This window comes from Gavia stellata, chromosome 2 (assembly GCF_030936135.1).
Source record: "Gavia stellata isolate bGavSte3 chromosome 2, bGavSte3.hap2, whole genome shotgun sequence".
Classification (NCBI taxonomy): domain Eukaryota; kingdom Metazoa; phylum Chordata; class Aves; order Gaviiformes; family Gaviidae; genus Gavia; species Gavia stellata.
The window spans coordinates 56,225,535-56,369,713 of record NC_082595.1 but is presented as its reverse complement, the minus strand read 5'-3'; the positions used below and the strand labels follow the sequence as shown (position 1 = coordinate 56,369,713).

The window sequence follows — 144,179 nt, the reverse complement described above, 5'->3', positions numbered from 1 at the left end:
GCAGCAACAGCTGGATGCCTCACTCTAGTCTGTTAGGACACTTGCTTAAAATATTTTTCATTTACACACATGCTTCCAGGTTAACTCCCACCCCCACCCCACCACCCCCCACCCCCCCCACCCCACCCCCCCCCGCCAATTCTGTGGCTTTTTGATGCAAAAAGTATTGAGGAAATCCTGGAGTTATTCCTCGGGGTATGCCTGTTGGATGGCCCTCACAGATCAGGATGCCAATTTCGGGAATCTCAGATGGCTTAGGTATAGCATGAGGGCTGTTCAGTGCCTTGGCTGAGTGGAGTATATGCAGTATTGAACTTTGGGGTGCATACCACTGAAATTTTTAGACATTTAACTGAGATTCCTAAGTCAAGATCATTAATTGCATCAGGCAACTCCTTTTAAGACTGAAATGACAGGAATCTTGAGAGGGTGGTTTGACCGACATATGATCTGCATTGCTGTCGAGATCCTATCTCTTACTGACATGAAAGAACCTGATCTTCTCATTTGCTTAAATCTCTAACTTCTATGAAATCTCTTTGTGTTACACATTTAACCCTGCATTTGGCTTTCTACATGATGCCCTGACAGAAACCTTGGAGGCATAAATTGTTCAAGCATCAATTTGACACTACTGAAAGAGGAGTTGAGTCTAACCAACTAGAACTAGATTTTCCTAGATTTCAGGTTCTTTGAGAAAAGGGGTCTTTCAGTAGTTATTTGAATGTTACCTAGCAGAAGGTATGACCTTGGCAGGGGTTTCTATATTGTTTATAAGACACCAAATGTTATTAAAACCAGTAAAGACATCATTAAATGTAGATGCATAATTCTATTCTCAGAATCAAAAGTCTGGAAAAGCACTTGTCTGGATTTCACATATTGTGAGTCACTGCTTTTCTATGTTGAATCTTTAATAGCTGACTTCAAAATAAAAGATATGAATTGATGTAAATTGTGAACAGAGTGGAAAAGCTACCTAAAAATGCACAAAAAAAAATCCATAAAAATGCATAATAATTTAAAATAAAATTAAGTATTCAACATGTTTCTGATGGGAAATTATCCCAATTTATCCCAATAAACTTCTGAAATAAATTTTATTTTAAAAATTGTAATGCATGAGGAGGGAGGCTATTCTTGGCATAAGTTCAAGATATTCTGAAAATGCTGTAAGAGAAAAAGTGTCTGCTTTTAATTTGCAGTGACACTTTTCATTTTATGTGAGTCTTTCTTATTGCAATTATAAAATAGTAAATTGTTTCACAGCAAATTCGACTGCAAGTTAAATTTCATAAATTTAATTTTCCATCAAAACAATTCAAAGTATTTTTCAGTTCTAATAATAATCTTGAGCCATGACATTACTACTTCATTCTTTTGTCTAGTGGATGAATAAATTAACTCCATCTAAAACTTTTAAGTTTTGAAATATGTGCAAGAGAATCCCCAGATGACTGAGGTAGGAAGATACTACAATGTAAGGTAAGGTTGTGGAAGACAGGCAATCCAGGAACAGTGGTGTTTGAAATGATCAAACAGAAATTCTATGTCACTGAAGAAAGTTTTTTCTTTGCAGTCCTGGTTACCATGCCTTCAGATAGGAAGACAAGAAGTGACTGTTAATACAGATTTTTATCCTGAGTGTTTGTTCATTTAACATCTGATGTTAACAGGTGTAGGAGAGGAGTTGGTTTAGGATTATTTCTTTTACCTAAAGCAGTGAAAAAAAAGTCTGAACAAAAGTGGAACAGAAGTAAATATGGCATAAAAATGTAAAAATGCAATAACTTACCCAAAATTATTTGCTGGTGAGACTTCCAAATTTTCAGGATGTTTTAGGAGTCTTTTTTTTTCAGGTGTATGAATTCTGAGGATCTCATACTGACCCAGAATTTAGAAGGGAAAATAATTGGTTCCAGAGGTAAGTTCAGTGTCTTCTGTTTGTAAGGACCTCAGGAGCTTCATGTAGTTCATTTATAATGTGAACGTATCTCTATGGACAAAGATTAGCCTGTCCTTCAGTATTCAAAAAATACATACATGTATATTCCCTATGTGTGAAAATACCAAGAAGAATATGAAGAAACTATGTAAAGCAAACAAAAAAAGAGCCTAGCTAGTAGGACTCATATTGGCTACTAGAATTATAAGGTGCAAAGAGAGCCTATCTTATAGTAAAGACATTCTTACTGATGAGTTATTTTGGAGGTATACCACACTTCATTAATCTCAGGTTTATTCTTTCCTTTTAACCCCTTTCACTGTGATTCCAGGTACTGAACTTTACATGTCAAGAGGTGGCTATAAGACATAACTTTGCTGAAAGTGCTCTATGCCGTTCTAAAATGTTACCCAATCAGCATCTGCTTAGCTTACAAAAATGCATAACACCTTGGTGTGGCATGATCTTTTTACCAGCACTCTGGTAACCCTCACTGGACATCTAAATAACTCAGCCTCAAAACCAACTTTGGTATATAATGTGGTTATCTGAAATTCAGGCATATTGACTGCTTGTATACCACAGCAGCATGCATTTTATTTGGGGAAGAACATCTCTTGCATATCAACATAGATGTGTGTGTTGTGTACACATTGTGTATTTCATCTTAACATTGTAGAATCATGCAGCTTCTGATGTTCTTATTTTTAATTTTTTTGTCTTCCTTTCATTCTCATCAGTTTCCTTCTCTGAGACCTATCTCTCAAGATGATACATTTGAGATTCTTTTTTTTTCTCCTTTCTCCTAGGCACCTTGTTCATTTTTCTAGGCAATTTTTCTTCTAAGTCATCATTTTTACTTTTCTCCTTCCTTCACCCCTTCTCTCTCTGCTCCCTTCTTTCTAGTGCACAAGCTTCCATGCCTACTGATTGGTGCCACATCACTTTGCCTCACACTATTTGAATAACATGGAAATCACAGAACTGCTAGTTTGTCCTGCTATTAATTTAATTTAATAAAGCTGACTTTTAGAAGAAAACTTCTTGCAGGGTTCTATAGTCAAGCCCTTAAACATGATAGACAACTTATTCTAATTGTCCCACTGTCACATAAATCAGTGGTCACCAGTAGAATGTAGCATTTACAAAACTGAGCATCATATAGAAATATTACAAAGTTCTGAATCCTATGTAGAAAATTACAGGGGTATTCCTTCCTATTAACTTCTATAGGATGGGGTCTTTCTCTCACATGCACAGCATCCTTGAGTCATGTTTTTTATTAATTATTGAAGATCTTTCTTCAGCATTCGCTGAAGAAAAGCATTTGCTTTTCCTCTTTCATCTTATTGTATGCTGGCTGTCACGCCATTTTCCCATGCTGTACAGTAAGGAAATTGTATTTCCTAGTCTCAAACTGCGAGTTCAAATGTAGTTGTAGGTAAGTGCTAGCCAACAGCTATTTATGTGTCTTTCAAATCACCTGTCTAAGGTCCCATTCAGTAATCATCTCCCTCAAATTATTTTACAGAAGCTATGGACAAGCTACCAGGTACTGAAATCTGGGGTTTGCTGCTTCCTTTGTTTTGACTTCAACTAGTAACCTGAACTCTGTGTACTTGAAAGCACCACATCTGTTCTGTCAGACTATTCAAAAAGTGCTCCAGATGGAGCAAAGAACTCACAGACTTCAGTAATGTAGCTACCCAGTAACCACTGGATGGTGCAAATGCGTATTTGATAATGAACAGAGGTTTGTTTCCTATGTTTTTTCTTTTCAGTGCTTTTGATCTAAATAAAGCCAGTAGGTGATGGCTTTCTAATCAACTTTTGCCATTAATCCCAAGGCAGGAACTTTTACTGAAAGTCAATAAACTGTTCCTGACTACATCTCTAATCTGAGGAGAACAGAATATAAATTCCCCCATGCAAATGGTGAGGGAACCGTCTGACCCACATTATGCTCCCAGTGAGTTGTACAGAGTCTCAGTGTGATGGTGCTCAGACACACAGTTGTGACATTATAGATATATATAGGTTAACATTGCAAGGTCTTTCTTGCACCTGGGTCATGGCAACCCCCAGTATCAATAGAGGCTGGGGAATGAAGGGATTGAGAGCAGCCCTGCAGAGAAGGACTTGGGGGTACTGGTGGATGAGAAGCTGAACATAAGCTGGCAATGTGCACTTGTAGCCCAGAAAGCCAACCGTATCCTGGGCTGCATCAAAAGAAGCATGCATGACCAGCAGGTCGAGGGAGGTGATTCTGCCCCTCTACTCTGCTCTTGTGAGACCCCACCTGGAGTATTGCCTTCAGCTCTGGAGTCCTCAGCACAGGAAAGACACAGACCTGTTGGAGCAGGTCCGGAGGAGGGCCACAAAAATGATCAGAGGGCTGGAACACCTCTCCTATGAGGAAAAGCTGAGAGAGCTGGGGTTGTTCAGCCTGGAGAAGAGAAAGCTCCATTGAGACTTTATTGCGGCCTTTCAATACTTAAAGGGGGCTTATAAGAAAGATGGGGACAAAATTTTTAGCAGGGCCTGTTGCCATAGGACAAGGCGTAACGGTTTTAAACTAAAAGAGGGTAGATTTAGACTAGATATGAGGAAGAAATTTTTTACGATGGGGGTGGTGAGACACTGGAACAGGTTGCCCAGAGAGGTGGTAGATGCCCAATCCCTGGAAACATTCAAGGTCAGGTTGGATGGGGCTCTGAGCAACCTGATCTAGCTGAAGATGTCCCTGCTCATTGCAGAGGTGGTTGGACTAGATGATCTTTAAAGGTCCTTTCCAACCGAAACTATTCCATGATTCTACGATTCTATGATTTTCTAATTTGGCTGTTTCAGTTTTCACATTTAAATTCGGTACAGTCTTATGATTAATGCATGAATATTGATCTTTTGTGATGCTGCTGGATAGGATGGAATCCAAGTTTTGCGGTTCATGGGTAGCTGCTAAAGTTGTAGATACTCCTTATACGCACCCCAAGCCTATTTTCCTCTGGCAGTTGTGGCTCCAGTGGTTTGATGGAACTGTTACATATTCTCTGCCACAAGTGATGGTTTAAATTCTGGCATAGTTGCCAAATAAGAGTAGTTCCACAGAACTCTTCTTCATTATGTTGACTTCAATAGCTTTTTCTCACTTCTGGAAAGAAAGCTACTTACAGTAAGTACTTAAGTATGAATTTAAATTTCTACTTGTAAAGGGACCTAGTTTTGAATCTAAGTGCTTAATTATAGATCTACATATTTGAAAGTATTAAGGATCATTTTCTATATCAAATCTGCTTTCATCTTTGGACCCTCATGTGTTGACCCTACAATTGACAGTCTCCAGGAGACAAGGTGGTTTCTGCACATAGTTTATGCAACATCAGATGCATCAGAGAGCAGAATTGTCTTTCTGATCCTTGCAGGCCTTGCAGCTTCATTATCTTTGTTTTATCTCATATAAGTACAAGCTTGACTAGCTGCAATAGTCAACTTCAACTATAGTTGAATAGTCAAATTCAACTGCAGAGTGCTGCAGGTGGGGATTTGAGGTGCTGACCTCCTCACCATCAAATCTACAGTTTGAGTATCCATTGTGTGGAGAGGTTTTCCCTTGAGAAGTCCTAAAATGACCGCTTTAGGATTGCACCAAATTTTTCCCTTGTTTTATACAACTAGAAAAGGTAGAAAGGGCAAATTGATTGGTCTTAAGTGTACAGATTTTAATTATGAACATCTTAATTGAATCTCCATTAATTTGTCTCAGTCCTCACCATTCTCAGAGTTAGAATCTCCTGGCATATGTAAAATATGCATGGTAAAAAAATTTCTGCACACATTTGCAGATATATCAGGAGGTAACTCTGCCGTAAAGGTTGTATTAAGCTTTTCAATTAAAACAGACATAAATTTCTCTATTTCACACTTTAATGATCAAATGTAATCTTCAAAGTTTCTAATAGCCTTTAAATTTTTCTGGAACATTTATAAGTTAAACAAACCATTCCATTAGTAGCAGAACTAATGAAACTTGCTTTCCTATTGTCATCAGTCCTTGCACACCAGCCCACATTTGTATATTTTGTCATGCAACCACCACAGCAGACAGTGTAATTTGGAGCTGTGCACCTGCTTAATGGATAAAAGATTTTTTCTTCGCCCTGCCCCCTATGTTGGCTGCTGCCTCTTGGAACAGATTTGGACTGAGCTCTTTCTGATTTTCCATTACTAAAGGGATAAATAGCATCTTTCTCTTCTCCCTAGAAGTAAATTTCTACCAGGAAAAAAAAGACTTTAATATCCTTAAAACCTTGTCCACTTTCAAATGTGAATGAAATCAACCTATTGAGGGGACAGTGACAGACAGTATAATCACCTGAGTTTTATTTTTTAGGAAAGCTCACTGAAATCTGATATGCTCTATAAAATAAACGAATCAATAAGGCACCTGGTTTTGAAAGGCAGCTTTAAGGGCATCACTTTACTTCAAATATAGGCTAAGAATTCCTAAGGAAAAATCCTAGCTGTATGGAACTTGGTGTAAGTTCTCTGTTCATTATCAAGTGGAGATAATTGGGTGCTTTAGGAGGAAGTTCAATTCAGCTGGTTTTAACGTTGCTGAACATTTGCTGTGGAATGGAATTAACTCTGACTAGCTCTCTTTTGACTCAAAAGGGGGTCTGTGTTGAATGATTCAGATACTGACATTTAGTCAAACAGATCCATCCACAGCCATCTATCATCTGCTATTTGTTTTTCAAAAAAAAAAAAAAAGAAAAATTCCCACCCAACCTCATCTCTTTAGGCTTGATGCAGAAAGTTTTGTGTAACAAATCTGTTGCAGTTAAGGCCAAAGCTGCCTTCTTGATTTGGGAGATATAGTTGGGGCATTGTTTGAGAATAGATCTGTGAGTGAAGTTTTCCTCCCTATTTTCATAGGGAGGAATTCAGGTGGAATGGGTAGTGCAGCTGTGAGCTCTTTGACTGTGTTAGGGTTGCATGATGCCTGGCAGTCCTTTCTAGTTCAGGCTGGTGGGACAGCTTTGGTGGTTAGTCTGCTTTACTTGTTTTTAGGTAGAAACGTAAAGATTCTTTTACCGCATATGGTATAATCACGCTTCTTCTCTAATTGTCTAATTCACTTTTCTTTCTTGTGCTCTCAAAACACTCTGAAAGGTGAGAAGAAACTTTACATTGTCTGTTGTCCCTTATTTCCTGCTGCTTAGAGAGTCCCCAATGAACTATCAAGGTTAAGGAAATGTGTCACTCTGACATTTCCACAGACTCTTTAGGTCTGTGTTTTTGCAAAAACAAATTATGTGATAGAACCAGTTTTAAAAAAAGATACATAAAATCCCATTTTCTGTGACATTTGAGGCAAACTAGAGATGTCTTTGAATTGAAGGAGTTACTTTTAATTGACAGTTCATTTCTAGCTTCTTGATTTGAAAATGCAGGTTTTTAAATTAAACAGGTTATAAAATTACAGTGGTATTTCAATTTTTATGGGGATAATTATTAATTTGCAGTGATAACATTATTTGCAAATAGAAGAGATGCTAACACTCTGCCTTTCTGCTAATGAGTGTGGTCTCACAGAATAGTAACTTGTGGGCTTCTCTTGGTTTTTTGGTTTGGTCACGTGCCTGTGTCCTGTCCTGTCCTCTGTCGTGTCATGTCCCACCTCCCCGCCCTGGGATTTAATCATAACTGAACAGAAGTTTATCCCAGTTGCTTGTAGAAACCACAGATGAGAGGGGTTGTGGTCTGAACCAAGGGATGGGAGGGCAGTTACCACATCTGGTGCCCAGCAGTACACCCAGCACCAAGCCACAGTGGTGCGGATCCTGTTGCACCTTTGGTTTCCCCAAGAAATGTGTTTCTGGCTGAAGCAGTGACTCTTCTAATTCAGATAACAGTTTGTGCTGCAGTAGCTACTTAAAAGCAACAGTTACTACATGCGAAGTAAACTGATAAGAAAACCAAAGATTCAAAAGCCAGAAAGATGAAAGAATTAGTTTTTCCTGAAGCCTCTACACTGTGAAATATGATTGCTGGAACAAATGTCTCAGGCTTGTTGCAATTAGCTTCCGACAATTTCTAGATGCACAGTGTTATGTAAGCAGTTGCTGTTTTTTCTATGAGTTTTTGCTTCTTGAAACAATACAGCAATTAACATTGGTGTTGCTTGGGGTTTTGTGTTTTTGTTTAACAAAAAAACATCCTCTATTACTTTGACAGGTGTATGAGCCATTTTGTCAAAAAGATTTCTTTGAAAAGGAATCGCTGTGTTCTGTTGCTTTGCAGAAAACAACTATGATTTGAGGATAAAAGCAGTTACAAACAAAAGGCCTTCATTTACATTCAGGCATCATTGCTCGCACGAGTATATGAAAGAAATTCTCTTTGTAATACGTATTTCAAAACTGAGGGAAGAAAAGCAATCCTACCCATGGATCCTACCCATGCTCTTGTTAGTGTTGAAGAAGGCAGTAATTTAAAATGATGATAAAGTTTTAAATTCTCTTAAACCTCATTTGCTGGTGCAATCTCTGATGACAGTCCTCAGATGGGAAGTTGAGATTTTAAAACTGCAAGGTGGCTGGAACATGAAACCTCGTGCTTCTGACAAACTCCTTTCGGTCCCCAGAGATACAACTGAGATTGGAAATTTAGATCTTGCGAGTAATAAAATGCTTGAGCGGAAGAGATTCCAGACTCTGGAAGGAGTTAGAGATAGGAAGCAATTTTGACTTAGATACCACTCTCAGACAAAAATATACAAGGTGAGTTTGAGTTTTAGGACTGTGTGTGGTTAAAGAATAGGAACTGTATTTTTTTTCAGCACTTGCTAGAAGGCAAAGGTTTTGAAGTTAGGCGATGACTGGTTTTTGTTTTGGTGTGGTGACAGTGTTCTGATGTGATAGTGAATTTTAATAGTTTGGTTTTTTCCTTGTCAGAAGGCTTAAGAGGGAGGGAAAGAGCTATGATACAGCTAGTGATTATGATACCGCTCCAGTTGTTGACACACCAATTTCAAGTGTTTATTTTGAAATAAAAGTCTCCTATGCGCATTAATATTCTGCTTGAATGTTTTAAAGAACTTCTTTCAGTGCTAGAAACTAATAGCAATATAATAAAACAAAAAAAAAACCCTGTTGTATTTTAAATGTTCTATCAGTTTAGCTTTGTTGAAATTGATAGCAACATTTGCTTTTTATTAGACTGCCACTTAAGAACTCACTGTGAATTCCTGGGCACAGATTGGAAAAGGTGCTTATTTCCTTTTAATTTCCAGAAGGATCTAAGACCTTAATTTAAAACCTTTCATCTGGTTTTCTGCTGTAGTTGTAGACTTTTAAGACATTGTGGTTTAAATAGTCTTTTCTACACTGCTGTCTTGAAATGGGAGGTTAAAAATACTGCAATGACTGGGAAAATACCACATTCCTATTAAAAGAAACAGAGTTTCAACCCTCTTGATTGTTTCTTAATTCCTGGGTGTTTTGGTTTGAACTAGCTGCTGCCACCTTACGCTTGCCTGTAACTCAAGGATCTTTTTAGTCCTCTTATGTTTCCGTGCATATATCCAATGTTTCAATGATAACTCTAAGCCAAATTGCAAAATGAGTTGTTATTTTTCAGCATTTCCTTGAAGTCAATGTGAATTTTGATATTTAATTTTGAGGTAATTGTTATCAGGTCATGTGTGAGGAAAGCTGTAGTACTATCCAGACTCTTAACAGCCGACTGGATCTTTTTAACTTTTCATTTTACACAAGCCTAATAAATCTAACTTCTGCAGAAAAAACTGTTTATAAAACCAACTTTTTAATCCTCATTTCCTCTTCCTATTTTTGAGGAGTACAAGGTATCTCATAACAAATCTCTGTGACATCTAAAAATTTAGTTAATGCAATGAATTAGTGAAGGTACTGGCTTTAAAATATGTAAACATTGATATTCAGCATCTTTATTAGCATTCCTTTGCAATTCTTAATCCATTTCTGCTGAAGTCATGGAAAAAGACTGTATCTCCCTAGAGGTAATCTAATATCTGTGAATTCCCATAACTATTAAGTGATGAAAAAGTACCCTACTGGCTACTGTAACACTACTGTACGTTTATAAGGTTGTGAGTTCAAATTCTACTTTGCTTGTCTTAATTTCAATTAAGTAAATTATTATTTTGTCACATATTTTGCAACCAGTTTATATGTGTAAAATACTTTTCATGTAAAGGATGTTGACATGTTAAGCATTGCAATAATTTATCATGCTACAGAATCAACTCTCCATATTTTATTTTTGATTGAAAAATTTACTTCTCAGCCACAACAAGTTTAAATAGTGTTTCTCCCTTTGGAAAAGGCAGAATGAGGAATTCTCCAAGGTAGCCTCTTCTTTGGCTAGAACGGATCTGTGCTTTTGAGTTTCTTGGTTCATGGTTCTCTAAGTGGAAGCTGTACTGTTGGCTTGTTAGATGTAAATTAATATTATTTGTCTGCTTTAAAGTCATTTCAAAAGTGCTTGTGCTGTACGTGAATGTGGTACTCTTTATTTGTAGTGTGAAAACAAGACAAATAATCTAAACAATTTTAAACTTCTGCATGTTGTAATTAAGGGAACATATCTCCTTTACTTAATAGCCAAACTTTCTCTTGTGGTATCTATTATACTAGATACAAAGAAATTTCAGTTTTCCATCCAATATTAAAAATAGTTCCATTTTGCAGTTGAAACTTATAATGCCATCTTTCTGTGGGTTTTTTTTCTGTACAAAACTGCAGGGTATCATCTCCAAATATGTAATTCTTTTGAGCCTCTGTATAATAATTCACAAGCCTCTGTATATTCTTGGCCTGGGTTCAAATTGATTAAAAGTTGCATCGTTGAAGAAATGTGATACCTGCAGCCAACTTTTCTCCATTCCAGAAGCTCTTAACAGGATAACAAATATGTATAAAGACTTTATCTCAAAAAATATTAACAGAAGGATTTCAATCTGTGTTTGAAGAATGAACTTTTGAAATTCTCTTCCAGTCTTACTTAGTATGATCTTACAGAAAACATTATAGTTAACTAAAATATTTAATGACTTCTGCCTAATCACTGTATGTAGTTCTACATGGACTCAAGGCAACAGCATAGGACTATGTTGATTGAAAAGCCACTGTAACATATAAGAAAGCTGATCACCAGCATCACTAGAGGCTGGGTTTAAATGATTGAACCAGGCCTAATATATCAAGAGTTCCCATTCAGAAATTGACAATCACAGTTTACACACCCGGCAAGTTCTTATTACCAAGCATGGGGTTTGTTCATGACCTCGCTTCACTGCCACACCTGGAGTTTTGGTTAACTTGCTGCACTACGCTGCAGTATTAACCCCTGCCAAGGATTTCTGAGATGCAACCTAAGCTTTGGTGGAAGAAAAACTCTCCTTGTGGCCTTATCACACTTGCTGTCCTCATAATGTAACATGATGAGGAGTCTCATGCACAGACCAAGAAGAAAGTTAGGAGGTCTGTAATTGTCACTGCACCCACAGTTTGCATTAAGTTCCTCCTCAGCCTTCTGCTGCCTTGGGTCACTGCAGACCAGAAGACAACTGCAAAGGAGCTGAAGCAAGACCAGGAAATGCTGGCCAGGCTTAAACAACCAATATACTGACACCAAGTGTCCGAGTATTCCACTGAGCATGGAATACAGCTATTTTTTGTATGAGTATGGATTGATAAATGCTGTGCTGCATCACAGGTTGATCAATAGATGTAGTTGGTCCTTCGCATGTCAAACCAGTCAAGTTAGATATGACAAGTGGAAACATCTAGAAAATGAAATGAGCATGGGAAGAATGAGCTGTTTCACTGAGTTACCATCCTTACTAAACATAATAAGACAGTTTAATAATTTTTAATTATTTTTGTCCTACTGTAGTTTTTCTTCTTACTGAATTATACACCAATACGTACAATTTGCATATCTTAATATGGTAGCAGTTTTGTTGGAGACTCAGAGTGTCTTGATGATGCTTGAGATTTTTTTTACCTTTGGAAGATTAGGATTTAGTTTTATGTTCTTTCCAATCAACCTACAAAAACCAAGATCAGTTGAATATTTTCATGACTTCTGTAAGAGAAAAGATCCCTCTTATGTGTAAACCTAGTTTAGATGCAATTTCCAAATATGTGCCTAAGTGGTTGGAATCTTTCCTAAATCTATAATTTGTCACTGAGAGAGTCTCTTGAACTTCTCTGACTTTTTGCCCTCATTACATCTGCACTATGCAGAACAGACATCTTCGGTTTAGCATTTATTTAAGGTGCCATCCTGGTAGGAAACAACAAATTTTAGAAATTCTTCTCTTCAGTCAAAGGTAAAAAAAGCAAATGCATTCAAATTACAGAAACAGTCAGAAAAGTTATACAGCAGTACATCCTTTTATGTAAGCATGTAACAGCTAAAATATGTAATTCTGGGTATTTATAGTATTGCAACATTTTTCCAAACATATTTAACTTGTTGACCAGCTCACTGAGTAGCCAAGTAGTAGAAAATGTCAGTTAAATTTAACCATTATTGCATCTTTCATCCATTATCAGTAATCAAGACTCTGCTTTTATACGTCACAAATGAAAAAACCCACTGCTTCTGAGTGCATTTAACAATAAAAAACTGTGTCTGAAGCATACAATAAACTTCCTTGCATGCTGATTCTGTTTGTATTGCATGTTCATTAATCTTACTGCTTTTGCGTTGTCAGTTCTGAGTGCTACTTAAATTAACATTGAGAATGTGAACTCAATAAAATGTATGAGGAAGACAATATGGAAATGTACCTAACAGATAAAACAAATAACACGGTGTATTTGGACATTTATAAAGCAAACATTAGTAAGTATGGCATTTGTATATTATATTTGTTAATATTAAAAATTATTTTTAACATGCTGTAGAAGAGTGCACTTCCAACCTATGAGTAACCTATTTAAGCAGAGTTAGTGTGCTATGAGACTTGTGACTACAGTGCTCTTTTGAGGAACATTTCTGGAACACATATATAGTCTGTCTTTTAAAATAGCCATAACATAGAATGATGAAGTGGACTTGGTACACATGTTCCTTTAGTCGGAGTCTCTACAGAAGAAAAATTTGGCTTCACTAGTGTGTTTAGACAACCAGAAATCATCTCTGTGGAAATACAGCCTATTAGCTAAGCAGGTAAATATTTTCCATAGCTATCTTGATTTTGTTTTTTTCTTATTCAGTTCTCAGTATTGATACACTGTTTTAAGTATCTTGAAGCATATAGCACCCCCGGTTGTTTTTATGAACGTTGCTTGAATGAGTGATCTTTAGACTCCTCTTAGGTAGGATACTTAGTTGCATAAGAGAGACAGCCTTATGTACAACCATATCTCTAAAACGTTGAAGAGACTTTCTTGTCTCAAGAAGAACCAAGTGGCACACCTGATATTACAGGGCAGAGTGTTTCTCTCTCTCCTCTCTCTCTTTTCAGCATGACCCCCAAGAGGATTTGGATAAAGTTGCTGGAATCTTCACTCTTGTTAAATGTTTATCTTAATGTAAACTTAATTTTGTTCAGACTGGAAGCATATGTTTGCTCTTTGAAGATGTGGAAACTAAATCACTTTTGAAAGTTAGTACTACAACTGTAACGTCTGTCAAAGGAGCCATGTTCCATTGTCTGAAAGCTGCTGTCACGTATTCATGAAGGTCAAGAGCTGTATCTCTACCTTCATCAAATATATTGTAATGTTCAACAGGTGCTGAAGTTAAATAAAATTCAGAAGTGTGAGTGACAGGCGCATAGGACAGATGTAAAGCACAGAGGATTTGGAGAACTGCACAGGCAGAAGTAATTTTGCACGACCTTTTGAATCAGTGCATGGAAGCATACAACTTCATTAATAACTAGAGAAGGGCTGTACAGAACAAGACAGTGCTAGTAGGTCTGAGATCAGGTCCTCAGCCAAATCTGAAGCCCTTCAGCAGGTTGGAACATCTATTATTTTGGTTTCCTTTCTTAAGTGTTTTACTAGTCAAGGACTGAACAGCCATATAAAAATAAAAATATTTATGTGCCCTAAGGGACTTTCAGTAGTTTTAATAAACTACCAAATATCTTGTAGAAAACTCTGTGTTGCCATTATGATAGATAAAGCTTTCAGTGAAGCTGAGTCTTTGTAAAATTTATTTTAAGAAATGCCAACTTTTGCCACTTTATCTAAATATTTGGAGTAGATCAAATCAAACAGTGTTTTTAAAATAACTTACCAGGAAATAGTAACATCTATTGATTGTTACAGACTGGTATAATCTGAATCTTAACCACTGAATATTAAAACCTTTACTCTCCAAAGTATAATGTGCTTGAACTTAAGCAAGTACAGCATCTGGTGCAAAACTCTATTGTTCCTAGAAGACTTTCTTACTGGCTTTAACTCTCTGCTTTTTTCTAAACTTCAGTGCTTCACCGTTAACAATAAAAGGTAAGTTGTTAAACTTTCAGAAAGGGTAATTTAATACAGTTGATATTTTTATGTATACAGAAAAACATTCAAACATGGACCCTGAAGGTAAGCCTCAAACCCATTTTTTTAGACAATTAAAGTTAGAACTTCAAACGTAAGTGATAATGAGATTCATGGTGTGCAACATCAAACGATAGGATCCTGTCCATTCATGTATGACAGGGCAGTGACTGACAGAAATTCACTAAGCTCAGTAACCAGTATTTGATAGGCATGTCTGATCAAGAAGGCATAAATTATTGATGTGCAGATGTTAAGAAATCAACATCTACCACTTCTTTCGTTAGCTTGTTTCAAGTACTATCCACCTTCTGATTTAAAATACGCTTACTTTTTAATCGAAATACTTTGGTATGTTCTTCCAGACTATAACAATATTGGATGCTTGGAGCACAAAGGAAGTAAAGGATGATCTTTCTCAAAGTCATCACTAGAAAAGGGAGAGTAGGATATTTGGATGGAGATGGGAAATTTTGAGAACTGGGTCTGCATGGGTGTAGCATATGTTTACATCAGAACAGCGCATCAAAACTTGACACTAAATTCTGCCACTGAAACCACGTGCAAGAACATAATCATGTTGTTTTCTGAACGAGTTTAGAAATGTTCTTATGCAACGTTTGGAAGATGCCATGGTGGAAATACTTTTTCTTTTAATGTAGATACGCCTTTTTTGTGTGGACTAAGAAATATTTTGCCTCTGGTTCTAACAGAATATTGCATGTCCTAATGTTTTAACCAGTGTTAAAAAAGTGGGCCAGATTCTCAGTTAGATCAAAGGCAACCTTACCAAAATCATAGGAACCATGTGACCTCCCAAAGAGCTAACTGTTCTATTTGAAAATCTGACTGAGAGTTTAACCTGGTGGGTTGGTTTTTTCCTTCTTTTGAGACTTCCATTTTTATCAGATTATGGTTTCTATCTATCTTGTCTTCTAACTGATGCAGAACCTCTGAAAAAAAAGCCTCAACACGGTTTATATGAAAATAATTTTTTGTTCAGATTGATTTTCCAGAGTGACTTACTGTCCTTTACTTCTCATGACGGTAACACTCATGTGGGAGAGGGGACAACTGATTTAATTTGGTTGAACATATCTGTATGACATAGTGCTATTTGAAAGGGAGGCACAAGTGCTCAACCAGTAAAAAACCAGAAATGTAGTTAGTGTGTGTTGGAGCCAGGCTTCATTGAAAGTTCTGAGCAGAAAAGGTCTTTTGTTTTTATTGATACTGTGGAAGTTAGACAGGAGAGGACTGAACTGTAACATCAATCAGCAGAGGAAATGAGTTTTACTAGAGCGAATCAATATTTGAAAGTGTGCAACTGGTGTTACCATTTTTTCCAGCATGTACTTAGCATGTGCTCTGCTATTGTCAGAGAATTCTGACTAGTACTTAACATTTTCGAGATTTGACAAATGCTCTATTTGTATTCCATTGGGGATGTGAGATGACACTTCAAAATAAATTTAAAGCCTATTGTTTTAGTTGTTGAAGTCAAATATGAAGTATTACAAGGTGTTTTATTTCTAGAACTAATATTTATACCATATACATACATAATTTTGTTGATACAGGAATTATGATCAAGAAAAACATGCCATTGCTTGTCTTCTATGGTATATACTTCCTCTTGTAGATTTTCTACCTCCTGCATACAAACATGGACATATTTGTATATGCTAAATATATAGACTGGAACAAGTTTCATTTGGGGTTATATATATTGGCACACATTTTTGCTCTGGTGTTGTGTTGGATTTATAAAAAAATTATGTATCACAATTGACAATGAGCTAATACTTCAAAGAAATTTAATTAGATAATTAGTAATGTAACTAGGGAAAAATAAGGAGTTAAAAATTTTGAAATAGTGTTTATTTACAGTAGCACTGGAAAGGTCCCTTGTTATATTGCCTTATTGTTTAAGCTAGCAAAGACTACACTGAAATTCTGTTGTGAAATAACAAGCCAGATGATTAACCCAGAATCAATTCCTCTTAACTAACTATTTTTTTTCTACTAATATGAAGTTGAATATGTGTGCCTCCAGGATATTTTTTGCATGATGCTAAAGGACTTTTTTAATGCAGTGAATCAGGCAACCTTGCAAAAATATCCTACCCCCTTTTTTAAGAGTCTGAGCATGCAGCCATTTTGGAGAAGTATCTGCAAATGGTCTTCATGCAGAGCTGCTCTTTTTTCCTAGAAGACTATGATCCAGAAAAGTTTATGGAAGCTGTATAAGTCATCATTATACCTGATACAAAAAAGAACAAAGTAAAATAAAAGTAAATATAAGTTAAAAAAAAAAAATAGTAAGTAATAATGTTTTGGCCTCTGTTAAAATTGAAACTTTATTATTTGGTATTTATGTTTAGTTATATGTGCCTGTGAATGTGTATATGCATTTGTATATCTCCATTTATTTTACACTCAACATTTGAATCAAGGACTAGTGGGCAGGATTCTTATTGGCCTTGGTCTACTCCCCTATACAGAACCCTAACCTGCCTGTGGCCCACGTACTCAGGACAATGATGATAAATGAAGTCTGCAGTTCTGCTGCTGTTCGTTTTCCAGCTGTACTGTATATCCTGGAAGTCCTTGTGATGCCATACTCCTGTATTCCCACCATGCTACTTAAGATTTTCCAAAGGGACCAGGCAGGCATAGAAAGGTTATTCCATTATGCTAACACTGGTAAGGCATTTACATTTCTGAGGCCAAATTTGAAAAGGAAATGTGCCTCACCAAACTGAAAATCCAGGTGCTTGTTTCCACCAAGATGAGTGGTCTTTGAAACAAGACTGTAGTGAGTCTTGTGATTGTGTGTCCAGACCAATATATAAAGCACGCTGCTATCAAGACTTCCTTTTTCACCAAAAATTAAAAGTGTTGCTAAGCTCTTGTTGGGTAAAAGAGATAGGTCAGCTGTTCTGTAAAGTTGAGCTCACATGTAGTTGTGGTAAAGACCAAGAGCCTATCTCAAAATTTCTGCTTGTGTTTTTAATAGTCCCTCTTAAAAATGAACAACAGATATTTGCCACCTATGATGTGTATGCAAATGAGGGAAGGGATTTACACCTGGACCTCAAAAAGTAAGCTATTCCCTGCTTAACTGCAGTTCCTAGGCTTGGATTATAGACTACAATGTTCTGCAAATAAGCAGCTAAACTCTGACTGCAAGTAAAACCATGTAATTCCTAATGGGTGCAGCTGCAAAGCAAACTAGATATTGAGCTGGGCAGCAGGTATTCCTTAGTAACAGTGCCTCTGCCCACCTCATTTTGTGTGACCTTAGGCTAATCACTTTACTTCTCTGTCACTGCATCCATGCTTAGAATAAGAGTCATATATGATATACTTGCTTTCTTAATATTGTTGCTTGGAGAAATAATTATCCAGAGTGTACACAGAGTTCTGAAAATGTAAAATTCTGTATGAATCCACAGATGGCATTTGATTCCTAATCTAGAGAGACAGCTGTGTTTCTTAGTATGCTACTTCGTTAATTATTATCAACACTTCAACAACACAAGTAATATATTAGAATAACTTTAAGTAATACCAAAGGGTCTATTATAAGGTAAAAGGCAAAAATGATTGCTAGCTCACTAGTTGTGAAGGACTTGATAACTTACTGCAAATAATAGAAAAGGTTACTCTACAAATTACAAAAAATAAGGTACTCACTATTGCTTGGGTGCACTGCATTTTTTAATTTGTCCTAATTTAGTGACAGATTTTTGAGTCTGAGATGTTAGACAACTACATCTCCTGTTTTCATTGTTAAGAAACAGAACATTCTTCTCATGCATTCAAGCTATAAAATTGCCCTTTGTATAGCGTAGGTTAAGCAGTTTCGTGGTTTTGAGTGTTCCATGAATCTTATAAGCCAAGATGCTGGCAAGTTAGTGTCCTTAAACAATTGTTTTAAAGTGACTGCCTATTGCTAGCTGTAGTTCTTCCACTACACTGGGAATTAAAGATTAAGGAAGCTTGTTTAAAGAATGGTTATGGCTGTCTTTTAGCACAGAGAGTACTAATTTGCCATTGTAAAAAGATTAAAACATCCAGTGATTCTTTACCATCTTAGGGTCTGCAGTGAAATTAACTCCTGTGAGAAGAGAAAGGGATTTGGGAACACTGCCTGGAAGAGGTGTAAAAGCATTAAATGGGTCATAAAGCAACTAACAGTGGCAGCTATATATGAGACTTACTGGGTAATGTAAAGGAGGATAAGAATAATCTGTTATTTTTCACATGTAGCATGAGTTATTAATAATGAAATGGTGCATTAACTTTCCAAATATACATCAGCGAAAGAAAATAGCTGGAAAAGAGGCCTGAGACATCTTGCTAGCTGAAGGTCTAAGAGCAATCCTTTTCTAAGGAAATCTGTTTTTTCACAAGCTGAGCAGTTTCAGACAAAGGAGCAATGTGTGCCCTTGTACTAGTTTCCCTGGCCAGCTACAGCTTCTTTGCTGGGAGGTTACAGAGGGGCCCTCATCAGCTTTTTGTCTAGGCTCCTTTCCCCAGCTCTGCTCCCTGCCAGAAGCTTAAACCTGAGAAGGTCTCTATTCTCAAGTTCTGCAGTTCTCATATACTATTTCAGGAAGTAGTTTAATGTTTTATATTACTCTTGCAAATAAGACAAGTTAAAACTTCATCTACACTTGTGATAATTATAGTTTTCAAAGTTTAAATCAAAGGCAGCAAGCAAGATGCCTTTAGAACCATTTTGGAAATCTTAAAAATTTTACTCTTGCATTTCCCATCCTTGAACCGTTACTGACAATGTGATTTGGTCTTTCAACTGCCTTCAGCAAAAAAAGCTAGTCAAGCACACAGGAAGTTGTCATGTTACTTGGAAAACTGATTCCTTAGATCAGGGCAGTTGAACTGCAGGAATTTTTGGCTGTCTTTTTTTTCTGCTGGCATTTTCTGTTTTTCTTCTGGAATAGCTTAGTTTCTATTACATTAAACAGAGCTCTAATGCTCCTTTTTGTCTTTACTTTGTTTCTCTTAATGTTCGTCATCTGTTGATGAAGAACACATTCATCAGTTTCATGAGAAGGTGTTCTAAGAAACTTCTGCTTCTTTTTAAGGTTTCCTGAGCCACTTGCAAATTAGTTAGGCAGTGTAATTTCTCCTTGTGAGGAAGAATAAGAAAAAATCTCCTAATTATTATTTTGACAACTTTTTACAGAACCTAGGTTGTTCTTCAAATACCTTTTAAGAAAAGCATAGAACAATTCTATAGTTAGACATATCAGGACAGGTTTTCTAAAACAGAAGAAATAGGGCTTACGGACATCTTGCCTGTCTTTTTCTCCCAGAAGGCTTTTCTTTTTGATTTAGCCCTAAGATGTGATTTAAGTTCAACAGATGAAATGCTTTAAATCAGCTACCTCATTTAAATGCCATACTCCGGAAATTCTGACAATGTCCAAAAAGCAGAGCCTTTTTGGCCTGAAAGCTAGCGCATAATACTTTATTTGTTGGCCCAGTAAAAGGTATTGCATTATCTACCTTGTCAGTAGATCCTGACATTCATAGTGCTTGGCCCTTACCCTGGGACACATTTTGATAAATTACTTATGAAAAGGCTGGGTAGACAACAGGCATTATCATATCTCTCTTCCCTACCTCATTCGAATAGGAGAGACAGTGTGTTTAGTTTTTGCAGTATGGGATGTTTCAGAATGACTATAGTAATTGTATTTGGTAGTAGACACTTTTGTGGCTTTGCAGAACTACAGCAGTGCTGTAAAATAGCATTCATTGTTTTCTGTCTTTAGTGTCCTGCAATGGCCCCCTCCTCTTCCCACTGAGAAGCATGGCAACTGAGGTAATAGCTTTTATATCTGTTAAGGAGTTAGCCCTTAAAGTGCACATCAGATCAACTTTTTCATGTGCATATTGCCTTCCCACAGAATGTCAAGACAAAGTCAGGGATTCAGCATCGTCCAGACTGTGCTTTTTAAAGCCATTCTTTGACACCTGGAGTTTCAAGATGGAAACCTTGTTGTAAAGGTTGGCTCAAGAGAAACAGGTTTCTTACAGGAGACTAGAGCTTGGCCATGAGGAAGACAGAGCTCACTGGCTGCCAGGCCAATGCAGGGCAGGAACATTTTGAACTGGTCATGAGCAGGGCTTAATGTTCAGCAGCATTCACTAAGGAAAACCCAAATCCAGGCCCTACTAAAATAAAACATCATGCACCCATTCCTCTGGAAAGCGGATGAAAGAGTGGACACTGTTTATGCAGCTGATGGTCTATAAATTCAGGGACTGTGAGAAATGCTTGGATGCTACAGTGAAGTGTATTTCTACAGGTCCATGGAAGAGAAATAGTTTCAGTATAGGCTTAAGATCTATGCAGATTCGAACTGATATATGGAACTACTCCATCTTCATCCCTTAAAATTTACACCTTAACCAGCAAAGTCTGAGGGCATAGAATGATATGAAAGAAAATTCATTAGCTGCTGAGAAATCATGTATTTCAATAGGTTACAGAGAATAGATCTCCTAGGGAAAAAAATCTACCACCTTAAATCTCTCAGGTTTTTAAGTATAGGTATGGATGACAAACTTGCTTTTCAGAAGTCACTAATATTCTAGGTGAAATATTTATGACCTGTTTTGTGTTTTTCTTTCTGAAGAGGTTTTTGTTCATTTTTCCCCCTCTACATATTTTAATTAAACAAGTGAAAATGGCGTAGAACAACTTTAAAACTATTCTTGTGTCCACAGAGATTGGCTGAACAGGAATATTGTGGGCTTTCTTGGGTTGGAAATGCAAAAAAGAAATTATTCTTTTAGTACCCGAATGTTCATGTAAATGACATGATTTAGTCTATAGCATAAGGCAAGAGATGTATAAATGATTCATATGTACTAACGTTCTGGAGTACTGAGTTTTAGGAAGAAGGGATCTTGGGGTTGAAAGAAATGGGAATTAATGAAAAGTGGTACTCAGAAAACATGACAGAGTGAATTCATATAACAATGATGTGAAATAGTCTGATTGGGTCCTACAGAAATCTTGATGACCTTTAAAAGAATCTCTGATGTAATTCAGCTTTGTAGGTTGGAAAGTGATGCTCTTTAAAAGTACTTTTTTTGAGTACAAAAGAAAGGTTGTATTTAGATTGTGACTTTCCTTTTATCTTCTCTTTCTGGTCTTTCAGGCCTTGCCCAATAACTGTGCAAGGACGCAGAATGAATCAGAACACAGTCATTTATATTTCATTTGAATGCAGGCAGTATGTTTTGAGCTAGAGCCTTGGACTTACCTCTTACAGTGGAAGATAACTTTGGGAGTACTGTGCAGAAAGTCAAATCCTGTAATAAATAAAGATTATAAAATACTCTTCTGCTTGCCTCTTATTTCTTCACTCCAACTGCCTGTCTATCTCTTCTCCACCTCTTGCAAACAGAGGGGAGGGTCTCAGCTGATCTCTAAGAGAGAAATAAAATATTAGCTATTCCTCTTTCCTTAGCGCAAGAGATGTTGTAGGGAGAATTCCTATATGTTGTTTAATAGACAAAAGTTAGGGAGGAATGTTTCTTGCAGAAAGTTTTGTCAGAAGAAAAGTCCTTAACTGTACTACATAAAACGCCTCTTTCTGGTAAGCTGCTGGGAAATATTTATTATTTAAAAAAAAAAAAAAAACTGTCATCTGCAATGTCAGATATCAAGAATGGTTCATTTTTTTTTGCTCAAAGCTTTCTAATACCTCTTTTTTTTATGGAAATAATACCTTTGCATTTATCTGAAAGGCCTTTACATTAATTTAGTCTCATAATTCTCTTACAAGACAGAAAAGTATTAGCCTTCTGTCATGGATAGGAGAAGTATGTGTGTACAATGTGGTTTAAGTAACTTCTGTTAGGTCATATATGGAGTCATTGCAGAGTCACCATGATGCAAGATTGCTGAACATATTCTTTTCTCTTCATCTATTGTCCCTATTCTCACATACAGACCATATGGCCCTCCCAGGAGTATGGAGACAGATATATCAGTGGGAAGGTTTGTCTTCTAATAAGTGGCAGATAAAATTTTGAAAGATATGTATTAAATGAGGCAGTTTGCTTCACTGTGAAGGATGAAAGGAGGAAGATGATATTTCTGCCCTTTAAAGCAACTAAACCAAACATTTGGCATAGCACGAATCCTATGACTAATTAAAACCGATGGTCATTCATACCAGACAGTTTTCTTTTCATGAAAGAAAGAAAATAACAAAAGAATGGAAGAACAAAAGAACAAACTTAGGACCGTATTTCTACATTTAGGTTTGTTCAGAGCATTTATGTTGTCCTCTTTGGAATGCTCCTGATTGAGCATTTACATCTTAATTCCCTCAAAATCATCCATCCATCTCATTACCATTTTCAAGGTAGAAGCATATTCTGTGCATCACTAGATGGAGTTGGGATGGATTGGGGATCAAGTTGCATAGCTCTTTGACTATGCAGTAATTTGGCTTTTGGAGCAGAGATGAGGAAAGGCCCCCACAGAGCAGTAAAGAGACAAGTAAATAGTTGCCTGAATGTCCAAAACCAGTGTATTTTTCCTGACCAGATGTTTGCAGTCAGGGTATTTCATGTCACATCTACTACTTTGATCTTGGGTAGCTAGCTGTAAGCAGACCTTTTCTTACTGTGCTTATTAACTTTTGTTGGACAGATGTGAATGTATCATAGTCCAGCTCTTTGCTATCACCATGGAATAGAATGGGAACATTGTGGATAGTGGGACTGTGTAATCACTGTGCAGAGCATATGGACTGACAAGCAATGCTAACACAGGAGCTGTTGTCCTCTTATTCCACATTTTACCCACACAGATACAGATACAGATACATGTCTGTTTGTCAGTGACTAAACAGGACAAGACCATATTCTTTGATTGATGTATTTATTATTCAACTGCAACAATAAAAATGGAGACCAGGTGACTGCAGACAGAAAGTTTTCTGTTGAAGTGGGTTTGTGTCGTACTCAGTATCTAGGGTTTCATCTTAGCAAGGACATTGCCACATTTCTATTTGCAGCCAGTATGTTTCTGTCCATCAATGGAGTCAGTGGGGGCCTGGCAGTTCACAGATTAAATGACAGCTAAAAGACATGGTCTCTATCATCATTTAATTTAGCTCCTGATTGATGAGATTTGGCCAGTTTTCCTTTCATTCCAAGATGAAAATCTTTTAACCGCACTTCAAATAGGAGAAAGCTATTCAGTTTGTTTCTGACAGAAAATCCAGCAGGGAAGAATAATTTGTGAAGTGGTAAGAACAAAACAGTCTGTGCTGTCTTTACTCACCCTAGTAAGATTAATTTCTTGCAGATCTATGCATTGCACATCCAGAGGCTGAGTATCATTTCTGAAAGAAACCAGAAGCAATGAATAAGTGAGCTTCAATTCTTTACAATGCTAGCATTATTTGGGTTTATAGTGCCCTTGTTAGCTAAGTCAGAAATGCCACATAAGTCTAAAGTTATGACATCTCTTCCCCTAAAAACAGGAGGAAATCACTTGCTTTTATAATGAAATATCATTTGCCACAAGGGATGTGCATTCTAGATGTGGCCTGAAACAATTTTCATAGTGGTTAAAATCTCCTGTATTTATTGAGTGTAAGGGAACTAGAGGCCAAATGCACTACGTCTCCTCAGCTGAATTCAATTTGTGATTCTAGAACGGAGACTAGGCTTTTACTAATAAAGCTTGTAGTGAGGCTAAGAACAGAAAAGATAAGCCCTTTGCTCTTTTTGCTATTCATTTCTGGGACTGAAATGTGAAGTCTGAACTTTTGCAAAGGTGCAGAACAGCACTTTAGGATGTCTTGAATAGCCTATTCTTTTTAATGGGCTTTTAAAAATCCTGTTCTGAGTGTTTTTCAAACTGTAGCCTGTTTCATCTTTTATCTAGCACTTCTACCCTTACTCCACACTAACTCTCATTGTGATAGCCAGAGAATGTCTGCATTATATATCTGTGTTTCAGGGGAAGGTAGATGGAATTTTTGTTTTGGTTTGTTTTTTTACCTAAGGCTTCACATCTTTTATTAGAATATCAAGGCATTTACTTGCTTATGTGTGTTCACATGGCTTATTGCTAAAACCAGTGTTCAAGTTTAATCCTCATTACAGCCCTAGGGGCAGAGCCTTGTATGTGTTAATTTTCGTAGTTGCCAGAAATTTTGATGAAACACTGACCACTTTATGTCAACAGAGCATTGTCTCTGCTCAGATTTAATGTTCCATCCATCTTGCTGGGAGTTTTCTCATCTCTTCGTGAAGGAAAAATGGAGTTATAGGAAAGAGACAATATTCTCTGTAACTGTAAATCATTGTATGATTGATTTTGGAGGGAGGAGGAGATGGGGAGACAAACATATAATGGTTTATAAGAATTGAGATATCTGGCCATAATAGGGAGACGAAATAGGAATTTATTGCAGTGCAGTACCACATATTCCTTCTTTCAGGAAAGATCTTTCTCACACAAAGGTGGCATCTCTATGAGTTTGTAATGGGTCCAGCCTGCATATACTGCAGTGGGTGAGGAAACTGTGGGGAGGAATTGCACTTAGACTTACCCACCACCTGTATTCTGCCCACAAATTTGGCCCTGTGAGGACAGTGGGAGCTCAATACAGTAGAAAATGCCAATGAGGTGAATTAAAGTCAGAAAAGGGTGATTGCCTCATCAAAGTGTGCTAGTCTGAACAGAAAGGCATCAGTATTCAGTATGAGCTGATAACAAGTTTAAAAGATGTAATATAACCACCACTGCCAGGAGACAACATAGGCGAATCATTCCTTGTCTGCTGCTGTGGAATAGAAATTATGTTGTCCCAAAAGGCTGTATTGAAATAGAACTTCGTATCTGTGCTTTGTGCTTTATAAAAAGTTGTGATACTTGGAGACTGCTGAACCAAAAGTTTTGCTTCATTTCTTTTGTGGGGTTTTTTTTTTCCATACCTATCTGAAGAAGTGGGAGAAGTTTTAATATAGCGGTATTTGCTAACAGGAGTTGTTGAAGGTTTCAGCATACTGTAATGCCTAGAGCAGGAAGCAACAACTTAAACAGCCTCAGGCAAGGCTTGTAAATGGGATCCAGGATACCAAATAGGCTCTGTTTTGAGGGTTGCTCTTAGTTTTACTGAAGTTAAAGAAAGAAAAGAATGAAAGGAAATATTTTCCCAGCAAAGGTCTGTCTGAGTTGACCTTATAAATGTCTTACTCTCCAGTCTCTCCTGAATGAATAGTGAGAGGATCAACACTGTCAGTTGTGATGCATGCAGCAACAAATTCAAAAAATGTGAAAAAGAAACAATTTTCTGTAGTTTAGTTGAGAATCATGGAAGTTACAGAATTATGTGAGGCATGTAGAAATCTGCACAGTTTCTTGGAATGAGAAGCATAGGCTGGAAACCTGTTTCTTTAGGTCTGTTTTTACCTCTGCCTAGCTTTTAAGAGTACAACAGTCTAGCATTTGAAACCCACAGTCACCTCATAATGCTGTGCTACTGTGGAATATCACTTTTGCATAGGTGATGTAGACTGAGGCGATCATTGCTCACAGGCAAAAGTCAGGAAAGGTCTCAGCTATGAAATTTGGATCCTGAAATGGTGATTCATAAAGTTCTTTAAATGTCTGGCGGTCTTTTTATTTTTTCATGGAATCAGCTCTTATAATGAGATAAACATGGAGCCATAACTTAGCTTCATTGTTATTACAAAAATAAATCAGAACTTACTTAACAATAATAGAAAAAGGCATGATTTCTTATTCTTCCTAAGATGCTAAAAATGTATAGAAATTTCACTTATAACTTCTGCCAGAATTGAGGAGGTGGGGAAATTTTTAAATTTTTGAGACTTTTATCCATGTATTGTACAGGTTTCCACATGCACTGATGATGTTCAGAATCATGACTTTTATTTACAGAAATGTAATCTTTCTATATATTTGGTAAAGACCAGCTTGATTCTGAGTGAGGGTAAGGAGGGTTGATCTGATGAGATTCTGTTTTGTTCACAGCAAATAACAGACAACTTGGAAATGAAAGCTCCCTGGAGAGCGGCATTAGTTCTTACATGGACTGGGAAAGCAATATGAACAGTTCCTTATTTTGCTCATCTGCCTTTTTAGCTGTCTGTGTTAGTTTTGCGGTACCAAATCAATTAATCAGGAGTGACATTCTGTAAGAAGAGTCTCAGTGCCTATCAGTCATGCACTAAAAAACTATTGTTCAAGACCACAGTGTCAGGCAAAATGGACGTATTCTATTTTACTCCTATCTCAAAGGCTGAGCATCTAATGATGACTGTTACTTTCTTAAAAGGGATTATGTTTCAGATATTTCTGAGAGCACAGAGAATCATCCTAAGTACCTCAAAGAGGCTAAGGCACCAAGTCACTCTCTATCAGTTAAAGAATGATCAATTCTTGTAATCAACAGGAACCAAATGTCAATTTTCCCTGACACACTGAACATCCAACGTTGATTTGTTGCTCATGAAGTCCCTCTTCTTTCTCACTGCTGCTATTAGATTACAAGGCATCCTCACAGAAGAGTAGACCATTTTATTCCACATCATGGCGTGTAGTAAACTCTGGTAGGATGAAATTAAAAAGCCTGGGATGAACTAACCAGCTGGGACCTTCAAAAATCCAACCTTTGGCAGAGCTGACCTTGGTCTGGGGGCAGGTATGGCATGCTAATGTCCGATTCAGACCCTAGGACTGAATTAGAGCTAGTCATTGCAGGCAGCATTGCAATGCAGAGAAAACGAACAGCAACATTCAAATAAAGCAAAAGAATTTTGTGCTAAATAAGGAAGAATTGAATGAGTGGCTCTTTTTTTATTATTTTGTAATGAAAAATTTGGTTTTGTTACTAACCTATTGCTAAAGCCAGTAGCATTAAAGTGGAACTGGAATGTTAATAACCTAAGTATTTCCTTCTGATGATTCAGGCTTAATGCACCTTTAATTAAATTTATTGGAACAAGTGCTTTGCTTTTCTTGGAAAAGTGAAAAAATGCTGCTAGTGATCCATTGCTAATTTAGGGATTGCATTTTTGTAACAATCAATGCAATTAGTGAAGGTTGCTTGGATAGTTTGAAGCAAAATGTAATGTTAGAGCTTTGAAATGTTTTCTGTAATCTTTTTACATGTGTAACTCTTAGCAGGCTGCTAAAATAGGATAGTGATAACAGTAAGGTGATTATTCCTTTTTGTTAATTTTCTCAGTGCTTTCCCTACAGCAGGTACTGCTGGTAGTATTTAAAAAAGAAAAAATAGAGTTAACAAAGGGAAACCAAAAGCATCTTTATTCTTTCCACTTTAGTGCTGAGCATGTGAATGATATGCCACTAAAGCTTAACTTTTGCATACAAATAAAGGTGGAAAAACAAAAAGTGAATTATCAATGCTGTTGAAGGTGATGGGAAAACTACCCTGACTTTATCAGAGGCCAGTGTGAACTCAGAATGAACTCTAAATGGCTGAAAGTTCAGTTCTGGCAGGAGATACTGAAAGCACGGCTGGCTGATATACCTCAGCATCTCACTAGTGCCTGTTCACTTGCCTGTAACTTGCAGTCACAGCTTAGATAACAACAGTAGTAGGGTAATGAGCTTGGATAAGATCTGCTCCAGAGGAGGTATATCCCCCTCATTTGATATTTGTGTGGGGACAGTGAGGAAGGGAAAGAAGAAGAAAAAAAGGGGGAATTGAAACGTTCATCTGAATTTTCTTTTTCTAAGGGAGGAAGGTTTATAGTGTGTAACAGGTGATGGTAGACTCCTTATGGGGTCTAACAGAAGAGCCTATCTGTTTCTATTCAATAATATAACTGGGAAGTTTTTCCACTGCTCTGATATCCATAGGAAAAGAGAAAAAATTGCTAGGAATATTGCAAATGGAAAGGAGCTTCTTTTCTCATTAAAGTCCTCCCCGTGCTGGCATATAGCACAATTTGCAGCTACCCAGTGCTGTTTCAGTATCTGACATGATGCATCAAAAGGGAAAGAATACTCCTGAATCGTAGTCATTGGGCTATGGCAACGGATGGTGGTAATGACTCCCCTGGGGCTCTGTTTGTAGGCAGCATTAAGGTCTGCTGTGGTCTACCCAGTATTGCTTTGCTTAAGACAGAAGAGTTTGTACCAGTAAGATAGATGCCTTTAAAACAGAAGAATTGGTATCCAATAAGATACCATTTGTAAGATAATTCCATTTTTTCCAGACCAGATATTAGTGCCAACCAACCTCAGTGACAGGATGCACCCACCTCTGAAATACCTGACTGGTTAAGATTAAACTTTGTTGCTTGCAGGGTGTTTTGTGAAACAGAAATACCAATAGCACATCTTCTTTCCAGGCACTCTTTGGTCAGGGAAATCAAATGTTGCCGAAAGTCATTAACTGCTCACAGGCTCGGAAAGTTTATAGCTTTGGGAATCTACCTTCTTCCATGACAATATAAATGATAATAAATACATGCTTAGTACTGACAGATGTAATAGTGAACTATTAATCTGTTTTAAAAAAATGCATAAAGGAAAGGAACCTCCAGAATGTCTGAAGAAAGCCTGTAAGTTCCTGTTTACAGCCCTGCATGGTGAGAAGTAGAGGGCTTATGCTTGGAGGCAGAAGTACACTTAAGTGTATTCTGCTGATGTAGCAACAAACATTGCTAACCAAAAAGTCCCAAATCTAGTTTTACTTGTCCAAACAGTATTGTATACATGTATGGACATTTCAGGAAAAGAGGAATGTTATAACCTGAAAAGAACCAAATTCAAATGCATACTGATAAAGTCGACATAGATATTTATAATGAGTAGTTGAGGAATTATTATGTATATAGATTCTTTTAATGAATCACTGCTATACAGAATGAATTTTCAGCTGCCCTGTAACAAGCAGGTGTACTAGTCATCAATAAGGTGTGCTGAAGTTGTCAGAAACCACCTCAGAGGAAACATAATTTAGAATCGTTAAGGATGTCAAATGACAATCCTGGGATGATAACAAAAGCCTTGAAAGTATAGGCACAGGACCACAGAGAGGCCCTCAGGCTATAAACACAGATGACTACTTATTGATCAGTCTGGATGCAACCTGGAGAGAAACTGGTTTTAAAGTGTAACAAAAAACATTGTTTGGCTTACCTGTGCTGATTGAAGGCACTAGTGAGGCCGAGGTGTATATCCTGAAGAGTGTTGAAAACAGGAATCTACTGCTAGAAGAAACTGTATATTGTGAAAAATGGTAAGGCAAAACAGTAAGTTTCTGTTAAATCTTTTGCCAAGCACTGTATGCAAGGTTCAGGTAGCTTAATCATTAATAGAATTGTGTATCAGCCTGTGAAAACTGACTATAACTCATTATACAGGTGGAGGTGTCTTTAGATTGCTTTTGCAAGTCTGCAAGACAAATGGCTGGGTTCACTGTTACCACACTTCAGAAAAGAACATGCAGAATTGATCGGTCTGATATCCTCTACTGTACTAATATACATGCAAGTATCATCTTATCATTAAAGAAAATTCTATCTGGGTATTCGGTTAAAGTTTGGTTGATTACATTTTGATCATTTAGTTTGGTTATATGCCTCTGAGGATGGGGTATTAAATCTGAATGCAACAGGACTTTGGGAAGGGCTTCAGGGTTCAAAATTTCAGTCTGTATACACTGTCATAGACTTTTTTTTTCTCTCTAGGTTTGGAAATAATGCCCTCTTAATATAGCCACTGTGCTATATCCTGGCAAATCCTGATAGTTATCTGTTCAGCTGATCACGTATTACAATTTGGTTTATCCTTTCAAGTGGGGTAGAATAAATGAGATTTTCCACAGTTGAATTCTTAAATTGTCGTAAGCTGAACATGGCTATAGTTTGTCCATTGATGATGCCGCAAAAATGGTGAAAGTTGCATCACACCATTCATCAGTATAACAGGAGAGTAACCATCTGAAAGGATGGCCATGAGGTAAATGCTCTCTGTTTTTAAAAAACAGTTACATTATTTACTCCAGTGTTGCAAAAATGGGGAAAATACCAGTACTAGTTGTTCATTTTCCTGGGTGGAAGAAAAGCAAAGAGGCTGTAATAATTAAAGACAAAGTTAGAATTTGATTTCCTTCTAAAGTATGGGGAAAAGGTGATTAGCAATATCAGAAAAAAACACATTGTGGTGGGCTGACCTTGGCCAGCTGCCAAACCCCCACCCAACCACTCTCTCACTGCCCTCCTCAGCAGGACAGGGTGGGAAAATGCAGTGAAAAAGTTCATGGCTGGAGATAAAGGCAGGGAGATCACTCACCAATTACTGTCATGGGCAAAACAGACTCGACTTAGGAAAATTAATTTACTTTATTGTCAGTGAAAAATAGAGTAGGGTGGTGAGAAGCAAAGCCAAAACTAAAACACCTTCCCTCCCCACCCCCCTTCTTCCCTGGCTCAACTTCACTCCTTAGTTCCAACTCCTCTACCTCCTCACACCATGAGTGTGACGGGTTTTCCTTCAGCCCTCGCTCCTGGGCAGTGTTTTGCCCTTCCTTACGCAGCCTTCCGAGGGCTCCGCTGTGCCCTGGGGGGGGTCCGTTGGAGCCGGCTGGAACCGGCTGTGTCTGGTAAGGGGCAGCCCCGGCCTCTCCTCACAGAGGCCGCCCTGCAGCCCCCCGCCAGCGCCTGGGCACCTGCACCCGGCACACACAAGAAAGGGGTGTTGGAAGGAACAAAAAAAATGAAAACAAGAACTTCTAGCACATGCTGTAGAAGAGGGGAGGGAAAAGCAGGCAGAAAGAAACTGTGGTATTCATTTATACGGCTATCTGGAAAGGATAGCCAAAATATTCTCGCTGCTTTCTTCTTGGTGTGATTTCCATGGTGTTACCGAAAATCATAACCAAGAAAACTCTCCAAACCAAACGATAGTTTAGAAAGCCGACATAGGTTTATTGCAGCGCTGGGTGCATGGGGGATTTTTCCTCCTAGCATGCACACCCAGTTGAAATCATGACAAGTATTTAAACAGTTAACAAAGATAGTTACGCCTTCTGGTCATTGGCGATTGGTTAGTATCTTTCTTACTTCATCTTACTTCATCTTAAGGATACAGTTCTCTTTTCATTCACTACGCATGCCCAGAGAGTAGGGGGCTTATTTGGCTTGTGGGCTTTTCTAGCTCAGAGGTGTGGTTTTTAACATTATAGTGAGGTAGGTCAGCCTTAGGGCACCCATTTGGGGCATTTCACTGACTTTGCTGTTTGGTAGGTAAACAATACCAGGTCTCAAGGTTGTATATCAGTCATTACCAGGAGACCCAGAGACTCCTCCAAGGTGCTATATTTCAGTACATTGTTTATCTCAAGGTAAACGACATCAACATAACCCAATACAGCCAGTCACCACAGCCAGCCCTTTTCCAGGAAAACTAACGCATATTTCAGTTTATGTGATGCAGTATCTTCTTAACTTATCTGTACAAAGTTTGCACAAAAGGGTCTGTTCTTTGTATGCTAACTAAATTGTTTAAGTCTTTGGTATCAATCCCCCCTTTGGAAGTAGTTAGATTTTCTTACTACTTCCATATATTTTTCTCAATGGTTCTCTTAGTACAACTTAACGCAGATTCCTATAATAACTACAATTATGACCACATAAATTGTTATCCACGGAGCGACTCCTTCAAGCTTGACAGCTGGTAGGTGGTGAGTAAAATCTGGAAAGGTCCTTTCCACTTCTCCTTCAACAGTTCGTCTGACCACATCCTCAGATACACCCAGTCTCCAGGTTGATATTGATGCACACACGCATCCAGGGATAGCGATGCGCTCACAGTGACGTACCTGTGGAGAGAGGACAGAACCTTTCCTAGAGAGATAACGTATTCTTTCAGGTAATGTTTTCCTACTATTTCAGGATTAACTCCTGTTTCTGTCATCTGATAAGGTTTACCATATATGATTTAAAAGGACTAACCTTTTCTTTAGTTCTAGGCTGGATTCATATTTGTAGCAAAGCTAAAGGTAAAACATCCAGCCACTTTATCTGAGCCTCTTGGCAAATTTTACTTATTTGTCTTTTTAGGCTTTGATTCATTCTTTCTACTTTCCCACTTGATTGAGGTCTCCATGGGGTATGGAGATCCCATTTTACCCCTAATGCTTTAGCTAAACTTTGGACACCTTCTGCTATGAAGTGTGGCCCCCTATCCAAAGATAGTCCTATGGGTACCCCAAATCTCAGTATTATTTCCTTAAATAACATTTTTGCTATTTCTTTTGCCTTGTTGGTGCGACAAGGGAAAGCTTCCGGACAGCCTGAAAAAGTATCTATCATTACTAAAAGATACCAGTATCCATTTTGTCACGGTAATTTGGAAAAGTCTATTTGCCAATATTCTCCTGGAAAATAATTATAGTAAACACGGGAAGAGTGTTATCAGTAGCCTTAGGTTGTGAAAAAACAGGTCCTTAGAGTTTCTTTGGAAATGATTTACATGTAGTGGTAGTAACTGGTATAATTTTTTTTTACTGACCTCTTTTGTGAACAAGCAGGCAGGCTGAGATTACACCCAAGAGTTAGGTATTATATGGTACAGATTTAGGAATTATGGAGGAGCCAGATGTGAATTTTAGAGTTTTAGTAAATCTAAAAGAGTTGGATTCAGTTTGGAGATCTCCCGATCTGAAATTTCAGAGGCTGAAGTGTCTACAGGGTTAGATCAGAGATCAGCAGTGATTTTTACAATATCAAAGGCAGATTAACCAAAAGATTCATAGGTAGTTGGCTCCTAATTCTTTTGATGTTGTGGGAAATGGCTTGTATTATAATATCATCACAATCATAAAGCATAAATACCTTTCTCCTATTGACATTAGACTGAGGTGTGGAACAGAAACTTAAGAGTTGTATCAGAAGAGAATGAGAAAAAAATCACTATCTATCCCCATTTTTATTTATTCTTCATGGTTTGAGGGCTTTTTTGTTTGTTTGTTTTCTTTCATTCCTTCCCTGTCCAATTAACTTTTGGTGTTTACTGGGAAATTTGAGAAACCAAGCTAATGTGTAATTAATTCCTCTGTAATTCCTCTTTTGCAAACATCTCATCTATATCAAGTTCTAAGACTGGTGTTTCACTTTCAGTCTAACATACAGCAACTAAAATGTTGCCTATGAAATTGAGCATGGGCTTAATCCCTACTCTTTTGTGGGTGAAAGGGGTTAATTTTTTTTCCAGTCTGAAATCCTTCTCTTTGATGAATGGCCCATGCTGCTTAAAAGCTTTTGTACCTTTCATCTCTAGACCAGGTGGAGTGCTGCATTGCTGTATTTCAGAACAGATTTTCTCTAACAGTGTTCCCTGTTCACAAAGAAATAAATGGCTCTTGCAGAGTCACAGCAAAGCAGAGTGGGGAGATGACGTTAGTCACAATTTGAAAATAGTCAGAAGGAAAGCAGTCTCCTGAATGAACCCTTTCCTACTGTATATGGCTAATTAAAATCCATTACTGCTTTCTGCTTTGCAAAAAGCAGTTGAGGTAGATTATTGGTAGCTTGTGGATAAAGCCTGAAGAAGGTCATATTGAAAAGCAGTGAACTATTTGCAGCTAGATATTGGACAGTAATGTATCAGTGATGTATATCTGAGACTGAGTGTGAATGGTCAAAATATTTGAAAGAAACTGAGCAAATTCTTAGGACACACCCATAGCTGGCAGTGGAACATCCAAATACAGGTTTTAGAGCCTTAGATCCTTTTAAAGATGTTTCTCACATCTGAGTACCTATGGCAATTTGAATGCCTATGCAAAGAATTGGATGCCAAGTCTTAAGTACTCCGAACTTTGAAACAAGTATGTTTCTTTAAGCTAGTTTCCAGAATTTGTTATCTGTTGTAGTGCTGTTGGAATACCTTTACCTAAACAAATGTGTAGAGCTGGGACTTCCAGCTGATATTTTTTAACTGGTTTTTGATTCAAAAACTTGGAACTATTTAAGAACTTCCATATATTAAGAAGGTGTTTAGAGTTTGCAGTTTCTCAGCAAGATTGGAACTGGGTAGACTGACAGGGAGATATGCAATTATGTGCTAACTCAAAGCTGATCACTCTTGCCTGGAAGTTGTATGGACGTAGCATGGGCACATGTGCATTCACGTCTTTAAAAGGCTTCCCAACCTGGACTGGGCTGCACCTTGTCAGTTTACAGCATGTGCAACTTGTCTGGTGTTACAAGATGATTACTTTCTTGTTCGCTTCTGATGAGGTTGCCAGCACTTCCAGAGCAGCCAGGTTGGGAGGGTGGGAAGAGCTTGATCTCAGGTAAGCTAAGCAGGGTTTTTAAAATACCTGCTGTGGGTTTATGGAAAACTCTTCACTGTAAGGTGTTTCAAAAGAGCTGCCTGAGGCCAATACACTGGCAGTTTTAACAAAATGGTTCTGTCAAGAAATTGTCAGCTGTGTAAACGTAGGACAGTATTGCACAGAAGACACCATTCTACAATAGGGTGAGAGCTCTGTTGATTTCATATACCCCTTGGGGCTGATTTTTGTTGCAAGCAGATGATACTTTCATATCCATTGGAACTGCAATTTTAAATTCAGATGGTCTCCGTTGTGCTCTGATTATTTTATGAAGGGCCTTGCTTTCCAACTCCATGCTGGCATACTAATTTGATAGTTATTTCTTTTCCAATTTCTTAGTCTCAGACCTAATGTTTACACTCCCTTTAATCGTTTTTTATTATTACATTTACTGCTTTAAATTCTGGTTTCTCTCTGTACCTTAAGTAGCTTGCTACCAGTGCAGCATCTTTGCTACACCACTGTGCACATAGTGTTCACTGTCTGCATTTGCATAATGAGCTAATCTTTGTTGGCTGATTACTTTGTGGAAAGAATTGAACATTTAACTGATAATAATTGCAATCTATCAAACTGCACAGTCACCTCACAAATTATCACAGTACGTTTACTAAAACTTCTGCTGAATTTTATGAGCTCTCACTCTCCATGTTGACACCTGACTAGAAACTTTACCTAACATTCAGCTCTATCAGAAGAAAGCCTGGGATCTTATCAGGCCAGTTGCTCTGCACTTAATAAAAGCAAGAGATTTCTCAAAAACCCCCCTGTTCTTTGTTAAAGGTGATGATGTATCTTAATATAGTGTTGGTTTGAGGCCAATAGAGAAAAGTATGTACTTTCCAAGCTACTGTTTTAAATTGACTGCCCTGCCTTGTTGTTCACTGGTCTTAAAATTCTAAGATTTTCTTTGCAAGCAGAACACCTAAAACTTTAATTTCTTCAAATGATAAATAATTCTAAAGTTACATATTAACTTAACCATCACATCTAGCCTAAATTCCTCAACCTGCCTTTTTGCAGAAATTGTTTAGCAAGTCTTAGCATGGCTTTCTCTATTCACAGATTAGACTTTTGAAGCTGAATTTACAAATAGCCTAATCTAATCTCAGTGTAATTATCACTGGGATTAAATAAAACAGAGATATGTTGACACTGGCCTCTAGTACATGGCAGAGTGGCATGTTTTTCTGTAGTGCAGTTAGGTCCCTTGGCCTTTGTGAGCAGCACATTCTTTTCATGGCTTTGACTTTTTCATAAACATCAACCATGAGATTGTTACTGTAATTCAAGGATTTCTCATACCTTCCTGTCCTGTGTCCTGAAATGTTTTGAAATTGCAATAGAAACTGCTAGTACAAATACTAAGGAGTCTTACTCAGTTAGAGACTATATTTAGAGCATTCACTTCGGGATAAGCTTCCAGACAGATTTCTGTTAGGAGCTGAGACAACTTTTAAGCAGTAGCAGGCTGAGCAAAGCCTTGTGCAAGGAGCCTGTGGCTGCAGTCAGAGAAGCTGGAGAAAGCCTAAATTCTGGCTGATACACAACACACATTGTGAGACCCCAAAACCATCATGAGTTGACTGTATTTTCATCAACCTGGAATTTGCAAGTAATGGTTCAAGCGCCCCTTTACAGTTACTGGTTTGAGTGCACCCTTTTGCTTGAAGATCACCCTTTAAAATGAATTCCTGATCTTATCCTATTGCAGTCATTGTATAACTTTGCTATTGGTTTTAAAAAAAGTGCAAGTGGCAGGTGTACAAGGACCTTAGGGATAGACACTGGCAACTATGGTAGATACTGGTGGAAAAGGACAGTTCAATCAGCAAGCTGAAGTAAAAGCTGTGTGCCAAAGAAAATTTACTGTGGGTCTCAGCCAGGATTTTCCCAACGGAAAACATTTGCTGTGTTATAGGTGCCGAGATTGTTTTCTCGGTTAGAATAGGAGAGAACATTTGGCTTTTTCTAGTTTATTGCCCATTCTTATCTCCTGAAAAGCTCATTTGGAAGACCAGGTTCTGACATTTACCTCCTCTGCTCTTACTGAGCTTTGTAAGCTCAAACTCACTGCTTACAGTCCAGACCATGCTATACCATAAAGTATGTTAATATATTTCTTTAAATCTTTCAAACTTCTTCTTCAATGGCTGAAATTTATAGTAGGAACACATTCATGTGGTGGGAAAACAAACTATTCTTACATTGGAGTTCTGACAGTTTCATCTTCTGTAGTGTAACAAATGACAGTTTAACTGTGCATGACACAAGTGGAGGAGAGATTTTTCCATGTGTGCCCTATTGCTAATGTTACAGGTTCAGCTTGCAACTCTGAAGGGGCTCCCACTCCCCGTCCGAGTATCTAGAAAACAAGTCCCACAAGAAAAGAAGATGTTCTTCTGCTGTTTTAATGATATAAACCAGCTAGTGGAAAGATCTGGTAAGAATCAGAGTGGTGCAAGCAGTGGGAGTTGTTAACATAGAAGCAGGGATTATGGAAGGTAGCAGGTTGTTAGGTTGTTTTAGCTGCATGTAAGAGCATGTCCTGGAAGTTCTTTATTACTCTCTTTCTCCAAGGAGTATTATATTTTACATAATTCCTTGTTATTTTGGGGGGCAGTGCTGATGGAGGGGAGGCTATGTTTATGTGAGACATTTAAAAGAGTTTCCCTCTCTGCAAAGAATCACTGTGCTTTTGGAAAATATTTGATGAAATCTGATGTCAAAATTTTGTTGCAGCAAACAATTCCATTATTATTGACAGTAGAGAATGAGCTAGTAGCTTGCAGGTAGAAGATGATACTGTTTTCCTCAGCATAGCATGTTAGTATTGCATGACATTGTCAATAGCTGTTTGAAACTCTAGCCTCACAGATGAAAAGTTGCTGGCACTAAGAATAGCCACAGCGGTAGTCTGCAGCAGCATTACAGAATAAATCCAGAACAGTCGTTGTTAAGTGCTACACTGAGATTCTCCCACTCTTGCAGTTCAGGATGTTTTGGAAGCTTCGAGTCTACTGCATGTTGAAGGTGAAGGCAATTATTCAGGATATAAAATTAATTTCTCTACAGAAGAAAGCTGTTTAGCTCCAAGTGATTTGGCTGAAAATTCATTAAATTTAATTTTCATGGGAGTCTGAAAGGGTTGAGGTATCTAGAGGCCATGGTTTCCTCTCACTTCCAGGATCTGTACAAAATGAATTTCCTACGAGTATCTGAATGACTCCAAAGTGACTTAGACATATGGTCTATCTGGCTTCATGGGTCTATAACATCCCTCAGAAGGAATTCCGTGCCAAAATTGTATTTGTTCCAAACCTGGGTTTCCTATTTTCTAGCAGTATGCCTTTCTTTGTTGATTTAGAGCTGGAGAAAAATAACCTTGTAACTAAACACCATCCTGAATCAAAATGGGGAATAAGCTCCTTTGGACCTGAAAGCTTTACTTAGAAGGTCCATGACACAAACTGTGACAGTGTACGGCATTGTTCACAACAGTGGGTTTTACAAACCGAGAAAAGGTTGATCTGAAAAAAATACTTGTAATTTGCCTTCTAAGTGAAAATTGTGCTGCAGGAGATAGTCTTGATAACTCTAGAAAATGTACCTTATCTAAACCATCAAGATTTTGGAAGAGAGGGAAGTTCAAATAGATAAATGCAAATATGATGAAATGGGCATGGTGATTTTTTTCATCACTTTTACTGCTTTCCTTGAAATTTCATCTTCTACTCTAGAGAACAGCTGACAAATGGATTTTGTTCCTTCCCCTTTCAATTAATGTTCATTTTATCTACATGGTGAGACCCTCAGCCTCCTGTTTACTAGGAACATTGCTTTCTTTCAGCAGGGACCTTACCTGCAGCCACGAGGCAAAGGAATGCTGTAGTGTAAACGGATTGTTGTGTTGGCTTATGAATGTCTGTATTAATTTAAAGCAACATTTTAAAAGTTGAGTCCATTTTAAAAGCAGCTAATTCCCACATCATGGATGAATCTGATACCATGATAGGCTTTGAGCTAGAGCACAGGAAATACCAAGAGAGGATGAAATCTTTTGAGAGAGTAAACATTGATTCTTTCAAATGGTTCATTTCCGTTGGAGTTTTTATTTTTGTTGTGTTTGTTTCTTTAAAAATCTGCCACAAAAAAGCCTGCTTTCCCCATTCATCATTCTAAGCAAATTTCATGTATTCTCCTTGTCTCATTCTATTTCTGAGCAGGAAACTGACCTGATGAAATATTAGTCAAGTGTCAGTTCCCAATTTAACCCCATCTAAAGTAATTTTTCAAACCATGTTGATAGCTCCCTATGCACCACTTCATTTGTATGTTACGCTTTAAGACCATTTTTTTTTGTGATGAAACAGAATCAAACAGCATTATGCTCTGGAGCTGTGGGGCTTTTTTAATTTACTGGTGGTTTGGTATCAGAGGAACAGGGAAGGTGTTTTTTTCCCTGATACTCTGCTGAGAATACAAAACGTTTTGAACTACTTCTTCTTAGGTGTAGTAATAAAACTGGTACCTCATTCATGATCTGAAATTAAAAGATTTGTTCTGCTTTAGCTTAGATCTTGAACTAAAGCAAAATCTGAAAGGACATGGTCTGTGTATCTGGAAATAGCATTTTAAATGATTGGAAACTTGGTTGAATAATCTAGCTTTGAAGTAAGAGTCATACCTCTGTCTACTTATGTGTGATCAGTTAATAAACAAAATGCCAGAAGAGGTGTCATGAATATACTCCACTGATTTGCAGAAACGGTACAAACATTGCAACTCTCCAAATGACTTCCTTACAGGAAATAAATACTAGTTACTTCTTCTGACACAAATATAATGTTACGTTTCAAACAAGTTTTGATTTTCTATCTGCTCAAACTAGTTAAAATTGTATCTTCAGTTCTAGTCCAATGTGGTATATAGGTGTATATTATAATTTGAAAGGGAAAATGTATGCTGTTATTACCATCTATTCTTAAATTCTTTATATAAATTTTTTTCTGTTCTACCTCAGATTTGTCCATCTCTAACTCCTTGTGTTGGTTTTGTTTGGGGTTTTTTTGTTATGATTTGCCTAAAATGCATCCAAGAGAACTGGAAGAGATCACATCCCATTGATACTAACTGAATTTTTTTTAAAATATATTTCAGGGACAGAAAGGTCAGATATCACAGAGTTAACTCACTGTATAACTTGGGCTGTGGAACTTGGAATAAATTATATATTTTAGAAAGGCATGTGTTCTAGAATAGCATGTATCTCAAAAAATCAGATCATGACTAAAAATATTGATCTGACGATTTATTATCTTTAAAGTAACTTTGTTCTACTGGATGGTTATCTTCATTGTAAAAAGACAACCTCTTCCAGTCTGTTTCTATAGCTCCTCATTCGTAGATCTCAGACATTCTTGTTGGCAATGTGCTTTTTTTCAATGTGCTCTTCCAGTCTGTTTCTATAGCTCCTCATTCGTAGATCTCAGACATTCTTGTTGGCAATGTGCTTTTCTTGGGGGGGCGGGGAGACGGGAGACGTTTAGCTAGATTAAAAAGATGTTATCAGAAAGCTCTTCTCCACATAGGCAATCACAGACAGTGAGGAAATCATCTTTTAACAATCTAACCTAACTATCTTCTCTTGAATGGACTATTTAGACTATGCCTCATAGGTCCTTAACTGTATGACAGTTATTTAGCATGATACTTACTGTAGCTCTTTTCGCAGACTTCTAATTTTTACACGTTCTTCCTGAAAGTGTTGGGAATGGAATATGACATTATTTCTTTAATAGTCCCTGATGTCATAAATAGAGTAAAATAGTCTTCTCATTTACAAATTAGGATTTCTTTGTTAGCTACAACTCATAGATTTCTTTATTGAGACAGTATGGGATTCTTTTAGATAGCAAACTTGCTTGTCTTTGTCACTGTCCTTTCATAACAAAAAGTCCTTCATGTTGTAAACATCATGTTTGGCCCCTGTTGAGATGCATGACCTGGCAGTTGGCTGTATTAAAATGCATGCATTCTAATTAGCTTGCTTCATCAGCTGACCCAGATCAGTCTCCATCACTTACTTATCTCAGTCTTTATTTAACTCTCCATCAGTTTTGTGGTCATTTGGAGATCTTCTGAGAGAGGGTGTTATAATTTCTCGCACATCACTGGTTTTGTTGCAGTTTCTGCTGGTGAAATTCCTGTTACATGTCCTTGCCCTGGTGTGTGGATAAGCCTGAAGAACCTGCTGGTTCCTTAGGAAATGCAGCCTAAAGTAATTGCTTTCAGTGGTCAGTTTTCAGTAACGATGGCCAATAATGTTTGTTCTCAATGTTGTCATTTGTTCTCAAATGTTGACAGACTCCCAGTTTCCTTCCCTGGGAAGCTGCTGCTGTAACGCACTAGTGAGTGAGGGACCTGCTGTAATCTGAGCATTGCTCTCAGTAGAGACAGAGAACACAGATATCCTGAAACTTTACTGGTGCTAGCTCCATTCTTCTTGCCAAATTTCTTGTCATCCTTGAAGCATCATCCCTGTATCAAAACTGCAAATGATTGAACCGAGTACGTGTTCAGTACTACTACCTGGACAAGCAATAAAGGATGATTCTCATGCCGGAGGTGATGAAATGCAAAGAGATTGTCAACGAAGCAGTGTGTCACTACAGTGTGTTATATGACACCACAGCTTTGCCTGTAGTCTGGCATCCTAACTTCCTACTGAATATCAACTCAGCAGTGCTTCTTCTTTTATTCGGTATTGTGATGCCTTGTCATTAAGGATGATTGATAACATGTTATACTGAAATTCAGCCTATTTACCAGGATCTTTTAATGTTACTCAAACTTAGCTCCTTTTCAAATCTACGGAATATTGCTATGATTAGCTAGAAGTTACTTTAAGACAACACAAAATGGTTTAGAGAAGCTGAGACTGTTTATCTGTTGACCTAGTGATTGTTTGAGTTGGACATCTTAAAACACTGGAAAACAGTGTTTAGAGTGTAACTATTTAAATTTGATCTATTTTTTTCCCTATCAGATCTAAGGGATTTTTTCTTAATCTTCTAGTTTCTTCCACTACCAGTATTTCTCTTGTTTAATGAACACTGTATATGGTTATGGGGAAACTGTTTCCACCTGCAGAACTATGATTTTTACAAAAGCAAGTAAGCATTACTTGTATATTTTTAGATAGGTACTCAAAGTTTTCAGAAGTAAAATAACTGGCAAAAGGCAACATGGCAGACATGAACAGGTGAAAAATATTTTTTGTAGATTACTGATTTTATCCCAGAAGGCTGAGTCATGCTGCAGAGGCTGCCAAAGGAGGTGGCCTGGAAATGGCATGTCTTTTAGGGATGACACAGATGTTTCTATTCAGCATGGCATCCCACCTGATGGTTAGGGGGATGTGATGGACAGGCAGAGGCAGCAGTGCTTAGCTTCCTCCAGTAGGAGACTGGGTCAGGACTGCTGACAGCTTATTTTGGGGGGTCACGTCTTCCTACAACTGGCTTCTCAATTCTTCCAAGTTGGGGTTTTATTTAGCATTTCAATTTTTTTCCCCATTATGTTCATTTTAAATCACATTTAGTTCCAAATTTTAGATATAATCAAGGAAACACTTTTTATCCTTTAGTGCTTGGACTGTCACTGGGGATTGGGAAGAGCCTGGGAGAGCTCTGGGAGAGGTAAATACAATCAAGATGGAAAGCAGGGAAAAAGAAGCTGGAAGAGGCAACCAGAAAAATACAAACAGATTTAGAGATAGAAAATGTCTAGATCTCCGTAGACTTTAGTTCCCTGAAAGAAAATTGGGAGCTGAGTGAAGGGAGAAATTTATATATAAGCCAGCAAAGCTGGATGAGGGAGTCTTCAAACCAGAGGTAATGCAGCATGTGAGCATGTCTTCAGATCTCTGTTGCTAAAATGGTCATTTGTTTTTAGACTGTCATTGATCCAAAGAAGATGTCATTGGTTTCCCTGACTACCATCACACTTCAAGCTCTGTCTCAGTCTACTTGTAACATGTGTCAATGTCCTGGTTCTGTCACAGGGCACGATGGAATTTTATATTATTATTAGGTATTAAGATTTAGCATTTACATAGAATTTCCATGCACTAAATATTTTACAAATATTCTCTAATTAATCATCTCAGCACCTATATGGACTGTATAAAATCGTAGCTGTTTTGCAGATGGGGAAACTGCAGCTGATTGAATTGCTGCAGGCAATGCAAAAAGTGCTTTTGTCAGTAGCAGCACTTGGTACTCAGGTTGTTTGCTTTATATTTCTATTCAACTCGTCTTCCTGATTATTGTGTACTGTACCTCTTTGCATTGATTTGATACAATATTGATGAAAGTCATTGATATTAAGGGTCAGCTCTGCAGTGCCTCTCTCTTCTTTTTTGGGGGATGAGGAATACAAAGTGGCAGCTATTTAGATGGCAGGAGGCCCTGGGTTACTCAAATGCCTAGCACAAGAGCCAATTTTCCTGACAAATATCTGCTGCTGATAAAGGAACTGATGACTGCATAAGTGGTAGCTTAATAAACCATGGTCTCTTTGAAAATGTACAGAATTTCTAGAAATACATATATATTAGTGTTCTAGTGTTATTCACCATTTGGATGGTTGTCATTTGGTTATTTTGAGATATATGACAAAAAAGTTATTTTAAAAAAGGTAGTGCTATTAAGGTTAAAAGAACAGATTTTATGGGAGTTGTTTTTGACCGTGGTGTCAGGCAAATACTTGATTCCATCAGCTGTTGTCATAATTCTTTCCTCATACTTGCCATCTTCTTTTATTGATGTAGGTGAGCCAACACAGTTCACAAAAGTCCAAAAATATTTAAAACTTTTTTTTTTTCTAGACAGTGAAAAAAGCTAAACCCATGAACTTATGAAATGCAGTCAGGAAAACAGAAATCAGTGGTAAAACCTTTTTTGGTGTTCACTTTTAGGTTGCATATAATTACAGAAATTTCACTGCAGGTTCTAATGTATTTTATAATTTGAATTTGTGTATGTGCTCACACACTCATCTTATCTAGTGAAGTTGTTCTTCAAGAACTTTGCAGTAATGTTTAGTTTGTCTCACAGGAATGTGGCAATGATATTGGACAAGTCTAAATTCAACATCTGTGGTTTCTGTTGGACTTGTAACACATTTGTTATATCACACATTCTAATCAAAATATTTTGAGATTCCAGACATGCTGTAAAGAAAATGTTATTGCAGGTATTGATAAAACATAGTATTTTCCCTACTTCTTTAACCAAATAAAGAACCACTTAATATTTAACTTTCACTATGTAACATCATCTGGCAATGTGGCCTACATAACTAGGATGTGTTTGGGGAATTTATACTGCTTAGTTACTAAACTAGCTACAGCAGGGACTTGACCAATTATGCTGGCTACTTAACACTTCACAGTATAAAGACTATAAGAATACAGATGATAAGTAACATTTTGCTACAGAAGCTGTATTTTGTTTCATTTGATAAAGAAACAATGTCATTGGAAACATCAAGGTACTAAGGGTCTGATATTACAATGTACAGGGCAATTTACCAACTTTCTATGCAAAATAATTACCAAGACCAAAAATCTCTTTAAAGGTAACTGCAGGAACAGGGCATTTCACTCTAAATTGAAGCAGTGCAACTCTTACTTTGCCTGAAACGAAACTGAAATCCTAAGAAAGGATAGATCTAATAAAAAGATGCATTCAGTATTTCCCTTTTAGAAACTCCTGAAGGAGGAAGCACGAATTTCAAGAAACTTCAGAATTATTGATGCAAATTTACTCAGAGAAAAAGAGTATCTCAGGGTGAGAACAGGTTTATTGTCCAAGACTAAGCCAAAAATAATCTTGTTTTCAAAAAGCTGTTTAGGAACTTGATACTGATAACACTAGAGAATCTCTTAAAGTAATAGAAAACAGCAAATACTAGGTTATTATGGAGTAGAACTTTTACTTCATCCAACTGCAAAGCCTATTTAGATGCCATCACTGAACATGCCATTAGTCACACTAGGTTCCAACAAAGGATCTTAAGACCTTAAATGAAAGTTAAGGCAGTTCTGTGGAAAGACTTTGTAAATCAGGTGCTGGATAAGTCTTGATCAAGGCTGGGCTAGATAGGAGTGTGGTTGTGTTAAGTCTGAGTTTTTGAAAGATTTTTTTATTCAAATAACACAGTTTGAAAAAATGCATTAATAAAGGGCATGTGTAGGGGAGAGAAGGGCAGGGAGGGTTTTTAGAGATGAAGCCTTCTAAGCAAAATCCCCACTAAAGCCATTACTTCCTTTCTTCCATCAAGTCAACTTTCACCTAAGATTTGCCTACTGACCGCAATACTTCTGAAAACAGACTGCTTCCCACCTCTAAGACAGGAAGAGAAAATAACAGTCACTGCCTAAGCAGCTGCTAGTGAGCCAACTCACAACACATAAGTAGGATTCCCTGGTGAGTTTCTTCACAGCAGACAAAAGGAGCTATGCACCAGTTTTAGAACCTATCCAGCGGTCTTGTGGGCCTTTTAATGTAAAACTTTATAATGCACCATAAAATTCGTAATAGATAATATAGAAAAAGACAACATCTGTGAAACAGTTACAAAAAGACAAACCCAGCCTTCAGACCAAAGTCAGAGATCATCAGTCAAAACTACCTGTATGGATGAATGAATATTACAAAACATCAGTACTATTACTCTGAGGGGAAGGCTGTAGGCCAGTATGCAACAAATGCCAGTTCTGCACCTAGTTTAGCACAGGAGAAAAAGCAGGCAAGTGTGTCTCACTTCAAGGTCAGATGTTACTGCTCTGAAATGCTCCCAAAAGTTTTGCTCCAAGCCAGTCTCTAAGCCTTGTAGGGTGAGCTAATCCCACTGTCTGAACTCTTTCAACCTTCCCAATACTCAGACAGTGAACTTGGGCAAGTCACGAGACAGAGCTTCAAACCATAAAGTTCTACTGGTGACATAGTATATATGAAACAGGTGAAAGTCCACATCACTATAATGCAGAGAACGAAAAAAATAGGGTAGAATGGAGGTTGTGAGAAATTGGAATTAGTGCATCTACTGAGAGAATACCTTTAAGCACAGACGAAAAGCCCTGAACAGAAGAGGCCAACAAAATACAGAAGTGAGGAAAAACAAATATCTTGCAAAACGAAAAGAACAAGCAATCTACAAATACTATGGAGGGTGCATGAGGGAGACAGGAGAGGAAGCTTGGCTGGTGATGGGTAAGCTGTACCAAACAGATCACACTTTTTCTCCTCTTCCACTTCAAGATATTAGTATAACAAATTTGAGAGTAGATTTTAATGACTGTTCTAATTTTGGATTTTCTTTCCATGTGACTATGAATTTCTGCAGTTAGTAATCTATCATCTTAAATGGCTACTTTTCATCTAACCTCATGTGGGCATTGTAAAGGTTACATTTCTACTTGATATTTTCTTTTTTTGAAATTTTGATGCAGATCTGCTTGACTGTATGGAAAATATTAAATGGCCACAGGATAATACCTTGTCATTTTCCATCTACATTCTTTGATTACTTGCAAATACTGAAGGAAGACCTCCTGCTTGACAATAACTATCATTTTGTTGGCCCTAATTTCAATCAAATACAAAGACATTTAATGAGTTCTTGTCAAGACAACTGTAGTATTCATTTTAGAAATATGTTGTAATCTAATTGATTATTATTTATTGACTCAACATCATGCACAGTGCTTTGAAATTTGGATTCAAAAACAACTATTAATTGGTGCAAAAATATATATGTCTTAATTAATATTTAACAATGATATAATATAATATGGAAAAGAAAGCCGCTAGAATGTTTCCTCAGCTGCACACTGACCTAAAACCTATCCTTACAGCAAATGGGATGCAGTGCTCCTCAAGAAAACCGTCTTTCTTTTGAAATTGGGAATTTCAGTCAACTTCAACAATATTGAAATTTTACCTACACTGCATTGGTGTTAGAAAATATCTAGCAGCCTTAATTCTTGCTTTTCATTGATGATGAAAGGCAAGCACAGATGAAGCTTCTTATTAGTTTTCCTGTCTGACTGAAACCAGAATATTTAAAAATTATCATTTTCCAGAGATGTGAAAAGCAGGCCACTTAAGGACTTCTCATTCACTTATGCAGACAGAGTGTATGTTACAAACAGATGTTTTATGACATAAAATAATTTGTTTTATTTAAAAAACAAAGACAGGAATATCAGTCTTTTTTCATTGCATGTACTTGAACACCCCATTTCCTCAACCTTATCCACACAGTCAAAACAGCTGTGTACAGGGAATTTGTTTTTCATTTGTTGACTTTTCATGCATATGAATACACACTAGCAGCTGTTTCTAAGAAAAATCACTTTGTCAGACCCTAGCAAAATATGAAGGTTTTAGGACAGTGCTACAAGGAGACGACAATAACACAATGAGTTGGGAACAGGTTCAAGGCTTTATAAGGAAGACTTATGTTCTAAGGAAGACACTTCAGCTTCCTACAGGTGGGTTCTGAAGCTGCCTTCTGCTAACTGAAAATGAGGCTGCTTATATAGCCCGTCTGGGAAAATGTGGTATTTTAGGTCAAACTTAGATTAAGTCCTTTTGCAAAAACTATACTCTGAAAATCCTCCTTATCTATTTTTACAGTATGTACATTTACACAGCCGGACTTATTTTAGGTGAGATTGATATATCAATCAATCAGCATCCTTTTAAAGGATGTAACCAAAACTGGACAATATAGTGTTTGTTTGCTTCATCTATGTATTCTGCACTCTTATGTTCCTCATGTCTTTCAGTAGCATAGGTCTGTAGACTGCCTCCAAGCTTTCCATGTATTCTAAATAATCACTCACTCGAAATCCATGGAGTGCTTCTTCCTGCACAAATAGACACAGAAAACATATATTAGCTGGGAAAAAAATGATGCACAACTCAAATTTAATTAATTCCAAGCATCGGAAGATAGCTTATTTTGTTCTGCTTGTCACAGCCTGGGTGTTTAAAATACACACATTTTATTACATTTCATTTAGAAATAAAGAATTGGTAATATCTGCTTCCAGACAGTTCTTTCTAATTACAGTCTTGGTAACAAATAGTTTTTTCAGGTGGACATTTTTCATCTCATTTTTGGAGAACATGCCATATGAAGATTTTTAAGGAAAACAAAGTAAGCTTTAAGGCGGCAAAGCCAGGTACTAAAATATTCTTTTAAAAGATTTCTATACCAGCACATGGCATGTTAAAGTTTGTTAATGTGGCTTTTATATCTAACTAGATTCTCAATAAAACTAGGAGAGTAACAATAGATAGTTATTTTTAAAATCAATGATAAAGAAAGATCTATATGAAGTGCTTAAATAAAAACAGAATAAACACTTCAGCATCACCAAAAACAATTAATTCTTACTAATTCCAAAATACAGAGTAAAAGAAGGTGCCCTCAGGAAAAAGAAATGAACAGGCCATGTTTCTTCTCGTGGCTACTACGTTAGAGGGAGAATGAATCACAGAAAGTAGGATCCTGGAGAACATTCTAGGTAAAATGGGTGAATTTGTTGCTGCTTTGAACTGGAACGACTTGTGTGCCCACCATCTACTGAGCAATATTACCCACTGTTGGCAGTGTATGCTGCAAAAAGCCCTCTGGAGCGAGACAGCCCTTGGGGTCGCATGTTATATCTGCTGGTGTATTGACTATACATCTCTGCTAAGTAGAATTCTGAGAACATCTACTCAGGCTTGGAAGGCTGCACTTTGGCATCTGAACAATTCGAGATAGGCTTTATATTTCTCCTCCCCTGCTCACAAGTGAAAGCAAAGGCATGATTTTACCTTCCAATTTGCTCTTCATGCACTGTGAGAAGGTTGACTACAGTGGAAAACTGACTCCAAAAGAGAACTGCAGTAGGTATTTAAGTCTTTCTTTTCTTTTTTAAGCAGTCAAATCCTATATTGATTAAACATGCACACATATTAAAGCATCGGTCAGCAACTTAGTTGTCAATAACATGGCCCATACTCACAAAAAAATAGAGTGAAGAGTAGCTAAATTACTCCTAGAAGAGACTGACATACTGGCCTACATGTGCTATTACAACAAGTCACAAACCCTATAGCCCCAGTTTCTCTATTTTATCCAAATGAAACCAATGAAACCAAGACAGTCAAGATGGGTTTACTGAGGTGGCAGGTTACAGTATTCTTGGTTCACATGTGGAAATTACAAAGCTATGCGCCTTCATCCTTCCATGAAAGGATTAATAAAAGACCAAGCAATAAATTTAAAATTCAGTTAATGCTGAAACTTCAAGATATCTCGACGGGATCACAACTGTTAGTAACCCATCTCAGCCAACAGAAAGAACCAGAAAAAGGGAAAAAAAGTTCATGGACAATTCATTACTTCCACTTTCCTCTTAGCACAGAGGAAAGCCAAATTATAGAGTAATAGAAGATTATCTCTTTCACAGGTGGTCATCTGTTTTCTATCACTAGAAGGACTCACTGAAAGGGTGAATGTTTTACTTATGTTAAGTGCTAGGCATAATGCCATCTGAATTGACAGCAAAGTTGTCTCCAACTTCTTTCTTGATGTGTAAATGAAAGTATATTTTTATTTTAAGAAGAAAATAATTGTTTTTAATTTTAATAGCTAGCTGGAACTACTTACTAGATAATACCAACAAAGGTGTATTGCTGTCAAATCATCATCTTTTCATTACAGATATAAAGCATGTTAGAAGCTTAAAAACAGAGGAAAACAGGCAGCAAATAACCATTGCTAGTATGAAGTTCAAGATGTGACATTATATTTAAAAAAATATAAAATGAACATTCAAAGGTTGTAGGTGTGTAGTCGTTTTTTTTTTTTTTAACTTGGATTATGTTATCAGAAGAGTTTATACTTCCACTGTTAAGAGAATTGCTCCATTACAGTAATCCAAAATTTGTGAATGTTGTGCTCAGAAATAGACTAAAACTTGAACCTGAATTTAGTTATTTCAATAAAAGGGTAGCTGACTAATGCCTTTGCAAGTATTAAACCCAAGTAACCTCACATGAAGCCCATAATATAGCTGAGATTGAATGACTACAATGACAGAATATTTTTTTTTCTTTAGATGAATTAAGAGCTATCAAAAGCAAGAGTACAGTTTAAGTATGCTATTAACTCCTCTTTTTCTTCAGTAGTCACTCAATGAATTGTAAATACTCCAGCAGTGCATTAATATACAGTATTTCTCCTTAATTTAACAGTACCATGTCAAATCTTTGGCCTGTTTATACTGTAGGTGACAACATACAAATTCTCTCTTCTTATAATTTACATAAACTATCCCCATAATGCCATCAAGATGAAGTAGTTTTTAAGCCACATTGACCAAAACCAGGTCAAACAAAACAATTCACTCAGACTGTGTACCAAACGTTTTCAAGGAAAATGACTGAGCTGACATATTATTCATATTTAAGAATATGTAAGTTGGATGCAAACTAGTCAGAAAGCTATTGTTAGGACAGACTAAGATGTAGGTATACAGCTCTCAAAAGAACTTTGACTTGAGGAAAAAAAAAAGAGATAAAAAGCAAAAATGTCTCTGGGAAGGAGAGTGAAATACTTGTATCTGTTCATGACTGCATCTATAGCTAAGCAGTACCCTGCAAAAAGAATCCAATAACCAAATATAATTTATAATATGGCAAAGAATATGAAATTGTGAGCTTGGTTGTATAGTAATTGGTACCTGTTCAAAATAACAGCTCACTGAGCTTTGTGCCACAACTCTTCAAGCTTCAGTAGGAGACCACTTTGTGTAAACCCACCTTTCTGAAGGACATCTAGTTGAATGAGATTGGGACCACATAGAGAGAACTGTATCAAATGCCCTCATGACTTAATGTGGCTATTTACTTTGCTTACAAAGGGAACTGATCAGGACAAAATGCAGGAAAGCTATTCTCTGGAAAATACCATACCACAATTTCCTGCCAGGAAGTAAATAAAATTAAAGTATTATTTTACTTACTTAAAATCAGTAAAAGCTTCATATTAAGTAACTTACATATTTTCAGTATTGAGAGCTTTGCTTCCCTTCAGCAATTGAAAAATTAAAAAATAATCCCTTACTTTAAGAAAAACCTGGAGATCTTGGGCTTCAGTGTGCTTCAGGATGTCTTGCTGTAGGTGTCTGAACACAGAAATACACATATATATTTGATAATCGGGACCAAGGAAAATACATATAGCGATGTAGTGACAGATCTCACTCCAGTCCATGTAATTCCAGAAACACTGAGTTATCCATTGCAGACAAATCTAGATGAGAATGAAATTATATATAATTAAATTGCTGTAGACATTCAGTCATAATTGAACAGCTTTATCTCTTAACCTTTCTATACTACAGACCCTTTTTCCTATAACATTACCCTACTTATGAAAATAAAAGGGATAAAGTACAAAAGAAGCCAAGAATCACCATTTTTTAAATCACAGCCTCTGAACAGACTTCCAGTAAGTTCTGCTAAACATAACACCCTGCATCCATGCATCTCACTTATCTGAGTATATTCTGGCAACTCCTGAGGTTGAGACATAAAACTCAAAGTCCAATGAAAGTGAAGGTGATTTTTTCAAGATTTTTTTTGAAATGTGGCCTAAAGGGTAATAAGGGTGATGAAGGTGTGTTTAATGTGGATTATCCTTTAAATTAAATTAGTTCTTTGCCTTATAAATGAATGTTAGGCCCTTCCCTAAAACACATTTTCATTTAATGAAGTACGTATGGAACACACTTAGCAACTCCTTTTTCCAGTTCTAAATCACAATGTATTAAGATGTGTACAGCACATTTCATTTAGTTCTAGACCACAAATCTTCTCCTAATCAGTCCTTAAAGTGTTTAAAAATATGCAGCAGCAGAAGCACCAAGATTTTAATTAGATGACAGCAGCCATACTCTGGCATAAAATCTGTTTTCAGGTATTTATTGATGCACACAAGCACTTAAACACATAACAGTTGTTTTCACAGTTCAGGGTTGGTTTGTTTTTAATCCTGCAGTAGAACTGCAAAATCACACAGAAGATACAGCAGCACCCAGTAGTGGCATTTCAGTAACGCGTTAAATAAAAAAATCCCCCCAAATAAAACTTGTCAGCAGTTTAGAACAATAATTAGTCTATTATTAATTGAGTGCAAACAATAAAAAAGCATACAGTATAACTTACACAAGAATAGTTTAGGAAGGAATGACTGTCCCTGTGTGTTTTCCCACCCCAAAACAAGAACCTTATTATAAGTACCTCATTCCTATGCTGAGATAAAGTCTCTCACCTGCCAATCTTCTCTTCTCAAAGACAAAATCCCAAGCTGACTATTTTAAGCAGTATCTGTACCACACTGGCATCTGCCCTCATTAAGAAGTCTCTTAAGCTGCAAATCTTGTGGTAAAAAGGAATTCTAAAGGCATAAGATGAAAAATATTTTTCTTGCCTTGGAACATCAATACGCTTTCTTACTGTGGTGAGATGTCCTTTGCATTGGCAATCTAATTCACTATTGCATGAAGCTGTTTACGCTTCATCATGAATGTAGCCTTTACAAGTAATGCTCCATATATGGCACTCCGTATTACCAAAGAATTGTAGTAAGTAGGTAAAATGAAAGCTAACATGGACAAATATTCCTCTCTAGTAACATATATTTAATATAGAAGAATAGTGTATTACCTGATTGTAATAATTATGGCAGCTTATATAAAATTAATTTTGCTCTAATATCACCTGAACTGCTTCCTATTACACACCTATCCCAAATTACTCATTTCCTTCCTATGGAAAATTTAGAAAATTATACCAGGGAATAGGATATTCTATTTCTTTTTAATGATAAATCTGAGGTTTTAGTATATATTATTTTTATCAAGTTTTCTGCATGAACATGTAATGGAAGGTCATCAGCTGCAGTACACTATTATTATTCTACCAAAGTCAGTTGCTTTCTATTTTCAGACACTCTAAGTCACTATGTATTCAATACTATCTCTTACCCACAGTTTCATAACAACCACACAAGTGCTGTATAGAAAAACCACTGTAGTTCCTGAATGTCCTTGATTTTGTGGATTTAAGTCAAAAAGTTGATACTTTCATCAGTTACCTGGGATGGAGTGAAACCAGACATGTAGAAGGCTGAAAAGACAAGTGGTAACTCAGCTTTCAGCAACATTTCAATGTGGTGAGCACTGCAAAAATAGACTGGATGGATGCCAGATTCCACTGTGGTAATAGGCAGGTGCATCTGATTAACAAACAACATCATCATCAACAACAAAATTGAGGAAAAGGATTACAGACTACAAAAATGTGTTATTTTAAAATACCTTGCTGAGAACAATATATTAAAAAATACACATTTACTTGTAAGATAAGTCATCCCAGTTATTTTAGAGACAGGAAACAGAATAAACAAAAAAGCTGATACTAGCATCAGGAAAAACATGTAATTAAACTAAAGAAAATTAAAAGTTAGAAACTGTTATTAAATATATCCTGAATATTCCTTTGCATTAGCAATCTAGTTCTTTATTGCATGTAAGCTTTAACTGTCAAAGCAGAGCTAGAGAAACCGTTGTTATATTTTAAACAAAAGAACAGAAAGAAAAAAAAAAGACTAATTTCTGTTGGATTATTTTTCCCATTTACTGGCGGATAAAGTAGAACGTCCATGGTGTTTGAAGTTGCCTTCTGTGTGCACGTTTCTTTGCAGTATGCACGGCTGGTATGAGTGAAATTCTATTTTGTGCAGCAAAAGGAACAGAGGTTTTATCAGTATGGAAAGCTCTGGATATCAGTGCCTGGTTTCTAGGTAATGAATCCTTGGCTAGAAGGTCAAGGTACATCCTTTGAATTTTCCTCCTTCCTGAGGTAGGCAGCATCACAATCCAATGGCTGGATAATCCCTCATTCATGTTTTGACGTTTTATTTTAGTTTACATCATGGTAGTTATGCAAATAGGTTAATTATTTAATTTTCCTCTTTGTGTTTTCAAGATATATTATGAAAAAGAAATAATTTAAATATTGAGAATGAACGTTAGCACTGCAGCAACCTGCCTGCAATGCTGGCTAGTTCTTGTACGGAAGATGACACTGAAGTTCTCAGCACTAATGGTGTTCAGCACGATTATATTCACACAATGGAGCAAAATTTCATTGTGCTGGAACAACCTCAGGGATGGACTCAGTGCTGTGCGTGGACCAATACGGTCACTTCTGGTGACAAGACAGACCAATTCATATTAATACAGAAGCTTGCATGCAGAAGTAGTATGGAAACTAATCCGTGATACCCCAGAGCTCTCTAGTAAAGACTACAGTTGTTCTATAGTTTATGTTCAAAAAATTCAAGACAATGTGATAATATACAAAGTCAAACTGGAAGGGTTTTCTTTTAAATAGATGGAGTTGCCCCTAATGAAAAATAGAAATTACGTTTCCTATACTACAAACTTGATCCAAAATACTAACAATTTAAAGTTGTCATGCATTCAGTATTTGGGCTGTATTTACTAAATTTTAAAACTGATAGTTTTACTAAAAAAAAAAAAAATCAAAAGGATGGACCTGCACACTGCAGTAATAAAAAAAAAGGTCATTCAACAGTATCGCAACCTTCACACAGAATTTAGTGCCACTAACAAAGTTTATTTTACTGTCGGCTTTAAAATTCAATAACATTGCCTTTACTATCAGTCCGCCTGTTATTTCACTACTTACTTTTAAAAAACCATTTGAACAAATGTCAAATCTGTATTTTTTTGAGAGAATTCTTCAGGGTCATGTATTCAGTTAGAGGGATTTAATGAAAACTTAATGCATTAAAAAACCCCACCCAAAACTAAGAAAATTGATAAAGTCTCCTTTAGAAACTTTCAAAGTTGCCGTTCAGAAAGAAACAGCTTTTAAATTCTTACAGATATATGCAGTCTTGGTAGCCAGAGAAATGCTGAAACAAGAAGACGTGAAAATCGCTGAAGAAACGTCAGTGTCTTCTCCCCATCCCCTGACATTATGAGGAAGACAGAAGACGCAAACCAGTCGTAGCCAGCATAACACTCCTGCAAGCAGCCTGAGTGAGAAGGTTAAGGAACTCAGGCGGAGATCTCCTCCTCACTGCCCTGCAGGAACTGCAGCCCTCCTTCTCCCCAGGCCTATGCACACAAAGGAAAGAGCTGGTTTGTTAGAGATGGGACAAGGGGAATATTGCTGCACAGAAGGCAGCTTCTTGAGGCATGGCTGCCTCTCAAACTAAGTTAAGAAAAATTATTTAAGCTATTTTCCCTATACACTACTTTTTTTTCCAGTCCATAATTAGTCAAGCCAAATCAACAAAAGTAAACAAATAACAAGTAAATGCAAAAAAACCCAAATGTACCAAAACAAGTGTGATTATAATACAGGAAAGGAGAATGGTGGAGGAGGAAAACAGGAGTTATGAAGATTATGGAAAAAACCCAAAGTAAAAGAAAAGCTTTAAAAAAGACATTAAGCTTACTCTGACTAATATCCTTGAAGTGTATTTTAATAGTGATATGTAAGTCTAATACCTGAATAATATATCAAAGCAACACCATTAACACTGTTGGTATTGTGAGAGTACCACAAATACTCATTAATGCTCAAAGGTGGATTGCTGCAGACTCTTTACCACATAAAGAAAGATGTGATCCTATTCTAAAACAGCTTACGACAAAAATGAATGAGACTTACAATTTTAACAAAGTATGGGAACAAAAGGGTGAAGATTTTCTTGAGTGCATTGGGTGTGCATTTTAACATAACAAAATTTCAAAGAAAAAGTGCTGCCTTTTTTTTTTTTTCTCTCTCAGTACATATTACACATCTACACCTCCATCAAAAGCCCAAACTGAGAGTTCAAATTCCACTGGCATTTTTAGGCAATATAATTTATGTCATCAAGAAAGGATACAAAGTGAGGATACCATAGTTCTTTGCTGTTGTTTCAGAAATTTCTCACAATTCATTAACACGAAGCACAGCCCATTTTCAGCATGTTCTTTTAGCAAGTTTAGATATTTTCCATATCTAGCACAAAAAGTTAAAAACCAAAACTGGTTAAAGGTTAAATATTTTTTTAATTCCTAAAAAAGCAAGAACTCATATTTAATAGGCCTGTGAAAGTTAAGCTGTCATAGCATTGTTCATCACAAACACTATGTTGTAGACATATGCATAAATGGTTTAATAAAACCTATTATGCTTTATCTAGGAAGGATACACACCAAACATCTGCTACTCAGTGGTACAGTCCTTCACCTAAATTCCTTTTAGTTCAGTTTTAGAGACTGTGGTGGGGAGGAGCAAGTACTCTAACACACACGACTCATTTTCTTCACATACATTATTTAGAATTCCATCTATGTATATTGTGTGTGTAATTATTAACATCAAAATTCAAATATTAATGCTAAAGATAACAATCTGTGAAAGTACAGACACATTAGCTTTTCCTTCATCATGGCTCTGCAAATTACCAGCCAAATAAAATGTTTAAATGGCACATAACTAAGCTTAGCTAAACAGAACCATTTAGAGAAGTGATGTGAGAAAAAAAGATGCACAACTCAGGATAATGTAATTTTATGGTAAATCTTACTAACAAGTTACAATTAGCCTTTACAACAATAAAGGATAATAACCTATATAATCTGTAAAGATAATTTAATTATGTACTTATAGCTTTTCCATTTTCAAAGTTAGAACTCATCTTCTTAAAGATGATCTTTAGATTTAAATGGTATAGAATTATGAGTTGATGGATTAAATATCATTAAAGCCATTCCATGAAAATCAAACAAATCCTAGTAACACACTAGGGAAATATTTTAATACCATGTACCTGACCGTCATTTCAACACCAAGCTGCTGCACAGATGAGAGGCTTTCATTCTTTACATCTGCATCCATGGCTAAAACAAAAGAAAAAATATAATAAAGTATTATCATAAATATGATTTTAACTGAATACTAATGTAAAGCTTCTTGTATGTATGACTACCAATTCTGGAGAACTGTTTCTTATTTGGAATTACTTTAGTAGTGTTTGCAAAGGATGCATCAAGAACCTGTGTTCTTCATATAAGGGGTTTTTTTTATTATTAAAATCACCTTCTTTATAAGGAAATCTTCACTGTTCATATGATTATCATTAGCTTTACAGCACGATGTAAACAAACATCTTTTTCAGTCCCATTTCTTAGTAGAGCTTTATCCCTTCTGGCCAAGAAATCAGACAAAGCGGCATTTTCTGATCTACTTTCTTCCATTCCAGTGGCCTTAAAGCTTTAAAACCAACTTTTTAAACAGAAATTCTATTTTGAAAACTTTATAACTGATGGATTTAAAAAATCCTGTATTTCTATGCGTTGTTCTTTCACAGTAATATATATCCCATTCACACAGTAATATATACCCCATTTTCTGCATTCGTTTAAATTTAAAATCCATGTTAGACAAATTAATAAGTTATTAATTAAAGCAACCTCTGTTGTCATGTTTTCTCAAATTTTTAAATTCTAAATGCAATTAAAAATGGTGCGTTGTTTCTCTTGTGTACATATATCATCTAAGATAACTATACCTTGGAAAAAAATTACAGTCCAATGATATTATGAGTTACAAAGCTGAGGGCTTAAACCTTTAATATACTTCTTTCAAAGTGCTACTTAAAAAACAACAACAAATGAAACAAATAAATAAAAATACCCTCTAACAACTGGCATAATTTATTTAAAATGTAAATAACAGATATGGCAGCAGAAGTTAAAAAATATTCATGTAAGTGATAAATGTGAAAATCTGATTAAGCAGATCCCACAGTAACTCGATATGTACTTTTTCTATATCCTTCTCAAACTGATAGAGAAATCAAACTGAGAGATTCCCTGGCTACCCATTCAGGTGAACACTATGTTCCTGATAAGCAAACAGGGACTAAGGTATTAAAGATGAAATATTTACAGGTTAAGGGAGGAAATGCCTCTGGTTAGGAAGAAAAGTCAAAGAAAAAAAATTAAGAAGCACTCTGCTCAGATGACATGAAATAGGTTGAAATTTTCATGAAGAAAATAATACAGCAAAATTACATTGGACAATGAAGCAATAAAATTCAGTAGGGGAAGTATGGTAAGAAAAAACCCCCACTCTGTATTACAACTTTAACAGAGGACAATGATCTAAGTGTTAGGGTCAAGAGAAATTAACGGTGTACTTTTGACAAGTACATTTATACATAAGAAAAATCAACTGGTCTTTGAGTAAAACTAATTTATTCAATAATCCGATGGGATTGAAACAGCAAACCCACATCAGAGATGTTTTTTTTACCCAAAGAACAGAAGTCAAATTTCTTTTGCATAGCATACAAGCAGCACAATATTTGGAAGAATACATATAAAATCACAGGGTATTTCAGTTAAAAACCCACAGAGATGAGTGAAACAGTTCATATCTTTTTACAGCTCCTGTTCCAAGTTACCTGTTTACTCAGGCTGCAATTACCATACTAAGTCAATTAATTTTCAGGTTCCTGTGTGCAACTGTGAAGGCAAGAGGCATACTTATATCCTATGAGTTGGCTATGACTAATGGCTAATTCAGTCCTGACACGACCATATTTAATGGCAGGAGAGTAGCAAGCAGTATAACCACCTCTAAGCCACAAGGAAGCCCTGCCTCCATTTTGAGGTGGATCCTCCTGTGGGTGGCAATGCAGGAGCTGGTATCCCAGTCCAGCAAGGGTGTAATGAGGAACAGCTGTATCGCAACGCATTATCTGACCCCAGTTTCCATTCTGTAACAGTTTACAGCAAGTACTGAATGCTTGTTTCACATTAACGTTAGAAGAACACAACTGATTTCATTTATTCTCATTGCCTTTTCTTCTCTGTTGTAATAATTTCTTAGTTGCTGAAAAGGGTTTTCTCCTTATCAGTTTTCCTTTTGATATTTTCCCCTGTATCGTGAAAGAAGATAAAATTAACACAGGTTTTGGATTGAATAATAATTCTATATTACACAGTACCTCATCAAGGCAAAAACTCTTGCTTTTGGACATCAGTGTATTTGATATAATCATAGTTCTGTACACTAGACAGTCAAGTTGCTGCCAATCCACAAGTCACAATGGGAACACACAAACTGTAGTCCTTTGTCCTGGGTCAAAAGTTTTGATTTTCCATTTTGTTTACCAATTAATAGACTGGGAAGACTAGGCTTTAGAAAACTGTAAAGTCATTTAGAATACACAAAGGACCACTTCCCACTGATTAAAAAGTGGACCTAGAAACCTTGAATGCTCCATTAAGCTTAGAAAATTGTTATTAACAATAAGTGGAATACTGAAATACTACATATTGCAATCCATGGATAAAGAGTTGACTAGTAAGCTTGCAGGAGTATGTTGTGACTGTACTATCATAATGATACTCATACCTCTGATTTAATACACTGAATTTAATTTTCTACAAAACTCATTTGACAGATATTTATCAATACACCTGATAGAACTACCTGTCTTGAAACACAATGGGTTTCATAACAAAAGGCATCGACAGATTAATTTTCTAAATAAAAATGCCATTTATCCTCAAACAAAGGACAGAACACCTCTCTGAACTATGAATTAGATTAACAACATGATACAGCACTGTGGCTATTATTAAATGGAATGAACAGCATGCTTTTATTTATCTAACAAAACAAAATTCTATGTTGAACAGGTATTTAACGCTTCTTTCTTTAAAAATGTAAACCACTGTAAAATAGAAATTAAGCCAAAATTAAACTAGTGACTTGAAGGATATCAGAATTCTCTAGGAGCTGATTTACAATTAAAAAAAAATATTCTAATAGAAAGTTGAATTTATCTCTCACTCTAAAATGCATTAAAAAACCACACAGCAGTAAGTATGAACCATCTTAAAGTGTAAATGATACATTTTTTTTAACCGTTTTTAGTCATGCAACTGCTCTTTATATTAGCAACCTACCATACACACTTCAGATAAGATAACCATAAGAAATACTGGTATGCCTGCTCTCAAATATTTTTTTAAATCCACGGTTTAACACAATCTTTTAATTCAAAAGAGAAAACGCTTCCTTTGAAACAGCACAGTCTGTAAGCTATTAATTGTCAGTGATAACTTTAAAACAAAACAAAAAAAAGAACACTACACATGAAAAATTGTAGAATATTATCTTTTTCTACAATAAGGAAGTATTTCTTTTTATGACTTGGTAATCTTCCTCTTGTTTCCAACCCTTCTACCTCTAAATGAAATTCAGTGTTCCACAGTGAACCAAAAAGAGAGAATTAAGACCTCTGCTGCTTGAGTGGGGGGAGCAGTGAGAGTAGGGAGCAGGGTGAAAAAAAGGCAAAGAGGGTTCATTGAGCAACTTGTCCCACCTGGTTCAGTTAGCCTAAATCTGGGATTGCTGGGTAAAGCATGCTTCACTGCCATTGCCTATCTAGTCTTTGCCTTTAAAGAGAAGCAGTCCTGTGCATCCTGGATAGTTCCAGATGCAAATCACGTGACCCTGGGGAGAGGTGAGGATTAACTTCTGCTTACAAGCCCCTTCCTTCCTTATTTATTTATTTATTTATCGCAGAACAAAACCTAGCGATGGAAAGGAACTTGAAGGTTTTCATTTTCTGTCAATAAGAAAAGATGGGCTGATTGTCTTCTGTGGTATTTATCTTCCAGGTCTTCCTGCAAAACTCTGAGAAATCATAAATGTCAAAAGGGAGCAATTCTTTAAGCAATCTTAGTGTTTCCTTGCTTCAAAGTCATGACTGAACATTCGCACTAACTCTGATCATCCCCATTTCAAACATCTCAATGGGCAGTACTTCTCAAAATGTTTTGTAGCATTCAGGAGCACAAAACCAGACATCCCGTAAGGCATGATTTGCAAAGGCAATTACATATTATTATTAAACTCAATCTATAGCTACAAGCACTTCAGAGTAAGTTAACTGGCACGCACAGTCCGGTAGTATTCTTCCTGATCAGAGTAGACTTCAATGAACTTTACAACTCGTATGAAAGACTGCTTTCTTATTCATTTTCCCTCTTACCATGAAGAAGCTTTTATGTGTTTAACTCAGGAGAAAATGGGCTACATCACGCTTATACTGAAATGACAGAATGCCAAGCTGAAACAGCTTTACGGCATATTTCATACAACTTGTATGATCTTTAGGTAGTAATTAATTTATTTGCCTGTTTAACTGCTGTTACCCCAAAGAAACTGCTGGCTTTCCTTTTGTGTTAAGTGAAGAAAATGACTGAAGCTGTTGCTTACGTTACTGATTTAGCTTTTTCACTTCCTGGTGCCCAGGTCAAATGGTTTTATGGCTTTATAAATAATCTTTGCAAAATGTTAATGTATGTTAAATTTTAACTTCAGTGATGGTAAAAAAGATTAGTATTCTTTGTATGGATGGAAAATACTTTTGATTCAAAGGAACCATGTAAGTAACAATAGTGCAAATAGTTGAAAATCCCATGATGGCCAGAGCCACCTGCGTAATTTCTGCAGATGCTTCAAAAATCTTTAAAGCATGTAATTATGTTCATTATCAGATCTCTAGTCCTTGGCTTTGTCCATATAAACTGAAATTGTGGAACTCAAATTTTAATTTTTTTTTTTTTTTTTTAACAAAAAAGCAGGTTTTTTACTTACTCTTCAACAGGTACCTAAACGTTGACACTGTCAGTGGGCAGGTGCCCAACCAGTCAGTATAGACCTTTATGTTTTGTCAGTACCTATCTTCTCTCCTTCTGATGTCCTTATGAAAGTTTTCTATTTTAAAAATTATTTGGAGTTGGGGCAGAGCAGAAGTCATAAGTTTCTCACTATATTCTCTTCTGCCATTTTGCTACCATTTTTTGATGGTGTCATCTCCTCCACCAGGCTACTCATCTAGAGCACTTCTGACAGTTTGAATCTCATATTCATTGTTAGTATTGTCTATAAAGATCCCATTTCTAAGGAAAGTATTATTATTGTTGGATTTGAACCGTGAATGGAGACAATGTAAACAAGATCCAAGAATAATTGCTGGAGAATGTTGTTGGCTTCTCATCAGGGCCAGGTTCTCATGTGCAATTCCACCTTGACTATTGAAAGTATCTGTTATGACAACCAGTATGCTTGTCATAACAATAAAAGTTCAAAATACTCATATCTAGAACAACTTCTTCATGTATTGGTCATCACAAATACTCAAGCTATTTTTGGCAGCAACATCATTAAGAATGAATCATATCTTCAGTCCAGTTACATATAAACTGGCAAAGGGCAAAATGCTTTTTGCTAACAGCATCTTTAAAGTGGGTACCCATCTTTAAAGAAATGCATTCATCAAATGATGCAGGAAGAAGGGAAGAATGCCCTTCCTTCTCCTTCCCTTTCAGCCCAATTTGGGGCTGTAGTCCTGTATTTATCATTTGCTACTCCTTCTGATCATCTCTATACTGATAACTTCCCATTGGTGTTTTTAAAATTTTTCAGTTCATTACCTGATCCACCTGACCCTTAGAAGATTAAGAGCTCTTTAAATGGTAGAAAGTTCTTATGAGATTTTGTTCAGCTGGAGAACTAAGCCTCATCTCAAGAAGGAACACACCGTGACATGAGTTTTATGGCTAAGACCTGAAATCCCTGAGGTTCTTGTCCCATTGGCAGTACATGGCAGAGCTGTTTCAGAGACGAAGTCTGGTGGAAAGAGAGAACTCAACTGCAAGGTCATCTGCACAACCAGAGCTACCAAAAAAACTCAGTTGATCCTGAAAGGTCGTAGCATTCCCAAGTTTGGGCAGCCTGCAACACATGGCGGAGATCAATTAAGAAGTCCAGACACCAATATATTAGATGACTATGCAAGTGGAATTCTTTGAGAAATGGGTTTGTTAAAACCTTGAGAAAACCAATACATTTCCACAAAGCATTTATGTTGCAATAAACTGGAATTTGCTAACAGGAAGAGCAAGTGGCTATTTTAGGAACTTCATATCCCTAATGCTTAACGCCTATTTTACTGCTACAGCAAATTTCAGTTTCTTGCCATCCTATTGCCTATTACAGCTAGACATCAATGATTTGGTTTTTCATGTTTTGGGTTTTTTAAGAACAAAGAAAAATAAAAGCAAACTAGAAAGTATTAATTCTGGGAAAGGGGATACACAGACTTCATGAACATTTAATGTATATATTGTATGTTATTTTACTCATCTGAATCCACATCACAGCAGTACCATTGCTGCTTGCAGAAAGTAAACTTCAAGTAAGATTTGTGTTACTGTTTATAATTAAACATTGCAACTGCATAGTGGTTTATCAGATATTTTTCCTTCTTTCTTATCTTGAAAATGGTAACAACCCAAACTAATTTGATTTTTCCATAGTTGCAAATTTTATAATAGACTGAAATCCTGAGGGATTGCACAGCAGATGGATGACTGTGTTATTCTAATTATAACTACCTACGGGTTTAGAAAGCTGTCATTTTTTAAGATAATCAATTTCTCATTTCAAGAAACATGATAAACACTGAATATCTATGCATTGTACTGAATCCATTTTCATGAAAATTGTGGCTTCTCTTCATTAAAATTGAACAACTATTAGAAACTTTTCAGTTCCTCAGACCCAAATTTATTCAAAAGAATGGTGGACACACGCAATTGCCAAGTGCATGTTTGGCTTACTTAGATGTGCAGCTAGAAAGATGCATCTGGAATATAGTTTACCTTCTAACAACTCATTAGCTTTACCTAATTCAGAAAAATGTTTCTACTGTAACAGCAGTTTTAGGATTTAGCTTAGATAGTGCTTACATATACGTACATGGAAAAGATACTGTGAAATTACATAGCATTCAATAATTAATTGTTCTTCTTGGAGAAATTCCAACCCTTCATACACATTAGCAGAAAACCCTGGGAAATGTATACAAATCTGATCAATCATTATTCAATCACTAAAGAAACCTAATTTTAAATAAGGTCTGAAAAAGATTTGAGCGTGTTTTGTTTGTCCCTTCTGTACAAACATCAGAAGCATAATACAGACTTGGCTTCTCAAAGCGCATTCCCTATCTTCATAGGAATGCCACGCTGTATGTTTTATGATGTAAAAAAGAACCTGAAATGAGTGTAAATTTAGCTATAGAACTGATTCGTATAAACAAGCCCTTTTACTGTTCCAGAGTGGAGTACATAGATTCAATTTTAGAGCCAGATTTTGTTTCACTTTCATGTCAATTAGCATGAATTTATTGATCAAAATTAGTTTCCCTGGACAACACTCATTACTACACCTGTCTGAAAAAGGTGCTATGAAATTTTAGTAACTATTTTTCTATAAAACTTAAAAGAAACCCTTGATGAAGCATATGCTGTTTGCCTGAGCAACACTCTTTCCTGGACTGGAGAACTCTTCACAAAAAGAGTCTGTGATAACGGTGTTGCTGACAGGGAAAGAAAGCATTAAGACAACATCAGCCCTTTGCCTACATTTCACATCAGTTTTTTACCCCCAGGCTACTGACTATCCTTGAGAAGGCTTCTCACTCTCCCATTTCCAAGCTTGTCTTCATTAAAGCACATGGACTATAAAAAGCATTTGCAAATGAAAATTGTTCATCAGCCAACCCTTTAAATTTTGGAGCTTTTATTTGAGAATTGAACAGGCAAACTTATGCAGAATTAATGTCCAATAGTGCCTGTATAAGACCGAATGAAAAAAATATTCCGAACAGAGGAATGTCATACAGACTGAGTTGGTTTATCATGGAAATAAAATCTGTCAAGCTCAAGAAAAATCAAGAATTGAGGCTTTTACTATGTTATCTTTGTTTTGTTTCTGTACGTATTCTTCAGGATTTTCAGTTCTAAAAAATTAAATTAATGTATGCAATTGTCACAGGATTTTCAAACCGGGTGTTTCTTCAAAGTTGGCATTAAATTTTAGATTAATAATGTTGTTGCCACCTTTACCTAATCAATGGTTCATGGTAAATGAATGAATTAGAACATGCAGGTTCAACCTTCCCGAATGTGCTTTAAATCCCAGCTTTGAACAAAAGGTTGAGAGGAGTGGATTGAGACTAAGTATTTGACATCTAAGTGAACAGAGTATGGACTACTGCTTCCCTTCATCGGAGTTCTTCCACACTGGATGGAAGCATTTAGCTGTTGTGATTAAGAAACAGCAGGATGCTGTCATTGCTGGGCAAGGCATCCACTTGGAGGTTGAACAGTTAGATGTCTGTTCCTCCTCTAGTTAGTTTTTGCCTTATTCAAACCAAGCAGGTTTTCCTGGTTTTCTAACATGAAACACTAAGATAACCTTGAAAAGCTAAGTCTGCAGGCTATACTGTTCTCCAAAGAAATTCGAGATAGGCATTCCCCAAGACAGAAAAGAAAACTACACCTGGGCCTCCCATATCATTGGAGAATGTGTGATACTTTGAACTGCGACCTAAAGAGAGTACAGACAGGAGCAAGAGGGGCATTCTAAGTGTCATATAAATCATTTACGTCATGAAGACGTTATGTGGGTTTTTAAATGAACCATCAAAATCATAATTTAAATTGGGAAGTGTCAGAAATATGTAAATAGCAAGTCTTACAAGTCCATGAAAAGATTTTTATTGTTCATTATGCAACAAAGTTGAAAAGTAAATAGCAAACTAATGCAGGACAACAAAAAACCCTTTAAGGATCTTTTAAGGAAAAATAAAAGAGTGACAGAAAGAACTGTTGCTTCAGCAACTCTCTTCATTAAACAAAGAGAGAGATTCTCAAATAAAATTAAGAGTATTCCATTAGCAAGCTTTCAGAAGGTAACGGCCACTACATAAAAGAAAGAGATCCTTTAAATTACTAAAGGGGTTGTATGCTTTGAAACTTCAAAGGCAAGTCTGAAGTCTCCAAGGACACTATATTTGCATCCTATGGATGTGAGAATAAAATATCAGTATAAATAACAGACTCGCTCCAAAGCAGGCTTGGTTCTCCAGAGGTAGTGGCAGAGTAAGTACTCTAAATGACTGAACTACAACCTAAGAGAAAAGTCCTGGACAGACAGTAAAGAATAAAAGTGCATTTTCCAGCAGGTATTAACAATGCTTCTAAATGTTCTAATTTTGTGAGTGCTTCAAAATACTAAAATGTATTACTTCACACTCAGAATAAATTAACTTTCTCATTCATCCTTTATTCATGGCTGTAAGCATGACATCTGTACAAGACTAACACTCAGATTACTCTGCCAACAATAGCAGTTCTTTAACACATATCCTTTAATGCAATATAAATTGCATACCTTTGGGTTGATTATGTATTATGGGGCTTTTAAAAGGTGAGCCAGATTGCTTATACCATCTTAAATGTTTATGCTGCCAGCTTTGCAAATCATTCCATAATAGGTGTCAACAAACACTTTGAATCATAGCCTCACCTGTTCTGCATCTCCATCTTTCCACTACCCATACAGAAATGTGAAAGCCCATCACTAATAATCATCTGTACTGTTTATTCAAGCACATCATCTTTTGCTCCCAAGTGAGGTATTTCCCACCAGTTAATGAATTTCTGAGCTGTTAAAGAACATTTTAAACAACCCCCAAAATGCTACAGATACATTTAAAAGGAAAGTAATTTAAATATGAAGAGGTTGCATGGCAATAAATTATTAGGAAACTGACCTTTATAGTTTCCCGTGCTGAAATAACAATCCAATCGGCTTTCAGAAAGATGTGACACGAACTTTTCAATTAATTCAGCCAAAACTGCAAAAAGTAAAAACCCATTAAAACATTAGAGGCAATGAACAAAATGTGGAACTACATTACCTAATAAAATCACAATAAGTGAGAAATTAAAGCTATTTGAATTCCTGCATGTTTATTCATGTTTTTATGGGGGAACAATTCAAAGCATGCATTGCTCTTTTGCATTCCTAACACAATTCCTAACTTAAATTAAATTATAATAGCTTTACTGAGAATATATTCAGTGTAAACGGTAGGAAAATCCCATATTATCTTTATATCCTCCCAGACTGCTTCAGAATTTGTTACACTGTTTCAATATGACATGAAAATTAACTATAATTAAACTACAATATCTTACCACATTTGTCTGTGTATATAGACAGGAAAGGAAAAAAAAAACACCACAAACCAAAAAAAACACCCCAAAAACAAAAAACCCCAACAACCCACACACATCAAAAACCCCACAGCACCCCAAAATGATGCTAGCTAACAAAAGCAAATGAAGTTTTAAGGGCTGTTTCCAAAAAAAAACAATAAAAAACACCTATGCCATCACAAGATAAAAATTATTCACTTAAAATTAAGCAATAGGAGCATTTCCTTTGGGAAATTCTGTATTTTATGATGACCATAACGTTCTTAATCAGTTCTTGCCATGGAACTTTGCATCTGCAGGTACTGCATAGGTAAATCAGATGCTGACATCTGGTCACTATGCAGGAAATCGTATCTTCCACCTTAACAGGATGTTAGCCAGGACGTTAACAAGAACTCTCAATGACAAACCATTAGCAAAAACTGTTCCAGATTCATCAGCCTAGTTTGAGGCCACCGCAACTGACCACAATGCCACCTTATAGATTTAAACAAAGGATACAAGGAAGCCTTTACGCATACCGCATGGAGGAAACCCATACTGAGATAAGCCATATTAAGACTTTAAGATAGGAACAATGAACATTTTTTATAAGTAAATGCTATCCTAAACCAGCTACTGTTGTCATGATAAACAGGATTTAAAGAATAGTGATATAACCGTCTTTTCACAATAATGCAAAGCAAGGAAGTGTATTTAGAGGGTAAGAGTGATGCTACCCATGGGATTTCCTGTTTTAAGACTGCATGTTACTATTTCCTTGGCAGCACCTCAATTTAATAGCACTGAAGCTTCAGCCCCTGGTTCCCCATTCCTGCACATAACTCCATGCATCCACAGTTAATTTTGCTGGTTTTAGACCGAATAATTCCACTACACCATTTTAGCGGATAGCTGTATGAACAGCTGTAGCAGCACAAGTAAGGCATAACAATCTGTGGTGGAGGTGGCAATGGAGAAAGCTAGGCAACTCTTGAACTAGCCTTGCTGACAGGAAAACTAACACAGGAGACTGCAGTGCAAGCTCTTTCGTGCAGGAGGAGGAGGAATAGGAAGACAGAACCTCCACTCCCAGTCTGATGCCTGTTATGCCAGAAAAATAATGAAGAAAAAGACATCACAAAGACAAGTATCTCTTCTTCCAACCATTTTAAGCTAACACACTGACATTAAATCATGATTTTTTTTTTTCTTGATTAGTTGTCAAAAACATTTACAGAAATTAATTTACACTGAATGAATCCAGAAAAAGTTTTTAAAAGGTTGAGTTTTGGTAATACTATGTTGATAAGTAGGGCAAAGGGGCAAAAAAGTTTCACTACAACAGCTAAACATGGACTAGCCCACTTCAACAGTAAGAAAATTAATTTTGCATTGCAAAGGACTATTAAAACAAAAAAATTACATGTGTAATTTATGTTCTTACGCATTTTTAGGGAGAGGAGAAACTGCTAATAAAACATAATATAGCTATTTTTAATCATGGTTAATAAACCACATGGGGCTAGCAAAAAGCAATTTATTTTACAGAAGAGTAACCGTTTGTTTATTCTCACAAAACGAATAACCTCACTAATCTTCACTAATATGCTCAGTGGAATTTGGGTCACAAACAATATATCAAAGAGTTGTGCAAAATGAGAAAAGGTATCTATACCTGGAACTGTAGATAGCAAAAAGCAGAAATAAAACTTAGCATTTGTAACTAGCTATATGTTTACTGTATAACTATTAGCATTGTGATTACTGAAATATGCCATCCTATAATAATAAACAGCAACTATGTTAAAAAGACTAAAATACCACACAATTCAGAAACTTTAAAACCAAGTCAGAACATTGTCTATTTCTTCCCTTTTTGCTGGAAGGAAACCACATGCTTGACCTAGCAGTTGAATATTTCAGTTCAGTTCTTGAGTTAATGGGAGAAGTGACAGCTCAACTGCTAAGCAATTTTTTGAAACTCAAGCACTAAATTGATTTCCACCATTTGAAAGTATTTACCTAAGTGCCTATCAGGATCTTTGAGAAGCTTTTGATCAAGCTTGAGAGAGGAAGACACACATAAGAGTTTATCAAAACAAATTTGGTTAATACACAAATAGAGAGTTTTCACAGAACTTTCTCTTCCAAAAGAATGTCCATGTGAAATGACAAGTAGTTATTTTAATTTTTGTCTTTTAATACTAAATCATTTAGCTGCCGTGTGGACACTCCCTGAAAATTTTTATAAAGGTTGAAACTGGCTCAGTGATTTTTCATTTAACTGGAAAAAGTAGACAAAATAAATTTAGGAAAGTTCATTGTATGGTACAGCCCGTATTGTTGTAAAAGCCCACATTCTCATGCAGACGTTATGTTCAGAGATAGAGATTAGTTTCATGGCCTACCAACTCAGTGAAAATGTTGATTTTCTTAAAAATTATGGTAGCTTGGCTATATTGACATCGAAGTTTTTAAGAGACTGGCAATTACCTCATGCAAATTTAACACACACATCCAAAATAAAGAGAATTTTGGTTTAGAAGTGTGTAATAATATACCAAATAAATGAAAGGGTTTTAAAATTCCCTAAACGACTGCAGTATGCTCATAAAACAGCTGAATTCCTGCAGGATGGGGTTTTTTTCCTTGAAGAACTAATGTACAAAAGGAAGGTAATCGAAATGGCTTCTAAACTGCATAAGAACACTGATTAAAAATATTAATGTGATTAAAACTGTTTTAATAGGTAATCACCATGACAGGTTATCTAATTCCTACTCTGAAAGGTTTAGGCCAAAAAGGTCAAAAACTGTGAAAAGCATCAGATTTTTTTAGATCCTCTAAAGTAATTCTATACCAACTCACAGATGCTTCAGAGGCATTTAAAAGAAAAAGAAATTTCTTAAGAGTTAACAGTAGTCCTGCTTGACTTGTGTTAGAGGTTAAAAATTCAAGAGTGAAAACCTTGGACAGCTGACTTCTTAGTAAGAGTAGTGTCAGAAATTTTCAACTCCATCAACCACACTTCAGCTTAATAAATCTATGAAAAACACAGTTGGCAATTCGCTTCTTAATGGCAACAATAAGGAGGACTTCCTTGAATTCCTAAGATAATGGGAGAGACTTTCAATTATTGTATATTGAAATGGCAAAGGAACAACCTGCATCTTCTTTGAGAAGAGGAAAACAAGACAATAAATATTCCGACAGTGCTTCCATTAGAGATGACGGTTGCGTATCTTATACCAATATACAAGTATCTTTATCAATGCCTTTCAACTCCTAATCAAATGTCTTCACACACATGCATGCACATTCTTATGCACTCACACTGCTTACAGGATATTCCCTTGGAAGTTGCTCCAAACTGGTCTGGGGAACAGATGAAAGAAGTTTTGATTTGCAATTGTTCTTCCTGCGTAACATGAAAGACCCACTGTTCCAGTCTAATTCTGAAACAAGCCTCCTTGAAAAATCAAGTAAGGTCATAAAAAGGTAAACATCTTTTTTGTATTATTCTAAAAACCTCTTTTGCGAATGCAGTATTTTTAAATTGGTCATACTAAAAAATGAGAGCAGACCACATGCAGAATCTAGATCTAATTGAGTGATCTTCGAGGCAGAAGATTTGGTCTGTATTTAAAAAGATCTGATTGAGCTTAGAAAAATATCTTCTTGATGAGAAGAATAGGCTCCTCCGAGGACCAATTCAGAATGGAAATATAACGCAGTTACCCTGATTTGTCTTTTTGAAATCACAGCCTAAATAATTCTCTCTCACACACTTAACAAGAGAGCCTATGGAAAACTACTACACAAGACTAAAGTTAGTCAAATCTTTTTTAGCTGGAAGTAATGAAGACTGAAATTTAGATAATCTTCTCCTTAAAAGAAGGAACAACACGCCAGTAATGCCTCTAAAAATGTAGTATGTAATTTTCTTTGAATCCAGAAGATCCTTTTCAACAAAAACTAAAGTTCCTATTATCTTTACTTCTATACACAGGCAGAGTGGTGACAACTGAGATACCCTCCTTGCTGAGATCCCAGTAGCTGTAAAGTATAACTTGATATAAACTACATTTACAATGCCTGATTAGGCTATTCTGATATAACTGCCAAAGTCTGGCATTTTGTTATCCTGAATAAAAAAAAAAATAAAAAAAAAATACAACCACACACAACAGTCATGCCTACTAAAAATATCCATCTTTTTGGTTCTTCATCCCATGTGGAAAGTTCTGCAGTTACTTTCAACTTTTTGCAGCAATTGCTAAAGGCTGTAGCACCCAAACATCACAAACAATGACATTGCCTCAAAGAATCACAGTTTTGACAGAGCTACCTCAGATGATGCAGAGCTCACAAAGCATTAATGGATTGCAGAACAGTGTGTTGATAACCACTCCGCGTTCATCAACCATTCTGCTTGTAAAAAATGAAGAAAAATCCTGTGTTTTCCAGTAAGATCTCATATGAAATTTCACAAGCTGCTATGTTTTTCATATCTTTGAAGTCATCAATGATTGCTGAGACTAAAAGAATAACTGCCTGAAGACAAAAATTACCTTAAAAAAGAAATATGCCTCCCACATGCATTTGTTTGTTTGTTTGAGAACATTTTGGAGGTAAATTAATAGACCCTAAAGAATATTGGTAATCTAAGTCCAGATTCTTGAGGGAGATATACCATGGAAACCCTGAATGACTCCATGAAGCGAGTCACTTTAGCTGAGTTTACTATCCCTATCCATATCCACATATGGATATAAAGCTTGAGGAGAACGATTAGGATTTGGGGACTGATTACTTCTCAGTTATGAAGGGAAGAATGTTAGCATATAATTATATGATCTCTGCAACACCCTCAATTTCTGTCACTTAGAGTTCAAAGTCTCCTAACAGAGGAGAAACTGCCCAGACAGGAAAGAGATCAGCTGCTGACACAACACTAATTAGGAACAGATAAAAAAGGAGTTGCCAGGGCTGAAAACAGCAGAAACGCCTTCTGCAAAACCTGAAGGGTGAGACAACTGAAAAAGGCATGGATAAAACAGTCAAGCCAAGATCACTGGTTCAAAAAAAAATACCTCCCAATCACGCGAATGATTTGAACATGGAATATACTATGCCCAGATTCACAAAGCCCAGTAATTTTCTACATAAATGTAAGCTATTCTCAGAGGAGCTGATTTGCCTGTTCCTCTTCCTGCCAAAGCCTAGATGCCAATACACAGAAAGGTCTTATCTAGATGTACTAAAGATGCTTCAGGGAGGCCACAAGCATTACAAAGAGTAGTCCAAAAGAGGCCAAGACTTAACCTGGCCAAGGGCTCTGTCCACAGTTCTCTCGCTGATCTAAGTGACCCAAAGACACATGCAAAAATGCTCAACAACAAGCAGCTATATCCCTAGCATCCACAATGCTGTAGCACGTTTACAGAAGGAATGACTAGAAGAATGCCTTTGTCTTAGCTTATTGTGCTTAGAACAATAGAATGTAGAAGCTTGTTGTCTACAATATGATTTGCTTTTAGATGACCAAGAAAAATCCCACACTTTCAGTCCTGCCACACTAAAAGACATACAAGCCTAAGGAAGGTTTGTATCTCACGGGACACGTGCAGGATAACCAAGGGATCAGGCCCAGCCAGCACAGGTTCATGAAAGGCAGGTCCTGCTCGACCAACCTGATCTCTTTCTATGACCAGGTGACCCGCCTAGTGGGTGAGGGAAAGGCTGTTGACGTTGTCTACCTGGACTTCAGCAAAGCCTTTGACACTGTTCCCCACAGCATTATCCTGGAGAAGCTGGCGACTCGTGGTTTAGACAGGTACACTCTTCGCTGGGTAAAAAACTGGCTGGATGGCCGAGCCCAGAGAGTTGTGGTGAATGGGGTGAAATCCAGCTGGCGGCCGGTCACAAGCGGAGTCCCCCAGGGCTCAGTTTTGGGACCGGTCTTGTTTAATGTCTTTATTGATGATCTGGATGAGGGGATAGAGTGCACCCTCAGCAAGTTTGCAGACGACACCAAGTTGGGAGGGAATGTTGATCTGCTTGAGGGTAGGAAGGCTCTGCAGAGGGATCTGGACAGGCTGGATCCATGGGCTGAGGCCAACCGGATGAAGTTCAATAAGGCCAAGTGCCGGGTTCTACACTTTGGCCACAACAACCCCAGGCAACGCTACAGGCTTGGGGATGAGTGGCTGGAAAGCTCCCCCACAGAAAAGGACCTGGGGGTGTTGATTGACAGCCGGCTGAATATGAGCCAGCAGTGTGCCCAGGTGGCCAAGAAGGCCAACGGCATCCTGGCCTGTATCAGAAATGGTGTGGCCAGCAGGAGCAGGGAGGTGATCATGCCTCTCTACTCAGCTCTGGTGAGGCCGCACCTCGAATACTGTGTTCAGCTTTGGGCCCCTCACTACAAGAAAGACATCGAGGTGCTAGAGCATGTCCAGAGAAGGGCGACGAAGCTGGTGAGGGGTCTGGAGCACAAGTCTTATGAGGAGCGGCTGAGGGAGCTGGGGTTGTTTAGTCTGGAGAAGAGGAGGCTGAGGGGATACCTTATCGCTCTCTACAATTACCTGAAAGGAGGTTGCAGAGAGGTGGGTGTTGGTCTCTTCTCCCAGGTGACTAGCAATAGGACAAGAGGAAATGGCCTCAAGTTGCACCAGGGGAGGTTCAGGCTGGATATTAGGAAAAAGTTCTTTACTGAGAGAGTGGTGAAACACTGGAATAGGGAGGTGGTAGAGTCACCCTCCCTGGAGGTATTCAAGGAGCGTGTGGATGTGGCATTGTGGGATATGGCTTGATGGGCATGGAGCTGTGTGGTGTTGGGTGGGTTGGTTTTTGGTGTGTTGTGGTTTGTTTTTTGTGGGGTTTTTTTGTTTGTTTTTTTTTTAGGTTGGACTTGATGATCTTACAGGTCCAACCTTAGTGATTCTGTGATTCCTTTTAGCGATTCAATAAAGCCATTCAAAACTGAATCTTGATGTTTGACCACAGAAATTATTTAAAAGCATCACCTCTGGCTGTAACTTTAATAGAGAAAACACCAAGCTAGGGATGAAGATGGACATTCCCAAAATTAATGCGATACCATAGCATTTAGCACAAAAACATTGACCAAGTCAATGTGATGGTAATCAATACCAGAAAAGTGAATCAGAGATATTGATACTATGCAGTTTGCGCAAGAATTTTCTGATGGAGTTCAAGCAGGTTCTATAGATTCAGCATCTAGTATTCCTGACACCAGATCACAAAATACTTTAAAAATCAATACACGCTACACTATACAGTCATTGAATCCAGTGTTGTCTTCGCTGATTATGTTCTGGTTCAACTGCTGTTAATGTGAGTCTCCCTTAGAAAGGGCCCAGTACAGGAAGCATAAGTATGCATCTTTGTTCTGTAATCCTTGGAGTTTACTTTTAACTAAAGAGAAAATTTTGATTTCTTGGCATCTGGACTGCTGAAGCCTCTCAGTCCTCTGAAATTTTGGAAGAGCTTCACATGCTGCAAAAGATACATAGCAGCACAGCTGTCTCAAAATAGTTTCAATTAACATGATGTTGTCTCAGACCACACAGCTAGCAGACATTTTGCTGCTTCTGAAATACCTCAAAGCAGATATGCATCATTTGAACAGCTTTGCATCCACCTTAAATTATCAGTACTTACACTTAGTTTATAATATTACTATTCTTTTGTAAGATGTTTTTATTTATTTATTTAGTGCATCATTATGCTATTGTGTTTCTATTTTCATACTTCATTTTTTTGTGTGGTTTGTGAAAGGACTTGCAGAAGTCCCTGTGAGGCGTAACAACAATTCCACGGATACTTTCTTACTGTCTTTTACACCCAGTTTCATCTCAGCTGGAAACAGTTATTCAGAAACAAGCACGATTTTTTGCTTTGGGTTAACAAATCTTAATGATTCTCTATAATTCCTCATCCTAGCTTCTGGTACCTCCAACAAAGTTACAGAAAACAACCTACACAGGTTTTGAGGCTGTGTATGGATAACTACAAAGCACAAAAGGAAAGACTTTTCTTTTTCTTTGTAAGCCACCTACTTTAAATGTATGTTCTGTTTTTTGTAAAAATGTATTTTTTCAACAAATAATTCCTTTTAGCTCCAGGAAGACAGACTAACAATTTTCAACAAAAATTTCATATGATCCAAGAAAAGATCAGTGTAGAAAATACGCTGCATTCAAATAAAATTGGTTTTACAAAGACTAAATGATTTGTGCTTCACAATATATAACATCGAAAAAACCCCTCACTGAAGTACTAGATCAGAGTCATGCAAGAAAAGCAAACATACCATTTTGCTAGAAAAATCTAGGGTTTTTTTTAATTGCTGCTCTTCAAATTGTTTTTCTTATAGTAGCAGAAGCTCAAATAAAATACATTCAGTTGTTTCTGAATGGTTATGAATCTCTATTTGTTCACCTGTTTCACAAAGCTGTCTGAATACATGCATTTGTAGACATCTACAATATAATGCACATTATAAGTGCATATATGCTTTATATACAAATACATATGTATTCTGTCTACACACACATTCTTCCAAACGGAAGGTGAAAGATCTGACTAATTTACAATCACCTAGGATTATAGACTCAAGCTTGTTTAAAACAAGCAATAAGAACAGAATTTAGAGAGAATTTAGAAACATTCAATAATTGTTGACTTTAAGAACATTATACAAATGACAAATTTCTCATTAACTATTTTAGTATTAAATCAGGTCCTGTATAAATTACTTCCTTAAGGCTTCTGAAACTGCCCTATAACTTTTATAGTGCTATATAATTTATCATAAAATTCAGGTCTCTTATGTAAAACACACATGCTGGGTTACTTTGATCCCATATAGAAGATATTCCATTTGTCTTCACTGTTAGTTGCATTAATTGCTTACCTAAAGAATTTGAAGGGAAACCTTTGGCACCTGTAAACAAAATGCTAGACTATGTACTGACCATTTGACCATAATCAGAATACTTACAGAAATGAAAGCCAGCAATTTCTGAAAACACCTACCTTCTTTATTGCTACACAAGTTTATATGATACTACAAGTGACTTATGTCTGATTTCTCATGATTTATGTCATATGGGTGATGGCTGTTTTTGTTTTGGCTGGTTTGTTGTTTTAATTGATCTATACCAATTCTCCTGCATGAGTGCACTCTTCACTAGAAAATACATACGAAAATGAATTAAAACCTGAATGAGTGGGTTCTTTGATGTTTAGTATGGCTTAATTCTGAAAATAGCCATTAATATAATTTCCCAACCCACCTTAAAGTCATTCACTGATCTCTGGGAAATATCTGTTTTCTCTCAGGCTCTCTTTTCCATTTGCTCAGTATCTCAATAATGGACCCTTTAGAGATCTGAAACAAAGACTTATATTTGAGCCCTCCTTCTGTGTCAAATTTCACTGAAAACAGCCAACAGAGAGAGATGATGGCCATAAAGAGAGAATAATAGGACATGAGGCATAAGCCTTGTTTTCTCAGGAAAATCCCATTGAAATAGTTTTCATAATCACAAAATTATTGACTACTTGTATAGACAATGAAACTTTAAAGAACGATTGCCTACTAGCAGACTTCTGTTTGCTTGCTCTGTTTAACTCGGTAAGTATACTCACTTGTTCCACTGATGATATCCGGTCTGGCTTTCATGACTTTGCAGAACTGTTTTCTACAAACTTCTGTCCACCCAGTTTGCTTTTCTGGACTTTTTAAGAGTGATAAGAGTTTGTCAAGATCTTTATCTAGAAGAAATGAAAATTAGTGTTATTCTGTAATGATAATCTTGGCTTTTTTTTTCTTTCTGTCTTTTAAACTTACTACATTAGTAATAAGTTATTAGTTAGAGAGTACCACAGAGACAAGTAGATGCATTCAGAAACTAGAAACCATTTCAACGAAGAACAGGAAAGTCAGACGCAGCTGAGAGCTCTGTTATTTCCTAGTATTTTTGGCAGACCTCATACCTTAGGAAGAAAAGACTAAATAAATATCCTTTATCCTATGACAGTCCTAAAGCTGATGACATTCTGCTTTATACAGAACAGAAATACTCATTCTACTTACTGCTTGGTTTTGAACATTTAAGACATTACTGAAGCACATTTTATAACTCCCCTAAAGTTATAACTCCCTGTCCTGAAATGATAAGAATTGGAAAGACATTTTAAAGAAAGTAGTTTGGTATTTCCATGTAATTTCACCACTCTGAGAATCTAAAATAAAAAGATAGGCAAAGATCCTCCACCAAATATCACTGGTGTAATCATAAAACCATGAGGTGGCAGCACTATTTTGTAGAACATGAAACGAAGCATGATGATAAGACAGCAACATAACAGTGTTCCATATAAAATTTCTGCTTCTTTCTGTAAGCAGGTTTCCTTCAGATGCTTCCATGGGCAGATATTATAGCATATATGTGTATGCCTTCAGGTTGCTAGGCATACCTATGTATGTAAATTTTGCGAAAATACATTGGGCTGTCCATGCTATAAGAATTCTTAAAATAGCTTTGCTGATGATCTCCAGTGTTTCCCAACTTTAGCACAAGGACTTAAAATTGGGACAAAAGCTTACACTAAAAGTATACTTTTGCTGTCACTGAAATGTCACCTTGCAAGTTTTGCGTTAATACTTAGAGAAACTCAGAATTTTAAATTGAGTTTTCTGAAGAATCTAGGTGCACCCAATATGCTTCAGCCCAGGGCCACGGCTCTTTGTTGGTGCTGTCAGAGGCTGCACCAATATAATTCAGGCATTTTCTAACTTCTGAATACTTGACTTTTTACCTGAGCACTATTAAAACACAGTCTTTTGGTACAATTCTTATATATGAGGCACAAATGTATCAGATAATGTTTTTCATTATATGTTCAGCTTGCTTATAAAACAAATTTGTGGAACAGTTTACAAAAAGATCTTTATGAAAGATTCCTTTTAAATACAAAGAAAGAATTTCAAAGATTGCTCCTTACTGTTACTTTAGCTTGTTATTAAAGACACATTCTCTCTTTACAATAGGGAGACATGCCTTCAAAATTAAAATTGCCATTGATGCGATGACAAAAGGACAGTAAGTATGTTCTTTTCTCTCTTGGCTAAAGCTATTTTTTTCCCCTCTATTTTCTACTAAGTTAGAGGAAATCACACATACTTTACCAATTTTCTGCAATAAAACACCACAGGCTAAGGCAGTAAATTTCAGAACTACCTGAGTCCCACAGACATTTGAAAACACAAGAACCATAGCGACAAACATAGAACATGTGTAATCATACATGAAAATGTTAAGTTGGCTTTCAACAATATGATGTCTGTACTTAAAGACTTAAGAATTTTTTCTTTAAATCAAACATCTTCTGCAAACAAAATGTCTATCTTGGAATTCACACTGAACAATGAATATTGGCAAGCTATCATGACACATGATGACACAGCACACTGAATAATATATGCAAGGTAGCAATTAGAAGAATGCATACATATGCTTTGGCAAATCAAAAAGGAAATAATTTCTTCCCATATGCAAGACCTGTTAAAAATGCTAACATATTGGGAAGGGCTGACTGTTCAAATTCAATTTTTCTGAAGGCAGAACAAATTTCAAGTTCAAATGCCAAGTCATTTTATAAAGTAATTTTACGTAAGACAAAACTGATCAAACTCAGTTTTCTAACAGAAAATCCTGACCCTACAAAATGGAAACAATCAGATTGCCTCTCCTCAGGCAACTTGGTTCCCAGAGTACTTGATGCTGCTATGAAATATTTTCTGGTCAACTTCAGGGGAAAAATAAAGGTGGTATCTGTAATAAGGTAAATGCACACGCACTCACTCCCACTGTACGCAATCCCTTTGCTTTGTGACCATGCAGTTCCCATCATTACGAAAGGATCGTAGCCTATACTAATACTACTAAGATGAAGGTTCTTCATACCTTGCAAACTCTCCTTTGTTGTGTTTCTACATTTTGGGAAAAAAACACTACAGCAATGAGTTCTGTCATGAAAAGAGACTTCTGATTAAAGATTCAACAACTGTTTGAGCCAGTTGACAGTTATTTAAAATACTTGCTGTTACTTTTACTTTAGAATATTTCAGTATTCAGTCTTCCAATACAACAATTGTTTCCACAAACAAAATACTATTTTTAAATTAACTTATTCTTTTAAGATGATTAGAATATTTTCAACAGAATTATGATACTGCATATAATTTATTTTAAGCTGGTCTAAAGACCTTAATGATTTATAATCAACAAATTGAATCCCTGTCACTGGAATTTATTATATGATACATAGCATTTTAAAAAAAAGCTGATTATAGTAACTTAATTATTATAATTAATAATTATTCCAAAATAATTAACATTAAATTCCTTTGTCATCCTCAAATAACTAAATCCTCGGTTATCTTTCCAAATAACATGCACTGATGCTTAGAACAGCTTATGTGAGTATGAAAATTTAATGTGAAGAAGGATTTATTCTTATAGTATTATCAGTAGCATTTCTAGTTCTTTCTCTGCCCTTTTCTGCTATTTCTGTAATAGGTGAAGGCTGAAGAAAATCTTAGAACTGCAAAGCAACACTCCTCTACAAGTTAGACAGTTATTTTACTTCCTAAAGGATTGTAGTAATTCAGTTTGGCAGATGAGGATCAGAGACTACAAGGTGAAATGTACTCAGTCAACTTACCAGAGACCGGGGTGAAATTTTGATTTCTCTGAAGGAAATAAAACTACTTAAAAAAATCCCCCAATAATTTCAAGAAAGTAGGACTCCAAGACCATGGCCCATCCATCTCTGCTGCCTCCTCCTGGCTTCTTGATTTGACCCCTATTTTTCTTTGCACAGTTTGTCTCTCTAATATTCTTCCTCTCCTGCAGGTTTTACAAAATAAAATCTTCACTTTGTGATTGCTGAAATGCGTACATATCTAGCAGCATCAATGCATCCGAAATTGTACTGTTTAAACATGTAACCTTCTACAATCTTAATTTATACTCCAACAATAGGATAAGGAAATAAAGATTACAGCATTACAGTCTTTTTTGAAATTTTCCTAAAGGCCATGGACCACTGTATTTGCCTTAAGGTTCCTCTGGGAAGGTAGTTGTCATAAAAAAGGAACTTAAAACAACTTCAAATATGTACCAAATATAACTAATGCAGATATGCGTATACAGTCTGCAAAAAGTCTAGAGAAGAGACAAAATCCAACAGTAAATACTCTCAGTAAAATATGAACTACCTACTATCACAACTGCCAAGTCAACACTTAATTTCCATTTCTGTCATCAGAATAGAGACAGGTAAGCAACCTACTGAAAACCAGAACTCGTTTTTATATAACCAATGGATTTTTTTCCCCAGTCAAGGAGGATACAAGACTTAGGTTCCTTAGAGAACTCACAGGAATGTTCAAACTCAAATGACAGAGAAACAAGTTTAAGATCCATGCAACCAAGATACTACAGCATAACCATCTATTTAATATATCCATTACATACTGTAACTGGTATCATATTGTGGAAACTCACAGTATCTTATTTTCTTCCAGCTAAACCATTCACTTCTCTTGTCATTAAAAAAGCAATAGAAAGAAAAGAAAAAGTGAGGAAGGAAATAAGTAAGACCTTCCTCTTCTGATAATAGTGAGCTTTTAAATATGCTCAACCGTAACAAGAAATCATACCCTAACAGTGTGATTGAAGAGAAGTTTATATCAATTTAATTCATCTGCTGTAGTCCTGCCTTCTTCCTCATATGTGCTTATGTTTTGCCATCCCATCCCTTCCTTTGTGCTAGCACTAGTTGCTTTGTGTAGCCTCGTCAAAAAAAAATAACCATGTTTACTAGTTTATGAAGCTACGGAACCGCACTATAAATAACCTACAGTTACCTGCATATATGAAATCTGAACCACCACACCATAACTTTCTGCAAGTTTAAACTGATCTCATTCCCTAGAAGATGCTGCTTTATAATTCTTCAAATAATTCTGCAGCTAGCTTTTGTGTCTAAAGTGGGTAAGACCTAGGAAAACTCATAAATGTTCTAGAAAACATCAGAAATGCCACAAGCGCTTTCTCATCTGATTGTGTTTTGTGATAAAAGTGGTTTTTTGTGACTAAGAAACTAAGATCTGTAAATCCATATGTATCTTATTTCAAAATCTAAATTCAGAGATAATGAATAACCTGACCATATTATATTTGACTACTACATGAAAACAAATCCATAGAAGGCTATATGTTTTAGGAAAGCCTGTGTACATTTCTGATAGACCTGTCCACTTATTTCTCTTTCATCTTTCATTAATTCAGTGGACTTCTTAAAGAGTGGAAGATAATGGGCTCATACATGAATACTGAGCCAAAAATAAAACAGGAGGACAAGTCAAAGAAGTGAAGGTGATGAAGACATTTATGTGAAATTATAAGGGATAACAGGAAACCTAATAGAGCTGGTTCTTTGACAGAGAAAGTTTAAAAACAATTTAAAAAAGAGAGACTGCTAGTTTTAGGCAGGTATCAAAATACATGGCTGAAAAGAAATCTGATTTAAAAAAAAAAACACAAACAGAAAAATGTCAGCATATTCCCATTCAAGTTAGAGTACAAAGCAAAGAACTCAGAACAGTGGCTGAGATAAAACATCTAAAGACTTTAAGAACATTATCACAGAAGATTTTTCATAGCAATTCTGGACTGCATGAGTCAGGAAGAGAGAAAGATTAATGAATGATAGGGTGCGTATGTATATGGAAATGCAAAGCAGTGAATGCATCATTGCAGGACAATTTTGGACACTATTCTTCAGTCACACTCATAACCAACTGTCATAACTGCAGAGCTAGGAGAAGAAAAGGAAAATAGATCTGTGCAAATAGAAGAGTGAGTATTATAGTTTAATACAGTTCTAAAAAGTTTAGCTTTTAATAACCTACAGTGCAGTTAATATTACAGGTAAAAAAATCATTATTTTTAAAAGTTGTATCCTGAATAACAAAGGACTATATCAGTCTTTGAAAACCACTTAATAGTTCTTCCTCAAATTACCTTACTGAAATAATAATTGAACAATTAAGACAAAAGAAAAGCAACAGGGTATCGTGCTGCAGTGTAAACAGGTGGAAATTGCATAATTTATTTCCACATGTAAGTAATGATCCCCATAAATCATCTGAAGCTTCACTATAAATTACCTTTGACAGAAGTGAACCATTAATATACTGCTATCCAATAGTTTTACAACTCTAAATACTGGCTGAAATAATTAATGCCTATTAATAATACACAACCCAGCAAGTTTATTTTTCCATATATCCTTTCCTACAGACACATATACCATACAGGCAAATGCCTAACATCTGTAAAGCCTGGGCAGATATTTGTAGAGAGTGATGCACTACAGATTTTCCTCAAATACAAATATACTTTTTGGGTGTGTCTACCCATTCAAAGTGTCATCATGAAATGGAGGAATTACTCCACTACTCCAATGCAGTTACTAATTTTACCAGCATAAATCATGATAGTTTCATTTTCGATCCAGTGAGGCAAAATATCCAGTTGCCAGTGTTTGTGAGCACTACATCAGCACAGAATAATAGCAAGAGTGTTAAAAAAAAGTCCTCCAAGACGCAGCCTTCAGGCCTTGGTGCTGGGAAACACGTTCAAGACACTCCGCAGAGTTAGCACTGCTCTGTTTTTTTTTTACAGCTAATTAGTCCTTCCCCTTTTCCCCTCCAAATTGAACAACCAAAAAGGTGCCAGTGTTGCATGTTTACCACTGTCTTTCAAAAGAATTTAGAGAGGGAAGAAAAAAACCAACACTATTTCTTGGGTTTTCTTCATAGAAAACTCAGTGTGAATAAGTCCTTTTCAGTGACCACCCCTCATATGCTACTTTCGGTTTTATCTATGGTTTCCATTACACTAGATACATGCACAGGCTACATGAGGTCTAGGGCTCTGGAAATGAAGTTTCCTGTTCCCTGACCTCAGTAGTACATAATCTTTTCAATAAGCAACAGCCACGCTAGTTCCAAAATATTCAGTGAGTAATTTCAGCTTGCACTCAGAAAGGCAACTTCTATTAGTTGATAGACACCCCTGGGAAACAAAGGTTCTGTTATTGCATCTGTCCTTCAACTCCATCTAAAGGGAGGGTTAGAAGATAAACACGTTCAGGGACAGCAGTATCATATCTAAGTGCACATCTGTGCATCTTTTTTTTTCCCCTCCCCCCCAGCCATCTCCAACATCTGTTCTATATATATTAAAAAAAAACAAAAATAACTCAGGTTGTGTTTTTATAGCTGACATCACAATTACATGATGGACACAGGACCAATTTTCAAAGGAGAAAGAAAATGTAAGCTTCCCTTCAGGTGTCCATGTCACCTGGGTAGTAAGTGAGGAGGTAAATAAGAGGTCAGGACAGACAGAATAAAACCTACAGTTACAGCCTTTTCAGCCAAAGAAACTGTACATTCTTTAACGGTGCTAAGAATCTAGTAGTCATAATGATTCATGTAATAGGAACACCCCAAAAAGAGGACAGGAATGATACTGCACAGGTTACTGCACAATGAAACATCACAGCATGAAATCTGAATGGAAACAGCTTCAGCAAATCACAGAAACATCGTGCTGGCCTTCGATCACTGGTGACAGGTATAACAAAGCAGTCATGCATTCCCACTCATATGATGTACAAGTGTTTGCAAGGCTGCAGAACTCTTGCCATTCAAAAGTTTGTGTGAACCCTGTCCATCTTGCACTGAAGCAGAATTAAAATTTAACAAGTATTTGTCTAAACTGCTTTTAAAGCCTCCAGGAAAGTTGTGTAAGTAACACACACCATGAATTCTGAATATTCACAACATCAAAGATGTTCTTAAAACCTCCAGTGATGATGACTTCCAGATGTATCCTACTAGATTTTTTTATTATTATTAGTTTGTAACAAATCTTTACTGCGAAGTAAGCCAACTATTCCTTTTTCTGCACAGGGACATAGAAAACAATCAATCTGCCCTCCTTGTAACTGCTTTTAACATACTAAGAGACTTGCATGATCTCTGTCTTTTCAGCATTAGCCAGTTCCAATTATTTCAATCTATACTTGCATATCACATTTCAAAGTCATGATCTGTAGCTGTGCTCTAGAATCCCTCAAACATATCTATTTTCCTTAGACTGCAGTGCCCGTGCTAGATGTACTCCACCCAGGTACTCACCACCTTCAACTGACAAAGACAATCTTCTGTCTTGTATAAAAGTAACTCACAGATCTTTCTCATAATCATACTTTTAACCTCTCTTGTGAAAGAGCATTCCTATCACTGCCTTACTGTAGTGCTGAAGAATACAGTTCAGATATTCCCCATCTTCTACTCATGCTCTTGATTTCTTTTTTCCCCAAGCACTGGAAATAGCAATTTATTAATTTCATTCTTTTCATTTTTGATCTATTTATTCTGATACTTTATTTCAAAATAATTTACACATTCTGAAAGATTCAATCTGGCATTCAGATATTCACAGTTTGGTGGAAGAATTTTTTTTTTTTTTAAATGAGAACTGAAATTTAACACTGTCAATGTTTTGTTTTCCCTTTTTTTTTTTCAAACAGCAAACACAAAATATTTTCACTTTGAAACTAAATGTTCTGTTCATTTTTCTATAGTCTTTTACTTCAGTAACCCTTAATATCAAAAAATGTCATTTAAAAAAATATTTCAATACTTTATCAAACACATTTGCAAACCTTTGAAAACCTCTGAAACTTCATTTCAGCAAATTTACTGTTAGTCAAAAAGTTTTACCCTAGCTTTCCTAGCTGGTTGTCATCCACAAAAGTGACAACTGCAATCTCCATTCCATTATCCCACTTGTTAACGATGAGCAACAGAATTGCTCTGAACAAGAGAACAGAGAGGTTCTGTGGGCTACAATAAAATATGCTTTTCCAATCCAAGTGCAATACTACCTGCCTCCTGTGCTGGTTTTGGCTGGGATAGAGTTAATTTTCTTCATAGTAGCTAGTATAGGGCTGTGTTTTGGATTTGTACTAAAAACAGTATTGATACACAGGGATGTTTTAGTTACTGCTGAGCAGTGCTTACACAGAGTCAAGGCCTTTTCTGCTTCTCACACCGCCCCGCCAGCAAGTAGGCTGGGGGTGCACAAGAAGTTGGGAGGGGACACAGCCGGGACAGCTGACCACAACTGACCAAAGGGATATTCCATACCATATGATGTCATGCTCAGTATATAAACTAGGGGGAAGGCTGGCCGGGGGACCGCTGCTTGGGCTGGGCATCGGTCGGAGGGTGGTGAGCAATTGTTTTCATTTGCATCACTTGCCTTTCTTGTTTGTTGTTGTTTTCATTACAATTTTTATTATCATTATTATTATTATTATTTTACTTCATTTCATTTATTAAACTGTTTTTATCTCAACCCACGAGTTTTCTCGCTTTTACCTTTCCTATTCTCTCCCCCATCCCACTGGGGCAGGGGGGGGAGTGAGCGAGCGGCTGTGTGGTGCTTAGTTGCCAGCTGGGCTTAAACCACGACACCTCCTTAAAGACATATTTAAAACAACCGGATACCCACTTTACGGTGATTTGATTGTTGTTTTATGAAAATTACCTTGGGAAGCCTGGAACAGGATTACCGAAGTTTAGATACAGAAAATTCCCTTCTTTTATAACTACACAGCCTTTCCTCTTATCAGAGAAGGGCATCACTTTTTTTTTAGTTTTTTCTAGGTATTTATAAACAGACTATTTTGTATTCTACAGTTAACGTAGAATTTCTATCACTTTTTAAAATCTGTATCTGCTAAGGAAATTCACAAATAATTTCTAATAAGTACATCTCAAGGATACAGTAAACATAAACAAATAGAAAGAATTATTTATTTACTATAAACTATTTTGCATTGTCTATGCAAATTAAAAATCCTTAAAAGGGTTTCTCTGTATGAATTAAACTGCTTTGCCCAGATAGCTCTTCAAAGGATTCTTCAGTCTGCCCACATTCCAAACTGATGTTCAGTGTGAAAACCAACTATCCTAAACGCTGTCTATTTCACACACCACCAAGCTTTGTAAACACAGGGGTCTGAATCATGAAAATAGTGTACAAAAAATTAGTAGCTTAACCATACTGTCTTGCTTCAGTTACTAGAGAGATGATATAAATACATCTCAAGAGTCACCCACCTGAGACGAGCCAAAAGGTTAATCTTGAAGTTTGCATAAGAATTAGATCACTAAACAGAGCTTTGCAGATTGACAGTTGCACAAAGGCAGACAAGCAAAACCAAACGAACTTATTTAGCTACAAATGCAGCCAACAATAAAAAAATCCTTAGGTACTTATGAGATTATGATCTGGGGGATGGGCAGATGGAGGGTGAGGAGGAAGGAAAAAAAATTTTTAAATCAACAGAGATGCTTGTTTGACATCTACACTTCTTTCAAGCTTTGTATGTACCTTGTCTGAATTCAGCTTTTCTAGGAATTTCTGCAAGATAGCACTTTGGCAAAGGGAATGATGAAAACATTGGCCAAGGATATGGATCACTGCCCTAGAAACAGGACCAGAAAGAAATTAATTTATGAGAGTAATTAATAGCATTTGCTCGCTTAACACACAGGTAAAGTTCCCAGAATTATTGCCTATGCACCAAAATTATGCTCGAGAATACAATTTGCAATGAGATACTTCGTAACTAAAAAAAAAAAAAAAAAAAAGGGATACAAAATCCAAAAAGCATTTGAGCCAGAATTTTTTCCAGTATATACCACTGACAGTTTTGATCTTACAGTTCTTTTTTCGAACCAAAAAGGAAATTGCAGTTTTTATAAAAATAAAAAACCCCACAAAACTGTATTTCCAATTTTATACATTGATCTAGCTGTCTTTGCTGTGCTGACAGTAATTTGCATTTCATCTTTATGAGACTGACAGCCAGTGAGAAGCAGAACATTTAAAGGAGCTGCTTCACAAACACTGTATTGTTAGAACATCGATGAAAGCTCCAGGTATTAGATACTACAGATGAAAACCCAAGCATGGAAAAAATATCAAATAAAAGGAAGATATAACAAATGGAAAGCTAATAAAGACAGAAATATATAAGTAAAAAATAGACAAATCGTATTCACTTTTATAGTATGAAAAGTAATATTAAAATGGAGCAATATAAACACTTCATCTGAAAGTGATATGTCCTAGGAACATGCCAATCCCCAGATAGTGGGAACAATGTATTTTTTCAGTGTATGGCTTCTTAAAAATTTTAGCCCTTTATAAAGCTAAAGGTGGACTGGTATTTCTTAATATTAAGTAAATTTCCACATGCTGAATTATCAGCAAAAATGTTCAACTAATGGAGGAGTTATGGAAAGAAACTGTTAAACTTCAGATTCTAACCTTATCTAGTACTCTCAAAGGCAAAATCCTTTCCTGTGGTCCTCCAATCAGATTTATTCTTACAAGAACATGGTTTCTCTCCACTGATAGACCATCAATTATAAAATCTCTGTGAAAAAAACAAACAGAACCCAAAAACCTCAAAAAATCAGAATCACTTTGATTTACCAACTATTTTAATTCAGAAAACTTTAATGAACAAGGATACCTTCAAGGATACACAACCTGGAAAACACATAGGCATAAAGAACAAAACAGAAATATGAAGTATTTTGAGATGTCTGCAAGCATTATCCTAATTTCGTACTTCCCGACCTACTGCTGATTGGAAACATCTGAGCAATTACTGGACAAAAAACAGTAGAAAACTTTGTAAACTTTGTTATGCCCACATGCTCAGTAATTAGGGCAGAGACAGTTAACAGACCATCAAAATTTGCTCTTTATTTGGCCTACCAGCAAATTTCTGCTGTCACAAATAAGCAGAGTTATTCATAACTTAACACATGGCCAACTTGCTCTCTGAAGCCACTGTGTAGCCCAACATGCAAAACGTTTTAAAAGGAATAGAAGTCAGTTTTTATACACCAAGTTTCCTACAGCTTTTTTCTTAGTAAGGAAATAGTAGGTTTCATCCTAAAATAGTATACAACAATCACCTATATCTGCTGAGATTTCACCCATACTGTTTGATTTAAACTCTGTACTGGTCCCATACAGAAAACAGTAAGAAGAAATTTCTCAAAATTCAGCATGCTGAGAGAAAGGACAAAATGTCTGTGACTAAATGACTGTCCACTTCTGTCCCAAAAAATACACTTTTCCTTTTGAAAAGATGTATTGTGCAATTTTATTTAAAGTCAGTAATGGAAAGTCACAGAAGTTGGAGAGTTGACTAAGTTAGAAATAAATAAATAAATAAAACAAAAAACAAAGTACTGATGATGCCTTTAATTCATAAACATTAAAATACCCCAATTTTATATTATATACCTAACATAAAAGAATAATATAAAATTAAAAAGGCATATTTACATCCACAAATTTTGCACTTTTTTTTTTTTAAGAAGTAAGATTAACACAAACACAAATAAAAATGGGAAAAATAATTGCTTTTTTAATTCTTACACTTTTGAGGTGGACATGGGAGAAAGAACAAGACTTGTATCTTTTCATAATTTAAGATTGATGACAAACCTGCATGTAAGTAAATTTGTGCACATTAGAAGACAACTTGAGTGAGAGCATTTGTATGCTGAAAGCCACTAAGGTATTAATGTATTTAGTCTCAGGAGAAAAGTTTGATAGTTAAAATAACAATTAAATCAGTCACTTCTTACCCTGCTCCTTCTGAACTTTCTGTGACATTTTCCTCCTGAGCAGTTAGTAAAACTTGGGACACCTTATACTGAGTCTCCAAGAGTAAGAGAGTATTGAGCTCACAGCATAGTACATTTAACAACCTGCAGAAGGACACATTGAAATGGTAGCACATCAGTCAGGAATCCAGTAATACAAAGTAAGACAAAGGCGAACACGTTTATGAGATCTCAAAATGGAAGGAGAAAAAAAACACCAAAAAACTTGCAGTGTCTGAAAAATACCCAGACAGAACTGGGTCAGGAACACTCTTCTATATCTTTTTTAGCCACTCAAGTGGCACAGCCTTGAGCAAACAGGGAATGGTTCCCAACAGATTTTGCATGTGCACTGAACAATCAAAGAAAATATTCACTGGTCAGCTCAGTCTGCTTTTGAGTTTGTATCACAGAATAACAAAAGTGACACAGATTTAATAAGTCATTCCATGTGAAATGTCAAGAAATTACACAGTAATAGGCTGCTAAGACAACTTAGAATCAGGTTGTCTAAAGCAGGGGGAAGGGAGGGAGATAAAATACGTCTTTCCTTTAGAAAACAGGCTTTTAACCACTTCTGTACAATCAAATTTAACTCAGTTCAAAAGCAATAGAAGATGTAACATGTAACAGAACTGACAAATCTGCTGTGTTTTTTATTTCAGAGAAACTCAAAACAACAGCAAATGAAGTTAATAATCACAAAAGCACATGACAGCACATTAGATACAGTTTTCTTTTATAACCTCAGGGCAAATTAACAGTGAAAGTACTCCAAAATATTTCATATAAATCTGATGTAAGTCAATCCAAATCATATTACTCCTATTTTTTTTTTAAATCATCTATTCACTCTAACACAGCAACAGAATAATTTCATTGAATGTTTCCTGTTCATGGAAAATAATATGACTAAACATTCTTGTTGCTATTTTTATTTTCTGTTTTATCACAGTCATAAAACACAACATAAATTAAGTCTGATCAGCGTTATATTTTGCATTCACATAAGACTTGGTATGAACTAGAGAATACATATTGTTTGAAATTTGTAGTCTGCTACTCAATGCTTATTTTCTTCCATGTATTTCCTAATATGCTTCTACTGACAATAGCAAAAATTTGCAAGCCATTCACTGGATAATTTAACACCTGCAAATTCACACAATTGTGGCTACGGATTAAATAATCAAAATGTTAATATGCCTTTTTCTTCTGTTGTTTTTTTAATATAACTTGATCTGTTCAGGTTCAGTCCTCTTCAAGTTTTATTTATTTTACGTTAACTATTTCCTGAAATCGATTTGTTACCAGTACTTTTCTAAATCACAGAAGAAGAAATGACAGTTCAACTATAATTTTTTTTTTATTATTATATAAAAGAAAAATCCATAAAAAGAACACTGAAACCATTATGAAGACGGACCATTTATTCTGTTAAGTATGGTAATTTTAAATGGCAAAAGAACCTGTTTCCAGCAGTTAAAAACCACTTGGGAGAAGACGGATGGCTGAGAATGCTTATAACATCTCTGATACAGAATGCAGAAAAAAAAAAATAAAACAAACCACAAGCAAATTAAATTAGGTAGAAGGGACAGTGGTAGGATAAATGACAAAATACATGAGATCTAACATAAGCAGCCTCTGCTGAGGCATTCAAATGAAATTTTCATCTACATGGAAAAATCCATTTAAAAATGCCATCACTGAAGTACAGATATTTGGTTAAAGGTAATATTCCATTGCTTTACCTTCCGAAGTCATAAATGTAGAGACTAAAGTTTGAAACTAAAAAAACCCACATTTTATAGTGTGCATGTCTGTGAGCATCCTTGAATATGGCTGTGGAATTTTTCTTTGTTTTTAATTGCGTTTGGAACATAAGAATTGGATCAGACCACCCAGCTCAATATACTATCTATGGAGTGCATGCTTATGAAAACATATAAAACCTTGACAGATACAATACAATAAAATCAAAGCATATCTTTTTGAGATATATTTAAAAACTTTGTTTTTAAAGAAGAAGATAGAATTCCCAACCTAAATGTTGCTGAAAATTGGAAGATATGCTTTGATGCAAGGTCTTGTACCTGAGAAGGAATAACCCCATGCAACAGTACAGGCTGGGGGCTGACCAGTTAGAAAGCAGCTTTGCAGACAAGGATCTGGGGGTCCTGGTGGACAATAGGTTGTACATGAGACAGCAACATGCCCTTGAAGACCAACAGCATCCTGGGCTGGGTAGGGAAGACTGCTGCCAGAAGGTCATGGGAGGGAGGTGACCCTTCCCCTCTATCAGTACTGGTGAGGTCATACCTGGAGTGCTGGGTCCAGTGCTGGCTCCCCAGTAAAAGAATGGCATGGACACACTGGAGCAGGTCCAGCAAAAGGGCACAAAGATCGTTAAGGACTTGGGCCATCTGACATAGGGAAAGAAGCTGAGAGAGCTGGGACTGCTCAGTCTGGAGAAGAGAAGGCTCTTGTCGGTGTGTAGAAATATCTGACAGGAGGGTTTGAAGAAGATGGAGCCAGACTCTTCTCAGTGGTACCCAGTGAAAGGACAAGAGGCAATGGGCATGAATTGAAACACAGGAAATTCCATTTTAACATACTGTGACGGTGGTGAAACAGTGGAACGGGTTGCTCAGAGATATTGCAGGATCAGGAGTCTTGGAGATATTCTAAACCAGACTGGACACAGCCCTGAGTAATGCTCTCTAGTCGTACCCACTTTGAGCAGAGCAGTTGGACTACACAATCTTCAACCTCCCTTTCAATCCTGATTCTATAATTCTGTGAAAACTACTAAAAAGATATACCATATTCTAAGGAACAAACTGCAATACAGATAAAACAAAAGATGATCTGAAGGCAGTCTTTTATAGACCAGTAATTTTAGATGAAGTCAGAAAAAACAAAATACATAACATAGTTGTGAAAATATGGTAGTAATAAGTAATTTTGTTTCTGAATTCTGCATTTCCTGTCCTATGTCATCCCTGCCTTTCTTGGAGGGTGCTCCCTGGATTCTCCCCCTTCAACTATAATTTCACAACAAATACTTCCCTGTAGAAATCTCTAGTCTGAAAGAAGGCATGCTAACTAGTACTTGTGTACTTATGTAAACTGACTGTCTCCTTGGTTTTGGTAAGTGGAATCATAATGACTTCTTTAACTATGGCAGAACAGAAGGTCCTTCATGGAACATAAAACAGCTAGTAAGTAATTCTAGCTGCTAAAAAAACCTTGTTAATTTTTATATTGCCTCTCTAATTTTTTTCACCTGAAAATAATATCATTAAACCACCATTAAACACAGAATTTCTCTGAGTGCTAAAAACACCCATTATGAGGACAGCTTATTATCATATTTCTCAATATTTTTCTATGAGTTCCTTTTAAGAACACAAAATAATATGAAGTTTCCTGTACTCCCATTTTCTCAGTTGTCTTTTTTTTCCCAACTTCAAATCATACCTCTCTCAGACACTACCTTTATTATGGTAAAACAATTCCAGTTTTCTGCCGTTCCCACTACACTCCCATATACTATTCCTCCTTACTTTTGTAACATATGTTCTTTCCAAAGCCAATCTGATGCTCTGTCCTCACTTCAGGGATGCCTGCAAATGCCCAGCTGCAGTGAAAGATGCAAGACACTGTTCTTGGATACAGCAGTTCTAACAGCCTGTGGTGGGTTGACACCAGCCAGCAATTAAGCACTCACCCAGTTGCTCACTCACTCCCCACCTCCCACAAGCAGACCAATGCCTAGCCAGTCTCTGAGCAATGGCTACCTGCAAGACCAACCCCCCACCCCTACAGTTTTTATTGCTGAGGGTGACGTTATATGGTATAGAACACCCTTCTGGTAATTCAGGTCGGCTGTCCCAGCTGCATTCATTCCCAGCCTCTCGCACACCCCTAGCCTATTTCCTGGGTAGTGGGGGAAAAAAAGAAAGTCCTGTTGCTGAGCAGTGCTTGCACAGTGTCAGCCAAAACGAGTGTGTTATCAATACTGTTTTAGTCACAAATCCAAGACACAGCACCATGTGGGCTGCTGTGAAGAAAATTAACTCCATCCCAGCCAGTACATAGTCCTAGCAAAAGAAGATAAAATTTCATGCTATAAGCAGAAGTCCATCCACTATAGGGAAAAAAGAAACCGGCACATCCAAAGTAACCTATACTGCAATTTCAGTAATGTATGTGTTCAGGCAGTGTGCAATGGCTAACCAAACCTGAAATGCTTGCGTCTGTGCTCTCTATAAGGTGTTCCAGTGCTGTGACCCTAAAATGGTGGGCTAAACTGGTCTTTAGTAAAAGGTTTTCTTTTGGCTTGCAGTTACTGCCTTCTATAGATACAAGCACGGCTGATTCAAGCCCGTGCAAAATATACAGTATGACATTTGTAAAGAGCTCAGCTATGGGACAAGGTAAGGTCTTTTTTTTTTCTCCCAGGAATCAATATTAAAAATGTAAGTGGAAAAAAACAAGGACTGGAACCTCTTTGCAGTAGCAGGACCTCCTTCGTGCTAAATGAATATGTATACCAACAGAGAAACCCAAAGCAAAATTGTCATTAAATAATTCCAGTGTCATCATCGTGGGGGACAGCCTCAAAACATTTAACATCAGAGCCTACATTACTAATTTGATTTATTTTTTGTTATGCTTTGAGTAACAGCCTGAGGTCCAATGAGAACATTGATCCAGCAAGCGGCAATTACTGTCAAGTGTGTCAGACCAGTAGACAAAGGCAAATGGCTAGCAAAAAAAAAAAAGCCAAAAGCTACCTAGTCAGCATTAGAACACAAGGGGCACTTGGAAACTTCAGCCATGCAAAGTTTTGCACACTGCCTTTGCAAACGGAACAAAGGGCATTAGTAATGAGCAGAGAGAACGTGACTCTGCATATGGTCTATCTAAAGAATCAAGGCTTTTAATTGTCCCACTGAAGGCAATGCTTATCGTGGTTTTGAAAAATGAGAGATCTTCTGGATACAGAGTACTTATCAATACACTGAATTACACCTCTGATGCCTGGGGCACTGGAAGCTACCACCTCAGGGCAGTCATGTTTTTCCCAGTAAGAAAACTCAGGGACTGATATATTCCTTACAATGTTTTCCACATGAAAAGATTTTCAAAAGAGCAGCCACAGCACTTTAGCTTACAATGCACTTACAAATCACATGTAATGTGATTGCTAATGGTAAGAGTTTCCCTAGCTAAACAAAAATGCTTTTCATGAGCATCACTTGCCAGCCTAGAGGACTCTGAAACGAAGCAGATTTTAAATTACAGGAAGTGAAGCATTTTAATTTCCCTCACTGAAGTAAAGAAAAAAAAAACAAAACAACAAATAAGTGACATAATCCTATCACAGAATCTGTTGTCCTATTTTATTAATTATAAATTGTTTTTGAATTAATAAACTTCTATTAACTTATAAACTAACAAAAAAATGAATTAACTGTATAACTACATGATGTGGAAGCAGGCCAACATAATCCTCTTGCAAATCCCCATCAATACTAATGTACACTCTGTCTTCTTTTACCTTTGGATTATTAAACAGGGGGTCCAAGATTTACAGGACACACACACTCTCCAGTGATCACTACTGCTGAAGTCTTTTCCCCCATACACATCCAGCATGCACATTTGAAAGGAAGAGGTTTGTTTCCAAAGAACTGTATATCACTTACTAAACAGAAAACACACTTAAAATAATAGAAAATATATTATTAACTCAAGCAATTCTCCTTATTTAATTGAAAAAGGTTTGGTAGAAAATAACTGGAGGACTACATAAGTCTTTCATGCTGCCATCATAAGAATTCAAATCTGGTAGATTTGGAGGAAGAAATAAATACTGTCAGGCTCAATTACTCCCCTCTCTTACCATACTCCTTCCTCCCCTCAAGAAGAAGAGCTCTGTGAAAATGGCTTTCTTCTGTTCACAAAGACATAAGGATGTTGAATGTCACAGGATGTGGCATGAGAATGGTTTCTTCAGTACATCCAGCCAACAGCACCATAAATGTTGTTGCAAGAGTAGATGTACCAGCCAGTCATTCAAATGTTAGTGATCAAAAAGATTCATCAGTGACATTAGACAGCAGTGTTCATGGGCTATGACAGTATATTTAAAACAAAGTTATGTGGAAAGCAAGATGTATAGCCTTGTTTCTGGCTCTGCAAGGAAGATGGAAAGGAAAACATGAAACTAGTAAAAGAAAGCCATGTTTTCTAAAGGGGAAACTGAATTTGTTTAAAACCAGTTTTAAATAAAAAGTCTTGCTTCCATTTATAATGAATGAGATTTTAAAAAATTATATACAAACATTTTCAAAAAGCTTCTGCTACTCATAATGCTTTTTAATAAAGAGAAAGAGGGGATAAATCTAAATAATGTGTTGACCTGAGGAAAAAGAATGATCAGGATTCGTATCTTCTACCTTTACAAAACAAGGTAATTAATGCTCCTTCCACTGTGTTGCAATCATTAAAATCACACATTCTCTTAATTAACAATACACATAATGTAAATACAATTAAGGGAACAAATTATTTCATACACTGAAGCTACTTCATTATTAAAATGCAATTATGTATAAGAGGTTATGTTTACAATGCAGATGAGTGCACAATGGAAAAGAATGCATGGGTGTTTATCTGTATTTCCTAAACCCACAAAGTTGTCTCTTGCTTATCACGTTTGTTCATCTCCCCGCTCCACAGACTGTGGAAATACTTCTATATTTTAAGTTTCATATGTAGTTACACAGCTACTAACCAAAATAATTTTAAGTCACTGAAGCACAGCATACACATGAAGAAAAATGTAGTTCTAAAATGCAGAAGTTGCTTAACATTCAAGTAAGCAAATTTGTAACTCTTTTGAACAATAAAAGGGGGTCACAGGACATCAGAGTAAAACCTGTAAGTTAAACAGATCTGAAGTTCAGCACTCAGCTCTGGATGAGCCACATGTACAATGATACCTGAGCACATAACAAAGTATATGGCTGTGTAGATCTGTGAATGATTAAAGAATGTGTTTGGCTGCACTATTGGTCTTAAGTCTAGCAGAAAGAGATGTTTCTAGATAAACGTTTCACCAAAATCATTCGGTCACACAACTGTTCAGTTTTTCAATGCTGCAGTTATAAACGTTTAAATATTTTATTTCTACATAGCAGCAAAGAGAAATTTATATATTTTGCTCTTTCTAATTAACATACTAGATTTTCAGATGTGTTAAGCATCTGATATTATTTGATCTATCTGCTGCTGAATTTGGTATTCTTGATGGAATTTGGTCAAGGAGCAAACCAACTACACAAGGCAAGGTTCACTTTACAGAACATGAAGTCTGCAGTCAGCAGCGCTCACAGAAAAGCTCATGGAACTTGGTTTCAAAACATATTTAAAATTAACTGCATACCTCTCATATTCAGATAATATGGTCTAGGGTTTCTTGCAAGCCTTAATACTGTAAACAATACAGTAAGCATGACAAATTCCAGAATCATCCAGAATTCTGGTATCATTTTAATAGGGAACTTTGAATAACTATGTAATAATAAAAATCCTCTTCATGCAGGCAGTTGAATTAGTCATATGAAAGGCTTATATGTGCCAATTCTCTATTATTTGCAAAAAACATTTGTACAGCAAGCCCCACATGCTCATGAAAAGCCATTTTTTCAATAAGAAAATACAGTCTTACTTCTTTGCGGTATACAGGCCCGTATTAAAACCCCTAGAATTGCATCTTCCCTTCTTTTATACGAAAGGCAATGAAAGGCGGGGGGAAGGGAACAGAGCTTTTGAACAATAAAGAAAAAAAAAAAAAAAGACTGAATCTGCTAAAAATGAAGTTAAATATGAGGTCCTAGGTATCACTCAGATTCCAAAAGTCCCTGCAGAACACAAAGTCTCTACTGAAAATTATATTTAAATGTTTTAAAAAAATTTCCTTTATCTGATTACTACTTAATAATTAAATTACCACTTTTATGAGTAGGTTTCCACACTGAAACTACTACCTAATCTTTTCTTGAAATCTGGCAGTTTGACTGGATTTTCACTTGGTCTTTGACTTTGTCAGTGTCCAGCAGAAAATGTCGTTACCACAGCGAACTCTGAAGCTCATCTTACCTGTGTAACAATATAGCTTCTTTTACGTGCTTACAGATGAGCTTGTTACATTGCTCATATGGGTAGTTCTGTTGCTTCACAGGGTATAGGCCTTGTTAAAAATACCATAAGCATTCAACACAACTTCAACACATGATCCATGTATTTGTGTACCAGTCTCTCTCTTACAGCATGGGAGTCAACCGCTTATGCAATTAGATTGAGTAATTAATTTTTGCCTACACCTTACAAGGGTTCCTAATATCACTGTAGGAGAAATCTGTTCTTTTACCTTATAAAGGTAGAACACAATCTAAAAGCAAACTATTATTTTAAACTGTAAAACATCTCACTTCCCCTTATCCCTAATCAAATCAATGGGAGTCCTGTCAAGCTTTTTATGGAGTCAGTATAATCCTAAATGAAGAAGAGTTTCTTATTTTTCAAGTCTCATTTTAGGACTTCTCATTCCTATCCAACTAGTGATTTCCTCCAAAACAGCATTTGTAACTTCTGATTTATACAACAACATCACATATCTCCCATCTCCTCCATGCTCATCCTTATCAGCAAATTATACTGCATATTATGGTTATTCATACATAGTATGAAATAATTTTACTATGATACCAAAGTACAAATACAGCTGCTGAAAGCTAACATTGCAGTAGTTAATCAATTGGGCTATATCTTGCCCAAGCAAGGTTATCAAAGTTTTCCATACCATGAAGTACAACCCAGCAGATCTTTTATTTCAGTTGCACAAAATATGTTCGTAACAAAAATGTGAATTCAAGGATTTATATATTCAACTTTGGAAAACAGAAGAAAATGCAGAAACTAATTTCTATGTTAAAATATTATAAAGCACTTACATAATATTACAAAAAGATGAGCATGACCGTGTGAACATATTTTAAGTGTTCCTTTAGATTCTAGAAATATTTGGGATCAAATGGTACTCTCCTTCTCGAAATAAGTTTTGGTGAAATTTGGCATAATTAAACCAATACATTAAAAAAATAATTTTAAGTACAGGGAGACTAGATAAACCAAACTGATATAAACATGGTAAGAAATACTTTGTTTATTTTAGTATTTCAGTATGATTTTTGGTTTATGCACTACAATGGATGTACCACATGTTCTTTTCAATCAACTAGGCAAAATAACAACGTGCAAGTTTATTACTGCTTATCATATTACAATATATCCATTTATAGGTAATAAGATTAGATTCATTGCTATACTCATTTTGTAGCCCATTTTTCATTTAATCTTATGTGAAAAAAGGGGGTATTTCACCTTCATGCGTAATAAAACCCAAATAATGTTATCTTATCAGAAGCAACACATCCAAGCATGTTATAGCCTATTTAGTTAACGCGACCAGAGGATAAAAATTAGCATCTTACCTCAGACCAAAGATATGTGATTGTTCATAACTAAATAAGGAATGAATTTTAGCTTCTGAATTCAAAATCATAAGCCTGTCAATGATATCCTGCCAAAGGAAGACAAATGTAAAAAAAAAATCATGTATGATTTTATATTTTATGCACACAATAGTTTCATAGGGATGTTTACTATAAAATTAAACCTATTATTAAACGCACATTGAAATTATTTCTGTAAGAAGAGGTGCTTTCCACCATAAAAGTCAATGGCAAAAAGAAACCACACAGAAGGTTAGGGGGGAAAAAAAAAAGCAGTTAAAAGAAAAAAAAAAAAAAAATCACTAAACGTACAAAAAGATCCTAGCATATCAAGTATCCTAGTTCTTATTTAGTATTAAACCACACCAAAACTGTTAAAACTGTTTTTTGTATGTTTGAAATGTGTACACGTTTATTTCAGTGAAAAGAACAGCAAATCCTTTAGTAGAAAAATACTCTTTGTAACACTGGTTAGTACTACATGCTTCAAAACACGGCCATTTATTCTCAGTGTAGCAAGGCTTGGCTTGGATGTTGAGGCTTACATCTTTCATCCTACAGCATCTCATGTAATAGACAACAACCTGTGGCTGCTTCCCACTTCTTCTACAAATCCGACCTAATTATCTTCCCCTCTGGTTCACTGCATATCCAAACTGCTTCTGAAGAAATAATTTCATTAAAAAACTAAGAAATGCATAAAAACATTCACTGGTGTTATTGTCTCAGAGACATTGCTGTGTTATGGTCAGAAGAAACAAACTACAAAGTCCTTATAAGGCTTTATTTAATCTGGATTAAATCCAAACTTTTATTCTCTCACTGTTTAAGAAGTATAGTCTCAGAGACAGCAGAGAGAGTTATTATTCAACTGGTTGGATCAATGAGTCATTTCAATATGATATGAGAGAAAAGTTAGGATCCATACTTTCACAAAATCAGCTGAAGCTCTGGTTTTCAACAGAGAGAAAAGTAAATACCACAAGTAAAACTGCCAGTAGTAAAACAAAAACCTAGAACTTGTCAAAGTAAACTGTCTTCATAAAATGCATTCTTATTTAAAATACAGTGAAACCATATTTTCCCTACTAGATTTTTTTGGGCAGTAGGGGAAAGGGCTCTAAAGAATGCACTTTTTCCACACAGTACGTTCACAATAAAATTCACAGTAAAAACATTCAACTCAGACCTCAAGGCTGTTCATAAAGTCGGTAATGCAAGCAATTGATTTGTTTGGGGTTTAAGGCTTTTTAGGTATTTGCACATATAAAGAGTTAAATGCCAAGGGATATTTCTCTGGCAACAGCCTCCTTCTCTCATCTATACATCAAAGCTTGGAGCCTGCAAAAGAGTAGAAAGAGCAGGCACAGAGAGAGGACTACTGAGAAAGCAGACCAAGCTCTGATTTGGGTATTTAGGAAGGAAGACAATGAACAAGGTCCAACACAAGATCCGATCAGAAAAATGTGAAGATAGATCTGCACTGCTCAACTACAGAGTATAGCTTAAATATTACAGCTAAAATGTCATCTACTTTGAATACCTAAGATACACCATCTAAATATAAGATTCTCCATAATCAGTGAAGAAAAAAAAAAAAAAGATGATTTCACCTGCTTTAACATGTCTTGCAAAGCTACAGATCTGGAGGGTACCTTCCAAGCTAGATTCCCTTGCATATGTGTACTGTAGAACCTCTCAAAGAAACAGTGGAGGCAGGCAGAAGGACCCTGATTCATCTCCATTTTCTAAAATATTTTCATATGGAACAGAGTAAAAAAAGAATCTGGCATCTATTAAGAAAAATTTTCCTAAGGGCACAAAATAAAAACCTGATTAGTCAACAGTTAAAAGTAGTGAAAGCCAGCTGATAATCTGTTCAGTCAATGATGCAACTAGTTAGCCAAAAATACAAAGAAGAAAAAAAAATGTTTAAATCCTGCGTATTTAAGAAAGAAAGGGCATACATGATTAAGTTCTGTGCATTATCAAATACAGTTCAGCATAAATATTACAAGTCAGATTCTGTCGCAAAGTGACATGATTCAGAAATATTCACAAACAAAGCATACAAAGCAATTAGGTCTTCTAACCAAATCTTCTAGTGGCACCGAAATGGCTTTTACTTTGGTCTCTAACCATAGTTACATCTAGTCAAATTTTTTATCTTTAGCTTTCTGCAATCACTGCCCAAAAATATGGTTATAACAAATCTATATGTCTGCTTAACCCCAAAAGTTCTCTGAATACTTAGACTTAGCTATTATATGTTAAATCAACATTAGATGAACTGTTTCCCTTCTGTTAACGACATAACCTTGGATGTCTAGTTTAGGCTTAGAAAACCCACTGTTGCACAGTAGTTAAGTGAGACAAATCCCATCCAAAACATCTGTAACTGTTCAGGGAACCCTGAACAATTGTATCAGTATTGCTATTTCTGGAAATCTAGAGAATTCCATCAAAACGTTGAAGTGCCTCAAAAGCCAAAACAACATAGACTTTCAAAAGTCACAAAAATCATTACTTAAGACCTACCCCAATCTGAAAGCTCTCAAATATGTATCACCTTCAACATACATCTATCTCCCCTGCTCAGTGCCTCAGAAAATTTGATAACTGAACAGAACTACCCATCAGTGGACACACCAACATTGAGTGGATTGGAAAAATGAAATTTATCATTCCATTTCCTCCCGAAATCATCAAAACAGTATTACAAGAAAGAACTACAAAAATCCCTTCCAAACATAACATACACTATTATGATATACTCTTTCTAAACAACTTAAACTACCACCAATCCAGAGCTTGTGCTAAACAAACACTTTAACACAACAGCAATTCAAAGTGCTAGCTCATTAGAAAAAAAATCTGATTTTAACTGCCACTCACAGATTAAGTTTGCCTGTGCTTTGTAGATGAGAAAAAAAACCTAATGGATTGCAGTTGGATGAACTAATACAAAATAATACTAAATACAGAAATGGTAAAAACTATTTTTCTTAGGACTGAAATATGCCTTAATCACTACCTTTCCAACTAGTGATTTTTTTCTTTGTGTGAATCATCTGTACTATTAAGAAAGCCTGAGTTTTCTGGGGTTTTTTTGTTTGGGTTTTTTTAATTTTTGTTTAGATCCACAGAGAGTGTGATAGAGCACTATTATATAAAGTAAAAGTATAGATAATTTCCAGCATTTTCCAGCATGTAACTGCATGCACATAGAGGTGTTTATGTTTGTCACTTTTTTCCATAGAAAAACACAATTCTAAACACAAGCCAAGAAAGATGATCTTTAAATTAGGCACCAAATTTTATATTATCTTTAGGTTTTCAAAATGAAAATTTAGGTTAACATGAAGTGATATGTGCATATACTGCCCTCATGCTGTATATAATACAAAATGCAGAAAATTTCAAAATCTTTCGTTAAGAAGAAAAAAATTATTCTATTATTACAGTAACATTTTCTCAGGAAAAATGTCTTCACGGAAGTATTTATTTTTCTTTAAAAATAAAAACTGTACTTACAATAATATCTGTAGGTACTTCGCGGAGTGAATACATTGGTTTATTTGGTATATCTTTTTTACTCAGGAGCTCAAAAACTGCAGGATAAGTGAGCAAGTTTATCAGAGACAGAAATGACTAGAGAAAGATAAAGAGGGTGGACAAAAGGGAATGTTAATCAGGTAAGTATAACCAAGTAAACATTAACAATTATTTGCCATTTACTTTACGTTTGTTCCTATCCTTCTTTGTAGGCTGAACTTGACATAAATAGAGCTGCCCAAAATAAAGCTGCAAACCCTGGCAGGTGTCTATATAGTCTAAAAGGGCAGTAGTGTCTGTGAAATATGTATTATCTATCAAATTGTACAAGCAGTTATGAAAATTATAATATTTTCATTATCACATAATTCTAAAATCTAGAGACACAGCATACTCTACATCACTCTCCCTGATCTTACTACAGTAATCACAGACATGAACTGATGGCTAGTATTTTAAGACTTTCACTTTTGTCATGATTGGTTTTTATTATTTTACATTGACTTCAATGGATCCTTGGCATTGTGACCTGCCATGCAACACAAAAATCCTTTCAATCACTCATCATTTGACTAGTGTATTATACTAATTTTGCACCACAAGCCAAGAAGCAGGTATAGTCGCACTACAAATTTACAGAAAGGTATACATCTTATCTGAAATACAGCACTGTTTTTTCCATGCCAATACAGATGATTAAGTAATTTCTCACCTTCTGACAGCTTTGGTCAATAGGGTCAACTGGAGTAGATTTGGGTTGGGTTATCCTCAAATCATCTTTTCCACACTCCAAAAGAGCCCATAATTCAGTTACAGTTGCCTTTATAAAGCCTAAAACAAATTTTTGTTCTAATCATGAGAATGGCAGGAATATCAGAAAAACAATTTTCGTATTAAAAAACATTTTACAACACAATTGTAACTCAGATTCTCAAAATTCTCTATGTTGTGGACTAAAATTTCACAAGACGGACTGCCTGAGGGTCACTCTCCCTGCTATTCTCAGTCCTTTAGTCAAATTACCTTTCTACAGCGGTCTGCTTATATTCAATCTAAAATCTACAGCAACAGTTTGCAAAGACTATTATACTAGAATAGGATGATATTTATGTTATCTTCCACGTAAATGAGCTGCTGACCTTATTTAACAAGTTATCTGCTACAGATCAAGGCTTAGCTACTATTGGCTCTCATAGTTTTAAAAACACAGATTTACTATAACTCATTAATAAATTAAAACATACCACAATGAAAAGTTAAGGACTGAAAAAATCTTTTAAAGAGAAGCACTAGTAGCTGAATTTAAAATGTTAAATATTAAAATAGAAGAGGAGAGATAGCCATCTAACTCTCAAATCTCCAAATGTAAGTTACAGGCTTAATACAAACTTCACATACATTACACAACCTCCTCTCAGGGCTGGGGGGGGAAAAAAAAAAAAAAAAAAAAAAAAAAATCAATGCTGATTATTTTTGGTCTACCATTTGTCTTTGACACCAAGGGCCATAAGAAGCAACTTGGCTGAGAACCTTAAACAGGGCAGATGGGTTACTGCTCAAATAGATCTTCTCCCTGCAGATCCCACAGGCATAAATAATAAGCAACTAAATCACTTTCCTTGACTGGCAGAATTTGCATGCCTTTCTGACAGTCTTTCAGTCAAGTCATTTTTATTACACACCGATCACTTCTAGATACTCAGAGAGAATATTTGTAACTTTTGTACCTCATGGACTTCCTTAGCAACTTAAGACGGTGGCTTTACTTTATTGATAATATTCTAGTTTTAACATAATGACTACCTAGGCTGCTGGGTGGTATGGCAACAGTTGAGTTATCTGAGAATGAATCTGAAGGGGCTTTGTGGCATGGGTTGACATATGAGAAGAATCGTCAATTAAGACAATCTCAATTCCATCTCACTATCGTATAAGAGCACCAATGACATTCAGGCCATTGCAGTTTCTCACTCTTTCAGCAGTTAGTAACCATGGAAATGTACGTACAAATTACAGACATCAACAGTTATTAATTCTGATCTGTAGATCAATATGAAGCACTTGCAAATTGTTAGCAACTTATTTTTTAACAGATATAAATGACTTCATGAACATACAGGAAATTTCTGGAAACCCAAAACAATGAAGTAAAAATTTTGCATAATGTAAGAAAACAAAAAAACCCCAATCCTGCATCAAGGCAAGTGAATGACTTAGAAGTTGGAAAGAATAAATTTTCATCAAGAAGAAATCAATAGACATTTAAGCAGTCTTTGCTAATACTGCGTAATTATTCCACTCAGTTGATCTTTTTTAACATCTTTCTCACCGTCTTTTTCTAATATGCAAGACTACAACATGTAACTACTCATAACATCACGATTCTTCAATTTACCTGAACTCTGTAGAGCTACTGCACCTATTGGTGTTGTTGCCATTTGTGTAACAATCACTCTATTACCAAACTCTTCATACTCACTTGTCTGTTAGGAACAAATATAAAAGCACAGTGTTAGTTATTCATAGGGCATGAAACTCTCAAATGATCTCTTAAATATTGATCTTTCCTACACTTGTTTACAGAATTTAATCCACTGCATGGTTAGACTTGAACAGTTCATAGATACTATCCTCTACAGACTTACCAGGGTCAGATTCCAAACCAAACATCTTTATCACATACCTTATCAAAATTTAAATGCAAAATACTATGGTTGAGACATGCAACATCAGCAAAGAATAAAAATATTAGTATAGTAATGGTTTTTGCACACATTCAGTAGGATGATGGTTTTTTCTCCTAAAATGCATGTTATCCAATTTTTGGTTATACTTCAAGTACTGTCTGGCATATCTAGATTTCAACACCACCTATGAACTTCGTCTAGAATAATTTGTACTTAGAAGAAGAAAAAATATTTTGCTTATAATTTCAAATTTTACAATAAAAAGTCAGAAAAACAAAATATGTGCCTGACATTCTGAAGATGAGTAACATCCAACAAACTTAAAATCAGTGTGACACCAATATCAAAGATGATAAGCTACATTTTAAATTCATCTTTGCAAAAATTAATTGACAAAATGGTTTCTGGATTTATTTTCTTATTATTTTCGTTCTTCTTTATTTTATTAAAATCATTAAAAGAAAGAAAAACTATACAGACTCTGTAATGCTTACCTGGCATTTTTTTGATAAACTGCTGAACATGAAGTTCACACAGTCATTCATGGCACCTGTACTATGAAGCAGAAATAGTCCTTTGGGTGTGGCAGAAAAATTTAGCAAGGCATCTAACAAAGTCTCTTCCCATAACAAACTGCAAGAGTAGCAAAATAATAATTAAAAAAGGTATGTAAAAAAGCATGGGGAAAAAAGAAAAGCTACAATTTTAACTTTGAAAAACAACAACACTTCATTCACTGGACTCTGTTTTCTCTATGTTAGTTTAAAAAAAGCATTTGGGAAAGTTATAATATGTATTAGACTGTATTGTACAAACATTCAAACTCATCCTGGCAAACTAAGGCTCAGTAGGAACACAGAACAGAAAGATGATGTCATGGGGAAACCAAAAGACCCACGCCACCCTTAAATGTACTTACAACTTACTATCTGACTCTAGACAAGTCTTTAAGGTATTAATGTGGCAGTTGCAAATTAGCAAAGCTTGCACTGAATTTCTCGCTAATGTAAAAACACTATGAGGGACTAATAAAAACTCACGTTTGAGGAGATAAAGGCTCCTGCTAGAAATCGGTACAGAAATATGAAAATAAAGTGCTATATTTACACAACAGCTTCACATACAAAACAGCAGTAAATGGAAAATATTTTCTAAATACATACATGGCAGGAAGAACAGCAACTGCAAGAATAATGTATGATGATACCCTCTGCCCTACAAAATATTCTATGACCTAAAAAGAAAAGTGAAGCACTTACTTACATCACCTTCGACTATGTACCATCCCTGCAGGTATAACTAGACTTGTGATTCTTCTTCTCTACAAGCATTTGCTTACTGGATTCTCATCTCTAGTTCTCATTCCCATTTTTGACTCTGATCACCAGCAAGAAGCATGTAGCTTTTCTCGTAGCAGTCAACCACTACCCCAAACTTTAATCACTTAATTCCTGCAGAATCCCTGCCATGTCATGTTCAGAAGCAAAAATTTCACCCAGAAATATACCAGCATGTCTTGTTCCATAGTTAAATGAAAAATCTAGATGCTAGAAGGAAGTTGTAGCTTATGTCAACGGTAGTGATTAGTGACAGCCTCCTCCGTCAGAGCTCTGCATCTCTAGATTTCTTTTTACCACTAGATTTGAACCAGTTCACTTGCCACCACTACAGACTAGAGTAATAACTGTTGAAGTATTTTTGCAAATTATACATGAAATCTATGGTAAAGTATAACAAGAATCTACTTAATTAACCAGATTCTGCACTAACACCGACATCACCCTGAATTTTCAGGCTCAAAATATTTGTGTATTTCTCACCTTAATGCATACAAACATCTATAAAGGGACATTAAGTTCTAGTATAAAAGGAAGGACACCTTTCATTTAATACATATCAGGCTTTCAGCCAGAATGCTGCCAATCTTGCTACATAATATTTTGAAGGTGTAGATACCATTCAGCAGAATACCATTTTAAATTAACACCACAAAGCCATACGATAAACTCAGAAAGCATAAAATGAAATAGCTGTCAAATTCACATTTTCCTCAAACCAACTTCTGTAGTCAGAGAGAATCAACTGTAAGTCAATTTGACATAGGTTAGACGCAACTCTGTAAGCCAAGAAAGTCCTGAGAGGTCAAGAACAATTTTGTAATTCTACTGAGACCTATGCTAGGATGACTTCACTCCCTCTACCTATCCCTATACTTTTGGCAAAAAAAAAACCAAACCCACAAGGTTATAAGATGCCTCAATTGTGGATAAAGTAGCAGTGTGTGTTCGTACTTGTGCATGTGCATAAATTAAGCATCAACTTACATGTTTTTTGACTCTAGACTTATTGATGAAGTTGAGTCAGCACCAATTACAGGAGTGGGTGCTCTTTCTGAAAGCAAACTCGTCTGTGAAATGAAAAAATAAATAAATACCTCCTTAATGTTTATTTACAGCATTTTTAAACACCAGCTCTTGCTCGTTCTCTTGCTATATATTAAAAAAAATACCAGTGATAAGTTTGTAATCTAGCCTTTGGCACAGAATACACTATTCCACTACATTTTTTTATTCCAGAAAGGCTTATTTTTTTCTCAGGTATAAACCATTTTAAAGCTAGTACATTTTTTATATTTTTATTAAAATGCCTAAAATAAAAAACTCTTTCTTTTTACTTTTTAACTGGAGACGCCCAAAACAAAAAACTGGCATTAAGAAAAAGTTTAAAAGAAACACCTCAGAAAGCAACTCTTTACCACACTTCTGTCACAGGTAATGGAAATAACAGCCTCTGGAGTCAACAGCTCAACACCAAATTTATTAAGTAATTTTGCCAATTTTATTTATTTATAAATTATATCAATTTATCTATATTAGTATGGATATAATTAGAGCTACAGTCATAGATAAATATATATACATATTTTTATATTTGATGGAGTTTCTAATTTAAATTATATTTGAAAATAATTGGTGTGAAAAACACTGAATATTTAAGATGAATGTTTTAAGCTGTTTTATGTTTCTAGGGATAAAAAACATATTGCACCATTCAAATGAAAGTAAGCAGTCATTAATTTACTCTTTTATAAATGTGATCTAATAAATCCACAAAAGATTCCGCTATTAAACTAGTCAGTTGTCCTGGATCTGTTAAGTTACCCTTTTATTATCATCTGTACAAATTCTGTTTCAGAATTCCAGCAGAATCTGCCAAGAAAAAAATTGTTTCTCCATCAATCTTAAAACTCCATGAGACATGCAAAATAAGAGGAAACAAACTACCAGTCTATCCATTAAAAATTGTCACTACTGCTTGGATAGAGTCCAAAGTCCACCATTTTTGCTACACTATAAATGGCAGAATATTTTATAAACCACAGAGGTTTTAAAATTGAACAATGACAGAAAATAATTTTTAAAAGTAATTAAGATGACAGAGTTGAAAATGTGACTTTCCTGTACTAACTTGTTGATTCCTGAAGTCCTGAACATGTAGATTCCACTTCAGTCTCAATTTGACCTCCAAAGTGATGTGAAATGGCATTTTGTCAGTTAAATGTTTCATTTTTTTTTAAATTCGACACATTCAGCTTACTTATCTTGTATGTGTCAAAACAATTTGTCTAAATGATGTTCTATACAATAATAAAGGATTTTAACGTGCAAAGAAGTCTTTTGTGCATGTTCAAATGCTGTGCTGCTTTAGAGCGAATAACTGGAAATGCCCATCAAAAGCATATAACAATCTGCCTGTGATAAACATTAAATAGAGTAACAGGTTAGTTCAAGTAAGACTGACTAGTTACACAATAGGAAAGCACAAAAAGACAGATTGTTGAGTTATATAAATTACAGCATGATTCAAGCTAACTAAACTCTATAATTCAATAAAATCCTCAAAAAAAAAGTTCTCAATGCACGGAAGAACATAAGTTTCAACACCAACATTCTTTGATGAGAAACAGAATTTACTGTGATTTAATTATGATTGTAAGTAATAAAATATTTTATTTTCAATCAAAGCAAGTGAGAAATACCCACAAGCTGGTGATTTAATTCTCTCTTCTATTCATGTTCTATCTTTCTGATATTTTCTGCCTCAGTTTACATTGTGACTCTATTTTTAAAATTTCTAATCATAATAAAAGCATACAGCATTTGACAGGAAGAATAGATGTTCCATTCTCTTTCCGTTGCATTCAATCTCTCTCCCTCACCTCCAAAAAGAATCTTTAGGTTTTTAGCCAATTTTTTCTTCCAGCTTGGTCTGATCATTCTCTAAGAAAATATTTTACAATCACTGGAGGAAAAAAAAAAAGAGATGGGTCCATTTTTCAGTACGAAGTGAAACAACACAGCTAAATTTGGTTCTCCACTAAGAGTTCTAATACCAATAGTTTTAATATGCTTTCAGTTGAGCTGGAAGGCAAAGTTGAAGCTTTGTACGCTATCCTTATCCAAATACTGCTAATGTTATTTGAATGATTCAAATGTTTCTTTGAATTTTACTTCATTGTGAACTTTTCAAAAACTGATCTTGCAACATCTGTTGTTATTTTTCCATCTTAACTAAATTTTTATAGTAATAGGTAAGAATTTTCACACTGTATATGGCTATCAGAACAACAAAACCAGAAAAGTTTAGTGAATAAAGCAGAGATCCATATACCCTGCTCAGTAAATTTATAACAGAAAGAAGAATACGCAGAACTGTTGGACCCAAGCTCTTTCATGCAGAAAAAGCATTAGACTAGCAATCAAATTGAAGTTGAAGTACAGACTCTACACTTCATAAGCTATCCAAGTACACAGGTAAGACAAGAACTCCTGCCTGGCACTTCTCATTATGGACTCTTGAGAATATTTCAATGGCATATAACTATTTAAGTCAAATATTTGGAATCTCCTTTTTTTTCCTCCGTATCTCCCACCAAAACTAAATATAGTTTAACCTAAAAATTCCTAAGACCACATCTCAGGAGTTTTTCCTTTGAAAATATCCCAAATCAAGAGTGAAGATCAGATCTGTGGTGGACATTGGCTATCATGACATCAGGTGACCTCTAGCATCAAGAACAATGTTTACGAAGGAGTTGATCTATGAATGATAGGCCTATCAATGCATCTTGAGAGTTGCTGGTTTAATCTTAAGGCACAGAAGTCTCAAACTAAGCTTCTGCTAGGTTCACATACAGAAGGAAAATTTGAAAAGTAAAACTTCATTTTTAGAACAATTCCAAGCATTATCTCACTACTTAAATATAGGCAACCTGAAGCAAAGAACAACTACTACATACGCTGAACATCTTACAGTAAAATTTTTTCCAATCTTCCCAATCCAAAACAAGATTTACCTTTTTCCAGGCCTCTCCAATAGATTCATGCAAGTCATAAGGAATTAGCATCTGCAGACCTTCACAAGTTCTGTACATCTGACGACATACAAAAATGAAAGCTCCTTTAACAACTGGCAAAATCTCGGCTCCAGATAAAAGAGTAATGTCGTCATGAAGAAGTTTCTTTGTAAACTGAACAATTACATGAGCAGCTGTAGGACTAGAAATAAAATAACACTTTTAAAATGTTGGGTTTTAGTCATCAATAAGCCTTGAAACAAATCCTCTGACTAAACTTATTTAAATTCTTCTAGGGGAAAAGAAATTGTGAACCACTATGGAGGGGCCAACTATATTATAACTTGTAACACCAGGCAGAACGTATAGTAAGTGATTTTACTTTGGCTACAGGTCTACATAAAGCAAAAATGCATCCATTGTCTTCTATCCGGCCCACACAACCATGAACTACACAGACTGTTTTATAGGAGTCCAGTTGGAGAGAGTAACAAGACAATCATTTTAGCTTCTGCTTAATCAATGTTAAAGATATCACTACAAAGCAAAATTTGTCCTTGTTCTTCCTTTTTCCTATCTGAGATCTCCTTCTGAAGTCTTCTAGGCTTGCAATGCAAAGGACAACTCTTTCTCCAAAATACTACCTTTTACTTCCAACCCCCCTTAAACCATATGCCGCTTCTGAGATTCCTCCACTTAGAAGACATACATTCCATACGTTTTCATGACCTGCAGCTTAGATATTTTTGAAAGCTAGTCTCAATCTTACTGCCCTGTTTCAAGTTTTAGCATCAGCTAACAATATACTACCCACAGGATCACACAGATCCTAAGTTAGGCACAGTGTTACGAATCTCAGCTTCTGATACAAGACCTGTCTCTACTAGATCTATTGAAAAGTGAATGCTACGTTAAATCTATAATTTCAATCAAATAGGTTGATTTTTAATATTTATTCCAAAAACAAACAAAAGAAAAAAGAGATAAGAGAGGCCTTTGGCCTGAACAGCAGCACTATGAATATAATGGAACTACATTCAGAGAAAGGAAAGCTCTCACATGAATAAGAAAAACAAATAAACCATGAAAATCTCCCTCAATAAAACTATTTCTTTATATTGTCATTTCACCTGGTTACACACATGAATGTCTCCCTAATACATTCTCTAAAACACTACTTTACTTGATAATCAGATATTTTACTCCAAACATAAACAAAACATATCACATTATAGATAAATGAAGAAAAAGAAAATGAGTCTCATAAGACTAATATAATTCATTAAGACTAATATAATTCATTAAAGTACTCACTAATGCTATTCATTAATGCACTCTTACCTATTTTCTTTGGCAGTTTTTTCATTTTCTCCATAAAGAAGAAGAGAAAGACCATCTTCTACAGCAGCAATCCTTGCCAAAATATCAGCTACATCAATTAAAGTGGTTTCAAGACAATTTATATACACCTATTTAGAAGAAAGAAAAAAAAAGAGTTTTCTATTCAATGCTTTTGTGAAAGCTGTTTATTCAAGTCTGGCTCATGTATGCAGAACCTGAAGGTCACCTTTCTGATGATTGCTTAATGGCTTAAACAAAATAAATAAACAGCCTAAGTTCAAATGCCATCACCTAGAAATCTCCATCACAAATAGCAATAATTATCACTTTTCATGATTACAGCAGAAGTTCAATGACTGCACAGATATAGAGAACAGACATTTCTAAACTCCTTTTTCTCTTTCCCCACCATGAATGCTGGCCCTGAGCCCAAGCTGCCAAGCTCAAGGGAGGGGAAGTAATGGGGAGATGTGCTGAGGACCTGACAGTAGACAGCAGCTGTAATTCCACAGGACTTACACAGTGTCCTAAAGGTGCTCACCAAAATTCTGTTCCTGTCCCTATGCCTCAATAATTTGGTCATGAGATAATCAGAGCGTACCTTCTCACGCAGGGACTGAGAAACAATCCAAACTCCTAGTACTTATACACAAATGTACTTACAAAGAAGGACAGTTTTCAGAGTGAGAAGTTCTCTTTGGTAGCTTCCCCCTACCCACACTTGGGACAATAGAGTGGAGTCAACAGTGAGATGAGTTAGAGGGGATTATTGTTCCCGGTAACACTTGTTAAATATCCAGTATGTCAGAATGGGGAATAAAGCACCACTCTCCTGAAGTCCACTGCTTAAATCTTTTCTACTGTTCTGTTATTCATCTCACAAGAGAAATTATTTTTAAAATGCTATACAATCCAGCTCTTGCTTTTTCTCTTCTAGGTAGCTCTATATTTTATATAGTGCGCAGAGGAAAAAGAAATAGTCTTCCTAATTTAAAATTTAAGGAATTTACTATTAATGCCAGTGGTCAAAGTAACCCAAGAGAAAAATACCATTTCGACTTTGTTTTTTTAGTTAAACTGTTCAGTGATACAGAGGGTTAAGAATCTCCCTGACTTTTTATTTTCAGGTTACTGAGTATCATTGTTCAGGATTCTAAGAAAGGAACATACTGTGCTGTCACTGTTTCTTCAAGAGTGTTATTATTTTGCTTTCCCTGTGCAACACCAAAAAACCCAAAAAACATGCTACTTTGTTTATCTAAAATGTGAATGTAATGTTCTGCACCAGCTATGCTTCAGTAGCAACCCAGAGGCTACACAGTTCAAATGGTCAATTTTGCTGCTCACCAACTGATCCTTCTGACAATTCCTCCTTATAGCCACCGAGTTTCTCCTCCCCTCTCTACTACAGATACACAATACAACTCTGTTTAAAAGGCAAGTAAGGTTTGCACTTATCTGAGTGAATACAGAGCTTAAATGTAAAATAACAGCATTGTGTTTGCTCATTAGGCCCACTGTACAATCAAGGAGACCCATATGCAGCTCCAGTGCTACCCACCCCCCAACCTCAGCTGAAGAAAGATGCATGTGTGGCCATAGCCTTCCTTTTGAGATAGGCATGGTCCAGTATTAGAATCCAGCATTAGGATTCCTGGGTGTCTAAGAAGTGCCAATGGTTTGGTTGGGAAGCAAAAACAGTTCAAATTCTTGTAAAAGAGGAATAGGGACACTCTGACTTGGTCTACCTTTTCCAGCTATTGGTTTGCCAGATGCAATACAAAACAATTTGCACCTTCGTTAGAACAAATATAACATATTCCAGATTCGCAACACATAACCAACCTACTACAGCTACTGTGCATTAAATATTCCTGAACATGACCTGTTTTTTTTTTTTTAAACAGACCAATTTCTAAGTCACAGGAGGGCTTACAATTTGTTAAGAGTTCAGCTACCTACGAGAGACAGCTGAGCATGGCAGAAACAAAAAAAAGAAAGGGAAGAACTGTTAAACGCTGAGATAATTTCTGTTTTAACTACTAATGTATAATAAAGAAGAGAGACAGTTGTATATGCTTTAGAATACCATGTGACCACAGAGATTGCCTGGGGGATTACACCGGCCTCCATCACAGCAGATCAATGAAGTATTGCCTTAGTACTGTTTCTAAATTTGACTATCAGTGTTCAGTCATTCTTTGTACTTGAAAAAATTCACACTAAATTTTTGCAATGTACAGTAAAACCAAGACAACTTAAAGTGTTAATTTTGCAAAAGCATCCATAGATAGCCGTATAATAAAATATGTAAGTAATGCTACTGTACTCAGTAGAGATACCCACAGAAGAGCTAAACTATCGACATGATCAAGTTTTTGCAGGACTATGGTTTTAAGCCTTATAGAAATCACAGAATCACTAAGGTTGGAAAAGACCTAAGATCATCAAGTCCAACCATTACACAAAAAAAAAAAAAAACCACCCCACCAAAAAACACAAACCACCAAACACACTGCAACCCACACCAAAACAACCCACCCACACCACACAGCACCATGCTCATCAAGCCACATCCCACAATGCCATATCCACACGTTCCTTGAACACCTCCAGGGAGGGTGACTCCACTACCTCCCTGGGCAGCCTGTTCCAGTGTTTCACCACTCTCTCAGTGAAGAAATTTTTCCTAATATCCAGCCTGAACCTCCCCTGGCGCAACTTGAGGCCATTTCCTCTTGTCCTGTCACTCATCACTTGGGAGAAGAGACCAACACCCACCTCTCTGCAACCCCCTTTCAGGTAATTGTAGAGAGCGATGAGGTCTCCCCTCAGCCTCCTCTTCTCCAGACAGAACGTCCCCAGTTCCCTCAGCCACTCCTCATAAGACTTGTGCTCCAGACCCCTCACCAGCTTCGTCGCCCTTCTCTGGACACGCTCCAGCACCTCCATGTCCTTCTTGTAGTGAGGGGCCCAAAACTGAACACAGTATTCGAGGTGCGGCCTCACCAGTGCCGAGTACAGGGGCACGATCACCTCCCTACTCCTGCTGGCCACACTGTTTCTGATACAGGCCAGGATGCCATTGGCCTTCTTGGCCACCTGGGCACACTGCTGGCTCATACTCAGCCGGCTGTCGACCAACACCCCCAGGTCCTTTTCTGCGGGGGAGCTTTCCAGCCACTCGTCCCCAAGCCTGTAGCGTACTTTATGCATACTTTAAAATACTTACTTGGAAACCGATTGTTTACACTTTTGAAATAGCATTGGAATATTTTTGTATAGGTAAAAATATTTTCAGGAATTAATACAAAGAGTCTTTTCTGAAAAATAAACAAACTGCACTGAAAAAATAATCAGAAGAATACTGTCAAAATTCAACTTTAAGAACCTAGATGAGGTATTTAAGTTAGAAACCCAGACTGTCTGCAAGCATGAGTCTCAGGAAGTAAATTCAAAACTTCTCAGCCATTAATTTCTCTCACAGTCTCTTTAGGTAAGACAGCTCAGGCTCCTCCATGGGCATTTCAGACCCTCAGCCTCTCTGTCTTGAGACTTACAGTCACCTAGATCAATTAAATCATCTCAGTCAAAACAAAAACAATAGTACAGGCTGAAACTATAACTAGACTTTCAAGTAACTAGAGATACATAATGTTTCCCAAGATTTTTATAATTCTTAGAGAAATTTAAAAAAAAAAAAAAAAACACAACACCCCAAACTCTTCCTTTTACCAATTCAGAAAATAATAATTTTCCATGAAGAATTACATATTTTACCTATACTAATTATTGAGAACACTTAACTTCAAGTTGCCAGCTGAATTTAAAAAGGAATAAAAGTAGGCTGCCTTTTAAATAGCAGGTAGAGCAAATAAGCATCGAAGAAATTTCCAAGAGACACAAAAATATTGGAAGAAAACAAAAAACAAACAAAAAAAAAAAGCTACGTGATTTTCCCAAGGGAACAGTCTCACTACAGCACAATTTTTGCTACTATTCACAAGATTTCAAGAAAACCAAGTTTGTCAGACCAATCTTAATGACAGCCTATGCTACTTAAGGCATACTATCATAGCTAATGTAGAAAATACTACAAAAGTTACCATGTGATTAAATAAATCCTCTACATAGAAAATAAAGAAAAATAATATTCTATAGATTTAAAAATTATTTGGAAGATTACTACAAACCTCTGTGCCACTCAGTAAACTTTGAACAGGATGAAGTAGCGCATCTATCACTGCATCCGTATATAAACATTCAGCAGCACATCCTGTTTGATCACAAAAAACTTGCAGAATCTCCATAACAAGACTTGCTGGAGAATAATTGTCTGGTGAACACAAGAAGTATTTGTTTATATTTTAACTTACACAAACATATCTATATGGCTTATGTAGATGCTTCTGAATTATAATTTTGTTAACCATTGATTTAACATAGTTAGAGGGAAAAAGGAAAGGTAAGGGAGGAAGGGAAGAGAAAAATCTGCACAAATAAAAGACCCAAATTAAAAATTGCAAAAGAAGGTACCACATGCCTCATTATAATTATATATATTAGCATATATTAAAAACAAACATTTACCTGTATGCTCTGCCAAAGCTGTCTTTGGGTAACTTGGAGAGTGATAAATAAGCTGAGTAAATAATACCAACAGATCGGTTATGGATACACTATCTATTAAAAAAAAAAAAAAAGGAAAGTACTCTGCAAATTAAAGTGCAACTTTAATTTTACAAATAAAATGGATTTTGTAAATATATGTAAACAATGCTTTGCTTTATTGAGGAACTCAACATATGTACAACTGATAAAGCAAAGGACATGCATGTTCCTGGGACTCCACCAAGGTATTTCATGATCAACTTAAAAGGCTTGATCTTGCTCCCAATTTAGACAATTGCAATTTTACCATGTCTTCCATTGAAACAAATGGCAGCCAAAGTTTGAGAACGCTGAATATATAGAGCTGGAAAACAGACAAGCTGTCAGACAACTCTTCCTCAGGTCTGAAACAAAACCAACAAATGTACCTAAATGCAGGTTGGGAACTATTGCTCCAAGTTCAATGTAATTATGTAAATAAATCAGACAATTTTTGAGGAAAGGGTTGCTATCCAACCGGGGGGTTGGACTAGATGATCTCCAGAGGTCCCTTCCAACCCCTATCATTCTGTGATTCTGTGATCTATGAGCTGAGAAGGACACTATTAAGAAGACAGATGGTGAGACTGTTACTTTTGTAGGGGAGAGAAGAAACAACTGTCACCATTGGAACACTGCTTGAATGGTGTTACACAGATAATCCATAGATGACAAAAGCACTCGATTAGTAGATGTTTCTTCCTCACAACTGCCCTACATTGGATCTATTAAGTCCTGATCCTCAAACCAAAGGGAAAAAATACCTTCAAAAGACAAGTCTCAGAATTAGTATCTAGAAATGTTTTGAATTCTACACTGAATTAATAGAGATATTAATGTAATGGAACACTACAATTGTTCTCATGTACTTGCATTTGCCAACCCTGCACAATGTATCACCATATGCAGATTTCTCTGGATGTTCAAGGGCTTTTCCATCTCATATCTTCTGTCCTTATTAACACCGCTGTTCCACAGGTACCACCAACCTTTTCCTCTACTGTTGTTTTACCTTTATTATATTAATAGGTTAAGCTCCGAGCAATTGTTTTCAATTTGCAATTAACTTGAAATACTGATTTTGTTTCACACCTGAAAAACAGTTTTGGTCCCTGGACGTGTCTCTCTTCCAACTAATTATGTCAATTGGTTTGACAAAAGATATTACTCATACCTAGAAAGACTGAATAACTTACACGCTTATCCAACTCCCCTTCAACATGAAATTAATATATTAAATGTAAGGATAAAAGCAATCTATTCAACCACATCCATCAAAGATCAAAAAAACATGTTGATGCTCAAAATTACCTATACCATCTTTTAAGAAAGGTTTCCAGGCACAGAATTGATGAACAAAGTATTGTCCTATAATGTCCACAATATTGCAGTGGAAACATATATCAAATATGGATAAAGTGTTGCTCAGCAGGTTCCATTTTCCTCATCCCTCCCCTTACCTTTTTTGTTTTTCAGCTGTACTGGAAAGAGATTTTGGCCTTGCTTATAGATCAACAATCTTCCTAAAAGGCACAGTGAATGAACAAAATAGACATACTGCAATTCTGGTCCAGTGTAAGAAAAGTTCCGCTTATCACCTTTAACAATAAAACAAAAAAATTAGAACTTGACTCTTTCAGTTTACTCTACAGTACCTACCTACTACCTGCAATGTACATGGATCATTCTGTATATAAAGACAGACAGCTTAAGTAACTAACCGCTGCTATTAGTGTTCTCTCAAAAGATAGACATACAACATTTTGGGAAGAAAAAGAACAGAAAGAATGTCTTCTTCTTGAGGTAGCATGCTCAAAGACCTAAAGAATTTGGATGTATGTGCATATAATGAAAGACATGCAAAGATACTCACTACAATGTTGCTGGGAGAAGTCATTGACTCTAGAATTTTTATTAGCTGCTGCCTTGCAAAATTCAAAATAATCTAGACATTGCTGGACAGCTGCATTAATCTGTGGAAAAAAGCACAAAATAATTAAATACCTGGTATTTTACAATAAAGTCATTCTCTCTCGTATCCAAGAACTGTCCTTTAAAACAAGAACCTAAATATTCACTTCACTGCAATTACCTCATGTTTCAGTGCTTTGGATGGGTTAACCAACAGGATGCAAAATTTTACAGGGCTATTAAAACGCACTGCCATTATTGTTACATTATCAACACTACCATCTCTATAATCATTAAGACAATCTATGAAAAAGAGTACAGAGAACATGCAACTATTTTGAGAAGTTAATGGCAATCACAGATTGCCCTATTGTCATTACTATGGGAGATTTTCATTTTCCACACATGAAAAATTTTGTCTTGAATACACTTACTAAACTGTAAGTTTGGTTGTTGCATGCTGTCAGTGCTATTACTGTTCTTTGCAGAAGTGTTGTATCATTATCATAGCGTTATCATCTAATCTATGTATATGAAAGTTTAAAAATTATCAGCATGGATGTAGAAATGAATCACAAATATAGCATATGAACAAAGAAGTACATTTAGATTTACAAGAGTTTGGAGCTGCTAAAAATTATTCACAAGTGTAAGTAAAATATACAGACATATGTAATAAAAGAATACTTAATCAAGTGTTTATGCTTAGAAATTAGATAGACTACCCTGCTCATGGACTTCCTATTATAAACTTTTTGTTGCATGGAACATGCCTTATTCTATGCTCTGTTCTATGCATACAGATAAACACAACAAACGTCCTTTATAGTTGTCTGTATCTTTGTCTCCCATCTTAAGGTTTTCTCATTCACATACATTTTACATTGTATTTCATTTGTATTACAAGATTTTACAAAACACAGCCAAAGTACTGTCTATGTGAATGGATCTCACATCTATATTGGTCTTACTGAAAACAATGAAGCTTCCATCCCAGTGAAGAGATCTGCCCGTACAGAATATGTGATAGGATTAACACCTACATTACCAAAGATGTTTTCCCAGTCTGATGTATTATGGTGACACTTTGAATTCTTAATGCTTCATATCACAACTTAAAGAATACAATGGTGGTTTTTTAGTCTCTTTCCATCAAAAATCCAAATTCAGCATAGAGTTTTTATGATATTTTTTCATGCACCATTTGCTATCTTTATACATTGTCAGAAATAATTCTGAATATGAATGCAACATAAGGAATTAATAAATAATAATTCTAATTAAACACCTGCTATAAACCATCCAAATTTCCCTTCTTTGCCTTTAACAATAATTCATTTAAGCCAAGAGAAATTTAAAAAAAAAAATTAAAATCAAAAAGGCTCATCTAGCTAAACAACATGGAACAGCTCTGACACAAGGGAAAAAAGGAAAAAAATGCTCCAACCACAACATGCAAAGCAAGAACAAGTTCCAAGTAAATTTGCCTTGGGAATTACTTACCAAAGATTTGTATTTCTTTTCCAAAAGCCTAAGTACCACTGTTCTGCTGTAATGTGCATGCTAAAATGACAAAGAAGACCTAATGTGAACTTCAAACATGTAAGTTTTATTTTTTAATTAAAAAGTAGAAATTATCTCTGATTCTGTTCTATTAGGGATCCTGTGCACAGTACATATTCAATATATTGAACTCCAGCTTGTGTAAACCAGTATTATACTCAACCGAGCCTTTTGTTTGCAGTACATTTAAGATGACAAAAAAATTACGTCATTAGAAAAATGTGTAGCAGAACATGCAATAAACAGGAAAGCAATAACTACACTGAAATGTTAGACTACATGTTTTGACATTGCCATGTAAATCCTAAACTGTAAGTTTATACATGGTAGGCTGCAAAAACTCTAATGTCCATTGGAGGTTGGCAAGCTGTGTACAGCCTATCATATATATAACTGTACTTTCATGCTCATCACTTCTTCCGGAAAATTATTTGCATCTTTTGATAGCTGTCAGTCAATTATGACAAAGGGACCGAAGTCCCAACGTGCAGTAAGTTCTCAGAAATTTTATGAAAACTAGTAACTGAATAGAAATGGAGGGAGAGAGTAGTGTTAAAGGGCAAAGGACATAAACGCCTAAAAAAAGCCCCAGACTTCCTTAATTGCAGTGCTCATTATAGGTTGTTATCAGGTCACAATAGGCCTGTGATAATAATAGTCATAAATCAAACTTTTCAAAATACATGTCAGACATGAACAAGTTGCAAGTTGTTGGGTTGGGGTTTTTTTGCTTACCGTCCACTTTTTAAACCATACTGCTTTGATATCTAGCAGAGCCAAGAAGTAGACTGGACTCAAAAAATCTGAAGAGGTAGGGTGATTAGGCTCATGTTTTACTGACAAAAGTGACAAGGTACTCTCCACTACTTCTTCCATGTACCTCATGACACAAACAGGAAAAATTGAACAGAAAACAAAAATCACTTAAATCTTTCCACCGGTAATACTCAGGAACGAATTTCTGGTAAAACCTCATTGTTCAGATAAATCATAAATATCAACAACATTCTCTTTAACTTGATCTTGTAAGCATATTAATTCTTTGCATTACCATGAAAAAAACTAATAACAACACACATGTGTATTCTCTTACATGATTACGTATTTTATTACACTTGCCACTTTGTAAAACATCCAAATTATTTTTGTTAAAAAGCACTTACAACACTTCAAAAGCTAAGCAAGGAGCTTAATATGACCACAACTGCTCCTATGCAACTTCCCTATTCTACTTTTCCCACCCTCTATTTATATTCCCCCCCCCTTATCACTGACCAGTCATCTGTGCATCCGATAATCAACCTTTTGCTAAAATTATATGCATCTAATTACATATCAAAAATCACTAAATTAATAAACAGTGACAAGGTTTTGAAGGTGACATACTTTTCTGGATGACGAATCCAGGAAGAGGGAGCTTCCTTTTGGTACTCATTTAAAAGGCGGACCTGAAAACATAATTATTAAAACTAAAAAATAAATAATGCATGATGTTTCAGAAATGACAAAAAAGGTATGGAAAGTTAATTTATACCTTTTTAAGTAAAAGATGTATGTCTGTGTTAGAAACATCCAAACCATCGGAAATACGAAGAGAATATTCTCCAGAAAGAAAGTACAACTCCAAGTGTCTTGCTAAAAAAGAAGAAAAAAAAAAAGAAAATCTCACCTCCATGACAACAGTGGCAAAACAGACTGTATTATACAGCTTCACTAAATTTAACTGATTTTCGGCAAGTACATGACTCCTGAAGTCTTAAAGGTAATTAAATGCACATACCTAAACTTGTATAGACTTCTCTTGTCATATTAAATGGAGAAGAAGAAAAGGTTTTTGCATAGAACCTAAGAATTTTCTCCTAAGGTAGAAAAAGCAAGCAATGTATTAAATAGCATGTATTAAATGTATTAAATTTTAAATGTATTAAATAATAAATTAAATGTAACTGTATATTATTAATTGCACAATAATCAATATGTAGTGGCATTATTCTTAATATTACATATTGCTCAGATATCTCTACAGATGTGAAGCATATTTTATAAAAATATACAGTTTGGGACCACAGAAACATCCAGTCGGAAGGAAATTTTACTCAAATACTTTAACTGACAGCACCAATGCAAAGCCTCACTGAGGTACAAAGCAGCAGATCAGGGAATATTACTGTACTTTTCCATTAACATTAATGGTTTTTTATTCTATTAAATGTACCAATGACTTGTAACTAGCACTGTTTCAAAAGAAAGCATAGACCTTCTAAGGTGAAATACATGACAGCAGCTGGGGCAACTTTCATATTTATTTCATAATCACTTTAAAATTCAAAGAAAAATAAAAAAAGGCTTAATTGGCATAATAAATAATCTAAAAGCAGTTTAAGCAGCTGCCATTTTTTTTTCCTCATCAGTGCCTGTGTAATATTACTATGTATCATTTTCTCATCATCATGGAGCATATACCTGACTTAAACGGGAAATATTAACATGACATGTTTTACAGAAGAGTTTTGTCAATATTTTTACGTCTGTTTGCTAAAAGACATTCAAACCTCTTCATTCCCATTAAAAGGTACGTAAATGAGTACTCCAGTCTCTAAAAATCCTACTGAAATCCTGTTGTAATCCTTTAAATCAAGACCTACTGGAATCATATAGTTCTTTTACTTCAAAAAGAGTTTATCTGATACATACACGAATAATAAAAAGTCTTGGGACCCTGCTGGACTACTCATAATACATATGTAACCTCTTATTCCTCTTCAGTACTCCTTACTAAGGTTACACATCTGATAACTAAATACAGAACATTAGCTTACACTGAACGTTGCATCAGGATCTGACAGAGACATCGTTAGATGCTTACGCAGAATTGGCCAACTCTCAGCGTTCAGTATATCAGAGGGAGGGGCAAAGCACAGTGTCTGCAATGCTTCTTGGCGAACCTGAAGTGGTCAAAAAGACAAACACCACAAATCCGTTCACAGCAACCTCTCAAGTATGTAATTTACAATATAATTTGGAGGAAGGAAAAAACAGGACCTGGCTGTAGAAAAGATAAGCAATTCCAGAATACTTGTCTTCTGCTAGAATTTTATGGTGATTTAGAGAAAACACTACATCACTGAGAAAAAAACCCCAAACATATATTTGAAAAAGCAACAAAACCATTTTATATAGGTTTTCAATACTGGATGCAAGGATTATGCTCTACTTTCTGCTTGTAATCAAATATTTTTTAATCAGGGAATATAGGAAACTATGAACCAAATACTACAAGTATGCCTAGAAGCTCTCTAAAAAGTCAGTAAGAGAAAGTGGAAACAGAGTTACTAGATACTGTTTTACTGCTGAATTTTCATGAGCATTTTAATCTAAATAATTTCAAATAACTTTTTTTTTTGTTCTATCTGTAGACAACTAATCTCTAGTAATTTATTCATACTACTGAAACAAACTGAAGGAAATTTTAACAATATTTAATAGCATCAGACTTTTTACCTGGTTTTCTAAGAAAACTCGACCACAATGTTTATACCAGATCCCATCCACCATGCCTTTTTCAACTGCCAGACAATCCCAAACAAATCTTACTGAGACAGCACTGTCAAAATGATGTTTCTCCAAGCTGCAAAAATATCAGCAGCTGGTGCTGAATGGTGGGGTTAGAGACCCAAATTAGTACTGCCACTAACAGGAAGGCAAACCTAACTTGGACTTTACATATTCCATCTGGCAGCAGCTTGTTGGCAAATCAGCAAGCATCTCTCTCTTCTGATAGGGGTAACACAAAGGACAACACGGAAGTTATCAAGAAGGGCAAGGGCATGTATATAGGAAAATAAGCTTCAGTAACTTTATTTCTCACAGAACTTTTTCCAAACTAAAAATGCCCATCTATAGCACATAAACGCCTAAAAAAAAAAAAACGTAATTGCTGCAACACTAGCTTTTGAACCAGATGGTTATGCACAATGAAATACTGCACTGCAGAGCAGTTGCTGCACTGAAGCCAAGATACATGAACCAACAAAACCAAGATTCCACTCAGGTACATATAAACTCTTATGTACATACAGTCTGTTTTCCAATATGCCATAAGCATTCATTTGTATTAACATTTTATTTCTTCTCTGAAACTTACTTCCTCAGGCTGAATAGGGTCAAGCCTTTCTACAAGCAGCTGCAACTGTTCTTGACTCATGAATGTATAACTCTGTAATACACATTATAAAATGATCATTAGAATATTTTATTAAACTGAACAGCAGGAGATTAAAATCATCAGTCTTTCTGATATCTAATTTACTTTTAATAATTAGGACTTCAACATTTTTACTAATTCAACATTAAAGTCAACATTCTAAATGTTTTCTGCCATTTATCCAAAGTTAAATTTACAGCAACAAAATTCTCGTTACATATTTTGCTTTCTTTTACTTAAAAGTTTCCTGTATCTTCAGAAAATCTCTTATAATAATTCATTCAGTAAGTAATACAGCATAGTGCAGTACTGTGGAAATGAACTGCACATTACGTGGCTCCTAAAGTAAAAATCACAAAAAGTGATTTTACCATTATTTTATCTTTTTCTATGCAGTACTTGCACAGGTGCTTTAGAGCACATGGGCATCATATTCATCTCACCTAGCACATGCTGTCTAAAGCTTAGACAGCTAGTATAAGCTTAGTACTTCAGAGGGAAAGAAAGGTAATTAATTCCTTTTAGGATATATCAAAAATAGGAAGGATGAATCTTTTTCTAGGGCTACTTCTCAATCTCTACTGACAGAAACTTAACAATGTTGCAGTACCATGCTTATTTTGTAACATAGAAAACACATTGTACTTGGTTGAACGAGGAGTCACTGTCAGAACAGTTGTCTGTGTAACAGCCACTCTGACGTTCTTCCTTTGTTTTACTATCCAGCCCCTTGTTACGCATCCGATCTTCTTCAAACTTGTTAATCAAAGATTCTACCACAACCATCATGACATTCTTCAAGGCATGCATCATTTCCCTGTATCTTCAAAGTAAAGAAGATTTTAATATTAAAAAGCATAAAAATCACTAATTAAAAAAAAAACCACTAAATCGTGAATAACTGAATATGGCATAATGCTACTTAGACCCAAAATCACTAAATTTACAGAAATGAATGAAAAAAATGCAAAACCAAAATGAGCAACAAAACATCTATGTACCTTAAAGGTTTCAGATAACTATATTTTAAAGTTATAATGAAATTCCTTTTTGCCCTTCTAAAACCATTCAATGAAATACCACTAACATAATCCTGTTCTGGGAGGTTCTTAAGAAAGAACAATGTGAATCCACCAAAAGGGAGAATCTGTCACTGAGAAAACAGGCCAGTTCTCATCCTTGTTAATGTTTATGTTTCAAGTTCAACATCCAGTTTTTCTTCTGCTATAAGCCTTGAGCAGAACCAATAGAAGAGAACACATCATCCTGATTCAAGATCTTGAGTACAGGTCATGCATACAAAATAATTTTCTTTCAACAAAACCGGGGTTTTTCTAAGTTACATAAATTGAATAATAATATCTACAAGGAAGCAATTAAAAATAAAAGCTGCTTCAGAAAAACATTCTATTGTAAAATGCTGATCTTTTATTTCAATTATTTTTACTTTAAGGCTACTATTACTTATTTTACAGTCACCAAAATATAAATTACCATATTGTACTTTAATATCCTCCTACCTCTCAAATTAAAAACATAAGATACAGACATATTTAGTTCATTGGAGCTTCTTCTACCAACTTTAACAAGCAGAAGAACCCTAAGATCCTGATCCTCAAAAGAGAAGGACACAAACAGCATAATTTGAAAAACAGTCATCCTAACATCTCTTTTCTAGGTGAAAACAAAAGCCAGGTATAGTTGATTAAGAACTGCTTTGTAACATAAATGACTGTACTATGAAAATACAGAATGTATCACTAAGGAGTTAAATTCCTTAATACATTTTTCTCCAAAAATACCTTTATGCATGCTACCTACCACAGAAAATGAGTAATTGCAATGAACAAAACTGGAACCTTGAATGATCCTGAAATGATATCAAGACCATCACAGTGAGACCCAATAATGCTTGATCAGAGTTCAGAATGCTTGCAGACAGGTGACAAGAAAAGGACCCTATAAAAGCATGGTTCATAAAACGTATTACTGTGTACTTCTAGATAAGAAACCTTCTGAAAACAAACAGAAAATATAATCTTCTAGAACCGAAACATACACTATTTTTTAATTCCTTTCTTACTGAGGACACATAGTAAACAATAAGCATCACAGTAAAATCCTGGTTCCACTAAAAAGAGAGATGGAGATGAAGTTAAGATTGTGCAACAAAAATGAGTGAAAAAAAAATAGTTCCGCTGATATAGTGTATAAAATCATTTTAGTGGCTAAAATATATGAGAGTCAAAAATTGTCTTTTTTGTTTTCTTCCTCTGCAACACATAATAATGACCACTGATACTAAAATAGTGGGGGGTTGGTTGGTTGTTTTTCATTTTTCAACATTCACCATTTAAGGTGCTCATTTTAATTTCATTGTTTTCACATTGTAATGGTACAACCTCAGTAAAGGCCTCATCATGGCTCTCTATGACAACTAAAAACAGAGAGGCAAGGACCTGATTCACTATGATGACAAAAGTATACTGTCTGTTTCAATTAAAGAAACAATACTTTTAGAACTGTTTTAAGCATTATGATGTAGTTAAGATTTTGTACAGGAATTCCAAAAACAATGTGAACCATAGACTAAACTTTTGAAGTTTTACATATTTTCTGGAAATAACAGCTGTATATACTAAAATCCACTTTATAAGTACTACTGATCGCTGCTTTAAAGAATCACAATTATCTGCCTATGCAAATTCGAAATCCAAAGCATGAAAATTCAGCAAGAGTGCTACCAGCCTCTGTATTCCAAGGAAAAGTTATTTTAATGTCCATAGAAAGGTGAATAAAGTTAGAAGGGAAGAGATGACTAAGAAAAGAATTTAACTGGTACTCACAGAGGTTTTTCAATATAAGGCTCCTTTACTAAATACCGTGTTCAAAGACAATTAATCTGTACCACAGACCCTGTAATATGCTGATATGTGGTTTTCCACACCTACTGATTTCTGGCCATCTGACAGTGTGAGTCAAAATTCTTGGGTAGTTATACGCAGTTAGTTTACATACCAATTCTACATTATACAGACAGCACTGCAGAAGTATCTTTGCATGTACACTAAAATACAAAGCAAGATAGTTCAAACTTCAATTTTTAAACTAGTCAATAAAAGCAGATCTGACTAAAGATACTACTCTCACAGGACACCTGGCTAGATCCCAAGGAAGCAATCTTAAAAAACATACACATGTATTCTAATTTTTTAATATTATTATTAATTGGTTTTTTAGAAAACAACATTGTCATGCAGACTCTATTTATATCTATGGAAATTATCAAACTTGAATACCTCATAAAACCAATTTTTCCTTTAGGCCAACTTCCATATCACAACTGAATTTAATTTGCAGCTAATGAAATAGTATGAAGTAGTGATTCTTCTCTCAAACCTTACCCCTGCCCAACTCCAGTCCTAGATACCTCAAAAACTTCATAGATTTGCTACCGATATTTTTATGCAATAGTTCATAATCTTAATTCCAGGATGAGATGAAGCATGACAAATTGACATGTAGGGTGGGAATATCTGAATTGCTTAGCACGGATTTTTGAAAGCAAAGAATCACTTTTGTCACCCATTGGTTCAGAATTTATTTTTTCAAAACAAGTTCTGGAAAGGAGAAAGGAAGACAAAGAACAAGAAGAAACAAAAATGTGAATTGCATGTATATACTCACTCTTTTGATTCACGGATCTTTTTAGTAACATGTTGGACAAGTGTGTCATAGCCACATACTTCGCCCTGATTTTGAGAAGTACATTTTTCTGTTTCTTCTTCAATCACAGATCCCACAGTATTACTTATATATTGTCTAAGGTATTTCACAAACTCATAGCTGCAACAAATATACAAAATTAAAGTGTAACACATTTCCTTGAGCTGTCAAACATTTTCAACATTATATTAACATTCACTATCTTCTCTCTCAACAGACCTGTTATTTTAAAGTAAAGGTTTATGACTTGCAGAGAAATAAACATCAACGGTGTGAAAAAACACAATAAAGTTTGATTTTCTTCAATATGGTCATTATCAGCATATTCCAGGAGAAACAATACCAAATAGTTTCTAATTTCTTTTTGTGCTTCTTCTAAATGTAAAAATCTACTCAGACAAAAGGTTAAGGTTTTGTAGACAAAAATCATAGAATAACAAGAAATCTCAAATTTAAAATTCCAAAAGAGGCGTTACTTGGAGCATCCTGAACACAGCACTGTCTTATGGTATATCCATCTGGTATTATTATTTATGCAATATACACACAAAATGAGAAGAAAGACAGAAAACACGATTTATAAATTCTAACATTTGAGCATGCCTAAGGCTTATGAAAGTCTGTGTGTCATGACAGCATGCAGATCCCACTCAGTCAAACTGACAAACTAGCTGTCTGTGATTACATGTACACATTAAACGTAAGGAAATTGGCACTTTGCGCTCTTATTGGATACTCACAGAAACTTGTTTAAACAAAAGAATAATCAGAGAGGCATTTCAAATGAAAGACTGTCGCTGGGTCCTCAGACTCTGTATTAGCTATAGAAATTGCTAAAAAGTAGTGCTCAGAATATATAAACTTTTTTTTTTGTTAGTCTTCTGATTTGTATAAAGAAGAAGGCAAACAGAAACACACAAAAACTGTGATACATAAACAGTAGATGTATCATATTTTCATTTTATCAAATGCAGATGTGCAACTACTTTGAGTTAATTTGGATAAATACAGAGTGAGAAAAATTCAAATAAAAAAGTCATCTCACCATGTAGGTACAGAGTCCAAAGCTATAAAACGCAAATGTAAATAAAAGCAACTGTTACAACAGGAAGCAGCTTTTGCCTTTCTTGGATATTAAAATAAAATAAAAAAAATAATAAATCAGACTACATTCAAAATACAATTTTCTGTGCTTCTTTTTCTTTATGTGTCTTGTATCATGATACATACTTCCTCAACTGGATTGCCTGCCTCAAGTTCCATCAGGTTTAACAGTCCTCTTTTTTTTATTTTTTCATTTCCCACTTACTTCCATTCCTACATCACTTTTGTTCTCAATGAAAGTAACAGAAATACATCTCAAAAAAGATGCAGACGTGTTTATTTGCATTTTCATTTGTTTTCAAGGCTGGCTTTTTACTTCTGCAATAATGAAATTGCACACGACTCTCCACTGAATGAAAGCTTTCATAAAACTTTCTCCCATTTGTTTTATGACAGCAACATTTCCAGGGTATACATTTTTGCAGTGACTGCTTCACTCTGGAATACACAGTAATCACATCATTATTCATGCCACTAAGTTTATGTCTGCTTGATGTCCTAGCCTTGTTCTTCTGCATCATTCTTCCACATTAAAAATGTGGTGTAACAAATAAGTGTTTCAGCAATGACAGAGCTACTTCTTCACATGCAGAATCAAGTCAGACTGATCTGGCTGGGGTTACAAAAGGAAAAAAAAGTGTTAAAAACCTCTAGGACTTAAATTTAAGGAAAAAATATAATAGAAAACATGGTACTTATATAGTTAAAAATCCTGATTTCTACTACTGCACATAAACTTTGAACTTGATTCAATTTTCCTTTTTATTAGCTTTCTGAGGATCCTGTGTTTCTGTCTTTTCTACATCAAAACGAGAACAAAGGATAAAGTAAGGCCTCATAATTTGATAAAATTACTGAGGCAAAATAATGATGAGGCAGAAACAGTGCTGATCAAAATGCTGAGCTGAACTAGTGTATTGGACAATCCAAAAGCACACACTACTAATAAAGGAGCTTGCAGTGTGGATGGATGGGGTAAGGGTCAAGGAGAAAGTTTCTTAATGGCCTCACTAATAAATCACCGTATGACCTCCCTGACCTTCCATGAAAACCAACCTATACTGCCATGGGTCATGAACAAGACTAGAATACCTCCAGAAATATTCCAGCGCCAGAGAGTAATGCTCACATTCTGCATTTAAAGCATCATTTGATTTTCCATTAAATGTAAGTTAAAACTTTTCTCATTAAAAGAAAGCATCTTTAGAATAACCATTTTTTAACATACCAGAATGAGTAATGGATGCCATGGTTTCACTGTTCTAAAGGGGAAAGCTACATATGCATTGTTTCCACCAGTTGTAGACTTTACTCCCTCATCCTGGGTATTCTCCTAGTAAATCCTCAGAAGAAACACTGACAGAAGTAATTTCATAGAGTTTTGGTTGTTTGGGGTTTTTTACTGTATATATCTTCCTTTAAATAAAAATATTTTTCTTTCAAAATTACATGTAATTTTCAACTTTGATACATTTATAATCAACTTTTTTTACTCTCATGCTTGTCACCTGGTAACCTGGTGCTCAAAATTCACAAGACTGCCAACAAAAGTGTTATCTGATACAATTTGTAACACACATTAAAATTGAGCTAAAATACATTTTAAAGCATTTAGCATCTTCAGAAGATACAAAAGCATTAAAGTTTTAAAATTATAGTGAAATTTTAGATATTTCACTTACTTTTACCTAACTTCTACCACTGACAAAGCTAAAAACTAGACAAATTTAAGAGAGTGTAGATAGTCCTACTTCTGGAAAAAACTGGCAGGGAACCAGCTTTCTCAGTCATCAGGTCACAGAACTCTAGTCCGTATTAAAACATCTTCAAGGTCATTTGAGCTTGATATTCTCTTGACTTGTCATAAATGCATACTAAAGATCTCCCATGTAGTAAAAAAATAAACAAGTTAGAATACCATGGAAAGGAAAGTGGAGTGTGGGCTCCAGAAATCTAGATCGCATATAAGTGAGGTCACGCTGTCAAGTCTGATTGACCATAAGTGTGATGGGGATACATTTCTGCTTTATTCAAAACATAAATTGAAAGAACGACTACCTGATAAAATATACAAGGGTTCAGTAATGTAAGCCAGACAGAACAATCAAATATGGAAGCCAAGTAGCCTTCTGAAAATTTACCTTATTTTGAAAAACAAAATTATATTGTCTAACAGGTGTCAAAAATACTGTCTGACAGCCTTCAGTGAGGATTTCTTCTAGCTTCAGTTCACGTGTGCATTTAGTACATTACGCGTACACATGCATCAGAGTTGGCTAAGTTAGGCAGTTTTGTAAGTTCCTCTCTCACAAATGGCTCATCAATTACTGTTAGAGTAAAAATAAATTACCAAGAGTGGGGAAATAAAAAAAAAACCACACCAGAAAAATGGCAAAATTAATATTATTCTCTAAATTAGCATCTTTTGAGAGTTGATTAGTGACAGGAATATCTATATATATAAATACATACATATTCACATAGCAATATAAATGGTAAACATTTCCCAGGAATAATATAGTTCGATATATTTCACCTCCTTCAAAATATTAAAAATAGCAAAAATATCTTTACTTGTGAAAATTCTCATCTGTTTCCTCCAAATGCAAGAGAATCTCTTCTGCACATTCTACTGATGGGGCTCCAGTGATTTTTTCCTTCACACTCTGCAGCAACTGTCTAAGCATAGACTGTAACAGAGCTTCATCTTCACTTGTAAAGTGAGACATCTGTATAAAGCAAGTACAAGAATAACAAGCTTTCATAGTTCTGGAGGTTTTTCCTCCCCTCAAGATGCTAAGAAAAACATAAATCCCTTAAATTGCCATTTTTTTCCTGTTATCAACAACATGAGATTTTCTATCAAAAGACATGATCACAGGCAGGAAATATTTGATAGAGATTATCTTCAGATGAAATGGAAACAAAATAATCAAATTAGTTGTAACAAACCTCCTGTTATCTTAGTACAACATTCTTAAACAAGATACTGCATTAAGAAAAGCCTGAATATTCCTGTTCATAGTTGCTTGAGGACTTGCCCATGAAATAGGCACAAGACTACACTGCAATTTAAAAAAAAAAAGGGGGGCTTTACAGATGTAATGACTATATCTTGATGAGAAACCTCTACAAGTCTCTCAGCTGCTTCTCATCCACTATTACTACCCAGTTCTGATTTTTTGGATCCCTCTACTCAGAGCTGTTGCTGTGCCCATAATCGAAGGTGCTGGCAGCTTTTGCAAGGGCCAGGTGGAATTATCTGAACTGTTTAATTTCCCTATGGTTATCAACTGCAGTGACCTGAGAGAGTCCTGTCAATTTAACCCTACAGCTACTGGGAAAAACTGGGAGGAGCAGCAGCAGCGAGAAACTGGAAACATCTGTCAAGTCCAGAAGACAGTGTCTTATCAGTTTGATTTTTAAGGGTTGCAAAAAAAATCCAAAAGCTCCATTTCTCTCTGGATTAATTAACCTAAATTCATGGCTTAAACTTCTCTATATGCCAAGGAATACTTCCAACCCCCAGTGGCAGTTCTAGCTTACATATTTCTAGTCTATTTGAGGAAGAATGATTTAGAGACCTTTGACTTTTTTTTAAAAAAAAAAAGGTCAATCAAAGACTCTCTAAGCACTTATGAATAAACAATATGCACACTTGGAAGAAACAATATAACAAATCACTTCTTCAGACTTAAACACTATTAACTAACAAACAAATCAAAGCCATATAGCACCAGCTGGAGGAGTTACCCTTTATGAAAGGTAACAGTTCCTTAAGTTAGCAGTTCTCTGTGGTTAAGTAGCACAGCTGCTGAACATTTTACTTCGATCAAACATAAATTAACATTAACTCAATCATCTTACTAGAAACAGCATTAAAATCAAATAAATAAAAAAACCCACCCACAAATCCCTTGTAATAATCTTAACTCCCTGATTTGCAGTCCTCTTTCTTATAGTCTCAAGATGTTTAATCAAAGTCAATGCATTTTTAGGTCTATATAAACCACTCTCATAACCCTTACATTTTGACCTTAACATTGGATAATATCCTAATCCCCTGCAAAAAACTCCACTTAGTATTTTGGTATAACTAGACATTTTAGAAAGTGCAAGTATACTGGCAATCAGTGCAAATTATTCAGAAGGACAAATCATGAGAATATAGCAGTTTCACCTCCAGTTTGCTTTGAAAACTCTTATTTGACTTATGTAATCACTAACAGAGATACTTATCTAAAAATTAATTTGTAAAGGTTTGTGGTTTGTTGTGTTTGGTTTTTTGGTGTGTTTTTTTCCCAATAGGCATATTCCCCATTCAGTTTCCTGGAAAAATTTAAACGATCGTTTTCTCCCTAAAAAACCTTACCCCAAGCTCAGTTTGTGCTGTCTTTTCAAGTTCAAATTCATTTTCCCGGCACTGCCCCACAACTGCAAAGCCTGCCCCAAAACCCATGGGCTGATTCAGAAGCAGGCTGTTCTAGCCAGCATTTATCCTTACACAAGCCTTTGCTGGAGCAAGGCTTTGAACAACAAAAAAAAGGGGGTAATTCTAGCAACAAACCAACGACAGCAGTTAACAGAAAGACGAGCAGTGCGAGAATTCCTACCCCTTCTCGATTTTTACCGTCAGTCATTCAGCTATGTATCAATTCTGGCAGTAACCTGATTCCTAATGACAACTCATGTATGAGAGCAGCTTGTCTTTTTCAAAGCGTCAGAAGAGGCGAACCCTGACCAGGTCCTTCTCTCACGCTATCGCTACAAGCACAGAGAGGCTTTCCCAGCCCCAGGCACCGGTTTAGCACCGCGGCCGCCGCAGCCACCCGCGCCGGTCCCCCCCACCCCCGCCCAGGAGGTCTCCGAGGAGCCACCCCGCCCGGCCCGACCCGGCCCGGCCCGGCCCGCACTTCCAGTTCCGCCCAGCCCCAGGCTCCGGCGGCCCAGCCGGGCCCCGCCAGGCCCCACGGGTTGTGGAGAGGAGCGTCGCCGTGCGCGGCCCTCGCCGGCTCTCTGCCCCTGCACCGAGCCCCCGGGCCAACGGGAATCACCTTGAGGCGGCGGCAGCCCTCCCCGTCGCGGCGGCCGCGCGTCTCCCCGGGCGGCGGCCCTTAGCAACCGGCAACGCCCGCTGCCGAGTCTCGCAAGGCCCTTAGCAACATCGCGAGAGGCCGGCGGGACGCGGGAGGGCCGGGCCGCCTCAGCCGGCCCGCCTGCTACCCCTGCCCGGGCGGGGAAGCCGCTGTTGCTGTCACAGCGCGCCCCGAGGCGGGGGTCTCGGCCCTTTCTGCCTCCGGGCCCCCGCACCCTGTTAGCGCCCTCCGTCGCCGCAGGCTTCCCCGGCTACGGGGGCGGCTGGCGGGAAGGGCGGGAGGCCGGCAGCCCAAGAGGTGCTCGGGCGACAGTTCCAAGCACGAAAGGGCCTCCTTTGCCGCACGGAGGCTGGCCCTCGCGGTCCTTCTTGGCAGCGCGTCTTGGTGATCTCTGCTTTGTCGGCCAAATTATGTAAAACGAAGGTGCCGAGCAATAGCACTGACCTAGGAAAAGATTGATCTGCACTTTCCCCTCTTTCTCAGCGCTGTGATGAAGTACCCTGCACCCAGGCGACGGCAAGGGAAAACCCACGGCCTGGGTAACTGGGAGAGGTTTATCAATAAGGGTCCCCCCGGCAAAACCCATGAAACATTCATCCGCAGCCAACTTGGCTCTCGCAGTCTTCAGGTTGGTGTGTCAGGGCTCACCTCTGCCCGGCCCCGCATCGCGCCCAGCCTTCTGTGTGGCGTAGGTTTTCCACCGAAATCAAAGGAATGTACTCATTCCATTACTCCCAATTTACATCGGCAAGGGAGCAGATTGTCTCAGTAAATAAAAATTTGAATGGCAAGATATTTTCCAGTGCTCTTTAACCCTCCATCCCCTCCTGGGATGGAGGAAATATTACAAAAAGAGCAAATAGGATTCTTTTCCATTCAACAAATAAAAGCATAACAGAAAACAGCGAAAGCATTTTGATTTGAAATAATTTTCCATTAGCTTAGCTATAACAAGAAGAAATGAGTTATAATAAACACCCATAATGATGTTTGACAGTGCTAGCGTGTAAGGTGGCACATTGACATTTTTATCCCTCACTCTTTATGTCAGTAATGCTAATCTTCCATGACAAAATGTTATGTAGGTGGATCTGTAGCCCTTTCAGTTAATAGAGCGCTGCACAAAGGCAGCCATCCACTCTCTCACAGGAGAACTACTAGCATGTTGGGGCCAAGCATGTAAGATACGGTATTTTTATTGAAAAATAATGATTCAGGAATTGAAACACAAATCCATCTTAGTGTTAAGTTCCTCAGAAACAAGATTTTGATTAGTAGCAATGGAGTCTGTGGTACATTTAACGTTGTTCTCTTCAGCGCTTTGAAGTGGCCAATGCCCTCAGGTATCCACAAAATAAAAACTGGAAAAATCATCTGCTGACTGCTGCTTGCAAACGATCCTGAGTAGACTCACCAGAGTCCTGATAGCTCGGCTGTGCACTCCTCACATCTTTTAAGTGCTAAGTGCACTGTTTGGAATGGGCTACAAGTGACAGCACCTTATTCTTGGTCCAAGCCAGGCTCCTCTTTCACAGGCAATAGAGAGGTTTGCTTCTTTTCTGTCCCCATCCCAACTGAGAAGTGCTGTGCTGTGGTACTATGCTTCTAATTCCTCTGTCACTTCAGAAGTGCTGATTCAAGTGACAGCACCTCAGTTTCATGGCTGGTATGAAATAAAGAAATTCAATATACATAACATTCAGCACTCCTAGTCCTTACTGAAAAAGCCTCAATTTTAGCATGCCTTTCCTATCTTATAAAACATCTTACAAGACAAATTGGAGTTGTAGTGGCATCACAGGAGGATGTTCTCATGGTACCTGTGGTGCTTTTGAAATCCTTCCGTTCCTTTCTACTCTTCCGCTTTCTGTGTTTCATCCAGCTTCTTTTGCCATATGTTTTGCAGCAATTGGAACCTGCATCCCTTTCTCCTGAGCTGGCAGATCTCAGGTGCCATTTGGCATCATTAGGGTGCATCCAGGCAGATATCTTCTGAGGGTGATACTCTAGAGTGAGCATCACTATTCTGAAGTGCGTTATATTTACATGGATGGATGTCAGTCACTTGAGAGAGGTTGCAATCATTGTGAAATTGCTCATGTGGATTTCACACTGGTGAAATTCCACTGCCTCTTAGACAAAGGCATCCTTTTCAATGGCAAAAATATTCCAGATGTTCTCTCCCAGTTGTTCAAACAGGAAAGCCCCTGGCTCCTAACCCTAGCTCAGGAAGACATGAGATACAAACAAGTCCTTTTAGGATTTCAACATTTGTAGAAAGTCATAGTGCTGACTTCTATAATTTTAGAAACTTAGACGAAACGGCAAATGGACCAGTTCTTAGATGTGTAGCATATAAGGTAAGCAAAGTTTCAAATTGTGAAATATTATAGGGATGTGAGTCATTTAAGTATTACAGAGAAGTTTAATTTTCATACCTGATTATTAATAAGAAGATTCTCTCCCCATACCTTGAACATGTCCCAGAATTTGAATTACTAGTTTATTCCAAATTTCTGTAAATTTAAAATGTTTCTTCAGTGTCTCCAATGTTGCAGTTCAGAAAGGAGGAAACCGTGGGCAACAAAGAAATCTTTTTTACAGCTAATGGCACTAGTGGGAACATCTGGTCTTAGTGCTAATGTCATTACACCAGGGACATAATTTCTCTCCTTTTGTCCCTTTCTGCTCTGTTCTGCCCTGCCATCTTCTCTTTTCCTTCATCATAACTGCCCACAAGACCACCCTTTTGTGGATGGCACACAAAGGTCTGGAGAGATTTTGATTTTATGTAGTTGATACACAACATTAGTGTCTCCAAGAATGTTTAACTAAGACTTTCAGGAACTCAGTAGGACCTTTGTTTTAGCAAACTAAAGGAGGTGTTTTTTAGGATCTGATAGAATAACTTCCCATAACCAGGATGCATTGAAATCTCACTTCATGCTTTTCCTTGGCTGATATAGTTTTGAAAGGGGTATATACCAAAGAACTAAAGGGGAGGGGAAACAACACTTGATAAAAAAACAAAACCAACACTCTATACTCCATTCCAGAGCTAAATCAAGACCAGGAGGAGCCAGGATAGCCTTATTTTAAGAGTTTCCCAAACTAGGACTAAGATAGATATGAGGAAAGGAAAAACAATTGTGAAATCTGGCTCTGGACATAACACAAGAAGCCTATCCCACCTTTCTGAATACTCTGACATCCCTCAAGCAGTTCTTGAGCCCCCAAATAAAAGATGAAGACACTTCATCAACCCTTTTATGACCACTGTGGCATTTGTTGCACTCTTACATCACTACTAATGGGAGTTTCCCAAATTTGGAGGAACAATGAACATGTTTTGAGAGTTCATTAGATCATAATCTAATCATAAATATAAAAAAGGAAACTGCTTAAAATATTGCTGCTGATGGGAAAGTCTTTTTAAATAATCTCCAAAGGAAGTTTTCTATTTTGGAGACCATCTGTCCTTTCCTCCCTGTGCACTCTGGGGAAATACTAACCCATTCCTAGATGTTTCCGTTAAAACAAACAATAAGGAATCGGTGGGTAAATGGGCATGAAGGTCACAGGCTGGATCACTTCATTCTATCATCTCCACTTGGAAGGCCGGTGTTAAAACATACCTATACAGAATTTGCATTGGTTCCATTACCAAAAAAAGGAAGTAAACTATCATGATTTTAGTCTAAAGTTACATCGGATGAGTTTGTAGCTTACTAGTGAGAGCTAAGCTGATATAAACTACGTGTAAGCTCTTAGAAGAATCAAAAAATAAAATTAGGTCCATTTACTTAATTGGTAATTAAATTTCAGTTATGCTTATATTTCATAAAGACTGAAGCTCTTACACCGCTATTCCTGATTTCTTTCATCTGAGAAAAAGAAGTGAGAAACTGTCAGGAAATCAATAGCACTCTCACATAACGTTGTAAAGCACCAACTCGGAACCATCCTCCCCAATAACAATCAGCAATGTTATTGATTAAAAATCTAACTTAGTGAATACATAGACTATGATTTTTCCATCGATATTTTATGACTCAGTTTTCAATAGATACTCTGCGTGTGGTTGTAAACGTACTGAGGTTCAGTACAGGCGATAAAATTTACACTGCAACGCTAAGTAACTGCCTCAATGAATCAAGGACAAAATAAGCTTCAATGACAATATAAATATCCAAATGCCAATAAAATGATTTTCTGATCCACAAATCTTTCTTGGTGAAACTTCAAAGAGCTAAGGACATATGTGTCACTGGCTGTGATTGGCCTTAGGCAAATCTTTTAACATTGGACTTACTTCTTTATTGGAAATTGAGGACAATAGAATTATCTTTATATGCCATTATGAAAATTAATTTCACAGAAGTACAATATAATAACAAAATGGCATCATAAATCTCTAAATTATTTGCCATTTCTTTTCTAATTAATATTTTGGTCTTTTTTTATCATGTGTTTCCTGAAGGTGGCAGCAATATTCAAGAGTTGCATGGATGTATGACTTTTGAACCTATTGACCTGGAATACAGCATTTCTTTCAATGTAAATGTATTTGTATTTATGGCTATTTATAATACGCTAAAATCAAACTTTGATGGCATAGATAAGTTGTGGACATATGATGTACAATATCACCCAGAATATGAAGAAAATATGTTGACCTGGGGCCATGGGATTGCTTATTCTTTTGTGTGGTAAAAATTCAAAAGCTAAAGGAATATTCCTAAAGTATTAAATATTTTTAATGAACATCTTACTGTTGCTTGCAGTTAAAGTTATCCATTTCATTGACTTCAGTGAAGTCTAGATCATGTACGTTTTCTGAAGTGAACTGTTAGCTCATTTGTGGGCACTACATTAGCACTTCAAAACGCTATGAATATTATCTGTGATCACTGAGGGAAGATTATAGCCTGTCTATAGGGTTCCTTTCAGTTCCATTCCTCCATTTGATCTTAATCATTTATAATCACTGCTAGGGTCGCTCAGGCCAACTGTATCTCACACCAGCATGGCAGGGTGTTAATTCAAAAAGAATCTTTAACACTTCTCCTTTTGTCTTACACTCAATACACTTTACATTATTGTGAAATGTTTTTGCTCCTGAGGAGGGGCAATAACATCGACATTAGAAATAGGAAACAATTTAGAGAAGTCTCTTCTCCTTTCATTTTGCTAGCAGTTGCCTGGTCAGGGACTTGCAGATGCCAGCTACAGTCTGAGTGGAGAACGATGGAAGCCATCAAAGACATCTCTGCAGCAGGGCTCTCCTCCCCTTCGTCTTTCACCCCAGGACTGCGTAATGTTAGGTGACTCTCATGCCTGCAAGTCTTCTGTTGGCTCCAGGTCTGCTCTTACAACGCATCCAGGACAGGAGCCCAAGTTCTGGTGCTGCTGTCCCAGAAAAGCCACTTTTGAGGAAAGAAATTGCATAGCTGCTGATGGTCGTGCTGCCAAAGGAGGTGCAAAATGGAGGCAGAGGCTTCCCTGTAAGTCTTCACTGGTTCAAATGGACTTCCCAAATCCTCTTATATTTTCAGAGATTAATGTCTCGTCCTGAGAGAGAAGTAAGGAAGAAATTGCCTTTGTTTTAAATGTGATCTCCCTGCCTAAATGTGCATGTAACACAAAAGCTACAAATTTAAATTATGCTAACAGAGTTTATTACACTGTGCTTCCTAAGGAGTCTGCTTAGCAAACCTGGTGGCCTATTTTGTAGTTGTACATGAGGATTGCTGTGCCTTAGAATTGTCTGTCTTTCTTCTTGTCCTCCCCAATTGCTATCTGTGCTGCCTTGCAAAACAGTACTTTGATATCCTGAAGTTGAATATTTGTATAATTGCTTGATTTTATGCTCATCTTTTGTGCAGTATCGCTGAAGTAACTTCCTCAGATTTCCTCCCAAGATTAGCATTAATTCCTGCACCTGTCACACTGATGTTTCAGAATTCATTCATCAGCTCTTCTGATCTGCTGATGTGGTATTCTGCTGCAGATACTGACTGCTATTCCTTTTTGGATTTCTATCTGTCTTAGATTTCCCTAAAATTTGTCATTGCTATCACTTCCTTTATTATACCATCTGTACTATTAAGTCTGTATAAGTGGTTTTCTGTTGAGGCACCACACCTTCTTTATCCTCTGTTTTCCATCTGTCTTCTGAAAATTGTATCTGTCCAGATAAACTGCAGCTCTCATTACCCAATGGCTTATCCTGCTCTAGTTCTGAATACCACTGTCAAACACAATACAATTTCCTCCCTGCACCATCACACCAAGTGCTTTCTGTAATCTTAATATTTGCAGGGAGTCAAATACTTGAGACATTTGCTACGTAAGCTGTTGTTTTATATTCTTTTGTTACTATAAGTTATAGTCTTGTTTTTAAGGGTTTCTTCTAGAAGTACAGATTAATCTAGCCAGATATGACGCACAGAAAACTTTGTTCTCTTCATTTTTGGAATGCTGTAAAATGCTTAAGAAGTAAGCAACTCGTGCTCTTTGCTGCTCATTTGAAGCTATACTCTTTTGTAAGACTTGCCGACAGAATTTGGCCCGTACCTTGCCATGCTTTATTCCTCTGTGTACTTTCAGCAACATGAGATGTGTGCTTTGTTTTTCAAATATTTTGTGTCCTAGCAAATTGTGACCTCCTCAGACATCAAAGTGATGTTTTAAAGAAATAGTAAAAGCATTGCTTCTTAACAACACTGTTTATTTAAATTCCAGAAAGCACTTTTTTAACTTTTTCTTTTATTTCAGTTAGATAATGTCTGGGATCCTAACATAATTTTACATCTGAGAAAAGTTTTTGGAGCTTCTCTGAACAAATACTGTGTCTGGAGTAAAGAAAGATGGGTGAAGAAAAACACCAGTCCTGAACATCTTCACACACACACAAGAAAAAAAGGTCTTTTAATGAAAACTGATTTTACAATTGTTGTGTAACAGAATCTGTTGTGCAATGGACTCTCACTGGTAAGACAGAGACATCCCTTAAGACAATGAATCTCATTTCTTTGGATAAGTAAAAAGATGTGTGTTATAGCTTTGTATTATTGAAGTCAACATGCCACAGTCATCTCTGGTATAATTCCAGTGAATTTTAGTGTTGTGGAGGAATTCGATTCAGTAAGTCTGCAAATGCATTTCTCTGACATGAATAATAATCTCTAAGTAACAAACAGAATACTTAATACTTTCATTGACGTTTATTTTAGTGCTCTCATGACATGAGTAAAATTCCAATAGAGACATGGTTTTATCAGTCAAACTCATTTCAACAAGGAATAAGACAAATACCTCTATATCTTGATACACCTCCACAGTAACTGTTACAAATTTTGTAATGGATATTCTGTCCCAGGCTAAATCATTGTCTCCAAAAGATACTGGCAAGTAAATAAAATATTAGCAGTATATTACTTTATTTTAGTATTTTGAGAAAAAAAGTAATTTTCATGAAAACCATATGGCTTCCAGCAAAATGAAGAAATCTATCCACAGACCAGGCATAACAGAAATTATTAGGGCTCTCTGCCAGTGCTTTAGGATGCAAAAGTGCAAAGCTACATTCAGTTGGACAGGTCTTTCCTCCCACCAACCAGGACTTTAAATGTTACAGCCTGTTTGACATGAAATGTCCTGATTTTTTGAATCTCTGTCTGTAAACTTGGAGGAAAATTGGACAGCCTGGAAAAAATATAACCCCCCTCTTCTTCAGTTTAGAAAACTCGTCTTTTCAAATCTTTTTTAAGGGGACCACCTCCTCCATCCAGGCAATTGTACTTATGTATACCTGTTTGGGGCAACTGCCAGAAAAAACATGCACCAACTCCCTGTTCTCCTGGGTCACAAGTTTATTTAAATCCACAAGGTGGGACTCGGGTCCCTTGATTCAGGAGGTACCTTTTTTCCAGACTTGTGAGTGGTCTTGTTTACTGCACCAGACCTGCGGTGTACAAGTACAGTGCTGCTGAGGGGGGAAAGGGGTGGGAGAAGTCAGCTAATGATGAGGGGCGAGAGTGTAATCTTCAGTCCTTTCACGTAATGAATATCTCATCTGTAAAATGGGTTTTGTGAACTTGTAATGACTTGACTGAAGACTGATTATTCTGCTTGGAATCCTTGGTGCGCTCCTGTAGCAATGCAAAGTATGCTAATAATGTGTTAATTACTATTTTAAAGTCTGTTTTCCTTTTGGCACACCCTTTCTGCCTAACTCGGGTTCCTGGGCTTGCGCTGGAGAATAATGCAATAGCTGAAGGGAAGAATCCATGTGGATGTAGACTCTAAGCTGATGTATGTTGATTAACTTGATTTATGCTGATGTATCTATGTTAAATTACACCAGTGGAGGATTCAACCCCAGTTTTAAGGAGGATATACTCACAGCTGAGCAGTTCTTGGCAAAGTTCTCAAAAAACTTTAAAAATACATTCCTGCTTAGTTTTCAGCATAATTTTGCTAGCTACTCTGATGTATAGTGTTTATAGCACTAAATAAGTGTAATGCCATTGTGTTTCATACTCTTTATTTTACTGCTTATGCACCATATGGTATTGATGTGTATTATATTGCATATAACTCAATACAATAAACATAGCTTTACAAAACAGAGCTGCTGCATTTTTTTATTACAGGTAGGTTACCTACTGTGATGAAAATAATATAAAAACATAGTGAAATTATTATTCACTTTCCTCCTACTTTTTATTCAAGAAATAACCCATGGTAAATTAGGTGCAATTTTCATGAAACTTTATACAAACATAGATCTCGGTATAAAACAGTAAATAAGCTCTGCTACAATTTTATGGGCTTTACACCTGATTTTTAAAATTAGCTTATGTTTGTAATGCTTTGCCTCAGAGGTTACTTGAAGATCAGTCCTGAGGGTTATTGCACATTCTCAGTTGTTTCTGAAGGCAATGGATGCCAAGAATCTCACTTTGCAAAACTGAACCATTTATTGTTTCTCTTATTTACCCATATATAGAATTTTTTGCATTTTAACCAGGACACTCCAATTCCTATCCATCAGAGACTGAAATACTTAGCTAAGCTTACTGACATGAGCTGTCCTCTGCAGATGACTGTGATTACTTACAGAAATACACTGCATGGCTCTCATTTTGTGGACTTGATTCCAGAATGGGACCTGATAGCCAAAAGGGACCGTTGAAATAGCATTTTTTAGGCAGTGCATGGGAACATTTAGTGTCCCAAGGCCCTCAGCTCATAGTTAGTCATTTTTTTGCCTTCCCCCAGCATACTGAACAAGGAAGATGATGCAGGTAGAAAATATAAAATGAGGGACAGTCCCTGAAATCCTGCTCTGGAGCTTAGGTGCCTTATTCATGGCTGCAGGTACGTACCTCTCTCTACTTTTGGTACCTGGAGCCCATGTTCTCTCCTGAAAGTAAGTCCATAATGTGAGCACCGCAGGGAGGGGAAGGGAGTTCCCCAAAGCAATGCTAAAATTCTGTAGCTGAAAAGCTCATACAGGGATGGAGCTTGACTGTAGCATTGTGGTTAAGTACTGATGTGGGAGCATCAGTACTTTTATTACTCTTAAGTCCAGTAACTGTTTAATATCAAATGCATGACCAGTCCTGACAGTAGAGACAGTCCCATCATCTCACTCCTACCCAAGGGTCCTAGTGGCTCTGCAGAGCCAAGCTGCCCCTCGTTGGCTTTCCCTCCCTCTTTGGCAGATCCTGACCTCCTTTGCAAATCCTCAGCAGGAGAAGAGGAAAGTCCTGCTCAGCCTAGCCTACTCCTCACCAACTATAAAACGCTCCTACAAGCGGGTTTGTGTTGAATTCCCAGTTTCTAGGGCTGAGCTAGATAGCGTCAGTGAGCACTGTGAGACTGAAGCGGAAAGATGTGTGTGGGCATTTGGGATCCTCAGAGCCAAACAGGAGGATGCATCCTAATTTTCAGTTTGAGGTATAAAGTTTACCAAGTCCTGCTTATACCAGAGTTCCTTCTGAATCTGGTCCTAAAAGTTCTCCATTTTTCACATGTGCTTCTTTCTCTACTCAATTGTCTATAGGTCAATGACAGTTCTTATACCAATTTCTGATACCTAGGATAACATAATAAGGATAGGATGTAGAAGATGTGTCATATCTTTACATAAGCAAAATGCTCTTTTTCAAATTGTCACTTATTTTGTATAAATGAAAGGCTTTTTATCAGACAGCTGTTATAGCAAATTACAACCTACATGGGGTACAGAAGGGAGTGAAAGGCAATCTGGATCAAATGTGCAGGGAACTGCTTAT

General features: G+C 36.3%; 1 protein-coding gene across 1 annotated transcript; it reads right to left on the bottom strand.

The window, feature by feature from the left end:
• Positions 1–47,736: 47,736 nt before the first annotated feature.
• Positions 47,737–131,508, bottom strand: TBC1D32 (TBC1 domain family member 32). Its single transcript, XM_059833332.1, has 33 exons — positions 131,354–131,508; positions 127,637–127,795; positions 124,595–124,772; positions 123,890–123,961; positions 122,565–122,690; positions 121,526–121,604; positions 121,280–121,380; positions 121,132–121,193; positions 120,481–120,625; positions 119,686–119,745; positions 118,145–118,244; positions 117,732–117,869; positions 116,212–116,304; positions 115,815–115,957; positions 111,622–111,749; positions 110,281–110,482; positions 107,249–107,331; positions 105,419–105,557; positions 104,633–104,720; positions 102,950–103,068; positions 102,217–102,333; positions 98,662–98,750; positions 89,075–89,197; positions 87,735–87,843; positions 86,793–86,886; positions 76,894–77,019; positions 66,786–66,869; positions 56,907–56,976; positions 55,977–56,092; positions 54,961–55,115; positions 53,145–53,285; positions 51,111–51,299; positions 47,737–47,856 (listed from the first exon to the last, which is right to left on the bottom strand). Exons 1-33 carry the CDS (start codon positions 131,506–131,508, stop codon positions 47,737–47,739), a joined length of 3,903 nt encoding a protein of 1,300 aa, XP_059689315.1.
• Positions 131,509–144,179: the final 12,671 nt, after the last annotated feature.

Coding starts and splice junctions, on each gene's coding strand:
- TBC1D32 (XM_059833332.1), bottom strand. CDS start 131,508: ATGTCTCACTTTACAAGTGAAGATGAAGCTCTGTTACAGTCTATGCTT. Junction 56,093..56,906: donor GGTGTTGAAATGACGGTCAG/GTACATGGTATT, acceptor TTTTTGTGCTAG/ATATGGAAAATATCTAAACT. Junction 51,300..53,144: donor CTGGTTTCACTCCATCCCAG/GTAACTGATGAA, acceptor ATTCTCATCTAG/ATTTGTCTGCAATGGATAAC.